Source organism: Xenia sp. Carnegie-2017, unplaced genomic scaffold (genome assembly GCF_021976095.1).
Source record: "Xenia sp. Carnegie-2017 unplaced genomic scaffold, XeniaSp_v1 HiC_scaffold_2, whole genome shotgun sequence".
Classification (NCBI taxonomy): Eukaryota; Metazoa; Cnidaria; class Anthozoa; order Malacalcyonacea; family Xeniidae; genus Xenia; species Xenia sp. Carnegie-2017.
Window position 1 is genome coordinate 4,305,115 of NW_025813482.1, and position 140,553 is coordinate 4,445,667.

Here is a 140,553-nt window from a genome sequence, read left to right on the forward strand (position 1 = left end):
CTCCAACATCTCAATGAAAACCTACAACAGAATATATAATAAAGCTTCTAGTTAATCATTTGCAAAACAAACAACCAAATTCTACAATTCGCTTAGCCATTTTATAAGGATTGAAGGTTACCAAAACATATTCTTAACTTAATTTTACCAATGCTAACAGCATATTAAAAATCAACAACTTCATATTGTAATATCAAGTGGCAATTGAAACGATTGCTATAGTAAAATGCGAAATTGCTCAGACTATAAAATTGATTTGCAATTATAAAAGTTATATTTACATCATGAACTGTTTTAACTCCATGATCAATTACTCTCTGTGGAGAGGAATTGGCATCTGACTTCTTTGTATGTTTTGTTTCTGATGTTTTGGATGACAAACTCTTGTTTGCTGGACTAATTACAATTTCAGGAATGTCTAAACATAAATTACAACAAACAGCATTGCAATCCTTGATATTTCAATAAGAATAAGGGGGTTGAACTGCAATTTCTGTAATGTACAAAGAAGAGCAAGTTATTAAAGCTACAAATGTATAATGAATACACTTGAGCATGGTCAAAGTTACATACTCAAATGTTTGAAAGTCTTAAAAAACTGTTATACTTTAGGTGGTGGTACAGTACACAACTCATACCCAAGGACCATAGTCACAACCTGTTAAAAAACAAGCCTACCACTCAATTTAACAGCTAATTAATTTAATACAATTGGCAACTCATCGGTAAACTTTCAGACAATGAGAATGAAATTTAATTTAAACGTTGCAAATTTGATGATAAAAAATAGCTTTCAAACCTTGAGGTTCTGTTTTCAACAAAGTGGTTTCATCACTCTCTTTTGACTTCAATTCCACCATGGCGACAGATGTGGATTTCGACTCAGGCATTGGTTCTACCGCTCTTTTCCACTGAGGCATCACTAAATAACTAAAAAGGAAAACCCAGGTTAAAAGCACACGTCCAATGTTTTTCTCTTTAGTTTGATTATTTAGAACCATGCACTGATAACCACCAAATCACGGATATTCTATGTTTCTAGCGTACAAATTTGCTGGCATAATGTTTTCACATACAATTGTTAAATAAAATACATTCAAGTACAACACGACGATTATTTAATATTCTGATAATAGAAGATTGATTGTATATGGGATGCATGCCCATACACGCACGATCATTGCTACACAAGTTTTACATAAGAAGTCTCAAATATCAAACAAAGTGGTAATAAAGCTCTAAAGCAAATGATTTTACCAGTGACTGTCCTGCCATGACAATCTTATCTACGGTTCCAAGCACGAAATAACAAACGTTTACTCATATTTTATACGGTGACTGGACACAAATGGTAATCATAAATTTTAAAATATACAAGCGAGTACTGATAGTATTGGCAACAGGTCAATACACTTCACTTATCCACAACGTTTCGTATCGAAGAAAGTGAATTATCAATGAATTCATGAACCTACCGTTTTTTTTTACAATGTACGTTCAATTGAACATAAATTTTTACTTGATCGGGTCAAGTGCTGCATTGATTTGGATATAGGAAGGAAGGCGGGTATCACAGCATACTTTAATTCGAGGACAAATATTCCCAAGAATTTTAATTAGTCGTCGTTGTAGACTCACACAATTAAATATATATATTACATCAATAATATATTATATATGAATTAAACTGGAGTATGCTTTAAACGGCCTGATAGAACAGTATGTTTTTAATACATTGGAGTATGAAAACACAATAAAACGTCCCATCCAACGGCAACTGGACCAGTGAAAATAGTTCTTAACTTAGATGAAAATAACACAGATGAAAATATGAACAAGTAAAACAGTCCAGAATAAAGATGTTTTGAACTAATATACATACATAAAATGGCATGCTCGTGCTAGCTTATTCACAAAAATTTTACAAAATGTAAACATAACGTCCTTTTCATATGATATATGCTTGTAATATCACAGAAGAGAATACCGCTATCCAAGTTGGGAATGACGGCGTCATGAGGAAAAACGGCTCAATGACGATTAGTGTACGTAGTATATCTGGCTTATGTAGATTATCAAGTGCAAAGCTGTAACTAAAGGAAGAGAAAGGTTTACTAGATATTATTTAGTAAGTAGTTCTTTTTTTGCTGCCTGTGTATTACTTTAGCCATCCACTTCTGAGGAACTGTCCGAAGATGCATCAGAAGAGCTTTGAGGAGTTTTTATTTCGATGTTTGACTTGATTTTTTCTAATCTCTTCATGATACCATCGAAATCAAATTTCCCTCGATTAGCCCTGAACGGATCCTAATTAAAACAATAAAAAATTAATAATTATAGCAAGGCTTCAAACAAATAAAAATTGAGCAAGTAGAGTGGTATCCTCACCAGCATTGATTTTCCATTTAGTGCAGATTTTTCGCTTACAACGCCGGCGTAATAGTCATAATACTCGGGAAAGGATCGAAGCATCACCTCTCTATAGTTAAAAAAATTTGCTAAAACTTTTAGTATTTAAATTAGCTAAAAACGTTTAGTGTCAGAGTTTATTGAAGACATTGAGCTCGTGAATATTTTGTTAAATATTTCGCTAAAAACTCTTTTTAATGGAATTATAACAACATCTGTTAATACACTGATCAAAAAAACATTGAATGAAACTATAGAAATAACAAAATGTTTAGACATGCCTCTAAACTCTTCCTGAGAAATAAGTTTAAATCCTCACTCAACTTATTTTTAAATCAAAAATTATGATATAAAATTTCCTAAGTACGACAATAAAACAATATGGTATTTCAGGGCAAAGATTTATATGCCACATTTTTGTTGTTCCCTAGACTTTATGATCAAATTTATTTTACAATAACATTATTTACCTCAGTGATGGATGGCACGATGACTCATTTTCGAGCATATCGCAAACAGCAACTCTCAATGTTTCATATCTTATACAATCATTGTACCTGTCGCTATCTCCGAATTGTTTTTCCTAACAAACAATCATACGCAATACAACACAAAAATTACAAACACAACAAAAGAAAAAGCAAATGTGTTCAAAGTTTTTCAATACAGCTACGTAATGCAAACCTATCTAGGTGTGGCCGTGTGGGTGCACCTTATAGGAAGGACACCCATAAATTTGGCTTCCTACTTGAACGTTAATGATAGGTGTACCAAATTTTCAAATTATTGAACAGGCACCACCGCACCAAGAACCAGAAAATTTGAAATGGTTTAAACATTTACGAAATGTGCAAGTCATTTGTATGTAATGAAATACCAGAAGAGGCTAATGGAGGATTTTTGTAATTTTTGCACGAAGAAGAAGAAAAACTGATTGAAAATAACTGATATGAAATAATTTCAAACTATTCTAAGTTTCTTGTGTTATGACATGGCGAATACTGAACACCTGCAACTCACGAGAGCTCCCAAAGCCTCTGCTAAATTTAAGGATGGTGCAAAGTTGCAAAACAACACTGCCTTTCGACACGCAATTTTAATCAACCACACGTTTCATACATTTATTTCATTTCTTCACTAACTCTCATTTAATTTCGATTCATGATTCATTTTAGTCCATGGTCAAATGTCTATGGTTGTGTGCTGACTTCTTTCATTACGCGCATAATGGGGCACAAAAATGTACGTATTTGTTGAAACAAGCTAAAGTGAGACAACATGCGAATAATTTGACTGAAAACCTGCGCAGTTCACTCGACAAACTAATGGAGTTAACACCAATGAACTGGATGATTTCAGCTATATGGCCATTTGAATTTCATTTTAGTTGCAAGAAAACCATCAAACGTGAAAGGACCGAAACCAGGAGCGGACTATCCAGTAGGCTGAGTAGGTTTAAGCCTACAGGCCCGGGATTTCGAAAGACCCGTTGTATCTGGACACAATTAGGATTTGAACGTTTTTGCTTTCTGGGCTAGCTAAATGTGCTTAACTTAGATAATTTACGCTGTAGAACACCTTACGAGCAATTGAATGCAGAGGGAAAATGGCTTTCGTACTGTCTACTTTTCAAATGTGCAATGCTCAGAACTGATGAAGTAGTGCTTTTCCCATTTCCTTAAACATGTCAATGATTTTTGAAATTTCGTTTTAAATTTAAAATGAGCTTTTCCCCATTTTTTACCCTATGAGCACAGAATAGATATCTTAACAGAAGGTCCACTCGTGTCGGAACCTTTGATGTTCGTGTCCCCCACTTTTCTGAAGCAAATTCTAAAGGAGACACGCCTTCCAGCAAGATACTTCAGCTAGATGGCAATAGAAAATATAGATGTTTTTACAATTATATCGTTTTGCACTACGAAAGCTTGGAACCTTATCGTCTTCGCAAGATGATAACATTTTGTGAAAATTTCGGCAAACTTTTGCTTTAAACGTGAATTATTAGTAAAATAGCATTCTCGTGCAATACTATTCCATATTGATTTTTGAAAGTATCTTGCTGGGAAGTCACGCATGCGTAGTGAAAAAATACGCCACAATTTTAGCCAAGTGGGCCTTCTGTTAGGTGTCTATTCTGTGCTATGGGGTTACAAACAAGAAATGCAAAAGCAAAGGAAAGCTGAGAACAGTAGGAGGAATAGATATCGCTTAAAGGCCATTAACTTTGTCTTAGCCTACAGACCACGTAATTAGTAATCCGCCACTGACCGCAACAAGCAATGGCATTATATTAATAAACATACTTTCTCACATCCTGGTTCATTATGATATGGCTTCTCATTGAGTAATGACTGGATGGAGATGAGAACACTCGATAAAGTTTGAGCAGGACTCCATGATGGTCCAAACCACGTTCTATATTGCATAAGGCAAAACAGCTTTATCAAAAAATCCATTTTTTTTATTTGGTGAAGTATGGAGTACATAATGGTTAATCTCAACATTTTTATTGTCAAAAGCCATGCCATACTTACCCCAGTATGCTAAGACAAACTTTTCCATTTTTGTATAAATTAGGATTAAACCTCACTTGTCCTTGCCCAGTGGTCATGAACTTGACACGTGGGGGTTTAATGGGATAGTCTGGAGGACAACGTATGATAAAATAGAAAAATCCACCCTCATATGGAGTATCAAAGGCCCAGTGATTAACGCATGAATCTGAAAAAGTCATAAAAATGCATCAAAAACCTTAAAATCTCATGACCAACAGCCTGCCTTAATTAACAGTACCATATAGCCTGCTTCAACTAACAGTACCATACAGACAGCCTTAACTAACAGTACCATACAGCCTGCCTTAACGTAAAATACCATATAGTCTACATAACTAAAAATACCATACAATCTGCCTTAACTAACAGTACCATACAATCTGTCTTGACAAACAGTCCCATACAATCTGCCATTACTACAGTACCATACAGCTTGTCTTAAATAACATTATCATACAGCCTACTAATAATAGTTTTTAAGCTTACAAACATGCAAAATATAGCCACACATAAAATGACAAACTTGCTCAAAAACAACTGGACTACTTTGTAGTCTAATATAACATTAAATTTATAACAAAATTGAATGATGTAATTCTCAACCACCATTATAACATTGTCGATGATGATCAGTGTTTAGTCTCCTTTTTCTTTCCAGAATTAAACAAGAAAGTGGAAACTTAGCTTAGAAACGAGGCCTTTGAAAATTGTGACGATTAAAATAGCACATACACAACCAATTGTCCCACACAAATTTTTGACCTTAAACATGCTGAAGTGAGGATTTCTTATCTACTTGCAATATTTAAAGGCATTTGATGCTAATTTCAATCCCTGTTAGCTTACTAGTTGAACAGGTATATTCAGGAAATCTCAATTTAAGTACAATTAAATCTGATCAAAGGCAAGCCCCATTTTTTCAATATCTATATCAGAATAATTGTTCTATCTTTAAAGAAATTATTGCTTTTTCAATGACACACAAATTCTTTTTTCTAACACAAACTGGACTGGCTTAAAAAATTGAGCATAGATTTATTGATGAAAATTCTACCTTTGTGACATTTTCCTCATCTGCAACAACACACACTCCTGGTGGAGGATCTTTATAAATGCTCATTAGGTCACTATTAATTGAATTGAACCATTTCATTAAAAGATAAATACATTTTTTAAAAGCACATTCCACTTTAAAATAGCAACACAGCCAGAGGGGAGCAGGGGCCAGCATCCCCCCCCCTTGACAAAATTCTTGTCTCTCCTAAAATATCATGTTTTACATACATCAAATTGTTTAAACACTGCTCTAAAAGTGACATAACATGAATGAAAGTTCAAGAAAATTATGAGTGTATTCCAGCAAAAATTACTATATTAGAGAAAAAAGCCACATAGAATGGAATAACTATTCTTTTCATCCATCCAATCATCTTATTCTTTCCAGGGATATTAAAATTAATAAGCTGGAAAATGGCAGAATTCAAAAAAAATAATGCTGAACAAACAATTATTCTGAGAAACTACCCTCAATAGCAATATTGCATAATTTTTTGTATTAACAAGAGCAATTTCCTTTTGCATCATTTGGAAATGTCTTAAATAATTAAACAAATTTCATTGAGGGATGCGCTCCTACTGCAATCCTCTCTATTCCATTCTTTCAAGGAGTAATCAGACAAAAAATTTTGCATTCTTTATGCAAAAAACATTAATTTACTTCTCACAAAAACAATGCATACATGTCATATGGGATGCAGAAAAATATTTTCTCTATTTATGCATTGTTCTTTCAAAAGTGTTTTCACGTTGTTCTTTTCATCGAGTCTGTTGTTTTGACATAATAACTAAATATTTAAATCAATAACTTGAAAAAGAGACTTTGATAAAATAGATTTTTAAAACTGAAGTGTAAATTCCTTCAATCTGGGACTAACTCTTTTAATCTGAGGACTCCTAAAATGTTAGGTTGTGACCCTCCTTTGGACCCAAAAATGAACAAGCTTACATACATCCATAAAATTTAAATGAAGTAAATGGTTTGAACCCGGGAGTATCGTTACATGTTTGTAAATGTAGATCGTCCAGGTTGGTAAAGTCCTGAGAAGGATTGTTTTTGTTGTTGTTGACTGACATTTCGACAACCTTAGCGGTAGTCATCTTCAGAGTCAAAAAAGCTGTGTATGATTAACCAAGGCCAAGCAGTCAAACACAACGTCTTCACAGAGAAATTTTGAACCAACTCTTTTTGTGAAAATCGAGTCGGTTTGTACTGAAAGACAGAAGTCCAATGATACTCTAATCTTTCTCAGTTTCTCGGTAAACTTAAGACTACGGAAGTGAGACGACGGATTAAGCATGGTTAACGGACTTAATGAAAAGTTTATTTTATGGCACGAAGCATTTATACTTTCGCAATTTGCTGCTCTAGAAAATTTTTTACTTATTTTAAAAGGACGGCCAGCCTCATACGAGAATGTAATGCTTAACATTAACTTTAAATCGAAAAGAAAACACTGTGCAATAAAAAAGTTGTTGTGTAGATTTGTCTTTTAACTAACTGCAATGCAACAGGCGATTTAATGACTAACCGTTTTATTCTTTTTACACAATCAGGACTGGCTTTCTCCTTGTCCCAGTCTTTTGAATTCAAGGGATCCCAATTTGAGGAAGACGCAATCAAAACATTTGACATTGATATTGTTGGTTGCTCTGCCATTTTTTCCTTTAAGTCTGTATAACATGAAGTTTCTCACAAGACGCCTCAACCACTTAACTTAATCTGAAGAAGTCATCACATGTCAAAAGCAGAGATTTTAGACGAAGCGCTCATTAGGGATAAATTATTATGTCATTCTGATACACTTCACTGCGCAATGTGGTGTAACCACTGATCTCGAAATAAGACTGAACAAGCAACTAGCACAAAAGTTGAAGATCGTGACAATTGATATGCAACACTGATGCAACGTTATTTCGATTATAACGCGTTATTTATAACGATATGCTACGTTATTTCGAATATAACGCGTATATAACGCGTTATTTTGACCCGTTATCATCTCCAAACTTAAACCAACGTTTATGATTCTCAGAAGCGCCCATTAGGGATAAATTATTATGTCATTCTGATATACTTCACTGCGCAATGTGGTTAACCACTGATCTATCAGCATCTAGCACAAAAGTTGTAGATTGTGACAATTGTATGCCAGGCGGAAAGCGAATTCTTAGCATAAATATAATTGCCTAACATAAAATTTTTAAAATGGCCATGGGTTTATAATTTAACGTTTCGTCTTCAGATTACAATACATACATGTAGGAAGTTAGAAAACATATATACTAATTGTACATTATTTACAGTGTGTTAAATTACAAGGTATAGTGATGACAGTGTTGTGTGATTTTTGTGTTAAGGGATAGAGTGGTGTTGAATGGAATTATATAAGATTTAGTGGGATGGAAATGCCTTGGATATTAAGAGATGGTTTAAGCTTGGAGGTGAGGAGGCTTTCGTGGATGGATAATTCGTATGCATAAGGAGAGGATGATAGAATGACGAACTCGTCAAAGTTGGCGGAGTGATTAGTGGTTTTGAGATGGCGCCGAGCACACTGGAAATGATTGGACTGGATGAAGTTTTTCTTGTCAAAAGAGAGATACCTAAATGTTCTGCACTTCTGATACTCTGGTGTGCAAATGGCGCGTGGTTTGACCCACGTACGATGCAGAGCAATGTCGACACTTAAATAGATAAACAACACCAGATTTCAGAAATTTGGGGACTCTATCTTTGAAAGGAAAGAAGGATGAAAGGCGTGCAGAAGAGCGAAAGACGAAGCGAATATTGAGGTGAGGATAAGCAGCATTGCAAAGTCGAGTGATTTGGGTGGGAATCTGAAAGGAGTGTGAGCCAGTGAAGGGAAGGACAAAATACATGATTTTCTTTGGTACAGTGTGCATAGGAGGTTTAGGTTCGTAAAGGTTATTGAGGAAACGTCAGACAAGTTTATCGAAGAGTTGGGAAGGAAAACTATTTGAGTGGATCAGTTTTCGAATGACTTCAAGTTGACGATGAAAGTTCTCGTAGGTGGAGCAAAGATGGAAAGTTCGGTGAATGAAGCAAGAAACTATGGAGCGTTTGTATGTTAGAGGTATGAAGCTGTGGAAGTTTGTAAAAAGACCAAGTAGGTTTTCGATAAACAGAAGTAGAGAATGTGCCATTCGAACGCGTTATTTCGACGTCATTTTCGTTATTCCGTCATTCCGTCATTTTCGTCTTTTCACGCGAATTCATGGTTAAAGAAATGTCTCTGTCATTTCAAGCCACTCCTGTACAGACGATACGTAGATGACTGTTTCCTTCTTTTAGTTGCTTAGAACATGTACCTCTCTTTCTTGATTTCCTTAACCAAAAACATACAAACATTCGTTTCACGTCCGAATTAGAAAATGACTGTAAACTTCCCTTCCTCGACGTGGAAATAACGCGTTCTAATGGCACATTCTCTACTTCTGTAGTTCCGTTTACCGAAAACCTACTTACACTGGTGTAACCTACTTACACTGAGCAAGTGTCGACACTGCTCTGCATCGTATGTGGGTCAAACCACACCAGAATATCAGAACATTTGGGTATCTCTCCATTGACAGGAAAAACTTTATCCACTCCAATCAATTCCAGTGTGCTCGCCCATCTCAAAACCATTAATCACTCCGCTAACTTTGACAATTTCGATATTCTATCATCCTCTCCTAATGCATACGAACTATCCATCCACGAAAGCCTCATCATCTCCAAACTTAAACAATCTCTTAATGTCCAAGGCGGTTCCATCCCACTAAATCTTATCTAATTCCATTCAACACCACTCTATCCCTTAACACAAAAATCACACAACACTGTCATCACTATACCTTGTAATGTAACACCCTGCAAATAATGTATAATTAGTATACATGTTTTCTAACTTCCTATATGTATGTATAGTAATCTGAAGATGTCTTAAGTTAAAGACGAAACGTTATTGTTACTAAAATTATACACCCAGGGCCATTTTAAAAGTTTTATGTTGGGCAATTATATTTATACTAAAAAAAGTTGAAAACAAAAAATAAGGAGCGCCGCCATTACTAAGGGACCAACTTTCGAAAATAAGGAGCAAATATATTGTGGATTTATAAGCGAATAGTCAATAATTTTCAAACATGTAACTACATGAACATAAAAAAAAACTATGGAAAATAGCCCACAACTGCATGGAAATACCTAGAATTGTTGGAATCGTTGTTGAGAAGTACAAAACTGATTAAATAATCTCATTTACGATGATAAACAGATCAATGCTTTAAAATTCAAGCCTTTTTTACGAGTGATTCGGAGTGAAACCTGTATGCGTTTTGTTTTATACGGCCGATTATTCTTTCTGACTCGCTTTTCTATCACCATAAAGGTTGTTTTTCATCTTCTGCGTTATCTTAAAGCATAATTTGGCCATGTGTTGCTATGTTTTTCATAATTTTGATAAAAAATCTTTCGATGTGTTGATCCCTAACTAACGGCGGCGGCTTCAAAATTTGTTTACAACAAATATACAATTGCTTGATCCAGTCTTTTTTCGAGATCAGTGGGTGTAACTGGTGTAACTATGTTATTATAGAACTCAATGGTAACTATGTGTAATTGCAAGAGTCCACCTATGGTTAACTGCGATCAATTGTGGTGTACAAACTACTAGAACTGACGGTGCCATTGTCCTACCTGGTTGGTAACTGCGATCAGATTGTGGTGTACACAACTACTGAGAGTACTATTGCCTAGTCAAAAAAAAAACCTGATCGGTTAACATTATAACTAAACCTGGATTATTTATATATTTCGCGAATATTCCATGCACCATGTATGTTATGTATCCAATCAATGGCATGGACAAAGGCGTTGGCCGAAGCAAAGTCCATAGAACTGGTGCCAAAGCTCATTTAACTTACAAATTTATCTACAATACATTGTAAAGTTCTATTTTATTTTTGAGCAGAATTTTAGCGTTTCCAAGAATAAGCTTTAGCGAAATTTCGTTTATGAGAGAACATAGCATTTAGTTCATGTATTGTAAAGGAGAAAACCTTTCGAAGTTATGTCTGTACTATATGAATTATGAAATTATTAATTAAATTGGTGTGTCAACTTTCGCCCTTTATTAAGGAGCAACAGAGCGTTGAACCAAGACAATGTTATGTATACTCTTGTCAAATAGAAACGTATCGAGTTAACTCTATATTGCGATAAAACCATTGAAAATAAAAGCAATGTGTTTCATGCGGATGATTAGTGTCAAGTATTAAATCGTTGTTCTTGGAACAAGAGGTATGTCTTAGTCTTGCCTTCCTACGGTTTTGAGTGTTTTGTTCGTAAGTCTATTTGCTGTTCATGAGACTAGAACGAAGTAATACTCTGAAAATCATGGCTTGCTTATAGTTAACCCTAACGCTTTATTCATTCCAAAATCTGCGAGTTTTTTATCTATATTTATAATAATTCAAATATGTACAACTGCGCGTTAACTTGTAACATTATAAATATCAATATATATATACATTATAGTCGTATAGTATTATAGTTCTAATGACTGACATTCATCATATACTATACTTTCAATATGAACATAATAGCCCAACAATAATATTAAATAGTCGTACATATAATATTTGCCAGTCCTGCCTGGAATGGCAAAAGTCGTCGGAAACAGCACGCGCACACGAGAGCAACTTGTTTACGCCACTTGGCACGAGTGACATTTTGCTAAGCACAGCTTTAGTGTGCACCGGGCTTTATAGTCGTATAGTATGATAGTTCTAAGTTCTAAAGACTGTCATTCATCATATGCTATATTTTATACTATACTAATAATATTATACAGTCGTACATATTTATAAGTCTTATATATAGTTCTCATACCAGTTAAATAGTCACGTATAAGTTACATAATTATATACATTTACATCTATTAAAAATATGTTTGCTCTGATGGAATTTGAAGACTTTAGAACTTAGAACTATCATACTATACCTTCAAAATTAAAGACTGTCATTCATCATATGCTATATTTTATACTATACTAATAATATTATATAGTCGTACATATTTATACGTCTTATATATAGTTCTCATACCAGTCAAATAGTCACGTATCAGTTACATAATTATATACATTTACATCTATTAAAAATATGTTTGATGTGATGGAATTTGAAGACTTTAATTTTGAAGGTATAGTATGATAGTTCTAAGTTCTAAAGACTGTCATTCATCATATGCTATATTTTATACTATACTAATAATATTATATAGTCGTACATATTTATACGTCTTATATATAGTTCTCATACCAGTCAAATAGTCACGTATCAGTTACATAATTATATACATTTACATCTATTAAAAATATGTTTGATGTGATGGAATTTGAAGACTTTAATTTTGAAAGTTTTCAAGCAATAAAGATTTTTGGGCCCAAAAAATTCTGTTGCCACAAAATTTTTTGCCCCTTGGCACGGACCCAGTTGTGCCCATTCTTTAGAGTGGCACTGCCACCGAGTGATGTTTTTGTGGCAAACCGATTTCCGTTGAAAGTAAAGTTTTTTGGGAGATGAACTGAACTCCCTTCAGTTACAAAGCTTCTCACTCGTATCAGAACTACGGAATGCAAATCATAGATTATGCATTCAGTTTTTTTTGAAAAACGTTTGTACACAAGCAAAGTGAATTCAACGCAGGTTTAAAAGTTAAAATATGGAAATGTAAAGTTAGAACAGTGTATCACCATTGCCAGAAATGGATCATATCGGATCACAAGACAGCATTTGTTGACAGTCATTTTGTCTCTAAATGTGTTAAAAATTTACAGCATTGTTCCTCGCTAGCTCAACTTATATGAAGACATACATGTTACTTGCAGTGAGAGGTCTGGATGGAAAAATATTTTTGAGACCGATAGAGAATTTTCCCATTTTTGACCGACATAAACAATAAATGAAGTAATGCCATAAAAAACTGTCTAATTAGAAATAAGAAACAAAGAAAACAATCAAAACTTTGCTTATTCTTACAAGCTTTGCGAAAGTGCCCCTTTCTGCAAAAATTTTTAATTGAGATATTAAATTTTGGTGTGATTTCCAATGTGACAGACAAAAAAGTTTTTAAGTTTGTCAAGTCGTTTCATTTTTATGTCTGTTTAAAGTTAGCAAAAATGCTCCTTTGAACGAACCTTGTCCGTCGTTCAAAAGTGTGAAAGTGCAACGACTCACTTTTGTGACGTTATGCAGGGAATCCTCAATAGAAGATATATATATCAACCCATACCAACTACATTAGACAAAGTACACCTTTGCCTGAAATCAACCGTCGGCTTTCAGAACGCGTGCCTTTGTTTGCATGTATTCCAAATAAGGTATGGAACGTTTGATTAAGGCCCGTTCACTCGATCCGATTTGTTGGATCCGATTTTGTTGGATCCTAAAAACGGATCGTGTGAGCACATATAAAGTTAGTGTCCGACAGTCGGATCCTTCAATCTAAAAAAGAGGATAGAAATAGAACTTGTTCTATTCTCATCTGACCGACAAGATCAGAGGAAGCCGACTAGCCTAATTATATATATTTGAAAAAGACTTGGAAACAAGAAGAAAAGTACGCAAATATATCGATAAATTACTGGACACAAAATGGCTGCTCTCAAGATTATAAATATCCAAACGTATCTAAATATCAACAAAACTACTGACCGTCTGAGCAGCAATCATAAGACGGAACCGAAACATCTGGATCTGACAAATCGGAACGTGTAAACCGGCCTTCAGATAGAAAGAAAACTCTAAACATGGCGAAATAAACCTTGCCAACGCAAAGCTAAAAGTTGAAGAGACACGCATGTAAAATTTCTTTGTCTATCATTCTAATCACTCAATCATAACTTATGTATGAAACCACCTAGAATGCTGTACACGAAGTTGGCTCCAATGGCTGTGACTACGGTCTGAACCGTGCAATGTTTTCTAAACAAGAGGTCGGAGCAGCACTCCCCCTCGCGATAGCAACTTCTAGTTTGTATATTTCCCAAATATTCCATGCACCATCTATGTTATGTTTCCAATCAATGGCATGGACAAAGGCGTTGGCCGAAGCAAAGTCCATATAATTGGTGCCAAAGCTCATTTAAATTACAAATTTATCTAAAATACACTGTAAAGTTCTATTTTCTTTTTGAGTAGAAATTTAGCATTTCCGAAAATAAGCTTCAGCAAAATTTCGTTTATGAGAGAACATAGCATTTAGTTCATGTATTGTAAAGGAGAAAACCTTTCGAAGTTATGTCTGTACTATATGAATTATGAAATTATTAATTAAATTGATGTGTCAACTTTCGCCCTTTATTAAGGAGCAACAGAGCGTTGAACCAAGACAATGTTATGTATACTCTTGTCAAATAGAAACGTGTCGAGTTAACTCTATATTGCGATAAAACCATTGAAAATAAAAGCAATGTGTTTCATGCGGATGATTAGTGTCAAGTATTAAATCGTTGTTCTTGGAACAAGAGGTATGTCTTAGTCTTGCCTTCCTACGGTTTTGAGTGTTTTGTTCGTAAGTCTATTTGCTGTTCATGAGACTAGAACGAAGTAATACTCTGAAAATCATGGCTTGCTTATAGTTAACCCTAACGCTTTATTCATTCCAAAATCCGCGAGTTTTTTATCTATATTTATAATAATGCAAATATATACAACTGCGCGTTAACTTGTAACATTATAAATATCAATATATATATACATTAAGTCAGGCGCACACGAGAGATATGTGCTCAGCAAAATGTCATTTGTGCCAAGTGGCGTAAGCAAGTTGCTCTCGTGTGCGCGTGCTGTTTCCGACGACTTTTGCCATTCCAGGCAGGACTGGCAAATATCTAACATGTTTCATATTTTTTGCGACGTGGGACGAAATGCTTTGTCGATTTGTCCGTGTGCGGCGTCTTGAAGCAAACTGCTTTTGAGTTTCCAAACAGCGCATGCTCAATATATTTCACATCAAACCAAAATAGCGGCCCCGACTGAACAACATGATTCAGTCGAAGGAGCAATTTTGGATGATAAACTTTAAACGATCAGTAGATTTAAACGGAGACAAAAAAGAGTCTGCTTTTGACGAAATAAAAAATCATCCATGTTTTACAACAAGAATCTCGTATGCAGTGTCTACGGAGAATAAGCAACAGGCATACAAGTGCTACTTCGTCTTCTTCAGAACCATAAAGTGACGCAGAATTTAACTCATTCAGTTGAGCAAGCCCCTATTTTTCCTTTGATATGAAATTTATCGAGCATGCGCTGTAATGGAAACACAAAAGCCGCCGCACACGGACAAATCGACAAAGCATTTCGCCACGCGTGGCAAAAAATAGATATTTGCCAGTCCTGCCTGGAATGGCAAAAGTCGTCGGAAACAGCACGCGCACACGAGAGCAGCTTGCTTACGCCACTTGGCACGACTGACATTTTGCTAAGCACATAGCTTTAGTGTAGTATGATAGTTCTAAGTTCTAAAGACTGACATTCATCATATGCTACATTTTATACTATACTAATAATATTATATAGTCGTACATATTTATACGTCTTATATAAAGTTCTCATACCAGTCAAATAATCACGTATCAGTTATATAATTATATACATTTACATCTATTACAAATTTACAGCATTATTCTTCGCTAGCTCAACTTATATGAAGACATACATGTTATTTGCAGTAGGAGGTCCGGATGGAAAAATATTTTTGAGACCGATAGAGAATTTTCCCATTTTTGACCGACATAAACAATAAATGAAGTAATGCCATAAAAAACTGTCTAATTAGAAATAAGAAACAAAGAAAACAATCAAAACTTTGCTTATTCTTACAAGCTTTGCGAAAGTGCCCCTTTCTACAAAAATTTCTAATTGAGATATTAAATTTTGGTGTGATCTCCAATGTGACAGACAAAAAAGTTTTTAAGTTTGTCAAGTCGTTTCATTTTTATGGCTGTTTAAAGTTAGCAAAAATGCTCCTTTTAATGAACCTTGTCCGTCGTTCAAAAAGTGTGGAAGTGGAACGACTTTGTGACGTTATGCAGGGATTCTCAATAGAAGATATATATATACCAACCAATACCAACTACTTTGGATGACGTCATAAATTGGCTAGACCCAGACTTCATGCTACGACGGACAAGTTTCATTAAAATGCAACTTTAAACCTCCATAACAAGACTACGATTTGACAAAATTGAACATTTTTTTTCACCGATACAATAGACAGCACACCTGTGCTGATAGCGGCACTTTACCTTTGAAAAAATTCACTTAAATATTTTTGCAACTAAAGCTGGCTTATAATTTTTTTCTAAAACAAACACAACAAAACAAAACAGAACAAAACAAAACAAAAACAAAGACAAAACAAAACACAACAAAAACAAAACAAAACACAACAAAAACAAAACACAACAAAAACAAAACACAACAAAACAAAACAACAAAACAAAACACAACAAAACAAAACAAAAACAAAGACAAAACAAAAACAAAACACAACAAAAACAAAACAAAACAAAGCACAACAAAAACACAACAAAAACAAAATACAACAAAAACAAAACACAACAAAAACAAGACACAACAAAACAAAACAAAACAAAACAAAACAAAACAAAATAAAACAATCCTTTGCACACGTTATGAGCTATAGGATTCCGGACCCACAATTAAGAGATATTGTAAAATTCTGCATGCCGCCACAGCCAATCAGATTGCAGGAAAAGCTGGGATTCTGCGCTATAAATTTTGGAAAAAAACAAAAAATCTTACTTGAACGGGAACATATTGTTCATTGCAAGTGACAGTATTATTATCACCTATTTTCACCAGATCGGTTAAAATTCAGTTGTCCTTTATTGTTTTTTGATTTCAGCTAACTCAAATATTGTTCTGTAATAACGAAAATGTACGTGGATGGTATTGTCGCACTATCTTTGGTTGGCTGTTGTTTGGTTTTCTTTCTTGTCGTTGCACTGTTTTCTGCATTATTTCATCGTTCTTTGGGAACTGCGCAAATTCCTAAATCTTCAGAAAAAAACGATTTTGAAACGCAGGATAATGCCACAATTCCATTGGTAATCGAGGATGCCCAATTGGAATACACAACTGAGATAGTGCAACCTGAGGACACATCATCGGCTCGTGGATATCCTCATTATGAGGTATGTGAATGTAACGGTCAATTTTTTTACAATCTTCCCTTTTATTGTGTAGTAATGTTTTCAAGCCACACAACTTTTTAAATATTTTAAAACGTAACTTATTTCATATTTACTATGTTTTGCGCTTGATCAGGATGAAGACTCTGATGATTCATCGGTAAGTTTTAATAGTTCATACATCCGAAAAATATCGCGGTAGTTAAACGAAATTAGATTTTTACAATTCATACTAGGATCATGTACAATTCTAAGTTGAAATTATATAAAGCTCTAATCGTTGAGTTAAATATGTATTCCAAAGTTTAGTACTATCGAAAAGTTTATATTTTCAGACTGAACCTGATCTAACAGCATCTTTGAGCATCCTTCTTCGCTATGATCGCCATAGGTTTGTCACATTATTTTTTTTGAAAAGGCATCGTTGATAGTTATTTGTTCCTAATTATATAACATAACAAGCATTGACCATTTTACAGGAAGTACCTCCTGGTGAGATTGTTGAATATGTTGGATCTTCCCACACGCAAGGATAATACAAAAATAAATTTATTCTTGGAAGTTCGTCTTCTTCCTAATTTCGGAAGCAATCCAATCAAGACTGATGTATATTTAAATACAAGCAGTCAAAAATTGCAAGAAACCTTTGAGTTTGAAGTTGAACCCAGTGAGCTATCTGAACAAAAGATAGATATTTTAGTCATGGATGCAAGAGAGCTTTCAAACAGGTGATGTTGTCATAAAGAACAGGGGCCGGTTGGGGGAGGCCTGGATAGCGTTATCCATTGGATAGCAAGTTTTTTTTAAACTTTTATAAAACTTTTTAAAAATCAAAAAGTATAAGACTCGAACTGAACAATCACTGAAATGATATAATGTTTCGAAGATTACGAAATTTCTTTGTCGTAAGATAAATACAAACACCTTTTTTACAAGTTTGAAGATTTTTTCTATCCAATGGATAACGCTATCCAGGCTTCGTGCAACAGGCCCCAGATCAATAAAGTGATCAATAAATTTTAAACTAAATGGGTTTGCTTAGGGGATGCTTAGCAGCTGAGCAAGGAAACAAAACTATGCTATCAGATAGCGTTGCAAAATAAATTCAAGAAGTCTAAATATGATACAGGAAACGTTTACACTAATTTAATTTCATCATCATTTGAGATGTCTTGTAAAAGCTTTATTTCAGTATTTCAGAGGAAATATATAACATACTATATTAAGCTCAGTTATGTATGTTTTTAACGTTCATTTATTTATTTTCACCATAGATCAATATACCACAATATTTTTTTTAGGTATATCGGTTCTACATTATGTGCAATTGAAGAATTGAATCAAAATGATCTGATGTCTGGAAAGGAAGTTCAAAAAGTATTAACCATTGGTAAAACAAGTCTGCAAAAGAGCTTATCTCTAAGTATGACAAGTTTAATGGACAGTGGTGATGAAATGGTTTCAACAGATGACGGTTCTACTGAAAGTGAGGTATGGAATGATGTTAATCAAAAAGGCATACATAAGCACACAATAAATGGCTATTGCTGAATTGAATCGATATAGAATGAACTCAGAAGAACAAGATCAACTGTTCGCTTGGTTAAAGATTGGGAATATGTACCTGGAATGAAACCAATGATTCTCTTGTCGTTGTATTACGAAACAACAAAGGAAAATCTCGTTTTGGGAATCATTAAACTGGCCAATCTTCAATTACTACGCAAAAATAAAAAGCCTGGTCAGTACAAATCACCCAAAATGCAAAAACATTAAAACTAACGTGAAGGCAATTTCATCAAATACAAAATAAAACATACTTCGAAAAAGGACATCGGTAAACCATCATCAGACAGAATGATGGTTTTGCAATAAAACCGAAATATTACAGATCTAATGGTTTTGTTTTAGCTATAACTATAATTTAAGTTTACAAAATGCCCTTTTTTGGATTATGTTTTATTTTGTATTAAAATTAACGCCGTATTTACTTACATTTTAGGTGGCAAAAAAATTGCATTAACGACTTAAATAAATGCATTCATGTTTACTTGTGCACACAAATAAAAATAAAAACTTCTTGAGTTAAAGGTTCCATTGCTTCTTCATATTAAAAAAGAACTAAAATTAAAAACTTTTGAGCTTTGGCAATATTAAGCTATATCATGACAAACACGCACAGATATACATAGATCTGGTTTTGAAAAATTGTACAGCAAGTCTTATACTATTTTCAAACTTAATGAATTCTTTCGTTGACTTTCACGGATGTTTTCACAACAAATTTGTTGTTTTAACAATAACATTCAGCAAAAGTAAGGACGCTCATGTACAAAGTAATTTGTAAACCATACTGATATGATAGCTTTGTTGCCTGTATTTTTCAGATCCATACGTAAAAGTTTCTATTCAGCTTGGAAATAAAACAATAATGAAGAAGAAAACGGCAGTGATGAAGCAAGAACTGAACCCACTTTACAATCAAAAGTTGGAATTTCACGTTCTACGAAAAGATCTCGATAAAGTGAAGTTAAGGCTTTCTATCAAGAACCAATTGCCAACACGCGGTAGCAGATTGCGTAATCGTCCAGCTATTCTTTATGACGTAATGCTAGGCGATAACGCTAGTGGTTCATTTTTAGAGCACTGGAAAGCTGCCATTAACGCCAGCAAGCCTGTAACAAACTGGCATGCTCTCACATCCTAATTTTAATTATAATTTATAACTACAGTTTTGCTAGCTCATGTTCGTAGTTTTCAAAAGGCCAGTATAGCTTTATATTTATATATTTACAACTGTCTTCTTTGAACTTAGTGAAATAGTGCGTCGTTTATATCGAGACATGATTTTTCCATTTACATTAATAAATCTATAAAACAGGTTGAAATTTATAGCGAAAAAAGTAAAACATGACGAATTTAATGGCTAGTAGCTAAATTAGTCTTAAACTCGTTTAAAATAAAAATAAATTCAAACTGAGTTTCAAAAAACGTGTGTATACAAGAGAAAAGAAAAGTCCAGAACAGCAGAATATCTAACAATGTACAGATGACTTTCCTTGTTTACGTTTTGCTGGCAGGCATATTTGGTCGACTGTCTTTAGACAACACTAGCAACAATGGTTTACCTATCTTGGGGTTATTCCTACAAGCAAAACGTAAACAAGGCAAGTAATGAAGGTGATGGCTGGTAAATGGTGGATGTGCTCAACGTAAAAATCACGCATATTTTCCCCTCAAATTTAGTAATTATAGGCATTTTTATTGAAACTGTTCAAACATATTTCGGAAATTTGATATTTTTCAGGTCGTAAATTACAGATGACTTGCCTTGTTTACGTTTTGCTGGCAGGCAGATTTGTTTGAGTGCATTTAGACAATATGAGCAACAATAGTTAACCTCTCTTGGGATCAATCTGCCTGCCAGCTAAATGAAGCAAGACAAGTCATCAATATCAAACAATCGGTTGACGAACGACGACGAACTTTAATGTTAATTTCAATCTTTGTTGGAGAGCCAGTCAACCAAGAAGTGGGTAATCATGGATGACTTGTTGTATTGTCCTCTTATGGTCATGAAAGCATATGTTATTTGTAATACTTACATGACACTATAAGCAGTACCCGAGGAGAACTTCTAATGACTTGGCGACAATCTGGCTAAACTATAATTTTGTTTAACGAGAGAGTTACTAGTTATTTGAAGAGAAGTTTATTTAAGTGAATAAAATTGCAATTATCGATGAATAATCATCATGTCCGTTAAAAGTACAATGGAGTTATGCTTTGAAATTGGTGCTAATTCAAAGTGAACTGTAAGTTTGTTGGTCTGAATTATGATTTCATTAATTTACCACTCGGAGTATATACATCGATAGAACAATAGTTTGCTACTGCGCTATACACTCGTCATATCATGTTCAACATACCGGATTTGATAATGCTTTTTGAAAACTTAACAATGCGTAAATTGCCAGTGTTGTAAAGTTTCCATAAATGTAAATCTATTGTGGTTGATACACTAGGAGGCCTTATAAACATATCAATGTCTATGTTTTAATATTTATACAATCCAGCTCATGTGCTTTTAATCGCATCACAGAGTTTACATCAAACATTTTTTATGCTCGTGTATATGGATATATAGCTGATTGATAAAGACCGTTGAAATTATAACAGCAATGGGTATTGGGCGGCATTTACTTGGAATAATCGATGTTTATTGTGTTGGCTATTATGCACTGAAATGAATCAATCAATAATAAATAAGATTGCAAATATTTCTGTTTACAGTAAAGACGATAAATTTTTCAAACAAATACAGAATGAACAAAGATTTCGTTTTGCCGTGAGTTTTGAAACTGTGCGTGAATATAGCCCCAAGGTGGACATCAATCTCAGGACTTTTTTTTGTTTTGGGTTTTTTGAACGCTGTTTCTCAATCATATATTGATTTATTGTGTTAGATATCTATAAACGAGGAATATTTTTGTTAAGTTCAAATTTTTCTCTAGAAAGACTGGAATGAATAGTTATTCAGCTTTCTACTTTCTGCGGTACATTAAGACGAACACACAAAATACCAAGCTCAAACACAACAAAGTTTCATAATGAGAACATAAAAACTGTTTGTATAAAATTTATATATTTGTGCAGTACAAGTGCATCAATTATAAATTATCAATTTTTCAGTAGGTACATACTTGAAAATGTTTAGTCTTATTTTCACATTTTTTTTGTCTTTTAGCCACAGTGTTCTTAGCAGTTGAATGAAATGGCTCACACATCGTTATGGTTCATAGTTTTCATTGTTATTTGCATGTTTATTGGGCTGCTTTTTGTAATATTTCAACGTCAACTAAACATAAATTGCATGAAAGATGAAGAACAGGATGAAATCGAATACAGATTTATTACGCCGGCAACAAATATCAATAAAACATGCCTGTGTTCAATATTCTTATGAAAGTGTACAACCCGAAATAAGAGAATCTATTAATGAAAATGAATTTGAAGAACCAAGGTAAGGTACTCTTATAACTATAATTAAAATACTTGCATAACTACGAGGTACTCAGTCATATGATACAAAAAGTCTACTCTTATATCTTTAGCAAGGGTATTTTCTATAAGTATAGTAACATACTCGTCATAACATGTCACTATGTTGTCTCATTTATCTTTGCCAAATCTTTTCTCTTGCGTTAAACGTGTGTCATCAGTTATTTTTTCCATACAATTCAAAAGACTATTGTGATGAAACTTCTTCATCTTTAGTTTCAACGACTCGTCAATGATGATAAAGAAAAGACAATTTGAAAAAACCTTATTCAGACAGGTGGACAGTGCCGATGAAATGTCTATTATAAACGACAATTATAAGGATACGCAGGTATAAGCATAAACTAAAGTTTTCAATAACACAAAATAAAAGATATGAAATATTGATGAGATTTTTAGAAGGTGGAGAAAAATGTGGATTTTATTAAAATGAAGTCAAATTCTGAAAAAAATTGTTTTGTGGGCGATCACTAAAGTGACTAAATGAAAAAATTTACGTGTATAAACAAGCTCGCTCCGAGTGGTTTGTCCCGAACATTTTAATTTGCATATGTTTTTGTATATTGCTTCAAGTTGCAAAAATTTGTTTTAGCTCCAGTATGACGTAAACTAAAAGAGAAAATTGTCCAAAAAATAGAAATCGAATATTTCCAACTCTTTTTGAAAAAGGAAATAGCTACCTCTTAGAAATATTATGAGCTTTACAAAAAAAACTTGCTTAAATAGCAATTGCCTATATAATGAGTTAGAATAAATTGCAGTTGTTCAAATTGTACGATATTTATCAATGGGGAATAAAACAGAAACTGTCACCAATTCCGAGCTCTTGGGTTAAAAAGACTGGCCATTTTAAGTAAGGAAAAATCTGCGAACCAATAATTTAGCATTATAGTGTGCATGTACATGTGTTTATGGTTAATTGATCAACATTTTTGTTGGTTAAAATTTATTAACGTGTCTTGCTGGGAAACGCTTAAATATCTAATATAATAAAAATAATAAATAAAAGTTGAAAGGGAATCAGTAAAGAATATTTTTTGTCGCCGCCATAATAACTATATACACTGAGCTATGTGGTACATAGCCAGCTTAAGTGTTTAAAAGTCTAAAAATATTGAGCCTGCAACATTCACTGAATGACCAGCAATTTCTCTCTTTAATTTTTTTTAAGAATCATAAACATCGACATACAACAAACATTAGCCCCAGATTGAAGAATTACTTAGAAAATGTACCTGGAAATAAGCCAGTGATGTTGCTGTCCTTACATTATATAAAGAATACAGAGAAAATGTTATTAGCAATCATAAAAGTTGCGAATATGCAACCGCTTCTTCATGATACATTGCCAGGTATAGTACTAGCTACTGTGTCGATGAAAACAATGCAGAGCTATTGAAAAACGTCATAATTTTGTAACATAATTTACCTTGAATTTAGTAAACTGATCAATTCTGCGAAACTAAGATGTATTGAAGAAATTTTGTTTGTATAAACTACCACAAAAACAACTGTTTTCTTTCTAGATCCTTATGTTAGAGTCGATGTACGTCTTAAAGACAAGTTAATCTTGAAGAAAAAGACGTTCGTTATTCGTCAAGAGCTAAATCCAATGTTCAATCAAAAAGTAGAATTTAGCCTTACTCGAGCAAATTTAGAAAAAGTAAAAATACTTTTTAAAATTTTCAGCTATTGCCAGGAGCAAGTGTTCGACAATCGAACTGTACTTTTACATTGGTTTGAGTTGGGTTCACACACGACTGGTTCATCTTTACAGCATTGGAAAAACGCTATAAGAACAAATAAGGCCACGGCTAGGTGGCATACGGTCAATTATTTATAACATTAATGTTACATCAATGTAGCACACGGTCAATTATCTAAAATAATGAAGAATGACATATCGTGATTATGGTCATTCCATGATTTATTCTACTTTTATTCAGTCGCGTAGCTAGCTCTTAAGTCTTGATTTTGCTATGTAAATTTCAAAGAATTACAATTATTAAGTTTTTTAGAAATTAATTTCTTTTGTTTTTTAAAGTGAGTGAATCGCAAAAGAAAAATTTATATATTAGCGCTTGTTTCTCAGGCTGGCTACACCAGTGCAAATGTGATATTTGTTCAGCAATTGTTCTGTAAATTGTTTTATTTATTTAATTAAAGGTAAGAGCAATTGATTCTTCTCATCAGTGAGATATACTATTAAAACGAGAAAGGAATTGAGCTCAAAATCAGACTCGGAATTGAGAAAGCACCAAATCAAGAGGTGGTCTCGGACAGTTCGCCTAATAAATTAAAGAGCTTACCAAAAATGTGCTTGCTCTAAAGCCTGGTATCCTGGGCATATTAAAGTGGTTATGCTTGTGCTTATTGCAGTTTATTGAAACTTGCAGATGAGAGCTCTTATGTTTATGCTTATGCTCGAGTCACATGTGAAAACTACGCTTTAACATAGACACACGAAAATCATTACCATGTTCCTCGATTCTTTACATCTTGAGATGTCACTTGCTCATTGACTTCCAGTGCCATATGACAATAAATATGCGAACTAATCTTAAAATTACTAATAAAAATAATTTAATCTTAAGCAAAAATAGACAGTATGAAAAAAACTACCTATCTGCTTTTCGTACCAGCTTCACTATAAACGTTTTTGTCTTGTGCAAATCAAAAATGAAAATTACGTTTTGATGTTGATAGGTGAAACCACTAAATGAAATTTTGTGGTTATATCTTCATAAAAAGCGACTAAAAATAGGAAAACGTTACTCGAAACAGTCTAAATATATACGAAATCTGGTGTAAAATCCTTGGTAAAATCCTTTAGTATTATTTTATTCTATTACAGATTATTGCTTATCCTTGTATTTTTTACTGAATCAGTTGATTTTCTAAGCACACATAAAATATCACAACATAAAAACTTTCTTTTAATGAAAATGATTAATGTTCGAAGTAGGATTTTTAAGATTGACGAGTCTGCACAACTTTGATTATCATATTTCAAAACACTCATCCGGTAATGATCTTGTACAAATGAAAATCCTAAGTCGGGAATTATTTTTTTGTTTTAATCACAATCCTTGCAATGAAAGGAACAAATTTATACTTTGGCCATCAATATCTTGGCCGTGAATTATTTATGGTAAAACAAAACCTTGTTTTTCTGAATATTTAATTTAATAAAGAGAATTTTTGCGCCTTTAAACATATACGTAGCAAGCGTCCCACGCAAATTTAATTATTCTTCTATTTGAATTTTCTTCACTACTCGTTCCCTTGTTGACGGGTAAAGAAGACAATCATGTTTTAATTGCAAGCAGTTGTCTTCATAGTTCACTCACGAACCGTAGCTAGTTCATTTAATTCGTAAACACATTGCTACGTGCATGTGTTTTGCAAACAGCCCAAATGCACTTTGGTCGCCTGTAAGTAACGTTGAAAGCGCAACAGATTGCGAAAAATATCCAACATGAAAAGGATTAAAGATGAGAAGGTCGGTAAAAATATACATTTTTATAAACATATACATTTTTATTTTTCGATTTTGACGATGATTCTGTGCGCAATAGTTAGGTTTATTTTAGCTTCAAAAATCTTTCTTTCCCTAAACGAATCAACTCAAATGTAAGCTAGTGAAACAGGTATAGACGATTTCTTATCGAGACACAACTATTTGATAAAAATTGTGTTGAAATTTTAGTTTTAAGGTTTATTTACTGATCGACCTAATGCCTTGGAATAGTCAAAGTAATTTTGTGAACCTTTATCGTTACTTTAATATAAGCATAAGCATCAAAGTTTCATATTTTTCAATTGCTCACCATCATGCAGCTGGCGATGTATTTATATGTTAATTTATTCCCCTCATCAAGTGAGATAAGATTTTTTGACAAGATCCATGACGTCATAATGTTGTCAAAATTCATACATTGTGTTCTCGGTTTACTTTGTCATCAAATTATTTATCAAATGTGTCAATAAGATTATCCAACTTCATTCCATCGGAATCTAAGTATGTGGTTTGCTACAAATATCCAAAATTCAAAGTTATAGTTTTCATTTTGCGTAAATGCTCAGCAAGCGTCAGGTGTGTATTGGAGGGGAAGCTCAAGAAGGAAATTCCGACCCCCTCTCTCGAGTTGAAGAGACTCAGCTCCTTTTTGTAATTCTTCAACATTTCATATATTGAAATTGTGAAGCATTTATTTAAATGTTTCACCTCCAATAGGTTAATGATTTGTGATTTTATACGCTTGATCATTCCTTTACATACCAGAGTATTGTAACAAAAAGTAGTTCGTGGTTGTTTATTTCAACTGGAAACAGTAACAAACAATATGTTTTCTGCTCGTTCTGCTCGTTTATGACAGAGAGCTCCCCGTGCAAAATTATAGCAACACACCCCTGTTCCTGGCAAGCGTGCTTTTGATAAATAACAGGTTTGCAACCCAGAACGTCAGACGTTTTTGATAAGAACTATTGCTTTTCCGAGAGGCGCTAGTGTCCCGTATGTGCCATGACGTATTCTAGAGGTTTTAAGGCGCAATTTTTTCGAAATATCTTTGATCTGACTCTTTCAAACTATTTTTCAGATCATTTGATGGGAGGCCTAACGCGATCTCTAGAGAATTTACTTGTTGTGACAATGTAAACAAAGAGATCCTTATGCGCCAAACTTATTCTTTGTACATAATAGTCTAAATCAAAAACAAAATAATCAGAAGTTACATATTTACCATGACAAACGACAACTTTGTCCTCAATAAAATTAAAAAAAGCGAAGCAGGCTTTGTTGTGAATAATTATGGGGATTGTTCTCGAAGTTCTTAGAATGAGAGCGAAGTGTTATCACAGATTAAATTTATAAAGCATTTGAAGAGCTTGGTCCATAGGTCAACAGCGTTACTGTGTTCAAAAATACATGAAAAGTGTCGTCATATAGTTAATCGAAAAGCAAGTTATGTATTATATCCATTTACTAATTAACGTCTGGTTTTGGTGCGTCTTAAATAACCATCAGATGTTTTAGCTGAGACTATTTCAAACACAACATTGGTGATTTGCATGATTAATTAACAATAACAAAGACTACAATCAGTATGTGATCAATGAACCGTTACAGCATGAAGCCCACCACATGCATAACAAGGGAGTCGGCAAAGTTTATTCGTTAAATGAATCGTTCATTGCTTATTGTTCAATAATCGGGGAATAACCATGAAATACACAAGACAAAAGTGGAATTATACGAGTTTTAAATAAACAGGAAGCAAAGAGCGAGTGAATGCAGAATGCAGGTTTGAGCAGTATTGTATAAATAATCAATTATAAAAATTCATCCTAATGGCAACTCAATGAAAAAAATGCTTATCAATCTTTTTATACATGGTTATAATTATCACATAAAAGTTCTAAATTATAATAAATTTAGTAATTTGTTGACATACAACAAAAAGTTTGTTAGACCAAAATCCGCTACATTTCACATAACTTAAGTAATTTGGAGCAATGTTTTTTAGAACATTTTGTTTATAACACCAGTTAGAAACATAATATCTGCATTAGTTTAAAAGTGTTGGTTACAATATCAATGAACACACCATTGCGTGAGTTGAAATATAACCACGACAGACGATGCGAATTCGCCAAGCGTGACAACTTTTTAATCAATAAAATACGTAAGACTTTTATTGGAATCTAAACTTATTTTATTTCTCTGATGACGGTGTTATCGCTTCATGGCAGATTATATTTGGCTCTATTGTTGGTTCGTGTTTCTCTAGTGACAATTCCTCAAGATTAACAGGATAGTATTCATTTATATTCCATAAAAGTTGACGGTCAAATTTATAACTCATATAGGTACTTAGTTATAAAACAAAATGATTACATGTTGTTTTACTTTTTACAAAGCTTCTGTTGTCTTTCTGAAAGTAACCATTGGGAAAGGAAACATTTCAATGTGAAACTAGGAAAATCCCCTTTGTACTGGTTGGCCTCTTGATTAGTCTTATCTTGTCGTTTGACATCATTTAATTTGAAGACAAATGATCGAGAATACGACAGAAATTGAAAATTTAGCGTTCTCTGCATTTAGATTTAAGGCAGCAATTTTATCTACGCTAAAACAAGTTATCGTTTGACAACTGACAGAATTCGTCAACTACAAACTGTAAAAACTTTTTGCCAAATGGTCTCCTACATCCCAATGAACCAATGGTGCCGACGGACATACTTCATGAAATATGAACAAAATTTTTTTGGCAGAAGTCTTCACTTGCACAATTTGTTATCACTCTTCCATTCTTCCAATCAATAAATCTTAGGCAAAAACAAAGTTTATTTGGAAAACATTGGCAAAATCATTTTCAAAGCAACGCGACCTTAAACATCGCCAAGCAACTTAAACATTGTTTACTAACAACATTAAATCGGCTCTATAAAGCCATATATTTATATATATATATGTATAAAGTTATCTAAAACAAAACACCTTTATAAAAATTTATGGATATAAAGTTACAGTTGAAGCCGATGAAAATATGGATATGGCTTCTATTGCGGACAAAATTGATGATTTTAGCGTGGCTGACGGCAATCCGTATTAATTTTACAGTTTAAACAAATGTCAATTTCTTAATTGTTTCGAAGTGCTAGATTTCACACATATTGATAATGTCGGTATAGTTTCAGAACTTGGTAAAATAATATGATATAAATGCGCTAGAATTATTGAATGGGCATAGTCTTTGCTTTCAGTTTCCTGGTAACGCAATATACATGCTAATTTATAAATATCATATCCTGAAATTTATAACTGCTTAAAGACTATACCTGTTAACGATGATAAACAATATTGAGCACTAGATACTGTTTGAAATACAAGAAGAAAAATTTACGAAATATACCTTTAGACGATCTTAGCCATTGGATGGTGTTTCCTGCTTGTTGTTTTCTTTACCATGACTTCTCTTCTTTGCCTGCGATTTATCAACGCCATTTTGGACTGGAGAGATGAAAGAACAGGATTTGGCAGTCGTATTCTGAATAAAAAATATCAAAGACTAAACACAGATGTAAGAAATGAAAAAATTAAACAACCACAAGGTACAATCACTATTGTTACTATTCAACCTTATGGAAAAATAATGAGAGAAGATGAGAGTGATGTACCTTACACTGAGGACAGTGATATGGATGAAACTGAGGTAGGATTGTTAAATTTAATCTTAGTTACGGTCTACACAAAGGATCTTTTACGAAAAAGCAATAAGAGCTATTTGAAAGTTATTTCACGTTAAGTTTTGAAAATATTGCTCAGGATTAAACAATTTCATTCCAAGTTTAAAGGTAAAGAAAACGGATTGTATAATTGAGATTAAACATAGTTTGGCTTATCGTTATTTAAACTTTGGATTATTTCACGAGATAAATGCGAAAATGTGTACATCATCAATTTTCATCATTTGTTATCAGAAATCAAGCGAAATCATTTACTGTTAGTTTCGTTCAATAAATAAAATGAGTATACTGTATAGGAATACATTATTTAATTAGAAGATTGCAAATGCACGATGCGACGGACAGTCTTACATTAATAACTTTGTATATTGACAGATTTTTTTGCGATTTCATAGTACATTTACCCAACACAAAGATTCCTTGGAAGTAAAGAGAATCTTGGAAAGCTTTATTTTTCTTTTACTCTCAAATCAGATCCTTCTTTGAAAAGGTTAGTATAATTGTTTTTCGTTATAAGAGTATTGAAGAACAAATCATTCTGCATGGATACTAAAGGCTTTTATAGGACAAAATGGATAATTTACTTTAATGACATGTCCTGATTAATGATAGCATTGTAATTGTCCATAATGACATAAATTTTAAATGGAAAGCAGTAAAATTATACTGATTCGTGAGTTTGCCCCTTTATATCGAGCAAAAACTACTCGAGAATTGAAGAAAGTAGTGCATGATAGAAATAAATGACGTTTTCAAAAATCTGACTTAATTGTCCGGTCCAAAACGCAAAGACGTTGAGAAAAGGCGAGCAAACCTAAATTGTTATTCTTTTGAAGCAAAATTTAACTTCTCGCCTACATAATCATTTATATTTACAGGGCTATCTGTAAAACAAGAAATGGGGATCGGGAATGGAATGGAGGAATGGGAAAACCCGGAATCTGTTAAATCCGGAATGAGAAAAGCCGGAATCTGTAAAATTTCTCATTCCTGGTTTTCCCATTCCTCCATTCCCCATTCCTTGTTTTACAGATAGCCATATTTACAGCGTGAAAATGCGTCTCAGAAATAGTGAAAACCGAAATTTTGTTTACTTAGTGAAATGTGCCAAAACCTCAAGTTAGCCTCTAACATGTTTCTGTTACCTGTAAAAGCGCTACCATGGAAAATGTGGCGTTCTTATAAAAAGAATATTTCAATTTGACAATTAGAGAAATTGACGATTTTACACTTTCCCAAAAGATTAATAAACGAATACCGTGTAATGCGGGAACAGTTCGTGCGAGACTATAATTCTATAAAACAACCCAATGATTTCAAAGCATACATTCTACTTTGTTTTAGTTCAAAATTGACAATAAAACTTCTTAGTGCAGATGAGCTACCTGAAGCGAGAAGTGAAAACCTCAAGGTTTACGTCACAATAAATCTCAGACAACACGACAGCAACAATACAGAAAATCAAGAAATAAGGTCCAAAGTTGCACAGGGAACATACAGTCCACGTTTTGACGAATATTTTGAAATGAGTGTGGCAACTGACAAGATGGAGAAAACGGTTTTGAGATTTATTGTTTGGTATGTTGACAACTTTTCACAAGGTGAATGTTTGGGCATGGTAGAACATGGTATTGGAAACATTAAAAACGATGGTAATAATGGCGAAGAAACAGTTTATTGTAAAGATATTCAAAGAATAACAAGAGTAAGTTTATTATAACGTCATTTTTAACCTAAGTAGTATTTTTTATCTGGATTGTGTGTGGGAACATGCATTATTAAAGTAAAGAGAGACGATGGTCATCTGCGATAGCCCTGAAAGATGAAAACCTTTGCTAAGAGTGATCTGAGACAGGTTCTTGAATTTTACTGGAAAATTTTGATTCAGATCCTTTCTAATGCAATTTGCAAGTGTGGTTGCATTGCACTGATTTAAGATTCAATTAAAGTTTGTAGAGGGTTCTCAAATTTTTGTCTTTTATATGTTAGCTCACTCTCCTTCCGTATTTCATACGGCTTTTGTATTAAATTTAGAGGAGAATTTTGAACAGATTTATTGAGTCATTGTACACAACATGACCTAACTTGCTATAAACCCAATAAGTATTATATTGACGGACGTTGGGCCAAGATAGAAACAAAATTGTGCAGATAACACCATCAGACTTTCATGCAGATGCTATATTTGAAAAGAATTTCGCTAATAAATGAACAGTTTCCAAAAAGTGGTATTTTATTTAATGTGGAAGGTTATGAATTTTTATTTTTCGTAGGATTTGCAAGATAACAGTATGTATCGCAATCAAGGTGCTGTATTATTTTCAGTTGCATATTGTTCTACTAAAAAACAGGTAACGGTGGTGGTATTCAAAGCTCAAAATCTCATTCTAATGTCAGATGATAATCAAGGTACGTATAACTTGGCATACATGCAAAAATTACGAACATTGGTAGGCGTCACTTCCGGAAAAATAGCGCGCTTTGATTGGCTCAGAAACATTTTTGCCGGTCCATTATTTTCTCGTAATCGATCACGGTCAAAAACGCGTAATTTTACAGTGAAATGTAAAGAAACTTTGTAAAGCAAACAGCATAACGCAAGAAAAAAACGAAAAAATAACCATTTACGAATGGGAGTCGAAGGAAAAACACTCATAAAACAAATTAACTATCCAGACGATAAAATTTGAAACGATTTCTTTTTTTACTGACAAAAACTAGAAAAGTGAAAACCAACCCGTAAAAAACAGCAAAGACGGGAAAGAAAGCAATTTCAGGTCAAATAATGCCATATAATAAACCTTTTAATAACCTCGCTTTCTCGGTCTTTACGGAAAAATATCGGACCTCTGTCTTTTTGTACAAACCTCGCTCTACGGGCTCAGTCTGTACAAAAAAACTTCTGTACAATATTTCTCCGTAAAGATCTCGAGCTCGGTTATTAAGGGCTTAATACACGATTCTTATTGTTTAACCTGCAATACGCTATGAACATGCTTGTTGATCCTAGCAGTATTTTTTAAATTTCTGTAAACCTTATTTTCATAGGAATTTATGCAGAGGTGACAATTTTACATTTAAGAAAAAACCAAAGAAAGCGAAAGGTGATCTATGCTTGCGACGAAAAATCCAGTTTACAACGAAGTCGTTTTATTTGATCTTACCGGGTTTAACTTATGTGATATAAAACTTCAAATTACATTAAAACAGCGAAGGACTGACAAAGCTGACGTTGCATTGGGGAAAGTTGTTATGACACGTGATTCATGTTCCAGCGATACAACAATACAGTGGAATAACATCATTTCTGGAAATAAGACAGTAGCCCAGTGGTACAATTTACAGAAATGCAAATCTTACAACAACAACAGAAGAAAATTAAGAGTTGAGTTGAGTTGTAGTGACAGTGACAATGACTGTGCTCACAGATGAAAGTTCGTCAGACAAATAAAACCCAATATGCATTCACTCAGGAAAAAATTGGAAATATTAATGAAGTGACGCTGTCCTTCTTCAACGAAACAAGAAAAAATATTTGAACATGTCACAGACCTGTGATATCTTCCTCTGCAACATGATGTCTTATCGCATTCAGTCATGTTTTCTTCCTTATACAATATTACAACGCTTAAACAAATAATTTGAAAATGATTAAGGAAAAGGAGAGCCTCTTTACTAAGCTCTTGTAAGTAAGCCAGCTGTACTTATTCTTAATGACAAGTTAATGTAGATGCCACTTAGCTGCAGTAAATTTACTAAGAGACATTGAACATCGTCCCCTGTAATTAAGAAAATTACTTTTTTTATCTGACGTTCAGATGATGAACTAATTGATCAATAACTTCAGATAGTTTTGGCTACTCAAAATCTGTTTTGCACAAATTTCTCCCTACAGCATGTTTTAAAAACATCAAGACCTTTACCATACATATATTCCTTATCAAAACGATGGAAATGCCTATGTGCAAACTGCCATCAAACATTTGAATATTTTTTCGTGATTATTCCTTGGACAAACGTTTTGTCCGTTACAATGAAGAGTGATGTGGAGTTTATACAATTGCTAAATAAACATTCATATCACGCATCACAACGGTCACAAAGGAAAAAAACCTGTTTACTGTAGTTCATAATCACGCATCACAACGGTCACAACGAAAAAAACCCTGTTTACTGTAGTTCATAATTAAAAACAACGTATCAGTTTATGCAGGATATTAGCAAAGCGAATGCATGTTATGGTTTTTTATGATGATTGACTGTGAATGAATTGTGAAAGACGATTGTGAAATTGATGGATGATTCTGAATTTTTAAAAATAGTGTAGTCCACTGTAAATAATACGTTTAATTTCAAAAATTGTTACTGATAGACATAGAAACTCAGACATTTCATGTATGAACTTTCAGTACAAACTATTGAAAATTTGCGAGATGTTATAGATTTTTCTAAATGACGTTCGTTTTTTTAAATGAACTTTCGGACGACAGCTGCTTATATAGCTTCAAGTTTTAAAGTTGTTATTTGTTGATTGTATTTCCATTCTTATGGCGAGAAAATAAAGACTCCCAAAACAGTTAAAGAGATAGTCTGGTTTAAGTCATTGCCTAGCTGCTGATCCAAAATTTCAAACATGCTATACCGACAATACTGAGATGTTGAATTAAATAATGTAAGTAAATACGCTTCAACGTATTTCAAAAGATAATTAACGTTACGTTTACCACACAGTCTTGAATCATAATATATAGTATGCAAAACACAAGATACGAGTTTTGAAGTTTTGTATAAACTATGAAACTCACATATATCTATATTCGACAACTCATAAAATCACCTTCATGCAGAAAAAAACCATTCACCCTCTTGTTTTAAAATCATTGACACTGCAGAACAACGTTCTGACTTAGCTAGCCCTAATCTTACAATAGACATGCAGCAGAGCAAGCTAAACTCGTGCACATTACTACTGTTTATTCAAACTAGAAATTGAAAGCTCAACCATGTACGTTCGTGCTGGACTCCCATACCGACTCTAATTTAACAGCAGCCCTGTGTGCGTTGGCAGCCACTAAAACAGCCCTACTTGCTATAGGTTTCAATGTAAATAAATAATCGACTATTACTATCTCACATGTTAACACCAATGCATGGCTGTGGGAAAGCCCAAAAAAATTTTAAAAGTCAAAACTTGAGACCTCGTTAAATATTCTAAATGATCGTAAGAATTCGTTTAAGTTTAACCTCCCAGACCATCAAAGACGATTCATAGAGCCCCCCGACTTTAATGCGTACCACTATACATTTATGTAGATTGTATAGTGGTTTATAGTAGTTGATTTAGGATTTTTACAACTATGCATGAGGTCAAGAAACAAATATTTCCGTTCTATACATGATGTTTAATTGTACACCTGCAAAAAATACACATATCAAGAGTAATTTAAATGACAAAATTACCTTAGGGTCCAAAGGAAACACTTTCAGCTTATAATATTTGTTTTAAAGCGCAGACCGCAACGGCTATGAAATATTAAAGCAGAACTTGTTCAGTATATGAATAATTGTAATAAAAAGTTAGAACAATAGGCAAGTCAATGCGGGGAAACATAAAACTTAGACAATCTCAGAGCACATGTTAATGCCACAGTGCAAAGAAAATTTGAACGTGCATAAGTCAATAAGTACAAAGTCAATTTTTGTGGCCCGTTTGCATTTTCTTCCTTGTGACAAAATGTCCAACATAATTTAAGGTGATGCATGTTTGCTGAGCAGTAATTAACCTACCATGATATGTATATCATCTCAAAATCTGCCCAGAGACCATCTTCCTTCAGAGTCCAGCGTACATTACAAAAATCGACTCTTACTGGCTTGGTTGAATGATGTTTGAGTTTTTAATAATGGTTGAATTGAGATTTGCATGTACCATTGAAGTAAATGATGATGTTCTATATATTAATGTCAATGAATTGAATAATTAACAATGGAATATTTATACTATATGGTCATTATTATAGCTTTCTATGGACTTAGAAAGTGCACTGACTACAGAAAATTCCCACTCCAAATATTTACATGGTGTATATTAAAAAAGATCTTTAGAAATCGACCAATTTCTGAAATTTTAATACCTGATCTAACGAGAGCGCTTTTGTGCATATTTTGCTCATTAAAGGTTATGTTGACAGAGCGAAAAGCTTTGGTGCTTGTGACAAAGATATGTAATAAATAACACAGAGATTATAAATAAGCCTATGATAATTAACACATCGCTGACAACATTTTGCACATCCATAGGATTAGTAAAATGATGAGGCATTGAGTTTAATAAAACAGGTACACTTCTAAAGGGTTTTGTGTCTTAGTAATAAACAATCAGTTCGATTAAAAAGGTCCAACAAACCACTGAACAACAAGTATTTTTTGTGTTAAATTACACCATTTACACATGAACAAAAAATCTCTTAAACATAAGAAACCTTTCACAGAAGCTATTTACGAATTGCGGTTGCTATTCATTGCAAATCCAAAGCACAGAACTCCTGTCAAATGCGTCATCCCCACCATGGGGATATCAATTATTGCTGAATCATGAAATAAATTTAAACGTAATTTCAAAGGCTTTTTTAATGCACCCCGTAGAAGCGTAGACACTTAATTAAGGTCCTTGTTAGGTGTTATGTAGTTGAACAGTGGACACTATTTGTACACCAGTGTATAGATGACCTCGTTAATTATCATTACAACCATAAAATGTTGGATATGCACACTTAGTGTTGAATTTAAATATGATCTTTAATTGCATCGTAACTCATTAAAAAGCATTATTTATCGTGTATGTTTTTGGCAGGTCTTTTTAGCAACAAGTGTTCAAAGTGTTATTTGCATTGTGAGTCACTATGTCATCTGCTTGACTATCGAACAAGTACTGTCTCTATAAGAACAATCTTAAATTAAAATTACATATTTTTCAACAAATATTACATTGTGTACTTAGCAAGTCAGTCGAAGAAATCTAACGGAGTTCCAAAACATTTCTGTGTAAGGCAATATGGATGTACCGCCTGATGAATGTGTTTTACTTAGCTACTTGCACAGCAAATTCGACGAAATTAGTAAGAAAGCTCGAACGCTTCTAACCATAATTACGCGTTGGACAATTTTGTATAGTCTGTCAAAACTGTAGTTTACAGCTGCCGTGAATTTCCTCAGGTGACATCAATTTATTGTAATAATCGTCGGAGCCAATTGCAGTACAGCTCGATTAGCAATTATCACAAAAGAAGCGTGGGCTTGTCAAGACAAATTTCCAAAACAATACATATTTGAATGCGAGTTGGATTTTAACACTACATGTTTTGTATTCGAATAAATTTTCATCAAATTATGGAACCCGTGTCACTTGTGCTCATTAATGCAATAGTATTAATCAGGCTTTAAATTTGCTTGAGTCGACGATGGAAAAGTGGTTTCAGTAAATTGCTTATTTTCAATGTTCAGAAAAGAAAAGTCGACGGAAGTGTAAGCTTATATTTTTTAGGTAGGTAAACTTTCCATAGAGCAAACAACCTGTTAGAAAGTTAAAACAGAAAAAATAAATACGTTAAAGACAGTTATATCTATATCAATAATCCGTTTCTAAGATATTCATAATTTGAATATGTGAAAGAAAGCAGATATTTCATTTTCTCGGATGTGTGTGCATCAAATAAACGATGGACATAATATAGAAACTGTTATATTGGATTGCTTGGGATCGGTGTCAGATACAGAAGATCAAAACCAAGTCGGTTCAATAATCTTTATCAACTGTAAACATCAGAGCATTTAGAGCATTCCTCATCTCTTTAAAAGATAAAGAATAGGAAAAAATAGGTTTGTAAACTAACGGTGTTTTATTATCAACGGCTGCAAGCCTAGTTACTAAGAAAAGCATAATCGCGTACATACTCATATATCGTTCTGATTAGCACAGCAGGGTTTTATTAGAAAAGAATAACGACGTTTTCTGTTGAAAGTTAATAAATGAGCAAGCACTGTGATTGTACATAAAACAATATATGCTTCATGAAATTTATTCAATCACTTTTTTGCTTTTCAATGGTAACTACTAATGACGCATGTTCATCAGTAAATAACACGTAAAGCAGACGGTTAAACTGTAACAATAAAACGGTACAACAAAAGTAATCAACAGTCTGAAAGAAACTATGAACTAATTGGTATTTAAAATCTTAACTGGGGATTCTCAACGAAGTGATTATTGAAAAAACCAAGCAACTCACATCGAAATCAAACCACTGAACAAGAGAACTCTGAATCAGTGATTAATTTTGGAATTAACCCAACAACTTGAAGTATTTTTGAAAAGTCTTGTAAGCCCTACATAAAATCCAAAAGGCAACTATCAACAGCATAAAATGATTTAACCCGGCTTACAAATAAGATAACATGACACCTATTAATTTGTAAATAGAGGCACAATGAAAATATTGACCTTTTTTTTAAATATTTAATAAATGCACAATGTTTCCCTCAGTCATCCATGAAAATTGAAACCGTGAACCTGTCAAGCGTTCATTCGAGTGTAATATTACAGTAGGGGGCAAACATCGCATGCTTATATTCACACAAAAATTGCAGTCGATGAATAGAATCAATAGTTAAGAGCTATGAAAAGATCTGGAGATCATTTTGCAGGTAATATTTCGTCCAAACTCAATAGCTTCTAACGGTTTTAATAACGAATGATGTATAACATATTGATCGGATCGTATCCGACAAAACACTACTTGAATAATAACTCATGTACAAAAAACATTTTGCTTTATTATGTCGAAGAAACTCTAGGTTTTGATCTTCTATTTATGAATTATCGATTTGATTTTCGTACCGCATACAGCGGAGAGCAGATGAGCAGTACTGGTGAAGCTTGTTCATTCATTGAAAAATTGCGACAGTATCATGTAGTTTAATTGATAAGTATGTTACACATGGTATCTTTAATAGCTACTTCGATATGCAAAATAGAACAATGTATTTGGTTTGTGAATCTCTATGATTGAGCTACAAGCAACTTTCCACTCAAAATAATTAAATTATTGCAATAACAAGACATGCTGTCGAGTGAGAATAAAATTACTAATTTAGTGAAATTAATTTGTAAATATTACTCATAGGCAGCAATATACGTACATTTCATGCACATATCAGTCCTTTTAAGGTGAGCTAAGTTAGACGTAAGCTGCCATGCTTAGCTTGGCTTAACTATATAGTCTTTTGAGCAGTTTGACATATTAGAGCCACGAAAAAAATTCAAATTATAAAAACTGTTAAGATTGTCGACTGATTTGTAACTTGATATTATAAGGAGCTAGCTTTGTCTACTTCTCTTTGATCTTACTTTTAAATGCACACATAACTGACATAAACTATAATAAGAGCAATATTGTAGTTGTTTTTATAGAAAAAAAATAAACAGCTACATTTCAATTAAATGATGTAATAATTTTAGTGTGGAATGGCAGTCAATACGACTATTCGTACATACATGCTGCTTTATCGGTAAAATATTGCTATGGTCAGACAGTTCAATCATCTCTAATAGATCTCTGTATTGTGGACTGTCATCAATTATTTTATTCAAAAACTAAAAGTAGATCATAATGCATTTTTTGCATTTAACGTTTGGTCATAATTTTTGCTTGCATGATGTTCGGATAATGTTTAAATCGTTGCTATGATGCTGATATTAGATGGGTGAAGATCATATGATTTCAACAGTGATATGCCAAGTCTCTATAAAATATTTTTCTTTCTGGAAGCAGACGTTCGTATACAAACAATTTCCTCCAAAAAAATTGCATGTTTACTAAAAGCATTGCACCAAAGTCAGCCGCAAGAATCTCTTGCTCTTGTTTAGTCAATTGCCATTTTAAACTTTTTTCAATTTACAGTTTTTTCATTCGATAAATGAAATAAATGAAATCATTTATTCCTTTGTGCATACGTATGCATTCGTGACGTTTTTCCCCTCAAAAAGCTTCTTGTGAGGTCAAAAAATTTCCTGACCCACGCTGCCATGCTGCCGGATTTTTTTCAGGCTTTGCGATATGCCATAAATTTTCTACGATTAAAGCCAATCAGTTACATTTCACACAACACCTAATATAAACTTGTTGTCATTAAACAAGTTGTTCTCAAAAAAACATTATTGTTATCACCTGTGGCAATTGTACCTACATGACAGCTAAACTCATTTCAGATGGCCAATGAATAACCTTGAACTCATAATTTCCGTGGAATGCGGTTTGTTGGTAATATTTGTTCTCGGGATGGTTATCGTCTTCATGATACGCAAATGGAGAAACATTACGCGTGTCCACACTAGTAATCGACCAAATTGTCAACAACAGGCCATGAATTATATTGTCTTACCTCAAAGTAACACACACATGCTAGAGCAGGAAGCAAACGTAAAGCAGGTAAAAAAAAACCCTGTCTTGAACCTCATTCATAATTCATATCCAATACAACAGTGAAACGTGACCTTTTTCAACTTAATTGACCCATGTATTAGACACAAATTCGAGTAAAATTCCTTGAATGTTGTTCTAGGGATCACTTGTCTTGGGGGGAACTACTATCGGGAAAACAACTTTTTCCCTTGTCATTTCTGACTTACAAAAAACGAGTTGAGGTTACATGTTATTGTCTTAAAAAAATATGGAAAAATTATTCGAGTTCACCATACTATCTACACAATAAATGGACAAAAAAAACCAACTTTTTTTCTTGCACGTTGTTATTTTGAGTCTTTGTGATAATGCAATTAAAAATATCTACATTTTTTAAAGGTCAACCATGATTATGATGAATGTAATGAGACAGTGGATTATACATTACTGGAGGATAGAACTGATTCAGGACGACTCTATTTTTCTCTAAAATATGACAACGAAAAGTAAGAAAATACCTTGTTAAATGCTGACATAAAAAATACACGGATTGTCATGCAGTTTTTTTCTTTTATGCTTTGCTGTTTATATGTTACTGACATACTTTGCAATCATCAAATATTAAACCATCTTGTAGCAGCAACGTTGAGCGAAATAAAATGTAGCTCTATACTGTCATAATACCTCATAATTTTTTTTTTTATGAAAGCTCCGTATGTTGTCAGTAATTTATGATAACATAAACAGAATTTATTTTAACTTACATTTTAGATCAACTCTGACGATAAAACTTATTAAAGGCGAAAATCTACCATTAATCACGGAAGAAGAAACGAAGGCTTTTGTCAGCGTTCGTCTAATTTCCCAACAAGTGAATGATTTTGATGGCGACAAGAACGGTGGAAATTATAAAAGGACTTATACGTTTACTATAGCTTCAGTGGATTTTTTTTCTTACTCAATTCATTTCGAGATAAGTCGATTTAATCGCTACTCCAGAAAATTTAATGTAGGTCACGTGATTGTATCGTTAGGTGAGCTCGGAGTTGATATTAGCAATCGGGAAGTGTTTTTCGTAAGAAGTATAACCGCGGCTAAAACCACACAGGTATTAACGCCAATATTTTCAACAGAAAACCACGGTTCTGAACAATCATTCAACAGTCTCCATGCACTATACAGTGGCCCATTTTAGTTTAAAATATAACGCATCGTAGCTAATGTTATGTTTTTCTTTTATCTATCCCAATGAAGGTGAATAAAAGAAAAAGGGTTCAATCATCTTATACTAATCACGATGAGGAAAGTCAAGCATTACATGGTGTGAAAAGAGAACGAAATGTGAGATGTTCCTTTTTTCTGTTCATAAAGTACTACGAATTTGTAGAAATGTATAGGCAACACAAGAGAAGCATCAGTTTTCAAATATGTTTTAAGAAGGGTTAAGGCCCCGTTAACCTTCATAAGGTATGCCTTAAGAGTATAGAAAAATGAAGCATTAAACCAATATTCCTTATTAGGTAAAAAAGAGATCTCGTCTTCTATGGCTTAAATTAAGTCATGCAGTTCATGCTGGGATTTACGAGGGATTAATAAGTACACGAAATGAATCATTACAATGGGATCCATATCTTGTTGTACAGAAACATGAATATATTGATAGCGATGTATTTTCATCTTCAGATCAAGAAGAATCACCAAGGTAGAAGTTGTTTAACCTCAATAGCCTCACTATGTTTTGCTCGTAGATCATGGTGGTAATTAATAAGCCCTTAATAACCGAGCTCGAGGTCTTTACGGAGAAATATCAGACCCAGGTCTTGGGCGAGGTTTGTACAAAAAGATACGATATTTCTCAGTAAAGACCAAGAAATCGAGGTTATTAAAAGGTTTGTTATATGCTTTCTCGTCCTTGCTGTTTTTTTACGGGTTGCCTTTCACTTTTATAGTTTTCGTCAGTAAAAATTAAATCGTTTCAAATTTTATCGTCTGGAAAGTTGAACTGTTTTCCGAGTGTTTTCCTTCGACTCACATCCGTAAATGTTTTTTTGTTTCGTTTTTCTTGCGTTTTGCTGTTTGCATTACGAAGTTTGTTTACATTTGACTTTAAAATTACGGGTTTTGGACCGTGGTCGATTACGGGAAAATAATGGACCGGCAAAAATGTTTGTAAGCCAATCAAAGCTCGCCATTTTGCGGAAGTGACGCTGCCATATAATAATATATAATAATATACGACTCCCTTCATTGGGTCTTAGTCATCCTGACAAATTATATTTCATCCTTAATAACCAACACTGAATGAATAAGTAAAACACATATCGTGCGCAACTCATACTCACAAATTCACGTAAATTTCTATGCACAATAGTTGTTTTCAGGAAATATCTACCTATCAATACTAGATACTGACGAGTTTGTTAAATTTTATCATAATTTTTCATCATAGAAAACATGCACGGGAGGAACTTTACCAATCTTCAGTGTTCGGCTCCGATCTCAAAAATTCTTCAACAAATCATTCAACATTGAAGCAAAATGAGCCAACCGCCAGGACAAAGGCACTGCCTACGCCAGTCAATAAAGACTTCTATCGGTTGGTTCATTCACCGATAGTAAGTCGATCGGAGTCAGTGACGTCATGGTCAATACCGGAAATATTCCGTTTCTCGCCGACTACACACCACTTTCAATCCAGTACGGCAGTATTTGAAAACACGCCTGTAAGAAGTGGGAGGTTTCACGACAGAGTGCAAAAGATGACTTCATTATCTTCCAATTATCGAAAGAGATTGTTTAAAAAATCCAGGAAGCATTCCACCTACAGGCGCAATAAGCTGTCAAGAATGGAACCTCTGCGTAGCTTTCTGTATTTAGGAAAAGATACAACGGGAGAGAGATCTCTCAAACGTTCACCATCTAGAACAAGAAGTCTTCCCAATCTCTGAATGTCGTGACTATTGACTGCTGCTTTTAGATTCCCATCTGCTCTATGACTCATTATTCTTTTGATAAACTTTATGCAAACGGATCGCTAACTGATAAACTACGAAATTATAAAACATAACGAAGTTATGAAAACATTGCATTCGATAAAAAATATATTATTCAATGTGTAAAGATAATAATGGTTGTATATTTTGCAAAATAGAAGTTATTTATGATAGTAATGTTAGAGACTTGTTGATGTCAATACAACGTTTTGAATATGGATGTATCGATAACCCCAGGCTCCAAACAAAGATATCAAAAAATTTTTCATTTAATTTAGGCTAAATTAACTTAATCAACACGTAAAACACGACATATTTCATCGGTAAAAGAGTGAATACCACAAACTTTATACACAATTACGGCAAGCCTTTTTAATACATAAAACACGCAATACAAACATGCTGTATTCCACATTATGTGGTCGTCCACTTCCTCACGAACACAATCTCATAGTTTTGATAAGTATATTACAGTAGTCCAGAAATACAGTTTTAAAGTGCCCCTTTCGGCAGAAATTTTTACATGCGATAGTAAATTAACTTATGATTTTTAACATATCAGTGAAAAAGTTTTTATGTTGGTCAAATCGTTGAATTTTCATGGTCTTTCGATGGATCTTGTCCGTCGTCCGAAAAGACTGGAGCGACTTACTTTTGTGACGTCATTCAAGAGACTCCTCAATACAAGATATATATAGCGACTACCTTGATAACATCAGCACTTTTCTAGATCCAGACTTCACGCCACAACTGGACAATGCAAGGTCCGTTGAAAGGCAACTTTAAACCGTTATATGACTAGAAAATCTTTTGACCAAATTAAAATTTTTGAAATTTTTTTCTACGATACGTTCCTAATTCTAGCTAGTTTTAATACTGCAAGGTTTAACGCCTAACTACTTCACGAACCAATTAAAAATAACTAATTTATTGCGATCGATTTACTAACGAGAATTGTAGTCTTTGGAGGAATATTATTGGATGTATATTTTTTAATGGGTGTTTTATTTATTTTTCGCCGGGCAAGTAATATTTATCTAAAGATAGCAAATTTAGTGGACGCAAAACTGCCAAAACATGGTCATTTTGTTAAAGAACTGGTGCCGGTTGCACAAAGCCTGGGTATCGTTATCCATTGTATAGCAACAATTTTCAAACTTGTAAAAAAGTGTTTTTATTTTTCTTATGACAAAGAAATTTTGTTATCTTCGAAATAATATTTTATTTCAATGATTGCACAGTTCAAATCGAATATTTTTCTCTTATAAGAGATTTTTTAAATGTTGAGAAAAAATTGCTATCCAGTGAACAGTGCTATTCGGCCTTCGTGCAACTGCCCCCTGGTGTTAATGCTGTGAAACGTCAGTCACACATGCGCACACGTGAGAAGTTAACGTCAGTCACACATGCGCACACGTGAGAAGTTGCCACCAGCTAACTACTTCAATTTCTTTATTTACAATGAGCAAGAAACGTGTAACAAGATGAAATAAATCACCGATGAACAACTGAAGAGTTAACGTTTAACATTGCACAACACAAAACAAATTTAAAGCGTTTGATGGAAAGACACAATTTGAGGTGAAGTATAGAGTTAAAAAGCCAAAGAAGGTAGCAGTTTGTCATGAGAAAGTGAATCTCAGTGAAATAAATTGCTGAACTGAACAATAGTTTCGTAACAAACTGATACATAAGCCGAGATTCGGTACCCTAAACGTCTACCTTCGATAATTATGCGAAAAATATTAATCTTCAGCTGTCAAAATACTTGTAATTACGTGTTGCCCATTTCAATTTTATTCACGTTTTCCATGGTAATTTACTTGGCAATGTTCAAGTCTTTAGATGAAATAGTTCTGCAGACTAAAACAACCCAAACCAATAGATATTTTAAAGGAAGAACGATTCATATCGTAACTCAGTTTCCAGTAATGCATCATGATCAATATGAGAGACAAAAGGAGTACATTAATACCTTAAAATTGAATCTAAATCATTCCCTTGTGGAAAGAATTCATCTTCTTTTAGAAAATGATCACGATGATGAATACATAAGCAATTTAACAACGACGAGCAACATAAACAAAATACGTTATCATCCTCTAAACCGTCGAATGCGCTATGGTGACGCATTTCGTTATATATCCCAATTTCTTCTAAATAAAACCGCGATTATAATGAATGCTGATTGCTACTTGGGACATGGTTTCCAAAAACTGAATGAAAAAAGTCTGAGGCGTGGTACTATTTACGCATTGACAAGGCACGAAAGAAATAAATATTGTAAAGAGAACGATTTATGCTCAGCCCAGGCCAGATACATCGGTTCCCACGATGCGTTCGTGATGAACCTTGTCAGACCTTTGTCGAAAAAAGTTTTGAACACATTAATGGTTCGTCAAAATATTGTCGGGGTGGAAAAATTCGTGATTTACACATTGAGAGAACATGGAAAATATAAAATAAAGAATCCATGTCATATATTGGTCATTTATCACAATCACTGTTCGGGATTCAGAAAATTACCGGCAAGGCTTATAAATGGAAAGAGATTTAATGTGGAGTATTTGAAAAATGTATCCCATTGGAAAACTATAGCTCCTTTTTCAGGATTATAATTGAAAACATAGACTTGCCAACTTTCTACCAAAAAGACTTCGCTTGACAAAACATGCCGATTGTCGCAAATCAATCCTTAATACAATATTAGCTTGCTTTGATGGTGAGTAAACACATTGACTTACCGGAAAGAAGAAAAACACGTCTTTTTAACTTTCACCTTTGGATAGTATTTGAGATTCCACTCTTGCCTTGAGATCAACGAAAGTTTGTATCAAGCGTTCAGGATTTGTAAAGAAATGTATAAATAGCCGTCGTTCCATGGGATTCAAAGAATCGGCGCTTAAAACCTAGGAATATAAGAAATCGAACATGCGTTTTTAAATATTAAAGAAAGGACAGATTATAAAATGATCAAATGAAGAGACATTATTGACTGAACTCACTCGTTTCTTAGATTCACGATCTTTTTTTACATCCATGACAGAATTTTCCAACGTTGTCAAAAAATCAAGTAGCTGATCTATTCCATTAGATAAAGCCTGCACAAATAGAGAAAATAAAATGCATCAATGTTGAAATATCACACGTGTAGGAACGAAAATCACGTAGTGCTTTTTTGAGATCAAAACAATTAAGGTATCGAACACGTGACATCGACATGGAGGGAACTGGTGTAGGGGTAGGGGGGTGGGGGGGTGGAGGACATATGTAGTCTACATTGAACCCCACTTTCAACCCTTGTTATGAAATTGTATTTATTTAGAATAGAAAACTGACCATAAATAATTTAATAAACCATTGGCTTATCGACTGCACAATTGCAATGTAATTCATGATAGATGAAAACGCACAACGATTATCATGATGAAAATTATCAGTTCTCTTCCTTTACAACTATCTTCAAACTGACATATGTAGGACATTGCCGACAAACCTAATTGTGAAAATTCATAATTTCATAAGTAAAATGCTTTTAAAAACAATGAAGGGAAACAAACGAGATTTAAGAAATGGCAAGTTATTGTACCTGTCTGAAGCAAACAAAACAATAATAAAGCTAGATTACATGTTTGTAAATGGTCATGTCATGTAAAAGGTCCCGGGTTCAAACCATTTACTTTAAAGCTAGATTAAATAAAATAGCCATTATTGAATGCTCCATAAGCCGAGAAGCAAAATATGAAAGCATATAGCTACTTATGCACGGAAAACAATTTTCAGATATATGAAAATGTCGTCGCTCTAAATTTCTATTAAACGTTAACTCACTTTTGTTCTTAGAAGAGGTAAACCATTTGCTGTTGTAGATCCTCCATAAAGCATCTTCAGATATTCGCATACGCTTTGCTCCCTGAAATGCAAACGTCTGTCTTACTCCATAGAATTAAAATGATATCTTTTGTAACATGAAAACTGCAACGTGTCATGGCAAAGATTTATTGCATGAGATCATGGCAAAGATTTATGTTGCATGAGGTCATGGCAAAGATTTATGTTGCATGAGGTCATGGCAAAAGATTTATGTTGCATGAGGTCATGGCAAAGATTTATGTTGCATGAGGTCATGGCAAAAGATTTATGTTGCATGAGGTCATGGCAAAAGATTTATGTTGCATGAGGTCATGGCAAAAGATTTATGTTGCATGAGGTCATGGCAAAAGATTTATGTTGCATGAGGTCATGGCAAAAGATTTATGTTGCATGAGGTCATGGCAAAGATGAGAGGTCATGGCAAAAGATATATGTTGCATGAGGTCATGGCAAAGATTTATGTTGCATGAGGTCATGGCAAAGATTTATGTTGCATGAGGTCATGGCAAAAGATATATGTTGCATGAGGTCATGGCAAAGATGCATGCATGAGGTCATGGCAAAGATATGTTCCATGAGGTCATGGCAAAAGATGTATGTTGCATGAGGTCATGGCATGAGGTAATGGTACAATATAATATATATTTCAAATACATCAAATTGACATATTGTTACATTTCAATGTCCCCAAATGTATGTTAAGCCTATGAATGAGCAAGAATATTGTCAGCTACGTATACATATATTCTCCATATATTTGTAACAAGCACAGTAGCTTTTCGTCTCCTGGAAATCTAACGTAACATCTAACATCAAAATCTGCAAAAATAATGCACCCGTGGGCTATGCATACTGATCACGCAGTGAAATTTTAACAATTCAATACCTAACGGTCTTTATTTTTGATAAACCCTGTAGTATTTTAAATTGATGAGCTGCAATAATGCACTAACCCTGGACCCGTCACTAACTAATGGGGAACAATACAACAGAATCATAATATGTACAACAGAGCATGGGAAATAAATAAATTTACTCACATAGTGGTCACATTTTCATTCTGTGAATTTTCCAGGTTAACCAACTGAGTTTGAACGTCCGCTTCCTCACACTTCAATTCTTCCGCTTTCTTTTGCAAGCCATCGTATGTAAGAAATAATGATGGCTTTTTGTCTGTGTCATCCATGCCATCTGCAATAAGAAAAATAAACATATATACAAGTAAATATTTATAACGACATATGTATCATGCACATTTTATCAAAGATTTCTTGTTTATCTTTAAAATAGTCGTAAAGGAAGATAAAAGAGAGAACATATGAGAATATTATCTAGAACATAATCGCGATAACACAAAAATGTACATGTGCAACACAAAAGTACATCATACAAATTTCATACAGGGTGTACAAAAAAACTGATTAGTTAGGAAAACGTCGCTTGAATGATAAGCGCACAAGATCTCCAAAATCGTGGGTAGAATAGGTCTTCAAAAGAACTTCAAATGTTCATCAAGTATCCTTCCAATTAATCTTCATCAATTATTCCTATTTGCATTAAGTTAAGCTCACATTTACGCACAATTAATGAGATTTGAAAAACAGGGCATTTAAAAACGAAAAATTCGAAAGAACCTGCGGCTTGTAGGCTAAGGCCTGTTTCGAAAAATGAGATAAACTTCCTCATTATCTTTTGCTTTAAATGCGTTCGGTTCATGTAAAGTTCGACGTTTGAACTAGACCTTAGCGTTCGCATTAGCCAAACTTTCTAAAACTTTGTTAGCTTGAACAACACATGCCATAATCAGTTAAGCTTATTTGTTACAATTGCTTTTCAGCAGTGTCATTTTCGTGCACAAGATATTTTAAAAGCGCCTCTGGGTAACACAATTTTTATTTGCGATAATTTTACCGTCAGATGAACCATTGAAAGTCCACTGCCCAACTAACTATTTCCGCCAAAAGTTTGTGCAAATCTTTGCAAATCTTGGAAAAATTTTACAAAAACTGTTCAGTTTTTTTATACATCCTGTAGAACTTAGTTGCAAGGAGATAGTGATCAGTAAATTTATTTTAAAATTGACTACATGTGAAGTTCCCCTTCAAAATACATATTTTGTCGCATATATTGGAAGTTTTAAATAATAGCAATATAAAATAATATTAATAAAAAGGGAATTAAAACAGATCGGGCAGTTTTATAACCAAATAAATAAATGCTATAATATACGTCATCATGTAGTTAGAGATAGTTATTATAAATCAACCTGATAGTTATGATCAATGTTAGTTATCATTCAGTATTGATAAATTTCCCGAATATTTATCATCAATCTATGTGATACTTATGATCAATATCTTTGATGCTTATGATCAATATCTTTGATACTTACGATCAATATTTTTGATGCTTATGATCAATATCTTTGATGGTCATGATCAAGCTATCAGATAACTTACTTAATAAAGAATGTAAACGAATCAATGTTGAATCGCGTGTGTCAATTGTCTCGCGGCTTTTGCCAGGATCTCGTAACAATGGATTTGACATGACATCCTGATAAAATTCTTTATTAAGAAATTGTTAACATTCATATCACCTTTGAATAATAAACTGCTTAACATCCAAATACATTCAGAAGACTTACATCAAGTATTTCCTATGTTTATAGTTTAAAAACAAATAACGCCAAAGGATACATTACGTCTATCAAACGATTTTGATTCATTTTCAAGAAGCGTTTGCACACTACTCAACAAATGATGTGAATCTCTATGTTTTTGAGCTTCTACTTCAAAGATCATCGACAGGAATTCATAACGCGATCTCTGTAGCATTAACTGGTTGATCACCTACATATTTATACATAATTTCAATCAACTCGCGTGTCTATGTACATAGCTACGTAATTGATGAAAATTAACAGGTGATTTCAATTATAGACAAGACAATTACAATCATGCACGTGCTGCTGCAGAGGTCAACTCGCGTGTCTATGTACATAGCTACGTAATGGATGAAAATTAACAGGTGATTTCAATTATAGACAAGACAATTACAATCATGCACGTGCTGCTGCAGAGGTCAACTCGCGTGTCTATGTACATAGCTACGTAATTGATGAAAATTAACAGGCGATTTCAATTATAGACAAGGCATTTACAATCATGCACATGCTACTGCAGGGGTCAACTCGCCTGTCTTTGTACATAGCTACGTAATGGATGAAAATTAACAGGTGATTCAATTATAGACAAGACAATTACAATCATGCACGTGCTGCTGCAGGGGTCAACTCGCGTGTCTATGTACATAGCTACGTAATTGATGAAAATTAACAGGCGATTTCAATTATAGACAAGACAATTACAATCATGCACATGCTGCTGCAGGGGTCAACTCGCGTGTCTATGTACGCAGCTACGTAATTGATGAAAATTAACAGGCGATTTCAATTATAGACAAGACATTTACAATCATGCACGTGCTGCTGCAGAGGCAAAAATTTTATCTCCACAATTGCTGTAAAGAGAACAAGTTAAAGGTTTACTACCTGATCTTGCTTTGAAATGAAATAATCTTGCCGAGCTATTTTTAGATCATAATCTCCACGGAGTATTTTATTTACTTGAAGTTTACCAAGTTCTTCCACTAATGGCGACAGTAAATTTGACGTCATTTCAGCAATTTGATTACGGGATTGAATAAGACCATGTTCGGTTTCTTTAAGTTGCTCTCTTTAAATAGAAAATTTGGGTCAAGTATACATGTTAGTTTAAGATATTTTTGTGGAAAATCAATAATGTTACACTAACATATTCATAACATACCGTAATGTTACACTAACATATTCATAACATACAGCAATGTTACATTAACATATTCATAACGTACCGCAATGTTACATTAACATATTCATAACATACCGTAATGTTACATTAACATATTCATAACGTACCGCAATGTTACACTAACATATTCATAACATACAGCAATGTTACATTAACATATTCATAACGTACCGCAATGTTACATTAACATATTCATAACGTACCGCAATGTTACATTAACATATTCGTAACATACCGTAATGTTACATTAACATATTCATAACGTACCGCAATGTTACACTAACATATTCATAACATACAGCAATGTTACATTAACATATTCATAACGTACCGCAATGTTACATTAACATATTCATAACGTACCGTAATGTTACACTAACATATTCATAACATACCGTAATGTTGCACTAACATATTCATAACATACCGTAATGTTGCACTGTCACACGTATACAAACGGTTTGTTAATCGATAAAGTTGCTCTCGAGCATCTGCAATGGCTGCATTGACACCGTGATTTTTAGCTTCAGCCTGAATGCTTTTCATTTTACTGATTGGATAGCTACAAACCATAACAGGAAAAAGGTTTAGAGTAGTGAAGGCCGTTTTACAATATACGTCTGTTCATCACTTACATTGCTTGAAGTCGGTTCAATTGCTTTATTTCGCCTGCCGTAACATCTTTTGGCTCTCCTGTACGTGATAAATTAATATAATTCAATTAAAAATTAAATATTCAAATTGCAACATTACACTAAGATGACCATTCTTTTTCATTACTTTTCACAACAACGCGGCTTTCAATCTAATATTGAAACACTAAACTCATCACATAACAAGATGTATGTACGTAAAAGCTGATTATGCCTGCTATAGAATCAATGTTTGCTATGGATGAAAGATTACTATAGAAAGAATGACGTTGAAATTTGTATCGATGAAGAAATTGATGAAGAAGATAAGAAAAAATTAAAAAAATGTCTGTTTATGAAGATTATAGGCTATTTAGCATATAAGCAAAAAAGAACCCTCGCCATGCCCTTAAGTACCTCAATGTTCCCATGATAATTTGTTCAACCACACACCTTTAATAAACAGCGTTGTAGGATCCCTGATTTCCAGAAAAGTGTATCTTGATTTTTCTGTTCCGCTGGCTAATTCTGCTATTCCCTTTTGTAAAAAAATATTCCCATAAGCATCGCTGGATGGAAATTTCCAACATATTCAATAAAGTATAATATACCACTACCAGTAAACAGCGAATGTTGTCATGACGCAATTTAAATGCGTCATAAAACTGAAAAACAGCCTTTAAGGACGGCGCCATATCGTTATCTAAACAGTGTATACACGTACATAAAGACCAAACTTACGTCAAAAAATTGCTTCTTTGTATATTTTGTAAGTTCGTTTGTAAACGCCTCTTCAGCTTTGTGGTAATCGTGAAGAGAAAGTTGCGAGAAAAAACTTGCTGCTTTCCTATCTAAAAACATTAATTTTTATAGACTTTAGTCAATGTAATAAAACACGTTGACACAAACACATTGCCTTCAATTTGTAGAAGAATAAAACGTTTGTAGTATTGCATTTTAAAGAATAAATGAAAAATTTAAGTCATAAAGTGCAAGCTCATAAGGTACGTAGGTGCATGGCTATTTTTTTCATTCTTCACTTCGTTTTTCTTTTGTGCCAACTACAATCGTTGGCTATAATTAAAAAGCACTTCCTAATTATCCATAATTTGAATAAAACTTCCTTTAAAATTCGCAAAAACCATTTTTACAAATACCTTACGATAGATTTTCTTTTCTTAACCGGTAATTCTTAGGAAATCATTAGAAAGGAAGTCACAAGTCAAGAAAGAATTAACAATTTTTAAAGACAGAAATTTTGCCAAGGCACGTAAGAAATTCCCCGTGGATGACAATAATTTTGTAATGTACGTATCAACAAAAAAAACAAACAAAGACTACAGCAGAAAATTACTAATAAATCGTTAAAAAGAAGTAGTGTACAACCAAAACAGGCAAAATTACATCGTTAACTTTAAAAAAAATCAATATCATCATGAAATGAAGTAGTTTATCCTAACATACCACTGTTTGATCCTGGTTGCTCATAAAGTTCCGAAAATTGAGCCACTGTTTTAGACAACTCATCCAAGCTATTGTTCAGCTGAATATCAACGAAACAAATATTATCAATATGAACTAGGGATTCAATGATAGTGCAAAGTTAAAAAAAATCACTGCCTTTTGATTCGTAATTTAAATCAACCATAAAATACTTCATACATTTATTTCATTTCTTCATTAACTCCATTTAATTTTGTTCATTTATCATGAGGTGAACATCCATTGACTTCATGACAAAAAACAAGTTTTAACGTAACGTATAGTGTACTCACCATGTCGTCGGCTGAATAAGCCTCCTCCAAACATTTTTTATAATTGTTTTTTGCCTCAGCCTCTAAGTCTTTCAACCGTGATTGTCTATGATTAGACTCAGCGCTCATAATACTACAAAACAAAAATTTAATAAATATGCTATGAGTAATTGCAAATAAAATGTGTATGAATTAAAATTTGATTGACAATTGTAAAAAATGCGGCATCATGCCTTTTGACATTTTTGCTATTTTCTCCTGCTGACTTACTCAGTTGCAATCAAATCTTAACACCATTTTTTGTTGTTAACTCAATGAAAAATGTCATAAAAATTAATGAGTAATTTTAATATTATCATGTATTACTTTAATCTTTGTTGAAGAGACTTTTTCATATAAGCAATAATATATTGATTCTGTAAGAAATGCTTTCAATACGATTATGGTTTGTTATTAAATGATAAAGTTGAAATAGTGATCGTAAAAACATTGGTGAAAGTTTCAAATGGCAATGATGTATATTTAGAAAATAGATTGTGTGTGTTTTCATTAATCACTGATTTGCACTGTGTTGATTATAGCTGTTGTGACCTTGAAAGCATGAGTATGTGGGTGTATCTTAAAGATACTCATTGATTTAGCTTCTTGCTTGAACATATTTATGATATAAGTGAGAGATTTTTACAGGTGTTAACAGACCTTTCTCGGTGACCTGATGTGGTTAGAAAAATAACTATTTTTTAAGCAGTTTTATGACAAGTTTAACTGTTCAGTTGTGCATGATCTTATGTATATTGAGCATGGAACATTCACAACTTTCATAATCTTCTAAAGCCCTCGTGAAATACTTATATCAACATGTAAACTTTTAGATTCTTTACTATCATCTTTTTGTAGATTTGTGAATGTATGTATTGCTTGCATTTGTTGTATCTACATTTGTAGCAGCATTTTTTGTCATAGTGAAATTGAAAAAGTCATAATCATGTTGAAGGTCTGATCATGTTTTGTTTGTACAACTGGTATTTATAAGAGCTCACAAGTCAAGGTGCATTTTATTTGAAAACTTAAATCATATATGTACACAATTTAAAATAACAACATACTTCATTTTATCCCTTTGCTTGACCATGACATCCAATCTTTCTTCCAGAAAATCTTTTTTCTCCATCAAAAATTCCATTTCCTCACTTGAAGAAAAACATGAGAAAGTACGAACCAATTTTAAAAATGTTTGAATAGCCATTAATTACTTTGTACATGAAAATTTCATACAATCAACAAGATATTGATCGAGCTTTTAATTTTTCTAACTTACTCTATTCACTTTTGCTTATTATAAGCAGAGATTCGATCTTACAAGCATGTCTCTAATATACCTTAATTCATCTTCACTATTGTCATCCGTTGCCAATGCTGACAGTCGTTTCAAAGCTTCAGTGAGATTGTCACCCTTGGAAGAAGCAGGAACTATTTATACATTAAGCATGTTTAGGATAACAAAAAAACACATTTACCATTTTTCAAATCAACCTCGTTGAAAAAGGAACTATTAAAGATTACTGATGAAATGGATAATTACAACAGAAATTACATGAATAGATGAATTACCTCAAGAATTTCTTTCCCAGAATTTTTTAATTCATCAAAACTACAAAATAATGACAGGAATTATGATAATGATATGTAGTCTGACAGTGTAGCTCAAGATACCAAAGAAAAACATTGTAAATTATTTTGTTCCATTTATTAAGTGACACATCAATTGTTTCAAAGGAAAAACATTAATAATAAAATTCACACATTTGCTCTTCTTAGCTAGTTGAATCTTGCAGCTAAAATTCAACAAACAATTTATAAAATAATATTCAATGATTACATGTATTAGTCCAAACATACGTTTGCTACATCTATTTTGAAGTCCCAATTTCAACGTCAATTTTAACATTGAAAACTATTATATCTGGTAAACCATTACATGATTACTAAATCATAAGAGAATTGTCTTCTTGTAGGTTTGAAGACAAGATTTGATGAAACATGTAAATGAGAAGTTCTATTTCAAGATTTGCTCTTTGCTTTTTGTAATGTCCACTCTCGTCCAAAACTCTCAAAAAATATTTTTTCGTTCACATTAGATGAAAGTCACGATACTGGGAGCACGTTCAAGGAAAGAGCATTGTGTTTGTCAATTTTCACTTGCTTCGCCTTTTTTTTAACGTTTGCCGTTTGCTTGCTGTTGGTTTGGTCAATGTTTCAATGTGATTCAAAAAAGAAAACATGAATTAGAAAATTTTTTTTGAGTTTGTAGTACAGGGTCTGTACGTTTGTCTTGTTTAGTCTACAGTGAACAGTACATTCAAAATTCATACCATTTAACCTCGTCGGCTGTAAGTACATTTAGTGAACTAAGGTTGTCGCAGAACCACTCCAAGAAAGGCAACATACATTCATTTTCAAATAACCAGTCAACGCTCTCAGCAGACAGATTTTCATCATGATATCCTATCCTGTTTAACGCATCTATCAATCGCTTCCCACTCATATTCAAATATTAGCTATGATTCCATTTGAACGTTCAAATACTAAAGGTAAAAGGCAGAAATATAAAATCATTTAACTCGTTATATCTAATCAATTCTCATATTTGATATTTCCCGCAATATTTTCGTCATCGTGCTTCCACTTGATACCACAATTTTACTCAAGCACGGTTTGTTTTGTTACAACATTGAGTACACTTGAGCACAAGTTGAGTACACCTTGCGGTGGCTTGCAAGCAAGTAGTGAGAGATAGATGTCAGTTTTGGCAAACACTGCAATGATTATCGATAACATTGAAAAATGGGACGATAAATAGGACAAAAACATTATGCAACATTTATATAAAGTAAAAGTAAAAGATATAAGGCATAAAACTGAATAATAAAGTTGATACAAAAATGTAGGAAGCCAGTACACTTTGTATTTTGTAATGAGCAAAATATTTTTTAAGTCAAAACTCAAGTTAGGTCGAATTCGGAGCTCGTCTCCATTTTGACTTTTTTCACTCATTGCAAAGTGTGCTGGCTACAAATATTTTCTTCTTGCCTTTTTTAATTTATTCCTTTTAAGTTATATCTCTTTATGAAATAAAAACAATGAAACACGTGCTCTGATTGGTCTAAAACTTTGTTTTCCTTTTGGCCTGTGCAAACGGTGCAAGCTGATCAGAGCTGCATTAATTAAATCATTAAATTGATCAAAGAATATTTGCAAATCAATCAAGAATACACGTTAGAGGAAAAATCAACACATTTATTTTAAATTTTTCTGTTACGCATTATTCAATACTTTTACTTTATATGTGTTAAATAAACGTCTTGTCACATATGGTGTCCAATATTGCAGAATGCGACATGCCATCTTGTTTTGCAACAGCTCTTGCAGTAATTTTGTCATGCTTAATTCCTATTGGATAATTTGTTGCACGTTCTACCAAACTATCGCATTCAATTGCTTTTTATGACTAAACATCCCACTGCATTTCGTGTGATAAAAGTATCGTTAGACAAGTTTCATGACAATTTACAATGTGTAACAGTCTCCTAAGAATATGTACGTACTAACAATACTCAATATATAAAAATACTCCCTCCTCATTAAATTCAAATTTTATGATAAAACACGTAAGATATAAGCAACGCGAAATACCCCTAGTGGCAGATGATAACTTGCAGACTAGATCGTACACAATGGACAATTTTGTGATCATAAATGCAGTCTTACTCTATATTTTTAATTCATCGTCCATGATTATTGGGTTGTTCTTGAATACCATTGTGGTCGCATCATTCAAGAAAAGCAATCAATTACGAAGCAAATTATGTTACTATATGATTCTTGTCCTCGCATGCATCGATTTAATTGTAGTCACTGTCACCCATCCTTTAATTATGTTATCAATTTTGGCTTGGTGCATCCAAAGTCACAAAATATTTCACGAAATCAACGCGAAAGTTTCAGCTGTACTTTATGGATCATCAATGATCACATTACTTACGATGAATTTTGAAAGGTACTTGGCTTTATCTTATCCGTTCTTGCATCAAACATCTGTCACTAAATCTAGATTGCTATTTTTGTTGTTTTTTCAAATCTTTTTTTGGCTGATAATATGGTTGTTGTCATATGAAAACGTAGTCTTTGCGACAGAAATAACGCCATTGGCCATCATGGGAACAGTTCTTATCCTACTAGCAGTAATTAACTTTAAAATCTTCAAGATTTCTAAGACAAAACGACAAAGCGATAATAAAATAGCAGAATCCATTCAAGGCAAAAGTTGCAGAAACAAATATAATCGACGGCGACGGTTATTTTATAAAGATATATCCAGTTGTGTGTTAGTTGTACTGTGTGGTTTCATCTGTTCTTTTCCAGCTATTTGCTACCAAATTCTGCATTTAAAGTTAGAAGTAATGCTCGGTTATGATATTTTAATGGCGACGGGGCTTTGGGCGAGTAGCATTATGAGTTTTTACTCATGCCTAAATTGTATCATATTTTTCTGGAAAAATGAAACTTTACGTCATGAAGGAATGAAAATCATAAAACATTTGTAGAAGAAAAAAGGACAGAGAAAAAACCTTTTATTGATAACACGAAGATTAAGCACATCTTATTTACAAAAGAGTAATAATTTTGACCTCGAACTGTACTCAACAGCTTCGAAATCAATTCCATAGTCAACTTCCAATAAACAAACAGCATCTTTATAATGATGATTTATAACTTAAAAAACGCTAATATAGCCACTGACTTACAAAATCACACAGTGGTACAAACAAAGAGTATTATATATGTACATACACAATTTACAGTGTTCATCGATGATTATTGCTTTATTTATTACATCTTCTTGTTCATATCGTACAAACATTCTTTTCCTGTCTGTTTTGCTGTGTTCTTTGCAATAGCTCTATATGGCGATGAAAGAAGTTTTATGGCATCAAACAAGTTAGCAATTTTTTTTCTTTGTTTGTTATCAAGTATCAACATATGGCTATCAGGGAAATACAAATACAATTTTTTTATACTTTTTTTCTCAAGCTAAACAACTTACAACGCGAGTGCAAAAATTACTAAAACGCGAGGTCCGCCCGTGATTTCAATTTGTTCGGTCAAGGAAGCCCGTTTTTATTTGGCCGTGGGCTAGCTGTTCTAGCATAACTAAGAACATCAACCAAAAAGTACAATATGTAACAGAGTTTTGGTTAATGCCAGGGGTTCAATAGTATGAAGGACGCGGGAACTTAAATAAATTGAAAGGTAGAACATAAAATGAGTCATGTGGGAATGTTGTACCAAATTTGATGCTCAACTACACGATAGAGAGTTCAACACTCAGTTCAAAAAAATCACTTCAAACCACGAGTCGTCGTAAAGACTTACTTGTATCCAAGATGGTTCACATTTTGATAAGCCTATAAAGTTGGTTAGATTGAATAAATAACAGACGAACAGAAATATACGGATAAAATTGAGCAGTGAATAAGAACTTTTGCAGTTAAAAGATTAAATCAATGGACTCGACGTTGGCGAGCAGTTGAAAAATAATACCTCGAAAGCATTAGCCACAGCACCCATGGCATCACCAGTGACTCTTCCAGCTTGCTCGCCGTACCTTCAAATATATGTAGAAATTCAAGTATTTCGATCAGAGTCCTTTTCCTGAGCTACGTTTTGGTTATAATTCTGTGTTTTATAATATGCGAAATTAATCCCTAATACAATCCTTGCCAAAGCTTAGTAATTCAAGATTAAGGGTTAAGGACACAAAATTATTGCCAAAAACACATTTCATACTATATTCAATAAGATATTCAGAGCCTATACTCTTGACCAATAAAATGACAGCAAACATTCGACACATGTATTTAGTTATATTTCAAATACACGAACTATCCGAGAAAACAAAATGTCTCTAAAACACAAGATAATTTGTAATAACAACTTTCGCTGCTACGGTAGCCATATTGTGATTATACGTTGATAATAGACAACCGTAGAACATACTTATGATCGACGGTCGTTACGGTAGCAGTGGAAATGTTGCTGTACAATATCTTCCAAGCATTAGTTAACCCTTCATAAACAACAGAAAAGCCTGAAAGAGAAGTTTACAAAATGAATTGTTAAATTAATGATAAATGAATGAGTACTGCTACATGACAACTTATATACGTATAGATGTGTTTATACTAACCACGCACACTACCCACAGCAACTTTTATTACTTCTTCTACATGTCCTTTCCCTTGACTATCGTTCTGTTTCGTTGAAGGCGGCAAAAGCTAATAAAACACGTATTTACATGTTGATGAAAAGACTCACAAAAACCACTGCAATAAACTGACTCGAAAGAAAAGATAAAGGTTTCAAAAACGTTGCATATCTTTGAATTATTTTATTAATTGTGTATGAATATAGTTGAGAAAAAAAATATATAATAAATACCTTACTACCCTGCTGGACAATTACTGGAGCAAGCTGTCTTCCAAGTTCAGTGGTTAATGCTGACACAGCAGATACAATTGCTGAAGATACTTGGCAAGCAACACCTAAAAAATAAACTCAAAATATCTGAACAAATCAACGCTATATAACCAATTTTTGAGAGCAATAAAAAAATTGTAAGCAAGTGAATAAGTGAAAAAGATTTCATACAACTCAACTTGGTTTTTAAGTCTCACATGCATAAATATTTTCTATTCATGAAAACTTTAACATATTAACCACTAACCAGTTGCTGTCCTTATCTGCCGAACATTTTTTTCGATCTTTGGATCAATTTTTGCACTTTCTTCATTCGGCGTTATTTTTCCTCGAAGTTTTTCCGACCCCTGGTTAATGAGTTGTCCACCAATTTCGGCACCTTTGCTTAAGCCCCAGGAAATAAGAACAGCTCCAGCTTCAATGCCCTAAAACCAAAAAAGTTGACAAGACTGCAAATTATCCAAAAACTTCCCCTATCAAACAAAACCCCTTCTCGAAGCGTGAGTTAGTTACGGATACTTGTCTCTAATAAACGACCAGGTCGTCTCTATAATAGAAGCTTCTTCAACATAACCATTATAATAGCGGGATGTCAAATGGGCTTAGAAAACATCTTTTAGTTTTGTTTAAATTGTTTATAGTTAGGAAATATCTACATTAAACTGCTAATTCTTTTGCTTTTCGAGAAGCAGTCAATATACCTAGATAGACAGTTGTGTTCAATGAACAGATGTAGTTTACAGACTTGTTATTACGTAAGTCCACGATTAAACATTCAGTGTTGAGATACTCTCACTTACCCTTGAAACTTTAGCGCCCCAGGTCTGTTTCACCAAACAGATGAAAAAAAAAACAAACACAATGAATATAAGTACATATGAGACTCCGCCTGGCTGTGTGATTAAGGTAACAAATATTCGCATGTTTAATCCTGTTAAATGTAATGTTCTTATGAAATCTACTGTTCCTAATACATTATAAAGGCCTCACCAGATAAACAGTGTTATCACAATTAATAATCGCTAATGAAGAATTAAATTCTACACCTGACTATCACCAGAAGTCAAACCACTTTTATCACTATTTGGTTCCAGTGATGTACGTGTTTCGGAGTCTTCAATTAGTGAAGGTGCAGAAGGTACAACAGTAGATGCTTCATTTGAATTTTGCTCTGAGGAATAATGTCTATAGTCTGAATAACATTTTAAAATTCTCTCAAATCGTTTAATTTGGCCATCGCTAACATCTGGAGAGAAAACGAGGCCAACCGTTGGGAACTTTCCTTCAGTCAATGATGACGTGCTAGAATTATTTGAATCTAAATTTATGTCTGGAATCATGAAAGTTCTCTCGTCTGTTTTGAGCACAGGAGAGCGTCCTGGGACTAGTGGGAACACCCACGATCCACAATGAAGGAAAGTGGAACTAGTATGATCTGAAAGAAATAACTCAACTTAGCTGAAAAATATTTGTAAAATTAAAAACATACAGCTTAATGAGAACTTATAAACTGATGTATCTGTCAGGAACCAAAACTGTCTACAAGTAAGATGTACGTAGGAGTAGCTTGAACAATAAATTACAACAGCGATTTTTCTATGTTTATTGTTGTCATGCAAATGACATGCAACTCAAACACTGATCTCTTGTTTACCTGAATTTTCAGAAGACAGCTGTAATGCTCGAAGGCTTTGAGGTTGGTACAAAGTAGTCACATTACCATCTTTAGAGACAAAGAACATTTTGACACCTACATAAATGAACATTTGTGGAACAACGTATGGTTGTACTGATGATTAATTTATTTGAACTCAGAAGAATCTCACTGAATTAACTAGAAATTGCAAACATACTTACTGCAGTATAATTATTACAGACCATTAAATTCAATTAATTCTGAAATGCTCAGTCATTGTGATAGATATTATTTTAACCATAAGCGTACTGGAGCTATCATTTCTAGGGGGCCAGTAAATACTTTCTCCAACATACAAAAAGGGTTCTGCCATATTTTTCACTGACTATCGTTAAAAATTTGCCCAACTTTTCAATCCTCCCCCGTCCCGTATGCCTATGATTTTAACAATGCTTGATTTGATTTCAAAATGAATATAGTTATATTTTACTAAGCTATGAGCACACTTACAGTTATTGACAGAAAAGAGCTCTCTTGCATCTTCCCAATTTTGTTGACAAACATCTCCATTGTCGATCTCAGCTGGAATGTAATGATGGGGGGCATTGTCTTGGGATCTAACATGACCAGGTGGAGGGGGTCGATTTGGGGCTTTAGGACGCTCTTTCAATTCAGAATTTAAATTTTTCAGTCTTTCTTCGGCCTGAACCTTAAGTCTAAACATAATGAAGGTGGATTTTAAATCAATTTATAAGTAGTTTTGTGCTCATTAGAGTAGTGAGCAATATTCATACAGAATACATAACTTATTATATAAATATCATGGGCTGTCGTGGAATATTTATAAAAACATGTAAAAATATCATTTGTTTGAATACATAATAACTTTACTAAGCCAAATGAAATCTATGAGTACATATGTATAAAAATGTACTTATGTGCTTTAAATTTTTACTTCTTGATTTTTTCAAGCAGGTGTTTGGAGTTTTTCCCATCTACAGAACTTTCAGAAATTTTTAATGCTAGAGCAACATCAATACTTCGCAAGGCTAAAAAAATAATAAAAAAAAATTAAATGTGTATATATTTATACCTCAAACAGGATGTATATACATATTTAATACACATTAAATCCCCTGAAGAGTGAGCAATCACGAAACAGGCTTGTCGGGATGAATCTGTAGTTTTGTGATTTTTCTCAACACCACTACACATATGTATGTATATATATATAGTGTTTGAAACAATGTACAGAAATGTGTCTTTTATTTAATCACCTGAGTACAATGGTAACTCCTGCACTTGGACATATATGTAGTTATTCATTATTGTATGAATTTGTTATAGAATGCTCAAACTCATAAGCTTTGCTTTATGTTAAAAGTATATGTCTTCATGTGAGACTCTACATTGTTCCGTGAATGCTAAGAGCTCAAACTCCATACTCTGTGTTAAATGTGTAAATTGTATTAAACAAATGTTACAATTACCTCTTGTATAATACTTTATAGCCTTTTCACTCTCCTTATTTTCATCACAAGTTATAGCTTTATTTATCTCCCTGGTTGATAAAATTTTTTCTTAACTTCAATGTAGCTTATTCAGCTGGGAGTTTGCGGGTAATTTTTAGTAAATGTCAATCACAGACCTGCCAACTCAAACAGTTTTACTCAAATTTAGCATCCATTTTACACAATTTTTGTTCATTTCATTTTTTTATAAATAAATATCAAATAGTTTAAAACAATAAAATATTGATTTTTAAGTCAAATGTGAAATGTCACACTGCTTAAGTGTTCACACATTTGATGCTTTCTACCAATTTTCAATCAAGTCATTTTTTATTACAACAAAGTTTAGGAAATTGGAATATCATTGCCAAAGCTTTGCTAATTAATATTTTCTAATATTACCTCAAAAGAAAGGGTCTATTACCTTTATATTCACTTTTAATATTTACAGTTGGAAAAAAGGCTCCCCGCTTTCCACAGTGTTATCTTAAGTTTTTCACTAAAATCTCCAGTTTTTTGGAGAGAAAAATTGAGAATTTAAGTTTTTGGGACTTTCAAGGTTGGCAGGTCTGCAATCAAGAAATTAGTAAGTTCATCTTTCACATGACATGCAGCAATTGCTTATACATCGCTTAAACTGCATGCTTTGAAATAAAAAAGGTGCTAAACTCCTTTGCCTTTTTTGGCAGTCTCACTTTATTTTTAGCATTTAGAAAGGTTATTTTTTTAAAGACAAATGTAAATGATGAATTATATATAATGAGCCACAACTAAACAATTATAAATCTTTCAAAAATTATCACATCAATGATATTGTGTCTGCTGAGAACCCATAAGATACATCAATGAGAAATTTAAAATAAATCCAATTTATGACAGTTACAGATGAACACATACAGAAAAAAGCAAATAGGTGATCCGAAATGAAAGTAGATGAAGAGAAAAATGAAATACGTTGTCAGTTATCACATACCTAGTTGCTTGGTCGTAATGCGATTTAATGAGAACCCCAGAAGCCTTTATCTCGGCTTCCGCAGTCGCCATTTTATCCAAACATTTAGCGCTAATGATTCAACATGGAAACAAGATTGATAAGTTTAGACCTATTATTTATCAAGCACTTTCCAATCTTCTTTGTTGATGTTCGCCTCCATACATGACTTGACATTTGCAATCTCAGATTGAAGCCGATTACGTCATCATATTTGGAAACAGGAAGTCTGTTCTTGATTCAAGAACAGAATTTCCATATTGAAAATAATTCAAAAATCTTGAATTATTTTCAACATAAAAATTCTGCATTTCCGAAGATTATAAAACCAAATTATTAAAATTCAGGGTAATATTACTTTTTTTGTAACGTAATAACGTTTCGAAATGCAAACGAAACCATCATAAAACATTCTAAATCGGTACTTAAAATCATTTATGGATTTGATTGTACTCAATTAAGTTTAGTATCCAGACCATCCAGACGAAGCGAAACAATCCAATTTTAGATCAATTTTAGTCTCAACATATTACGAATTAGTTTATAGTATTTTGAAGCTCTCAGCTATTCTAGACAAAGTTTTTCCCCAACTTCTCAACATATGTTGATTTCCTTCAATGTCTTCTTCATATAAAATTCAGACTTTCATGAAGCAAGTCATTGTTTATATTCTTGATTCATATAAAACGATTAAAAAAGTTGAAATCCAGAACGTTTTACGGTATATTAAAAAAGACTGAATTAAGTAACGATGCAGTCGAACAATTTCCACTTTCAATATGTAACACGGACTATTAGTTGCCTCAACAAAAATATCCGTTTGAGCGTTGATATATAATGTACATTATAAAAACAACATTTATATAAAATTTCTTGTCTTTCTATATAAGTATGTGGCAGGTAGTATATACATATAAGCATAAATGCATGAACGGGCCTATTGTTAAGGAGGTAATTCTTCATAGATTGGCTCGATGGTAGTGCTATTTTCGGAAACAATGGTCACATAACTTTCAGGCAATTTATTCTGTTCAAGACTAGGCTTATCCTGTTCATTTTCTCCAACAACCACATAATTTACAGCAATATTTGTGCTACCATCTGTGTTTCTTGGTAGGAGCGATTGGTAATTTTTGTCAATTGGAACCATCTTGGTTTCATCCAACTGATCATAAGCATTTTCCGTTTTAGGAACTTGCGGCAACTTTCGTCTTAAATTTTTATCACTTTCGTATGCAGCATTTTGAATTGTTCCAGTTTGAACTCCTGCCAATTCGACCGTTTTTTTCCGATATAAAAAGCAACCCACAATACATATAGCCGCCACTATGATATGCACTGCAACAACTACAGCAATAACTATAACGACCGTGTTGCTGTCAGAGGATGATTGACTTTTGGTGAAGGACTTGATGGTGAAGGACTTGATGATAATGGACTTGATGGTAACAAACTTGATGGTGGGGAACTTGATGATGAGGAATCAATGACTGTAATAAAAAAGCAAAATTAGAACTGTCAAATTCCTATCAAGAAGAGCTAATGCTGTTCAAAATCATTTGATGAGCAATCTGCTTTTAAAAAGCTGTCCTGCTTATCATGCACATTAACAATACATTGCTTCTATGCAGCAAAGTTCAATATCAAATGACTTCCCCTGATAAAGCGACCAATCGCTGATTCTTGAATACTTCAAGTAGTTACTTGATGTCAACAATTAGGACACAGAGTATATTTTGTCTTTGGAATTCTTTCCGAAGAAGGAGAATAAGTGAACAGCACGTGAAGAATTAATACTATTCTTCGAACTAGTTTGAAACACGTAATGAGTTTCAACTATCTTTCCTTTATATAGGACAAGACCAGAATATACTAAAAATGTCAGACAGCAATTATTTGATATTAAAAAGAGGAAAAAACCTGTGCATTGAAATCTACCATCACCAATATAGCCACTCTGACAGGTACAATTATAGGAACCAATGTTGTTTATACAGGTAGCTAGAGGATGACAAGCAGAGGGGTCGCTGCATTCGTTAGTATCTAAAATAAAATAGTTTGGCAGATATAGATATGGAATATGTCATCCAAAATATAGTGTTGCAATATTAACGTTCCTGTCATTCCATAGAGAAAATGACTGTTCTCATCGCCGGCATGGTTGATTTTATTACAATCATTAAAACACTTAATTGGCTATCATAAATATTTTCTTTAGATTCAATAGAAATGAAATATGTCACGCACACGAAATGACAAGTAATAATAAATCAACAACATTGGTTTCCAAATCACTAAAATACGAAATATCAACAAACCTGTACAGTTCCTACTTCCGTCTCCAGTAAAACCAGCTCTACATGTACAAATAAAAGATGCAATTGTGTTCGTACATGTTGCTTGTTCATGACAAACAGTGGAATTTTCACATTCATCTTTATCTAGAAAAATGACAAAAACTTTACAAGGGGTAACCCTTCAAAATTTAAAAAAACTTAGATACTTAATAAAAAAAAGGAAAAATCCAATTGCATTTTTACCTTATTACCATTTGCGTTCAACTGGTAACTGTCCGGAATTTTTCGCGTTTGTTTACGTTTCCAAAGTCACGTTTGACAGACGAAACGTCGGATTTCAACTGGTAAACGTAACGTTTGCTCAGGAATGTGTAACGTTTGAGGAACATTTTGAACAGGTTTTGGTCATGTGATTAACATGTTTATACGATTTTACAATAAAATGCTGTAGCAACTGAAAATTACATCTGTATACCTTAGGCGATTTGCAAAGTTTGATAATTGACCAGATAATATAAGAAAGAGCTGTTACAAACATAGAAATCCGCGATTTGAACAAACGTAACGTTTACCAGTTGAAACCCGACGTTTCGTCTGTCAAACGTGACGTTTGAAACGTAAACAAACGCGAAAAATTCGGGACGGTTGCTAGTTGAACGCAAATGGTAATACATACATTGACTCAAACTCATTTGACTTATTCCGCCCCTTCCCGAAACATTTTCTTAAAAAATAGTTCTGATTTTCCGTTCCAAAGAAAAAATAACTTCACTCTCCACAATAAGAAAAATTTAAACATTTTCATTTGTACTAGTTTGATGGGTCTCGTGTGTTCTGGTGCAATTATAATGGTTCACAAATACAGTAACCTTGAAATGTACAACCTCGGTCGATATCATACGTCAGTTAATAAGTTGCCATTTACTCTTTCAAATAAATCTAACTTAATTGCGAAAACGGTATCGAGGTATCTACATATGATGTCAATTATACCTGAACAAACCAATCCATTCCCTTCGTACCCATTTAAACAAGTGCATCTGTATGAGTCGGATGAGCTATCATCACACGTAGCTTGCCTATCACATATAGCACAAGCTTGAATTTCTGTCAAAGAAATGATTACCATATTTTATTGATTTAGCTATTTTCATTTTAAACCTGCAGAACACCAAATGACTTTCAAAATCTAAAAAACGTATATGGAGTGTTTCACACAGTTATAAATATAAAAGAAAAAACGTTTTAATATGAAGGAGAAACAAAGCTTTATATATTTTAAAGGTTCTGTTTATTATTAAAGTTAATCAGTATCCTTGTCAAACAATTTCAGGCACAAATTTTACAACGGTCTACTTTAGTATGTTGACCTAACCTAACGTATAAGAGGATTCAAAGGTGTAAACACTTAAAGAACTTACCACAATCAACATCTGGTGCATTTTGAACAGCTGTGATTAGTTGAAGGAATGTAAGGTTTGTAAAAGTATAACACAGCCTCGTTTCCATGACATTTTCCCAAGTTAAACTACTATTCAAAGTCGAGACAAATGATTCCCCGTATAGACATCGGATCTCTTCAAGTTGAAAACCTGTGGCCATTTCGACTGATTTTAGCAATGTGGTGTGTTCAATTTCGTCCAAAGTCTGACTAGTATCAGACAAAAAATTCTGCACAGTTACATTTTCAAATCTTATCTTCTTTGTCGTTGTAACTGTGAGGTTTTTAATATAGAATTCTTCATAAACCCTGATATTATTCTGTTCCACTGACCTCAGCGTCTTGTTGAACAGGCACATCGATAAATTATTTATATAAGCTACATTAAAAGGTCCAAATATGGAGGTTTTGATTGTCCTAAAGCCATCTTCCCGAGTAATAATACTTAGAGCGTCTGGATGATCATAAATATTGAGGGAAAACGCCTGAACGACCTGTTTATAAGATTGCTGCTTTAGAGCGTTTATAATCTTTGGCCATTCCAAAGACGGTAACGTTGTCAGATTTGAGTCGTGTGAAAAGTAATCAGAATATCCAACTAATGATACAATATTTCTCACATCATAGCGCAAAAATAAAGTCTTTAATACTGTATCATGAAGTTCGCTTATTGTCGTCGTGTTTATTATTCGCAAACCAGAAGACTGCAGCAATTCTTCTCTTGTAAACCCGTAGGTTGAAAGTAATTGCCGGAATTTCGGGGAAAATTTGTTGAAAGTGTAAAAGAAATCGTGAATTGGAATGTACGTAGAAATTATTCTAGGGATGGAAAGGTTTTCCAATTCTTCTTGAGAAAGACCGTCGTTATCTCTCACAATCTCTCGCAGAAGTGGAGTATCAAGGATTAGCCCACTGTTAAGCTTCGCTCCAAGTAAATTCGCGACTTCAATCCACGAGTCCATACTCGTTGCCTTGAAGAAAATCTCTAGCACGCTTAACCTGCGAACATTTTCTTCTGGCAAATGAAGTGTTTTGACAAGCTTCACAGATCTCGAGAGTGCCAAGCCTACAGGACAACTCAAATCTTCTAAAATAATTTTTGAGATGTTATACATTGTTTTTTCAATCGACGTCACATTACCACAGCTTCTATAGCTTGACAATACAACAGTTTGAAGTGCGTATAGCTGATTGGTGTTCCAACCATAAAGTATTTCTAAAGCCCTGACACTGAGATTCGTAGTAGAGAGAATAAGATTGTATAAAGGAAAAGAAAACCAATTCTGAGAGTCAAAACCACCGGATACTAACTTTTTGATTGCCTCATCTTCAAAAACATTTTTTCTTTTAATTATATCATCCGTGAAGGGTAAAATGAGTCTGTTTTTCAATTGTTCTAGATTGGAACTGACGATAGTCGATACACTTGTATTCAAAAGTTCAGCAATTTCTGACGGTTGTACACGCAACATATTGGAGTGGCAATGTAGAGAAGACTCGGCAATCTTCGGAAGAAATAGTTTCCATTCATTTAGAGTCACGTTGAAAGACGATAGACCAAGTTCCATTTCAATTAAAGACATATTGAAGCAAAAATAGCGTTGTAATGTTTCAATAACAGCTTCGTGTAGTTGCCCCAATGTAATAGGTGGACGCGTTAGTCCGTTTAATTCATCGCTGCTTTTTCCAGAGACATTCACAACATCAGATATGTTCAAGGAATAGCAAAAGGAATCACATTGATAAACCCGCAACTGAGCTGTACTCAGCAAAGATCTTTCATACAAGTTGCGTGCATCATTGACAATTCGTAAAACACTTCGATGATACAAATCTGATGCTGAATCGTTTGATGCTTGTTGAACATCCCAGGCGGTCACTTTGGAAAAAAAATCATCCGCTTGAGAAGAGTTGTATATCAAAGAGGTATTAACCCGAGGCTGCGGTAAATCTCTCAAAGGTGTTATGAACAGTGGTATGTTAAGACCAAACCCGTCATGAAGAATTAAAACGAGTAGAACCAAGTATCGAGCCAACAACATATTAATGCCGCTTATTCAGAAATGGTAAGGTTGTGGCAGCAATGATTTTATGAAGAGTTATAACGTAACCAGTTAATTCGCTAAAGTCATAAGGATCATACCAATGATACCACCCACATTTAAGGAATGTTGATCTCCAATGTATACAATACAACACAAAGAATTTAAATAGCATAAAAACCAATCAACCGTCGTTACCCTAGAAACGAAATGAACCCTTTCCTTCATTTGCATGTTTCATACGAGAGTATCGTTGCATGTTTGTGGATGTATATCATCCAGGTTAGTAGAGTCCAGTTGGTGTTGATTTTGACAGACATTTCGACAAACTTAGAGGTAGCCATCTTCAAAGTCAAGTGAGGAGTAAACGTCAGGTTAGCTGTATTTGTTATCTGGTTCTTACGACATTGTATTGTATGGGGAGGAAATATGTGGGAGTGTGGGTGTCAATTGTGTGTTGTCGTAGATTGTCTAAAGTAATGTGTTTGTAAGTACCTTGTTGGTTTCAGGTTGTGATCTGTTCAGTGGGTATAAATGGCATAAAAACCAATCAACCGTCGCTACCCTAGAAACGAAATCAACCCTTTCCTTCATTTGCATGTTTCATACGAGTATCGTTGCATGTGTGTGGATGTAGATCGTCCAGGTTAGTAGAGTCCAGTTGGTGTTGATTTTGACAGACGTTTCGACAAACTTAGAGGTAGTCATCTTCAAAGTCAAGTGAGGAGTAAACGTCAGGTTAGCTGTATTTGTTATCTGGTTCTTACGACATTGTATTGTATGGGGAGGAAATATGTGGGAGTGTGGGTGTCAATTGTGTGTTGTCGTAGTTTGTCTAAAGTAATGTGTTTGTAAGTACCTTGTTGGTTTCAGGTTGTGATCTGTTCAGTGGGTATAAATGGCATAAAAACCAATCAACCGTCGCTACCCTAGAAACGAAATCAACCCTTTCCTTCATTTGCATGTTTCATACGAGAGTATCGTTGCATGTTTGTGGATGTAGATCGTCCAGGTTAGTAGAGTCCAGTTGGTGTTGATTTTGACAGACGTTTCGACAAACTTAGAGGTAGTCATCTTCAAAGTCAAGTGAGGAGTAAACGTCAGGTTAGCTGTATTTGTTATCTGGTTCTTACGACATTGTATTGTATGGGGAGGAAATATGTGGGAGTGTGGGTGTCAATTGTGTGTTGTCGTAGTTTGTCTAAAGTAATGTGTTTGTAAGTACCTTGTTGGTTTCAGGTTGCGATCTGTTCAGTGGGTCTTGTTCTAAGTTGGTATACCAACTTTCTATAGTCATTACTGTAAGTAGTGCATTTTGCCAAGTCCCAGTCAGTGTTGAGTTTTGTCAGTCGGTGATGTTAGGCAATGTAATTGGTTTTGTCTTGTTTCTTTGTAGTGCATGTGTGTTTAGTAAATCTTATGTTTACGTTCCTGCTAGTCTCCCCCACTGGCCTCCACGATATAGGAAGCGTGACAGTAGGAGCAAATTATTTTGTAAACTGCAACAAGTCGTTGCAAATCGTCGATTGATGTAAGAGTATAATTGTTCAGGGACAATTGTTTTTTGGCACTAAAGTGTTTCCTAAGTGCCAACTTGCGGAAAATGAACATATCTATCGCTATGGTGATATAACAAATCTGAACATAAAAAGCGAAAAATAGCTTTACTATTGTTGTATTCGCAAGATATACAACGTCTAACCATGCAATGAAAAGGAGGTAAAAGCAAGATTAAAGATGATTAAGTGATTTCAACAGTGAGTTATGACTAAGTGATTTCAACAGATCACAATTGAACTACCGCGCATTACAACAAGTTAATGATCGGGGCTACAGAGTCAAGTGTCTGAAGTACGTGGGACTTCAACTATATTTAGACTCAATACCCACCAATACCATCAAAGAAACTATTGTAACAACAGTGTTCGTTGTGGGCTACTCGAGTGCATTATGAAAAGTCAACTTATATTTCTATTAGCTGCATCCGTAGGACTTGTTACGTAAGAGACTACATTATATTTGTCTAATTTTAATTAAAATATGCGGTTAAATCTAGAGTATACTTTTAAATAAAATTGCTGATGTATGAGCTATGAGCAAAAGTCGAAACACAATGAGAAAGATTGCGGAATCTTTTCGCATTCTAAAGCCAAAACTACGGTGGCTCACAAAGGACACAACACAAAATTATAAGAATTATGCAAAATAAAGATATCAATACATACACAAAATACATTACACACATACAAAATAAAGATACACACACAAAATACATTATAAAGACACACAAAATAACAATATACTCACAAAATAAAAATACACACACAAAATATGATCGCGGGCGCTTGAAGTGTCGGATAGCTGACTACTATCAGTTTATTATAAGGTTGTAATCAGATATGTGTAATTGTGATTTTAACATGTGGTCGACTAGTACTTGTCGTCATATTTAACAGTTTTAACTGCGAAATATTTTAAATGACATTTGGAAAGGAATCGAAAGCAAGCTCTTGCGATCAGAGGCGTAACAAGAACGGGGGAGGAGGAATTGGGGGAGGGGGGTGCACATTGAAAGTGATTTGAATTTCAAAAGAAATCAGTAAGGCACAACAGAATATATGAATATGCACCCCAATTAACGTTCTAGTTACGCCTCTGCTTGCGATACTGAAGCGAAAAATCAATATAAGAAATAATAAGCAATTATTGGATGAGGTTGAGCATGATATCAAGAATTATTCAGACCGAGGTCAATGTAACAATGTTATCTGCCGAAGCGAAGCTGAGGGCGAAAATGATAAAACATTTTTCAAACCTTCGCTAATTTGTTTTTGTCAGACGGTTTATTCAAGTTCGTCTCGTTTAAACATATTGTAAATGTGTTCAATGCCAGCTTTGCCGCTTTTCTAGAGTTTTCCGCATCCTTTTCCTTTAAAAGCTTTTACATCGTTTTTAGAAACAGTGGCAAACATCGCTGTTATTTGATTTGTTTTCAAAACCGGCTTTTAATGGCGGCCATATTAGTAGAAACTATTATCTGTAGGTTATGACGTCAACTATTACCTGCAGGTAGTTGAGCAATCACGGCCGAGAATGCTCACAGAGTGAATAATAACTAGCGTTAATCGCGCCGCACGCTCCTGGCATAATTATGTTTTGTGCCAACTGTGGTGCACAATCTCTTGACGAAGCTTCTTTTTGTCACAAATGCGGTGTCCATATCGACATCAGAATACCGGAGGTTTAAATAAGTCTGACGATTGCCCATACGGATAACCACGGTTGAAATAACCTGTTATCAAGCGTGTAATGATAAACACGCTGATAACAGGTTATTCTTTTGCTCTGATAAACAATCATCGCAGTACGTCTTTGATTCCGAGAATGAGCCGCAATCGTTGCAGCAACCAGGACAACACATTAGCCTTAATTTTACCCAGAATACAGGGAACAATATTGTAAGCAACTTTGAAATAATTGATCACAGTGAAATGAGTGAATTTTGTTATGTACTCTGGAAGTTGGAACCATTGGAACTTTGAAAACATACACGATCACGCCGACACTGCAAGGGCCCGCGATCATATTTTGTGTGTGTATTTTTACTTTGTGTGTGTATTTTTATGCTGTGTGTGTATAATGTATTTTGTGTGTATATAATGTATTTTGTGTGTGTATAATGTATTTTGTGAGTGTATTTTTATGTTGTGTGTGTTAATGTATTTTGTGTGTATATAATGTATTTTGTGTGTATAATGTATTTTGTGTGTGTATTTTTATGCTGTGTGTGTATAATGTATTTTGTGTGTATATAATGTATTTTGTGTGTGTATAATGTATTTTGTGTGTGTATTATGTATTTTGTGAGTGTATTTTTATTTTGTATGGGTGTGATGTATTTTGTGTATGTATTAATATCTTTATTTCGTATAATTCTTATTATTTTGTGTGGTGTCCCTTGTGAGCCACCGTACAAAACATGGACTCCACAATATTCATTAATTTTTCATGATGCTGATTCCGATTATAGAATTCATGAACTTAAAAACAATAGTTTTTGAAAAAAATAATAACAAACCTGAAAGATAACCTGAGAACTTCTTTGAAACCAAATGAAACACATCTCACATCTCACTCCAAGATTATTTCAGCCAACACACAATCGTCAGATCTACTTTTAAATAAAACAATAACAGATTAATTTGTGTATATAAAATATTAATGTCAGCTAAATATAATTTAAAAACTTAACAAAACCAAATCTTTGGATGGATGATTGTTCCGGTTAAAAATAGCAATGTTGGATAGACATCAGATGGAGTTGACTCGACGCTATTCTAACTCAAGAAATGCTTTGACTTTTGCATGCAAAGTTGTGGCTACACAACTGAAACTTTAAGATGTGTTTTGATGCTAGATTGGTCTCACGAGATAGGGAAGGATAACTTATGGCAATTTCCATTGAAAGAACTAGTCCAAAAGGGGATTGGGGACTAAAGCGAAAGTGTCATGTAAACTTCTAAAGTCGATATTTGATCGATATTTTAATACATTGTGAGCAATCCCCTCTTTTAACATGTGCCTCAGCATTTCTACTATAATCAGAATCCATGCAAACTCGTTATTCAATATGTTAAGCTCGTACTTCAATTGGCGAATTTGCTCGCGGGACGGGGAACAAAAACACGTGATACCCTTGGGCCAAAACGAACATCGATGCGAAATATAAAAATATTTTATTCACTTCATGTCCGTCAAACATATTCGCTTCAAGAAGAAGAGCCAGAATTACCTGAAAATGTTGCAGTACCTGCGAATACAAACTTCACAACCTTTCTAGAACTGTCTTGTATAAAATCTAAATGTTTCTCCTCTGAACTTCATTCCTGCAATCTCCCGCGAGTCTCAAAAACAAATCTGGTGTTCTTCAACGAAAACTGGCATTGATCGTCGAAAATAAACTTATGACTTCTGAGTTCAAGTTGATCGACTCTACCTCATTTAAGTTGCCGTTTCTATTTTCTGAGCTTCTCCCATCTGCTACGACATAACTTTTTCACATCAAAGTACTTAAATACAAATAGCGACGTTGTGTTGTACAGAACGTCTTATGAATGATGACGACGGAAAATCTTGCTTATTAAGTTTTTCACAATTCACATATAGCTACCTCTTAACAGAAAATCAGACTTTCCAGCATTTCAGTTGCTGGCTATTGGGTAATAACATTAAACTATTTATAAGTCGTCAGTTTAAAATTGAAAGACCATCGAAAGGCTTGTTTAAAGAAAATATATGAAAATTTAAAAAGAAACATGAAATTTGTCATTTCTGGGTGGAAGATTCATCGGAAAATATCATTGTTACTTGTTCTACAGGTTTACACAATTATCAATTAAAAATAATAAAATATATAAAGACACAATTTAAATTTCAGAAGATATTAGCGTACTTTAGCATTTTAGTAATACATACATTAAAAGATAATGTCACACAAGTTTGAGTACAAGATCAGCTGTGGTACAAAAGCTAAACTGAAGAAAACTGAGTACTGACTACAAAAGCCATTTACATAACTGTTTCAAGATAAATTTGAGTTGTCGTTATCTACCGTCCAATATGCTAATCATTCTACCTGTCAAATCGACTGCTAATGCTGTTTCCATCTAAATAGAATATGTTATAATCATTCATTAGAATATAATCATTTCGCTTTCTTTAATTCTTTGAATACCTCTCAATAGTAGAATATCAGGTTTCCAATTGAATCAATTAAGTAATACAAAACTACCTTAGTATGGTTTATACCCACGATTGCCAGATCCACTCCTTGATGGTCCATATGTGGATGACGATTGATCGTAAGAGCCAAGTTGAGCAGTACCATTGGCAGTACCAGTGCCACCAGAAGCATAAGCATTATATAATGCAGCTTGAACATTTCCTGGATTCATTCCGGCAGCACCAAGCACTGCATTCATTGCATTTGAATATCCAGACATATCTGCAACATTTGCGGCAGCTTGGTCACCGTAAATTGACACATCTGTAATATATTCGAATACTACTCAACAAGCATATTTATAGGATGTACTCTATTGTATGATTACGGAAAACTTAACAAATAAAGCTCCTATATCGAACATTATTAGCCGCCGTTTCATGTCAAATGCTCCACTCTCAATAAAAGGTTTAGGTTTAATGGCATTTTACTCGTCATTAAAACACACAGCAGTGCATTACTTATAAAATACGGAGAACATGAAAAATATGGTGATTTTTGTACCTGTTGCTCTGTATGTATCAGAACGGTCACGACCAATCATATCAGTGTTACTTCTTTGATTCATAGCAGCCATATTTCCAGCCATATTTCCTGCCAAATTTCCAGCCATATTGCCTGCCATATTTCCTGCCAAATTTCCAGCCATACCCCCCATATTAGCCATTTGACTGAAGAACATACTCATCATTCCTGCCAGAGCCATGGGGTTCATATTCACACCAGCCCCAAATCCACCACCGTTTCCACCTAAAACCATGAACAACGTTTCAGACTGAATTACAATAAACTATAAGTATCACATCTATAGTACAAAGAAATGTTTTACAAAGAACTTTACACCAAAAAGGAGCAAATGGTTTCCAAAAATACATGTTTGATGATTCAACATAAAATTGGAGCAATGCACCAGAGCTCCGTGAGTGTCGTGACGTCATTATGTGTATCGCGACGTCACCATGTGTTAAGTAACGTCACACGTCACGAGCACAAAGTAAATTATTGTACGGTGATGAGTGAGTATTTGATGCTGGTGAAAGAGTTTAAAGATATTCAAACTCTTTCAAACTCCAGGTCAGATGAAAAGAAAAGAAATGAGTGAATTAATGAAATGTTGGATAGATTGGTTGAGGCAGAAGTGAGATAATTCATGACAAACTATCAAGTATCATATTTTAGAAAATATACATCCCGTTGTTAATTGCAGTCATTTATTGCAGGAATAGAGAAACAAAATTACGTCTTAAAAAAAATCTGTTAAAGCGATGATAAACCTTTGTTGAAGGTGAAAAGAAACATCATCCTCTAGGGGTCAACATCAGAAATACGTTTGCCAAACAAAGCAAAAAAACGTGGAAAAAAGTAAAGGAAGTTCAAAGGAATGTGTGATAATGAACAAGGAGAAATCGCGACAGGCATATCAATGAGCGTTAACGACGGATGAATATAGTCTTTTGAACATGCAGGTCAATCATAAATGGTGTGGTTATGTAGAATTACGCATTCAATTATATGAGTTACAAGGAAACAGCAATGAACAACAGACCTTGGAAGCAAACAGAAAAAGAGAACACGTTATGCACTCCTACTTTACAATACATTTCTCGTTGTTTGTTAATCAAGCCATTTTTATCAGATCTTGTCTCTTCTGGGTGGAACAACATCAGTATGTGCAAACGCTACAGATTTTTGTCAGAGTGACTTTCTTCACAATGAAGAAAGTGCGATTAGGGTCCAAAATTGAACCCAGATGTATGTAGAAAGGTTCATGCAACGATTTTGTAAAACAAAACCAAGAGATACTTTCCAACAACTATTAAAGTGTGTTTGAGTTCTTTAAACCTAGCATCAGTTCGGGTAGTTAAATTACCATTCATTAATTGGATTATTGTGATAAAAAAGAGCACAATCAACTAACCGCCAGCATTTCCGCCACCAAAGAAAGGTAGCCTACCTCCACCTTGACCAATCATTGACAATTGATTTAATCCAGAAGTGAAATTGCCTCGACTTGGCTCTTAAAAAAACAAGTGATTTAAACATATTGTAAATAATAAAAGTACATAGCCATAATAATAGTCCTTAGATGCCCCAGATGTTACAAATTGGCTATACATATGATAATGAATACAAAAGCACAACTGCCATAGATGTACATTTGATTGGATTTTTTTTACAAGACAGGAAACATATACCATAGAATATCAGACTTCTTTTACCCCTTGACATTATTTTATAACGACTTTAAGTGATGGAATTCTTTTCTTAGTTGGTTTCCATTTAATTTGGTGATTGTTGCTCATCTGTTTCAATTCCACTGCAAGCACTACTCACTCCCAGCAGCTGTACATGTAGTTGATGGCATCCCTTGCCACAACTTTTGATAAACTTATTTTGCACTTACATGCATAACATTACATGTTTGTAAACAATACTCCCCAGTTCAAACCATTTACTTAATACATAACATTGCATGAAATGAAATCAAATATTGTGGCAGATCTGCTTCAATACAAGGTTTAAATATTTTAGTTTTATTTGTAAGGGAGGTGACATGAGTTAACATGGCTTATAATGAATTATGAAGGATAAAAGACATAAAAGGCATATATGTACCAACCATCATGTCGACTATCTCGTCTACGATCATCCATTTTACGCTTGGAATAACTGTGGTGATCTCTTTGCTCCTTTTTCATCATGGCTAATCGAGATTCAGCACGACGAACTTCAACAGTTTTAGTTCTGATTTCAAAATATTTTACTGAACAAACTTTATCGACGATTTCTTTACAATCAAAAGTGACAAAACCAAAACCACGTAGTCTTCCTGTATCTGGATCTTTCATGATTAAAACCTCCTCAATTTTACCTTGACCAGTTTCATTACAAAACGTAGTGAAGCAATTGCGAATATCTTCCTCTGTCGTCGCGCTTGCCAGCCCACCGACAAAAACTTTGTTCTCTTTCTCTTGTGTTCCTTCGGAAGAGCTCCGTGTTTCATCTTTCGCCACGGCGCGTTTTGGTTCAACTTGTTTACCATCAATGAAATGAGATTTAATACCTAAGACATCATCAACTGATTCCACATTTTCAAAAGTTACAAACCCAAATCCTCTGGATCGTCTCGTATCTGGGAAACGCATAACGACAACATCTACGATATTTCCCCAACGAGAAAAGTATTCACGAAGATCATCTTCCGTAGTCTCTAAGCTCAAGCCACCAATAAATAGTTTTCTCAACTGTTCCGTGTGATAAGGAGGCATGTTGTAGCAATTTACTCAGCAATTTAGGGATGAAAGAACTTGTTCGAGTTCGACAACGATTGTATTTACATGAAAATTCCATAGTGCGCATGCGTTAATCTCGTGTGCTTTGAACTTTCTCTTTCTATTCCATCTTCGCTCACGTGACTAGCATTTTTGTGGCTTTATAATTAAAAATAGGTACGTGGCAAAATGTCTTTTGAGTACGATCAGATTTCAGATACTCTCCAAACTTCTCAGTTCACGTAGTTCACGAAATTTTATAAAAACATGGCAGCTTACATTATACAGTCTGTTACTCCATAACGCAAGCAGATTTCTTTACTGTTTACAGACAAGTAAAGCAACAAGAAGCTCATTGTTTTTTGTATAGATGCAGAACTAAAGAGTTAATATAGAACGATAGATTATTTATGCATGAAAAGTTGGTATCCTTGTGAGTGAAAAATTTCATTTGAGTATATTTTTGACTATTTACTAAACAAAATCATATTAATGATAATGAAGTTGCAAGGAAGGATGCAGAGAAGTGTGTATTATTTGGAACGAGTTCAAATGCAATAAGCTTTTCATGAATAAGCTATCAAAAATTATCTAAGCTCAGAGAGGTATGATTGAGCACCTCCTGAACATTTCTCTAGATCTGTCTTTGCATTGAAATTAATTGAGTAAGTTTCAATCTTTTAACTGTGTTCAAGATGACAAAATTTAAATTTTATTTTTTCGTTAAAAATGTTTTTGAATGCTAGGTCAGTATGGCGCAAGCCTTCGAAAAATCTTCTCCGAAGCAGATGAAATAAAAATGATTTTAATACAATATTTTTAATATAATATTTTCAAACAACTTTTTTGACTTCTTCCTGCCATTTTTAGCTGCATGGTCAGAATCACTAGCTTGCCTTCTTTACAATTTTTAATATTTTTGCAAGCGAAATCTCCCGAGATATCATCAGACCATATTTTTTAAATTCTTCTAACTGAAGAGATGTCTTTGCGATTATTTCATGATGAGAGAAGCGATCAAATCTCCATAGGGCAAAATTCAATTGTTGAAACAACACATGGGTGAATGGAATGAAAAATTCAAATCTTTCGTTTAGACTTGGAGAGAATGTTTTGTAAACGCAAGATCGAAACGATTTCTGATTCAGTGGACATAAATTGACGATGAAATAGACGTTTATGTCATCATTAAAGATGTTTCGTAGATTTCGTAATTCGAGCATTTCCACAAAAAGGGTATTTCTAAAAATATGAATATAAAATGACCTGCTGTGTTAAGAAATGATTGTTTGTTGATGACAAATACATACTCCCTTCATATTAGGTAATCTGGAATCAAAATTTTGTTTTAAATCTTTCGTATAGAAACCTTAGAGTACAAGCTGCTGAGCTGAATAATTTCTTAAATAATTTGAAAGGAGTCAATAGTTTATTAACTTTATTGCTGATAGCAAGTGAGATATCATTCACAAAAACAAACTGAAAATGTATCCAGATCAGTGTAAATGATCTCCAAGATAACGCCTACAAACCTTTCAAATTTATTCAAACGGGAGATTATGACGTTTCTTATAAAACACGAAGTTTTGTTCTCAGTTTGCTCGGTATTGATGATTTCTTCAACTTACTTTATTAGATCATAGCGCAGTTTAAAGTACAAGGTTCCAGCGCAATCACTGTCTTCCTTTTTATATTCATCCACTTCAATGACCTACAGAGTGAAAAGCAAATTTACTCTCGGATACGAAAAAAATGTAGCTACTTTTAAGTTGACATCGTGGTCAACTTGTGAATAAATAAACCCTATTTTTGGTCATCACGTGGGACAAAATTCCTATCAATGGACTCGCCCTTTTCAAGGAAAACACAACGAAGAGACCATTAATATAGTAAAACTAGATAAGGCTTTTTATACATTTATTTAATAATAAGAAATGCTTCGTCCATCACGACCTTTTTGACACGTCGTAAATTGCTCAATCACGTGACTTTTCAATTATTCAATACAAATGGAATTTTTCTTTCTCCGTTTTTTTAAGCTGAAAACAAGCTCCCCTCTTCTGCCCAATTTTTGACCAAAGTTTGAAAAATCAATCATTTTTCTTCATCTTATCCTACGATTGATGAAGACTAAATTACCTCAGGTAGGGAAGAAAATGTCTCCGGTTGAACGAATGATTCAACCATTGTCCCAAATGGAAAATGAGGAATGACAACAATATTATATCTTTGATTCTGAAACTGAAGTGTTCTTTTACGGTGCTTTTTTCTTCTGTTTATACAGACTTGTTTTTCTGTGATCTTTACAAGAAATACAAATAACAAAGCCAAAGCAACTGCCAAAACTGATAGCGTAATAACATGAGCCTGACTCAACTTATTTCCCATTTTTTCTCATCTTCATAGTTTGATGAACACTACCTCTAGAAAAAAATCCAAAAATTTGAAAACGCTGCATTTGAAAATGATGCAAACGAAGGGTATAACTGGACTGTGTCAAATCCCTGCACCTTACGTCAATATCTCATTTGAGAAAGACGTACGTTGCTGTCAACCACATTTAAATGAGAACTAGCATTCGATACTAAACAAAGAATGTGTGAAAGACGAACGCTTGTATGTGATCATGTTATAATGACGAAGATATAAATTTTGAGCTTTTATTTCAACTAAATAGCTCAGTTAGGTAAAACATATATTGTGCGCATAAATTGACTGTATATATGACTGCTAAAGAAATGACGTCATGAAATTTAACTGACAAACTATAGTCACGAGATAACACTTTATGGATATGGTATTATAATACTACCGAGAAATTTCCCATAATTGGTCGAGAGTTATTAACTCTCATCCCACTACGGGAAACTTCTCACGTAGAATCTATTGTATTTTAGTTCAAGCATAGCTACGAACATATTTTTTACGTAGTGTAATGTATTAAATCCAGACAGGTTTGGTTTTTTTACGACAGAATGACTCTGCTATAAGAATTACTGTCGTTGAAGAAACATGATTCACTAGCATTTGTTTACTGATCATAAAGACAATTTCTAAAGAAGTAAGGATGAGAACGATGACTGTAAATTTGCAAAGTGAGACAAAATCTTTATCGTCAAGATACCTTATGTATACGTATTCAGTGAGTGAACCAACAACAATATCATTCATCCGTGATAACATCTGTAACTTTGTTGGCCATATGTTTCGTCATTTATCGTTGATAAGTTGTGAGGTATAATTTTGATCACAAATGAAGTACCATTACAGCAGTGTGTAAACAGATTAGAATTTTGTGTTATCAAGCACTTTAAATCCGTTGAAAAGTGCCGTTGGAATTTTAATATTTTACGTTTGGTTGCACGCCATTGATTACAGCTATTTCAAATGCAACAGACTTTTGTATACTAATAGCAGCCTTACACTATAATAGTACTATATACTGGATTTCTAGATTATTTGCTTTTTAAAGGGGTTAAAGAAGGATTCTTAAAGTGTTTCAAGATGTCCTCGTTTGTACGCTCAAAAGTATATTTTTTTGCAGTTGAGTTGACCGATTGACTGGCTAGTTTAATGTCAATCATTGCAAATATGTGTATTAGCAAAATTTAGACGACTTATCGTCTAAGACGTTGTGAAAAGGCGTAAAAATGGCGTGATATGATATTGTGATTTGCCCATATATGGTTACGTCCACGCCATATTTAACGCATTTTCACGACGACGATATGTCGCGTTACTCGTGACTGAATTTCGCCATTAACGCATGTGACATTACCCATGAAAAGTATTTAACAAAATAAGTGAAATAATGTAGAATAAGATTAAGTTCGAACATCATAACAAAATAAAGTATTAATTTTAACGTTAATATTAACAACTTCCCCAGAAGCCTATAAAAGAAATTAGAAATTAGAATTAAAAAGACAAAAACGGCATACAAGATACAGATACAACAGAATTTCTGTCATTGTTTTTATGTCCGGAAATATTCCATGTGTGTTTGTCTCGTAGACCGTTTTTGCAAACTGATATTTGATGCTTTTACTCCCAAGTGCCACCTACCATTTTGAACTTTCGAGAACTCACTATGCTCATTTCTCCACGGTGATATCATTGGTTAAGACCAGTGGTCTATCGCGCATAATTCTTTTGTACTTCATGTAAAAAAGCCTTTGCCGTGAAGCTATGGAGTTGGCTTAAATGTACACCAAAAAGTATCAAACTGTAAACATGTACACATTTTATTATTTTCAATGAAATCCATCGAAAATTTGAACTCTGTATGAGTATAGAAATCGATAAAAGTTTTATACAAACAAGTATCGATATTTTTCAGCTTACAACTGTTATCATCTGGGACTTTTCCGTCTTATGTTCTTATCTGCGAAACCCTCCAATGACAATACCACTCATGAGAACATCAATAAAAAAGTTTAAAAACATGTGTAAACATCTGTATAAATGTTTTTTACACATGCATGTTTAAAGAAATGTAATTTAAAGTAACACATCGTCTTCTTCTTCCATCAGGTTTTCTTCTTCTGATAAAATATCATAAAGATCTTCACAATGAGATCTTTTGCTCACATGTTTTCGTGGCATGTCGACAGCAGGTCGGAGAACATGCATCAAAGAAATGTTGCTTCCACTTGATAAAGCTGATTGCCAATGCGTTTGCTCGCTTCCTATTGATCGAGAACTAAAGCTAAGCTGACCAATCACGGCTTTTTTACCAGAATGCCAACTAGGTCGATGTTTCACGCTTACTATAAGACATAACGACTTCTTTTGTGTTTCCTTAAATGGAAAATGAAATTCTTCCTCAAAAACTGGAAACAAAGTTTTTTGTTTTGTTGACGTTTTTTTATGAAATATTCGCGCAGTTCCATCAAAAACGTCCAGCGTAACATAAGGATCTAGAAAAAATGAAATGACATATTGATAAAAGTGGCATAAGTGTTGAAAGAAATTCCAAAATAATATTGCCCTCCTCTTTCTATTATAAATGCGACAGTATGTCCATTGTAAATGCTACATCAGGTTCTAAGCAGTATTATGATATTTAAAGAACAAAAAATTTTTGCAGACATTGGCATTGAATGCACAAAACTTAAATTAATATAAATGACAAATGTTATTGGTTGTGTCTAGAGAAAAAAGGCACGTGGTCAAATATTGTTTATTTTTGTGGATTACTGTATCATTTTTACTTACTAGCTTGTCCTTTCTTGTCAACAGGACTAAGATGTGAACATTCCTTTATAGTGACGTAAAACACTTCGTCTCTTGGATTCCAGCGAAAATCCAATAAAATATCACCTCCTTTTGCCTATGGAGTAAAATACAAGAAACAAATTTTGAACATTGACTTATTAGAAAACAATTAAAAAACGCTTAAAGCCATTTTGACTTTAAACTGATGAATTGAGCTAAAACATCAAGGAACATGGATTCACATCAGAACTCTTACTTCTCTTCTCCACTGCAAATTTTCTACAAACTGCTCTGATTTTCCATTTATCCGGTCAAATAAACGACGCATGTCCAAGCTTGCAGCACCTATCAAATCTCGAGGCGATATCTTGTTTGCATCGAACACACACAGAATCAATGTTTGCTCTTTGAGCTCATCAGGTAGAATATTAATTGAGATGAGATCGTTAAAGATGGGGGAAATACTGTTTCGAACTCGTTTTGTTTCATGAGATCCTTCATCTGCACGTCGACAAATTGAAAATGGATCAAGTTCAACTTGTACAAAATTAAATGAAACGTAGCCAGATGACTTGATGGATAAATCTTCGGCTTTGATAATTTTCACATAAAGAGTCCCGCTAAAAGTATTGTAAAAATCTCAATTAAATTTTGTAAATAATTTTTCAAAACAAATATTTCCCATAATGCACTTTACTCACGTTCGTTTTTCATATGAAAGAGTAAATTTCAATCGTCCGATATTTTTCTATAAGAGTGAAGTATTTCAAATAAATTACTTAACAATTCACTAATATGTCCATAGGTTTACGGGACGGAGAAATTGAGGATGGGGATGTTAAACTGTGGGAGGACGCGGGAGGCAGACCCCCCCAAGGTTTATATCAAACATGTGTTTTTTCTACGTATTTTTTTACACAAACTAGTCACTGACGTTTAGAAACTTTGAGTTTCCTAACAAATTAGTCGATGTAAGCTGTAAAGAACAATGGATTAAACGTCTGAGTAACCACAGATAGTACTTTCTACGACACGTCCTTATTAAATTATGTAACAATAATTCAAGGTTGTACCAAAAAATTGTTAAAATAATCACATTCCCATGTTTTCGCTGGCCGAAACAAAATATCTTATTTTCTAATTTTAGCATATAATATTTACAAATAAAAAGCATTTGTGTATGCTGAACTCAAAGGTGCAACTTCGATTGGAAAAATATTCACAACTTACAATCTCTCTACCAAAACCATCATCTGGCTGAATTTTAAACAAAGAAAATTTCGGTAGTTTTAGTTTTGGAAGCTTGATCTTTCTCAGAAAGCCTCTTAAAACTCCATCTTTTTTCTTTTTGTTCCTTTTCACCTTTTCCACTGCAAATTTTGAAATGCAGGAGCATATAAGAAGTATAATTATGATCGTGATTGTTACTCCAACGATCAAACCAACTGCTGCTTGTTTCTTGTGAGTTTTCACCCAATCTAAACGTTAAAAAAATAAAGAATTAGATATAGATGACAGTTGGTTTGTTCAGATTTAATTTGAGGTTTACAACAGTTAATATTCAACTGATTATTATTACTACATAGTATTTTGAAATATTCTTAAAACAACTCATTCATTGAGCCGATTACCGAATTTATGCGTATTATAAACATTGATTTTATGCTATCTTGAATTTGCGACTCATAAAATACAGAAATGTTGAAACAAGTGTTAAAATTAATGTATGTTTAATAAGCTAGTTGCGTTGTTTATTTCACATTTCTTGCTTGGCGAGAGGTGTACTTCAACTGTTGTTCTAGATTCGTTTTGAAATCTAAATCCATTTCCTATGCTGTTTCTCTGCCACGTCTCAGAAAAACATCTTCGTTGATCAGTCTTAATTCTCTTATATACATATATAATCAATAACCCAGCACTACCATACATGAAAACTGCGTAGGTGCACTAAAGATGGCATTCATGGTGTCGACATCATAAGCCAACCAGTCTCTGGAAAAACATAAATAGTTGCCTAACAGTTTTAAGGGAAACTTTTTGAAATTGGTTTTAATATTAGGTTCTGACCAATGGACGAGTTCATTATGTGACATATAGTTATAGCATATACAGCCTTAATATGCTGATGAATTTGTTCGTAGAAAATGCGTGATGCATGAACATTGAAGATCTTACGCAAGGCTATAGTAAAAACAATATAACATACATACGTATGATTTCAGTTTGAATTACGCCATTAACGTGATTATTACATTAATAGTCAGACAATTCGTACAAACCACCACAGACATAGCTAGACCTGGACTAGCGTATCAACAAGGATGATATAAGTCACATCAAAAACTTGGCAACATTTGGTACAGGTTAGAACATAATCTAGCAGTAAGAAAAAATTGATTTTGTCTGTAAAAAAGTTGGGCTTACTAAAAATATTTGTCGCAAGATCAAGTTTCTGCTTTAAAAATCACGAGAAGAGACGCGATGATAGTATATTGGTGCTAGACAAGAACAACTATAGTTGACTATATTAAAAGATGTAGAACGGAGATTGCGCTCACCTGTAACTGCAGAGACGTTGACATGGGGAACTATTGATTCATGTTTCGTCCCATTGTTCACCAGTGAACGAATATGTAATTTTTCATCATCGACATTATTTGATGTTTTGATAGTAGGTGAACACAAATAAGCAAATATCACTAATGCAGCGACAAACGACAGAACAAGTCCATTCACTGACGTCTTGAACGAATTGTCAGTCATATCTATGACAATCAATCATCGTAAGCGATGAATTTGTGATGGTTTAGAAAGCATTTTCTTGACAAAACATATTTGGATGGCGCTTTGGAAATGTGGCGAATTATTGTTCACGCAAGATTAATCAAGCTTTCATAAGCAGATGAAGTATCATAAAATTCTTTCTATAATTGCTTGTTCTTAAAAGCTAAAAATGATAAAGTTACTAAAGTTTCATTATAAAATTGTATAGAAATTGACTGATTTAGGCATGCAGCTCACAATTTTAATCAACGTACAAAAAAAGCTTCGTATTGACGACTCAATATTTACATATTCGAAACAGAGACGCGACTGTATCTGTAGTTGTACTCATCACTGCTCTTGCGTTAAATTTCATGGTGTCTAATGATTGTGAGTGATTTGTGACTGTCAGCTGCGCATATATATGTAATAACTGTAGTTTGTTCATCAAATGAGTCTTAAAAATTGTTTGTTTATTTCCAGACTCGATCTTTGATTATAAAAAATAACGAAGTATAATTGCGATTGTTATGTGCAATCACGCTACTGAGTGCAATTCATGGTCCAGCGTAATTGGAAATTTAGAATTGCTCCATAGCATGGGCCTATTTAAGTTGTATCCAAACAAGAGCAATATTTTGGCATGTTATATAGCTAGCGATAGGCAACTACCCACTAAGTGATGCTGCTCTAAGCCAGACGCTTCGAGATAGTTCAGAAATTACCCATCTAGATGACCATTTACTATGGACATCTAAGACATGTCATTAGATGTCCATAGTAAATGGTGTAGTTTTGTAGAACAAGTTATCCGTTATGCTGACTAACATGGAAACAGCGATGACCAACAGATTGCGGTACAAAAAAGAAAAGCATAAGCTGTTTTTACTATTTTTGTTAACTATTATATGACATTTTTAATTCCAGTTTCGAGAACTTGCATTGCCAATTTCTCACACAGTTATAGTACATTTCATGTCAAAAATGACTTTTTGGCTCAATGGCTCAGTGCAAATATCCATCACGTATTAAAAATTACTATTGAGCGATCAAACATCTTCTTATTAAAGATGGTCGTGGTGTTGCTAATTGTTGGAAGATGCATATTTACATATAAACACCTCGATCTGTGTAAACAGATTAATGCTTACTGACAGTCTTTAAAAATATGTGTAATTATTCATATAAAACTTTGCTTTACGTATGCATGCTTAAAGCCATGCAATTTCTAGAATCAAAGAGGCAGATCCTCCTCCTGATCGATTAGATTTTCTTCTTCTGATAAATCGTCATAAAGATCCTCACATTGAGATCTTTTGGTCACATGTTTCCCCGGAATGTCGACAGACGATTGGAGAGCATGCTTCATGAAAATAATTTTACCACTTGTTAAAGCTGATTGCCAATGCCTTTGCTCACTTCCTATTGATCGAGAACTAAAGCTAAGCTGACCAATCACTTCTTTTATACCAGAACGCCAGCTAGGTCGATGTTTCACGCTTATAATAAGACATAACGACTTCTTTTGTGTTCCTTTAAATGGAAAATGAAATCTGGAACCTTCCCCGAAATCTGGAAATAAAGTTTTTTGTTTCGTTGGCGTTTTTTTATGAAGTATTCGCGTAGTTCCATCAAAAACGTCCAGCGTGACATAAGGATCTAGACAATGTTCAAAGACAGTTGAATAAAAGAAATTTCTACATATTTTTGTGTCTTCAGGTTGCAAACAGGTTGACTGTACTAATGGTATTACATCAGGTTCTAAGCAAAGTCACTATTTATGAGAATGATATTTTTTAAATTTTAGCAACAGACGCGCTTATTTTGTGTTATGGATGTTTGCGCTTGTGTTTAGAAATTACATATAAGGGCTAAGATATTTTCAGCGGATAAAAAATCAATTCTACTTACTAGCCTGTCCGTTTTTGTCAACTGGAGTAAGATGTGAACAATCCTTTACAGTTACACAAAACATCTCCTCTCTTGGATTCCAGTAGAAACCCAAATAAATATCACCTCCTTTTGCCTATGGAGTAATAAACATTGGTCGATGAATTTTACGATAGTTTTAACGCTTTTATTTTTAAAACTATATGTAATATAGCTAAGAGAGATACTTCTCGAACATCGACTGATTAAGAAAACGATAATAAACTTAAAACCATTTTGACATTAAACTGTTCAAATGAATTGAAACATCAAAGAATAAGATTCACATCAGAACTCTTACTTCTCTTCTCCACTGCAAACCTTGTTCAAACTGCACTGACTTTCTGTTTATGCGGTCAAATACATCGCGCATGTCCAATCTTATGGAACCAATCAAATCTCGAGGCGATGTCTTGTTTTCATCGAAGACACACAGAATCAATGTTTGTTCTTTGAGCTCATCAGGTTTAACATCAAAGACGGTGAGATCGTTAAAGACGGGGGAGATACAGTTGCGAACTCGTTTTGTTTCATGAGAAGTAGACATTGGATTAAGTACAATATGTACAAAATTAAACGAAACGTAGCCAGATGACTTTATGGATAAATCTTCGGCTTTGATGATTTTCACATAAAGAGTTTCGCTAAAAATGTTGTAAAATTCAATCAAGTAAATTCTGTAGCTAGCCACCTAGCCTTGTTTCAAAACAAACATCGCACAACTTACGTTTTCATTTGGTAAAAAAGAGAAAATGCCAGTTGTCCAATGTTTTTCTAAAGATATGCGTAGGAATGAAATAATAAATTGAAATAGCTACTTGACAACATATCATGAACTAAATAGATCAATAAACAACCTCAAAAACACTACCAGCCATGGAGGTTACCTTAGAAGGTATATTACCTTAACCCCCGGATTAGTTCGAAAATATTAATTTCAAAATATCAATGAAAAATCGGAATTTGAGTTACGAGGTTTATGCAGGATTTTGCAAGTTATTAAAAAACAAAGGGTTAAATGCTAAGTCAGGATTAATATCAATCATACTTTGTAAGTTTAGCCAGCTCGCACGTTTTCTCCAACTTTGTAAATGTCAAAACATTATTCTTATTATTCTTACAGAATTTCTTTAGAAAACTGTTATTTTCACAATAAGCTAACAGAAAAAAATTGCATGTTACAATGGTAGGACTACGTCATTGTACGGGGTGACAAAGCCAGGAATTTGAACACCCATACAGCCCTAATCAAAGAATGTATATATGCAGAAAAAGAAATAAAATTGGGTCCCATTTCACGTTTTCTTGGACCAAGATCGTCTTATTAGTTGATATGGTTTGCTTGCTTAAAGTAAGAATGCTTATTGCATAAGACGTTTGTTACGCTGTTAGTAAATCGCTCTACACTGAATGCGTAGATATGTAACTATAATTATGACATTGCAGTTTTTAAAATTACACTGGAAAAAGTATATTTCCGGACCCTCTGCCCCATGGCTCACGCTTCAAAGGCCAAGTTGGGATTGGTTGGGTTGGCATTTTACAGCTTAGTTTTTTCGGTAAGACGCATTAATTGCTACAACTTACAATCTCTCGACCAAAACCATCACTAGGTTGAATTTTGAAAGCAGGAAATTTCGGTAGTTTGAATTTCGGAAGCTTGACCTTCTTTGAATGACCTCTTACAACTGCATCTTTTTTCTTTTTCTTTCTTTTCGCCTTTTCCGACGCAACTTTTGAAACGCAGCAACAAATAAGAATGACAATTATAATCGTGATTGTTACTCCAACGATCAAACCAATTGCTGCTTGTTTCTTGTGAGTTTTCACCCAACCTAAACATTAAAAAATATTGATATCAGGACCAGTTACGACATAACGCATGTGAAATGAAAGTCGCCGACTCTCCATCAGTCGTGACATTTGAATACAATATTTATGCCGTTAAATTTAAAGCACAGAATGCCAGGGGCAGGAGCGTGCTGCAACCTCGAAAAGAACAACAAATGAGCAGAATTTAAGGGGCCTGATTGCCCGATTGAAACCAAAACAAACTCGATATAACTGGTATACAACTCGTGTAATGAAGTTGCTTTAATAAAATGTTGTGTATTCGATAACTTTTTAACTTACGAGTTCTCGTTGTAGGGTCTCTGGCAAGCACGCCCCTGCCGAATGTCGTTAAACCGAATGCCGATTAAATTCAAAAATATGAATAAAATTAGTTTGGTTCGAATGTTGTTTTCAATGATATCTCAATACTTGTAAAACAAACAAATAATATCGGTGTAGGTTCCGTACGGTTTTTGTACACCTGTAAAAATATTGAGCGAACTCTCTCGTGACAATTTCAAACGAGCTTGTTCGCTTGTAAAATCTACTTGTGAATAAAAATCGTACGCGCTCACCAACCATGAAATAATTATGTATCATACGAGAATGACTGAGTCAAAACATGCAAAACTTGTAATTATTTCATAGGGGCTAAGGGCTACTCTAAACAACATTATTATAGCTTTCGATTAAATAGATTATTGGTATATTTTATTGATAAAATAACATACGTACATAATTCAGTTTTAATGTCATCGTTGAACGTAGTTTGTACAGTAAATTTCTCGTATTGATTAACGGAAGTTTCATACTAAATTTTATTTCATAAAACACGTCAAACACAAAGCAACATCTTTAAATAAGGCACACGTTCTGCAACAAGTGTTTGCTAATACTTAGGAAAGAACAGATTTACCTGTCATAAATAGGCTAACAAAAACATCTGCCAAAATCAAATCTTTGCCGTGATCAATAATAAGTTGCCAACAAACAACCACAGTTTAATATGAAAGCTTTTTGAAATACAAGTCGGATATACTAACCTGTAACTGACGTGATGTTAAAATGGGGAAGTATTGATTCATGTTTCGTCTCATTGTTTGCCAAGGAACGAAAATATATTTTTTCATCATCGACATTATTTGACGCGTTGATAGTAGGTGAACATATATAAAGAAAAATCACTAAAGCAGCAAGAAGCGACACACTAACTCTTTTCACCGTCTCGAACGAATTGTCAGTCATATCTATGACAACCAATCATCGTAAACGATGAATTTTTCGTAAGGTAAAAGCATTTTAATGTAAACACATAGTTCGTTATGAACGTCGCTTTGGTAATGCGTCAAGACTTATTATATATGCAAGACTAAGCAACTTACAAATGACAAATAATAAAGTTCTTTTTCTGGAATGGCTTAATCTAAAAAATGATTGACACGAAACGGTTAAAAGAAGCTTTTAAAAGGCATTTTCAAAATTGCAAATGCTGAGCACGATTTTTATTCTTTAAAAAACTTCGTGATGACGAGGGCGATATAAACCTATAAGAGAAATTCTTTAGCAAAATTATCATCAGTTTCTTTAGAAAATCAAATCCTTTCATTGTTTTTCCAGTGCACGAGCACTAAAATATTTGCATTGTAAAAGTTAAAAACGTGCTGGCTTTATTCGCTCATGTTTCTGACGATGAAGCTGAACTAAAACTACTGTTCATGCATCAAATATTCTTGAGTTCAAATTATTGTGATATTATTTCGATTGGCGGCATATGTAAACCAAAATTAGGTAAATTTTAACAAAAATTTGTAAATGTTTGCAATAGTTTCCCGCTATCAGTGTATGATTAGCATTAGGAGTAATGAACCGAGCGATGAACAAGAAAATGCGAATTACAATTTAACTATTAAAGGCTAGCAGAGTGCTTTTACATTGAGCCATCCAATACAAAGTTATAGTAAAGTTTCGTCTTTATTGAAACCATCAGACGATATTAAATGCAAATAGTGTGGAGTATTTTGATGTTATTAATGAGTATTTACAACATACTGGTGGATAGGCAGTATGAAGTGGGATAAATGGAGGAATAAAGTAATATTATAAACGTAATGTTTATTGAAAACACTCTTGCAGTAGCTCATTACTACTGAATTACCAAGTCAATAATCTATTTTATACGTTATTTTATAAGTTTAAAGATTGGTAATCCAGGCATATTTAATGTATAAAAATGAGAGTTACTCCGGATTGTTGAAAAATTATTTTATTGAGCTTTCGACTCGGTGCTTCGAGCCTTCATTAGAAAGAATCTATAAATTATGAATCTATAAATTTACTCTCGAACTTTTGTGCAATAACTTGACTTAAATGAACATGATAATGACTCTGATCGATTTTTTTTAGGGAGGGGGGGTGGGGGGGTGGTGGCTCATATTTATATATTCATCTGTCATTGTAATCACAATTGAGTTCAATTGCAACTAATAAAGTGGAAAATACATCTATGAAAATTACACCCCCACCTCAATTTTATCGATCGTGAATAATCTTGCAAGACTTAATACATAATTATGTCGAAGTTATATACAGGTGTTAATAACTTGTCTTCAACTATCCATTATCTTCGTTCGTTATTATTTAGGATTTCGATAAAAGTTTAACAAAACTATGCAAAATTTTTTAAATTAGTTTTTAGTTGCCGAGTTTTTTAGAAAACTGAATATATACGTAGTGGTTTCATTAATATAAAACAATGAAAATCTTGAAATATAAAGAAAAAGAAAATATGCTAGATGGAGAAAAATCAATTTTATATATAAAAGCTTCGTTTAAACACATTCAAACATCATTCAGGGAAATATAATAAAAAGCAAACTCAAGTGAATTAAGAGAATACATTATTAATGCTAGAACGATGGAACTTTCACAACTTGAATTTCACTTCCAACAAACGGGAATTAAAACAATGTTCAATTTAAACATGTTGCAAAAACCTGAGAGCGCATTCTATGTTGACTTCTTTGTCTTCCTTGTTTTCAATTTTTTGGATCTCTTTTTAATTCTTTGACCCAAGATGAATTTATGTTTATTTTTTATGCTTCCTTTCTGTTTGGAGCTGGTCTGTTAATAAAAAATCGTGCATTACAATCGAATAACAGTAGAAATTCACAAATGCTCTAATCAACGGCGACAACTATAAACTATCAATAATATACTGGAAATGACATTCAATATTACCAACCTTTCTCGAGTAGAAACGATTCCTCGGTATATGATTAGTGACTCGTCTTTTCAATTGGCTATCGTACCGGTTGCTAAGATCTTTCACTCTATCAAATAAACAACCGCTGTACAGATACTCAACTCAACACAAAAGATTCTGTAATAACGGTAGAACTTAATCTTACTTATAAATTCGAACAAGCCAATGCTCTGACGTAAATACTTCATCTAAGTACTTTAACTTGACATTCTTGTTTCCAATCTCAACATTTCTTGTACGATCGAATCCTGACGGTGTTCTGAAGTCCAACTGGACGAGGTAAATTGAACATGATTTTAACAAATACCGAGCAAATCGAAAAAATCACCGGCAGTTTAAATGCGCTTCAAGACGATAATAATAGCGTAACTTTACGTAACTTTACCTGTAGCTCCCCGAACCTGTGATAACACAATTTGTACATTAAACAATTCAGTAAAACCGGTGAACCACCAGCATCGACACGAAATTCGCCATTTTGTGTAAAATAATCAGATTCCTAAAAATATAATGTTTTTATTTACAAAATAACATTCCTATGCGAAGCAGATCGCATTTACTCTCCTTTGTTACATCTTTCACAAAAGGAAATAAAGAAATGAGCCGAATAAGATATTGAAAGCAAACACAAGCAAAATTTGCAAAATCCGGGAAGTGCCCGGTCTAATTTTATGTTCAAACAAATACCGCAAATGCTCACTTTAGCGCTGCGGCGCTTACTTAATTTTTCCAATTCTGAAAGCGGCACTCATGCGGGAGCAATGTATTAGTGGGAGCGACGCTTATTGAATAATTTATAATTTAACGTTCACAAAAAATATTTTTGTGCCAGAAAAATAAAACTATGAAAACTTACGTGGTATAATATAATACATATTGACTTAAAGTGCCCTTGCACCAAAACATTTTTTTTAGAAATATCAAATCTGTTTATGATTTTAAGCCTCTTTGAGAAAAATTTTTTGAATTTGATCAAATCGTTTGATTTTTGTAAAGCGTTAAATTCTCTAAAATCGTATTATTCTTGTGGACCATGTCCGTGATAATGAGGAGGCTGAAACTAGCTAATTTTATGACGTCATCCAAGGTACTCGTGTCACACGAGTCGTGGTGTATTCAATAGCTATCAAGTCACTGCTGCAGAAGCACAGCTATAGTCTATTAGCGTCTAAAAGCATTGCCTTTGAACTAGTAAGAGTACAAAAATGGTAGTTAGTTGCGTTGCAGCCAATAGTTAGAATAAATCAAGCCTTAGCTCTCGTATGAGTCTTCACACGTCGCTTTAAAATGATAAAAGCTCGAGGCTAAGCGAAGCAATGCGCGAATTTGAGCCTTCCAGTGCTTCAACACTTTGTTCGGCTCACTTCAGACCAGAGGATTGGAGCGTCAATTTAGTAGTTTGCCGAATCAAAAGAATGCTAATTTTCCAAGGCTTAAAAAAGATGAGATTGAATTTGTGTCTTTCCGACCATCCATGCTTTGAACTCAAAATCCGAATAATTATCGCTCAAGTTATCATAGCCTTCCGAGTGTTCTATCACGTACCCCGGTATAAAGTTTTTGTCAGAATTATCTGACTGAACACTCAATTCTGATTTCGATTCATAACTTTCTTTGCAAGACAATTCCCACGAATATTATAATAAAAACAGCGTGAAAGAACATGTATGTTTAATAAAAGCTAAATATGTCCGAATGCCAACTACCTTGGATGACGTCAAAATATCTTCTAGTGCCAGTTTCTTTTGTATTATAGAAAACGACGTCAATGGACCAAAAATACACAACTTCAAGACGCCATAAAAGCATGTTGATTTGACCAAATTCGAAAATTTTTTCTCAGAGAGGCTTAAAATCATAGACAGATTTCATATTGCTGAAAAAAAATTTTGGTGAAAGGGGCACTTTAATAACTCTCTAATTCTTTCGATTAATCGCCGAAATAAAGTTACTCAGATGCGGCGCTTATCCGGGAGCAGCGCTAAGTAACTTTTCTGGATTCTGAGTGGGGCGCTTAATCGAGAGCATCTAGGACGACGCTAAAACGAGCATTTAAGGTATGAGGACATACATACGGGTTTGTTTGAAAGTATTCAGACGTCAGTATTTCATAAATCATACAGAATAAAGATAAAGTTGCTAATTAACAAAAAATAAGTCTAATTGCTAAATGCATACTTCATGTAAAACAAGCAACACATTCTTAAGCCTAAAGCTTAGTGTTGAGACCAAGATGAAATAATGTAATTAAAGCAGATGCAGATCTAGTGTTTTCATTGGACTACCTACGTACTTACTTTAATATCTTTGGGATGTTCGCCTTCAGCTATCCTGACCATCCATAAAAATTTGTTTATGTCGTCTCCTGAATAACCAATGACTCCACCAAATATAACCAAGACGTAATCGACATCCAATGAACGCATAATTTTATAAGCTGCTGTTTCATTTGATGACATTGCTTTTCCAACCTTAGATAAATGAACGAAGCACATTTAGTTAAAGTATGTGGTTCGTATACTGTCGTACATATACGTATGACTGATGGGAAATTTCTCCACTCATCACAATGATGCAAAGTTTCGAAGAAACGATTTCAAAACAAAAACAATGATCAGCCATTTTGAGGTTCGGCTTAAACCAAGTGGCATATAAAAACAAAAGTGCTGTCATTAATATTGTATGTAGTTAAAAATAAAACCAATTCACAAACCATGGCAATGTGGCTGTTATTCCATGTGTTATTGTCGACAAGAGTTGTTCTATTGCCCATACCAGCAATCTGATAGCCATAATCCCACCACGACATCACTCTTGAAATGACAATTGTTAAAAAATTATGTCCTCGACAAATGAAAAACTGAACAAAGAATTTCACACAATGGAGTAAATTATAACCAAAATTCGATTAAATAAGAGTTATTTGGTAGTTTCTCAACAGTTTCCCTTCTACTAGAAATCCTTATTAAAACGTGAAAAGACAAGCGCTAGCTGGCAGTACAGCATTTAGTCAATTTATTTTTAAAAAATCTTTCTATGAAAAGTATGAATAAACTAACCTGGAGTCATCAGGTGTATTTTGTCTTAACCAAAAATAAGCTTCCCGAAAATCATCTAGAATATTTCGACTCCTATAAAATGATCAAAATATTTTTATATCAACATTAAAGTAAACACAAAAGGTCTTTATATCAAAATACGTAGATTCCGATGTAAACGAGATACTTCAAAACTAGATTTCACATCGGTTTTCTTTCCAAATTAATATTCCAAATAGTTTATCACTCGCAAATTTCACCTACCCGTCATAATTGGTGGATGCAAGAACAACAGATGGACTTGAGTAGGCGTTGCTAGTCACCCAAGTACAATGAACAGCGTAAAGCATCAGCGTCAACAACATGCACATCACCACAAATCCTCCAAGATTAGATGAAGAATCTGTAGATTTCGTCTCTTCACTCTCTTTTTCGTCAAACATTTTAGACGTCACCGATGACTGAGATGAATGACGTTCTTTTCTCTTGTTAGTTTTGATGCCACCTTTACTTCTGGATGGCTAAAATTTGCAAGAAAAAAAATGACGAAATTTTCTTTAGCAAAACATAATAACTACTACAGAGTAATTCCGGAGAGAACACGTGTAAAATAGACGGCACAGGAACCCCACACATTACATAGAATTCCTTCTAATTCAAATAAATAATCTAAGTACAGTTTTACACCTCTGAGATATACGTATCATGTATAAGTATAGATTCTTCATAGTGAAACAAGCGTTTACAGTATTTGACACCAAATTTTACCATCGTGTTTTTTGATTGCATTGTAAAGGGAATTTAAAATAACTTAATAAATGACTCTTTTTTAATAGAATTATGATATTTCAGAAATATATAACTTCTCTTTAATATGCAAATGAATCGTTATAACATCACATTGGATAATTAGTTTTAGGAAAAACTAGTTATGGTCTGCAGTTGCATTAAAATATCAAACGTTGGCATTTTTATAAACATTCACTACACATGTACTCACTACACAGTTGTATTTGTTTATACAACATTCTAACGATGTTAAAAATTGATGATTTTTAAAATATCATTGTGCTCTGCGATGTCAAAACGATGCATTTGCATAAAGAAAAAATTCAAATACCTTAAGAAAAAAGTGCAAAAAGCCAATTCTACTGAAGATGGTACAAAGTCCTTTTATACGTTCTTTCCAATACAGTCAAACAAATTCGTAATAAAATATCGAGTAATAAACATTCTTAAACACAAACCTTTTTCTTTTCAATGTCTTTCTGCTCTTCCACTTGCTCCTCTTGACGATCCTCGTCATCTTCGTTGATTGGAATCGAGTCAGAATGGATATAGTTATCTAAGGTGACCGAGAAAGCAACAGCTGCCAGCACACACACAACTGGAGTTAAAGTTAACATAAGACGCACCATGACACCGGCAAAATACGATGCAGTAACAGCATACAAAACAACTGCAAAGATAGTATATAAATAGTTTTTCCCATACATAGCATATATTACATATATCAATCTAATACATGACTGAACGACTATATCTATAAGTGAATACATGAATACTAAGAAAACGAGATAAAAATGTTTTGTATAAATTCCATACAAAATTCCAAAAACAACACTTGGGATCCATGACGAGAATAATTGAAGAATTGCACCCACAATGTTTATAGAAAACACAATAACGCGTTCTGATGATTTTTACATAATTTATCATTTGTCAAAGAGGAAAACACTAACGTAGAGCTCTTTACAATGCTTTTAAATATCAATAATTATTTCTTGTGAAGATTTGCAACAGGTGAAATAGAACTAAAAAACATTTAGTAAAAATGCAAACGAAGCTCGATTAATGAAGTAATATACACGCTTAACTATTAAAAAATAATAGTAACACCACTAAAGTGAATGGTTTGAACCCGGGAGTATCGTTACATGTTGGTAAATGTAGATCGTTCAGGTTGGTATAGTCCTGAGAAGGACTGTTTTTGTTGTTGTTGACTGAAGTTTCGACACCCTTAGCGGTAGCCATCATTCAGTCAAGAACTACTGCTAAGGTTGTTGAAACGTCAGTCAACATCAACACCAACAGTCCTTCTCAGGACTCTACTAACCTGGACGATGTACATCTACAAACAAGTAATACCACTATCACACATCGTCCCCCATAAAGTTCACAAGATGAATGACTGGAAGGAAGATTCTACGTTTAATCTTTTTCAGTGTACAGGCTACCCATAAAAATATTCAATAACCATGACCACAAATGACGCTTTCCACACAACAACAAAGAGGAAGAAGAACATCAACTTACTAAATACTCTTTCATCGTTAATTTTCTTTATGACAAACCAAAGACCAGCAGGAAAGGTACAAGCAAGGATATGAAGATCAAAAAAGAATGAAACCCAAGTCGTAGGTTGATGTTCAGAAACTGAAGCTATGATAGGAATATGAATTTTTGCATATCTAAACAAGAAATCGTAAAAGACATTATAGAATGATTTACGCAAAATAAAGAGTAGGGTTTCCAATGAAAACAGTTACATAATAATAATGTATGATCATATAAAATTTGGGAGAAATTCCACGTTGAACAGCGTCACGTTACACCAACACACATCATAAACGAAAATAAAATCACATTACCCAGTGTCATAAAGAGAGTAAAATCGCCCACTCCAAGGTGCGATATAACCTAAAATTATACATGACAATAATATCAACATTATTAAAATAACCAGCATAAAAACATAACAAAATAAATGAGATATTGATCTGTTGCATCCATTACATACTTACCTAAGTAGGTAAGAAAAACAACGACAGCAAAAACAAGACCAGCAGCCCCTGCCACTATGAGATGAAAGAACTCTTGTATTTCAGCCCAGGTTGAATGATTTTGAAGGAATTTGAGAAATGCATAGGCTTGCAGAAGAGCAAAAACACCTAAAAAATTTGAAATGGACAATGGTTACACTAACGTAGGTGTCTGTCACGTCTGTTCAAAATACAATACCGATTAAAAAATACATACTGTACATACGCACTAATGCAAATGAATAAAAGGTCAAAAAACGAAAGATTGATGAAAACAGTTCAAGAATTTTATTCGAGTGCAACGTCACCAACAGCAACTTAAATAAATATCGACAAAAAAATTTTCAGAAACATTCGCGCTAAAGAAAAACTCTATTCTTTCAGAGAAAAAAACGAACGTCATAGCCATTAACATGACGTCGCTATATTCACATTTCACACGACCAAAACAATGTTTGTTTTTTAGTTTCACTGTTGTCAAACAGAAAACAGAGCACAAAAGCCAACTAAACGATTTCTGACATGTCTACCATTTTCAGTATGACATAGTAGTTAACCTGCGTACAGGCTACTCACAAAAAATTCGCTCCGATCTTTTGCCTCTCAAAAGCTTTCTAAAGACTATACTGCAAGGTATATAGTTCGATAGTCTCATATAGCGCATAAGTGATGTATAAACTTTCCATTACTACTGTACATACAAAATTCTAACCGTACACGATTAGTAAAAATATTTATTCCAAAGGTAGTATAATATAAAGTAGCATAGCAACTGGGTTGTTTTCAATATATTTGTTGAACACTGTTAAGCCATTGCAACTTTGCACTGAAAAGACATTTCATTGGTTTTAATGACAAATTTTCTCACCTGCAGAAGCCATGTGTTCACTGGTTCTGATAGGTTGAAAGCCAACGAACGGGATTTGCATGGACAAAATAAGTCCCATTATAAAAAAGGTTGAGTAGGCTATACGGGTTTAAAGAAAGATAAAAATATTTATAAAATGAACGAAGTTTTCATCAACATACTTTAACAAAACTCAAACATTAAGGAAAGATTGCAGTTTTCTTTTGATATAACGGAGACAAATGCATATGTCCTCAACAGGTTAGCTGGCTTTGACAGCATTACGCATGTCATCCCAGTGCCTGGAATAAATTATCGCATACGTATTTACGCTCGCTACATTCCAAATAGATCGAGGGCAAAGTGAAGAAATGAAATTCGCCATATTTTAGTATAGTGGATGCAATGATTCATACAACGCCTAGGAATCAGCTACATTATTTTTTTCCACTGTTTTAGATGTTTATTACTGAACGTGACGAAAATTTGAACGTTTTACGCGTGCAATTGACGTTTTAAGCAGTGCCCTCACTTTTAAGGAATTATCCTTAAAAATAGGATTTTCGAAAGGTTTTAAGGATATTTTTTAAGGATGTTTTTATACTTTAAATTAAGATACACTTAATAATATTTAATGTTTCTTTACAAATATAGCGTTGAAAAACTTGAAAACAGTAAAAAAGGAGGAAAAACCATGAAAAAATAAAAAAACACTTTTTCAGCCCATGTGATCACGCCTTGTAGTAATTTATACAAATTTAAAGAATTTAATGGAAATTTGAGGAATTTTTTTAAGCATTTTCAAAGGAACTAGGAAATTTGATTGTGAGAGCACTGGTTTTAAGTGAACAAGTGTAGTACATAAAACTCATCAGTCTAAAATAGCCTTCTCATTTAAACGCCCATACTTTTTATCATCTCACTAGTTTTAATATTTGCAGTAACAAACCATTATTCTATCTCAAATGCTGTTGAAATAAACACATTAGGTTGTAAAATTCAGCTAGGTGAAATTTGGTGTATAACTCAAAAAATCCTTCACATACGTACCAACATAAATACGAAATGTAAAACGTCCCATGAGCAAAAGAAAAAAGATGTGTAATGGTATAAGATTTATGATAAAAACATAACCACCCCAAGCAGATACCTAAAGAAAAAAAAAGCAAATAAAATGAGATGAAAACAGTTGTAGATGAAGTTTTGCTTCAATAATTCATTCCTGCACAAGGAAGGGCATGATATAAAAAATACAAGATCAAAACCTCCATTTTTTGAGCTGATATAAAACAAAGCAGGAAATCCCAAGAAAAAACAAACAAACTTTTGAAACAAAAATCTTTTGTCACTGCAATCATATTTTTGTGTACATATATCACAAACAAAACATGTCTATCATTGGAATTTGTTCTATTTTGCATAAAGTCAAGAAGAATAGAAATAACAGAGTTTTCTGTTTGTTGGTTAACATAACGCACATACTTAGCACATTACCATGTAAAAATATGCTATAGCTGCTGATGAAGCCCAAAAGATTGAGCCAGTTTTCACAGATTTTATCTGCAAAGACAATTTTCATATAAATATGTTTACAATTCATACTAAAGATAAGAATTACATGGTTAATTCTGGCAACTTACCCACAGAAAATATGTAAACTGCAAGGCAAAAATTGCTATTCCTTCATTATCATATGATCCTGCCACTGAGCGAGATATATAGCCTGGAGCTATAACAAGAAACATACTGTTTAGTATCATATACACTAGTTGCATCCAATTTTGAGTATCAATATAATAAAGAATGGAACAAAAGATGAAAACCAGAAGTAGATTCAAGGATATTTCAGAGTTTACTTATGCAGAGTTGACTTAAGAGGAGTTTACTTATGCAGTTTACTTAAGAATACTTATGCAAGAAAACACAAAATTTTTGATGTATCAGAATTGTGGGACACACAAACCCAAAAATGTCAATGTAGTCTGAGGTGTATTCTTTTCATAATAATCACTTCACACATTAAATAACTTTGCACAAACAAAGCAGGGAAAAAAACAAATATTTTACACAAGTACCAATAGCAATAAAACAAGCAGCAAATAGCCCAGCTCTTGAATTCCACAGTTCTTTGGTAAGAAAATAGGTTGCTATTGCAGTCATTCCACTGGAATTGAAGAGAAGTTAATTTTTAGAAAATACCTTGTTTTGCTTTGCCGTTTCTTACTTCTTACATAACTATGGTACATAATACCTCAGAGAAAATCTTACCTAAAAAGGGGAGCCAAGAACACACAAACATCTCGAATGTGAACTGTTATGTTTAGCATACCAAGAAATGAATGCAAGGCTGCAGAAGTCACCATCAATCCTGGAAATACCTTTAAAAAATACAACAGACATCAAAAGCAACAGAAACCATACTAAATAATCCAAATTACAATATCAAAGAGAGACACATAAGATAAGATACGCAGCTTGATTGTTTTGACTCGGGATAAGTGGTTTTACTAGCAACAGTTGAAAGTTCTGTGCATTTCTGAACTTACAGTTCCCCCAACAATCCTTCCCAAAGGATACCAAGCTCTCTCATCAAACCAATTGAGAAAATTATAAAATCCATGAGAAACAAGATGATGGGTTGCTCTATAATTGAACCTAAAACCAAAAATTGCTTCAGAGAAAAAGTTTGGTAATAAGACAAAATAAATGTAAACAATATTTCTTGATAGGAGTAAATGCGGGCGGGGTGTATTGGTGGTATGACACCCTCTTTCCAGCTTTTGTGCAAAATGAAGGCTTTTGTATAAAATACAGACACAATAAAAGTCTTTCCAAAAATGCAGAACACCTTAACTCTAGCCCATCCCCCCAACATTACTCATGGCTCATCAATTTCTTTTTGAGATGTGCAATACTGTATTCAGTTAAACCATTAAATGACACTTGCAAATAAAAAATGGGAAAGCCACATGGTGTGAAAGGGAAGGTGACGACTATTATTAGATTATTGTTTATGTTACTTCAAGGTCTCAAAAGTGATTTTTGAAAACATTTAACATTGGACAAATAACTTATTTACTACTCCCAAAATTATTTTATAGCCAATTTTGAGGGATCTTTGACTAAATTCAGCTAATACTAATGCCCATGTTAAGATTTCGTTTATTTTATTGCAGTTGGATTAAAACATGCAGACTACTAAAAATACACATCCAACATTTATCATCCTATTAGTAACAGACACTAAATTGGCACTTACCATGGATCAAACTCGTGAATAATGCTTTCGAATCGAATTATTGCAAACAATCTACTAGCAAATCCAACTAGCCATGCTAAAGACAATACGACAAAACACAACAACGACTGTACTCCAAAAGCTGCCTGTTTTTTGTTACTCAGTGCTCTAGCGACTTCCATCTTGGATTATATCCGTGACATGTGTTGTAGAAGTAAGATGCATTGTAGTTAGACACGTGTAGGAAACGCACCAATGGGAACCCTGAATTAGATCATGTGAGCATTCAAAACGCACTCGAAACACCTGTTGTCTTGCCTTTCCTGAAAAATGCCTCGCCACATTTAATGACATTCATTAGCAAGAACCAACAAGAAACAACAAGAAACGCTCACCAATGTCCAAACTACACAAAGAGTATACAAACCTCAAATGCCAAGGACGGGTTAATTTTACTACAACAGATGGGCCTATAAGTGATATCTATTCCTTTCACTAAGTTCAGTCTCTTGCTTTTGCATTTCCTAGCTTTTTTTTGCAACCCAGAGTGTAAACAACTAGGAAAAATCATTTTAAAATTCAAACCAAAATCAAGAAAATCATTGACATGGCCAGGGAAAGTGAGAAAACCCACTACTTCATAGTATGAGGCATTTAAGCCTACAGGCCAGGGCTTTCGAGAGAAGCTCGTGGTATCAAGACTTATTATCATTCCTTCATACAAATTCACATTCGTTATAATTTGTAACTTGATTCAACGTGATTTAAAGAAACTAATATTCACTCTCCGACGTAATTCTTTTCCTTTTCATTTCATCAACAACACTATACAACACTATTTGGACAACAAGAAAAGCACTGACTCATCTAACTCCACAACTAACACTAACGATATACAACAACCTGACAATAAACGTTATTTCAAACTACCTTACATAGGTGATTACTCACGACACACACAACGCAAACTCACACAAATCATTAAACGCTACTGCACTGACATTGACGTTAAACTTATTTTCACACCTTTTAAAATAAAATCTTTATTTTCGTTTAAAGACCCACTTCCCGAACTTTCCAAATCTATGGTAGTTTATCAATTTTCATGTGCGGGATGTAATTCCCGCTATATTGGTGAAACTTCTCGCCAATTATCTACCAGGATAAAGGAACATACTCACACAGACAAAAACTCCACTATCTACAAACGTCTTCAAGCCTCTCCTTCATGTAAAAACAAATTCTCACTTTCCTGTTTTAAAATCATCGACACTGATCAATCCACTTTCTCACTCAAAATCAAGGAAGCTCTACACATTAATAAAACTAATCCCGACTTAAATATCCAAGTTCACCACTACAACACTATATTTGCTTCATAATAATATTTTTTGTTATAATTTCTTAATACTTATTTTTCTTTTCCTTTTTTGTAAATATTTTATAATTTTGTAACTAAATCACAATCCTATTCATTGTAATTAATTTATTCATATCATATTACTTATCATATTACTTAACACTAACCATTCTGCACTGAAGATGGCATTCTGATAATGTCGAAACATGTTTGCTTTCAAAAAAATCGTCGTTTTTCTCAAGTGTTTTTTAAAAACTACAATGTGGGACTATCGGATACGCGAAGCAGTAAAGACGTGCGATAAATGCGAACCTTATCCAACAACACCTAATTTAGAGATTTTACGACGTCAATGAAGGAATGACTTTTCTTATTGTTTTGTCTAATGCATACTAATTGACATATCCAGCTGTAATATCCACATCACACTCATCACCGAAGCATTTCTTTTCATTGTATTTACTCAAAAATTTTATTTCTCTTTGTAACTGTTGTTCTGGCCCGGTTTTTGTTACATACTACATACCTACTGGGGGGTGTCAAATAAAGATTTCTCATTTTCCTTCGTAAAGATGGCGGCTTTTTACGATGGCTGCATAAATTGCAGACAACATAGACAACTGAGAGAAGTCACACGCATAGAAACCCAACAGCATTGAGGTTGTTATCCATGTAGTTCTAGGTGTTTAAAACCATAACAAAACTGGAAAGTTTTCCAGTGAAAGTTTAAAATGTCCGTTAACGATTCATCTTTTATTGCGGTTGTCATCCTCATCCAGTAATGAGTTTCGAAGGCACGCAATTAAAGATTTTAAATTTGGCAGCTGCAATTGCTGAAACCGAAGATTACAATGTGGCATTTACACTTCAAAAATTACAAGGTACTCAATTAAAAGCTACAGGTTTACGTCACAATTTACTCGTACACCTACCGCGAAGCAGAGTTGAACATTCAGTTACTACATTTTTAATAGAGATTGTTAAGGATTGTCCTCCAGGATCAAAAATTGGCATTAAAGTACGACAACACATTTGGAATTACGACATTCTGCATGTTTGCTCCACAGGTATATAAAATGTAATTGATTGTATTGCATCCTTTTAGATCACTCAGGATGCTTAACAAAAGACTTTTATGCACTGTGTATTTTGCCTAAATGTTTATGTTTGATTGTTGTAGCCCTTCTTCAGGACTATTCATGTATTGATAAAGGATGGGATATAGCAGCTAAACTCTGCTCAATATTATGCCAGTGTTGTGATGGATCTGAGCTGACAACATCAATACAATTTAATGAAACATTCTTACCAAATCTGTTGGAAAACATGTTGGATTTGTGTTTCAAGATTCAGGAGGTCTATTTAGCTGCAGAGGTAATAAGAATGAATTGATACCTAGTTTAAGTGTTTTAGAGAGGGTCAATGCTTTCATGGATTCAGTCAATTTATATTTCATCCAAGCATAGCTGTATAATTTGAATAAAAATGTTTGAAAAGAGATTGAAAATTTGAAATTATCAAATTTACACACTTACTCACAAATATTCAAAATTAATTTACAAAAGCAACTTGAATTTAGACTTCCAAATTGAAGATGTTATAATTTATCAGCTAACATGATTTATATGTACAATGACCTATGACAACTGGAATCTTGTGGACAGTTAAGTATTCACAGATGATTGTGCATTGCCATATTTTAGGCAGCATTAAGGCATGAACTGTACATAAACTTGAAAAAAGTTACAGATTCCTTGTCGTGGTTGGTGAACTTTTCTCCTTCCTTGAATATGAAAGGTACTCTCTTTTGATTCCTTATTTCATTACTCTACTCTTAGTTGTCAAAGATGTTGAATGATACCTCAAGATTAACCATCATGCCTGGGCATCCATGAATATTGAAAATTTCATTATACCTCAAGATTTCCCATCATACATAGCAGCCATGAATATTGAAAATTACATAATACCTCAAGATTACCCATCATACATAGCAGCCATAAATATTGAAAATTGCATAATACCTCAAGATTACCCATCATACATAGCAGCCATGAATATTAAAAATTGCATAATACCTCAAGATTACCTATCATACCATGCAGCCATGAATATTGAAAATTGCTTTTAATCTCAATTTTCTTAGCGATGGAATCCAAAAAAATGATGCAAATGTTGATGGTTGAAGATGCTGAAACATCTTTACTCATTCTCAGTCTTATTCACAACATACTTAAACGTGATAGGTGGAGTAGATGAATACGTAACGCTAGTTAACATTGTTATTTATGTAATATGTTATATGTGTCATATTATTTAGTGTTTTAAGTCATGGATCCATTAATTACATGCTAAAATTATAAATGTTACATGCGAAATACAAGTTACAGTCTTCACAATAACAACCTAATCTGGACTATAAGTAAACACTTTTAAATTCACACAATTTTAGAGGGAGAAATGCCATGGAATTATCTATTATAAGCTACGATATTTTATAGGTTAAATTCCTGTGGAGCATGGGGAAATTGATTATTTATACTCTGGTTATTTACAGATAAAGTGAAAGCGCAAGTATTTTTAATGATATAAATTATTTTAGGAATATTCTTGATAAGTCAAGTGATGGTACACGCTCAAGTTTATTAGATGAACTCATTTATAAAATTGCAGCATCCGAAGATATTTCTATTGGAAGGTGACGATGGCATTTTTAAAAAGAGGAAATGTTGTTTAGCTATCGTTTCATTCGTTTGGACTCAAAGTTTAATTTTTCTGGCATCATGAAACTTGATCAAACTTTATAACCATTTTCACAAACACTTACAAATTATTTTACAAAAACCCCCAATAATTTCAGCTAGACATGAAGTATACATTCTATTGCTTCTTCCCTTGATAACACTATTTTCAACAATAGCTTTCATTTTTCGTACAGGTTAGCATGCCAATTGCTACTTTTATTTATTGATCGTCAGCCCTCAGTTGTCGACTTACTTTCATCTCAAAAATACAGGTAGGTACGTACATGTAATCCTGATACATACAGGAAACATTTTGTCCGCTGCTATTTTATTTCAAACACATTTTCTTCATCGTCTGATTTTCTTTCTTAAATTTATTTTGCAGAGGCTTAAAAACGTATTTGAGCAAGTGGAAAGAAAAAGGTTTTGATAATGATTTGAAGAAATTGACAGCTATTCTGGAAGCTGGGGATGTTGCTCATGCAGAGTTAATGGTAACCTATTACGTTGGTTATCATTAAGTCTTTATCGTTGTTCAGACGTAGCTATGCAAGGGCGTTTTCACTTTTTACACGAAAACAGAATGTATGAATATACAACCACTCCTTTATTGAAGCTGGTTTCAACAGTTATTTGAGCTAAATTATTTTATAGGGATGATTAAACTTTTTTTACTTCGCTAATGATTACATTTGTTTAACATTTAACTAATTTACTTAATCTTAATGTGGTTTTTAAGGCGTAGGATTTGAGTGTATTCTTTTTTAAGAAAAAAGAGTCGGCTGCCTCGATTATCAAGGCCTATTACAAAGGTTACAAAGAAAGAAAAATGCTTCAGAGAATGAATGTTGGTGTTGTGAAGTTTCAAAGACTCTACAGACAGTATTTATCAGAAAACAAGAAGAACGTTTGAAAATAAAATTGCAACGCGATAAGCATCATCATGAGAACATATCGAGACAAAGAGATTTTCGTGAAAGTTTGAACAAAAATCTTATAACGTTGGAACATGTACCAGCAAATAAAGTACAAGAGTATTTCCTTGAAACACAAAACGTTTCTGCTATTAAGATACAGTCTGCATTTCGTGGAATGCAAGCAAGACGACAAATAAAGATTTGAGACGTGAAAAGGTGCTCCATGATGCAGCATGTGTTATACAAAGACAGGTAAATATGACCAGGTGTCTTACACAGCATACAAGTGTTCTTTTTGACAGGATGTATGCAGCATCTATGTATTCATTTACTCTAAATGTATTTTTCTAATAGTTGTGCTTTCATGCAACCATGCAATACATGTGATAATTATGCATAGTAACAAACTGGACATCATCTTTGATATTCTTAAAAAAATTGAATATTTGCCTGATCATGTAATAAGCAACGAAATGCTTTGAAAGTTTCGACCTCTTTGTTATAATTTGAATGCGAATCAACGAATGAAAAGTGCATGCTAATTCACTGTCTGAACATCAGTTTATATGCTTGAACCTATGCACATGCAATGCAGTAAACTTATCCAACAACGTCCTGTACATTTTAACTCCTGTATATTAATTCCTGCACATTAGCTCCTCTGTTAATTTGCTCAATTCAATAGCATTGCGTATTGCAGTGTTTGGCAAAACATAAAGTGTACGTAGGTAATGAAAGGCTGTTGCTGATATTCGACACCGGCCGAGGATAAATATCCATAGATTCAACTGCAAAATATATTTAGTTAAAATGTATTTTATACTTATAATTAAAAGTACCAGTATTAAAAAGAAATCAAATTTGTTTTTGTAACATTCACCAGTTAGATATAATTAACGTGTTTACCATATTAATTTCGACCCATTTTCCTTGAGAATAAAATTCCTTTTTAATGACATTATAGTATCGGAGCCATTTGAAAAGAAAGAATAGATATAGAAAGATTACATTTGATTTGGAACCAAATGAACTTGACGATACTCGTCGAACGGAAATTCAGGAAAAAATACTACGGTTTCGTGAGAAAATGGCCGTAAGTTAATTTCAAATTGCTTTTATCTTTGCTAAAAATGGTAGGAATGTCATGTCTGATCTTGCTTTAGACTAAAGTTTGGAACGAGGAAAATGTGAAGCAGCGCCATTATGAGGTACGCCGTTATCATTACTTACATTCCTTTGGTGAATTGCATGAAGATATTGTTATTGAAAAAATGTTTGATTGTGGTTAGGTATTTTCTGTAGCATTAATCAATGCTTTCATACTTTCATTGAAATGAAAACCTGAAACCAGAGCACAGCCACGACACGCAAATATAATGATTGTCATCTGTCGTTATTCTTTATATTTATGACTGGACTTTAGACCCAACGTCTACTGGAAAGTCATTTGATGATTTATGGAAAGTCAAGAAAAACTGAGCAAAGAAGAGAAGCTCTTTTGGCTAAATTGAATGTGGATGCTGAATTGTTACTGGGTAGAAAATTACGATTCTGTTATATAGGATGTACTCAACGTTAGCACTGAATGGTTTGTTGTTACTGTGCTCAAAATCTGTACGGACCTTTTAAGATGCTTGAAGTTCCGGCTCACCTAAATAATTTAGTTCTTTGCTTCTTAAATTTTTCAAAGATCTCACGCAATGCATGAACACTTTAAAAACCATCTGCGACCAATCAAAATTTCAGTGTATTTTGATCTGTTTAATGAATGTGTTGGTTTTATGTCTTTAAAATTCTTCTGTGAATAATGAATTGTAACAATTACCAACGTCTTTTTTCTCAGCTTCTCCCCAGTTGAAAGATGCAAATATGGATATAATCAATACGTACACGTCGCAATCAACACCTGTAGTCAGAAAAGCCCAGTTAGATCATGCGAAAGAGCTATCAATGTTACGGGCTCCTTGGTGGAAAAAATTATCGAGAGATAATAACGTGTATCTAGTTGAAGACAAATCGGTTGATGAAAAAAACGAAGATTTAAATTTCTAGTTTTTACTGATGTAAATGTCAATTTATTTTAAATTGTTATTAAGGGATTAAACGTACATAAGACTGTTAAGATTTACAAATTATGTTACACACAGTATCCCAATCCATGACCTACAGTTTTGTGTATAGATAACACATCTATCATTTTAACAAAAAAGGAACTTTGGTGAAAAAAAGATGAAATCCCGCTTTGTTGTTCACTGCTTTTTTCATTTGTTGTCTCATTGTTTACCATGAGGTATATTTTCTTTTGTAAAGATTATTTGCCATCCTAAAATCTTTCGATCAAATCCTGCAGTAAAAAGATTATATCCTTTACTCGACATTTCTCCGCCCCAGGCCACACTGCTCACCATTCTCTGATGACTCTAAAATGAAGTTATGAAAAACATTGCATTGATTCAAACATTTTCATATTTATTTTACAATGATACCCTACACTAAGGAAGTAAATTTTCAATGAATAAGCAGGCCATACTTTGTACGAGCCAGGACATATTTTTCCTTCCGCGATAAAATATTGTGTGTTAAAGACTAGTGATCCAAGGATAATGCAAAGTTTGAAAAAAACACTGCTTTTTGACTCGTTATTTCAATCAAATTATATTTAATTCGTTTCTTTCATTTATTCAATTCAACTTTCATTTAATTTCGATTCAAAGTAAGGCAAAATTGGCAATACCGCCACCTCAACTCGACAGTCCCTGGATACAGGTATCCCATTTGACAATGTAAAAGGATTAGTTTCACAACATTTTCATTTACAACTTTAGGGTAAATGCAGTAGTTTGTTGGCTAATTGGGAAAACTTTAATCGCTAACGTGGACGTGTTGCATTTGTTTAAAATACAGTCAACTGTTTCTGACTGGATTATGAAAGTGGATACAGCCTTAAATTACTTACAACGAGGCAAACCGATTTACAATTTCACATACATTCAAGATTTTTGAATTTCATTTCTACTCTCTGGACAGTACTGCATGTAAATTAAAAAAAATATTTCCGAAAGAATGCAAGCAAATGAAAGACAAAGCATATTTCTTGAACTAAAAATTGATCGATAACTATACTCGTGTAGCATATTGGAACATCAACAATAAACGCTACAGTACATCGCCTGTAGGAACACCCGTAACGTGGAAACACCCGTAACGTGGAAACACCCGTAACGTGGAAACACCCGTAACGTGGGAACACCCGTAACGTGGAAACACCCGTAACGTGGAAACACCCGTAACGTGGAAACACCCGTAACGTGGAAACACCCGTAACGTGGAAACACCCGTAACGTGGAAACACCCGTAACGTGGAAACACCCGTAACGTGGAAACACCCGTAACGTGGAAACACCCGTAACGTGGAAACACCCGTAACGTGGAAACACCCGTAACGTGGAAACACCCGTAACGTGGAACCCTAAGTATAATTTAAACTTACATATCGCCTTCTTCGAGGAAGATGCATTAATCGAAATCCAGAGAGATCAAGAAGATTGACGTGACGGTTGTCGTGAGGAATTGCAACAATATTTTGATCGGACGATACAGACAACCTGGACAAATATTAACATTAAAAGAGTTAGCGTCAACTATAAAATATATAAGTTTGATTTACTACAGGCAGACTTGGTCAATGTTTAGTACGATAAATGTTCTTTATAGCCAGTGAAGTTAAACAGAATTGACAGTCAGGCAAGGACTTTAAGGAATCCTAATTTACTGTGCAGTTACAAAAATATATACTGCCTTTCGTGATTTCAATCAACCATAAAATGTTTCATACATTATTTTATTTTTCTATAACCTCCCATTTTATTTTCATTCATGTATAATATGAACATCCATTGACTTCATCGCTAATAAAAACATGCAAACAATTTTCTTTTTGTCCACGATAGAATGTCTGTGATTGTGTATTGCCTGCTTTGCTTTTACGCATGGTGGGTCACGTGAGGCAGCAAATGTTTATCAAGGAAAAGAGTTTGAAAAATGCATTTGTTGAAACTTGGTCAAAAAAACAGACAACATGTCAATAATATATGCCTGAATACTTGCACTGTCCACTCAAACAACTGATGGAGTTAATACAAATCAACTGGATATCCTTTCATTGCTCTGAGAGTAACTAGCTAACTCAGTCACAATTTATGAAAAAATTCATCTATGCACGCTTGGTTATTAAATGGACATTCGAAATGTAATTCATCGTAGAGAAAAGCGTAGCAATTATCATGAAATAAATAATAAGTTCTCTTACTTTACAATTTATTGTAAATCTAGAAAAAACGATTGTCCGGATGTGATTGTTACGTAAGTTAAGGATAACATCTCGGTTGGTAATAAAATGATTAGAAAAATAAAGTTTGCTATAGTCACAAGGCTTTAGTCAAAAGTATTATTATGACGTAACCAGGTATGCCCAAATTTATTTTAAAGTTTTTTTTTCTATAAATTTAGCACCTGTTTACAGCAGAGTCTAAACGTATCGTTGTAAGAGGAGCTCGCATGTTTTTCAAATCCCAAACCTTTACAAAAAAAATACATAAAAATTTATTAAAGTAAATATATCAAACAGAACGTTTTCCGTTAACAGACAACATAGACAAAAGTGATCAGCATAAACAAATTACATGTTTGTAAAAGTAGATCGTCCAGGTTGGTATAGTCCTGAGAAGGACTGTTTTTGTTGTTGTTGACTGACGTTTGAACAACCTTAGCGGTAGTCATCTTCAGAGTCAAATATCGAAACGTCAGTCAACAACAACAAAAACAGTCCTTCTCAGGACTATACCAACCTGGACGATCTACATTTACAAACATGTAACGATACTCCCGGGCTCAAACCATTTACTTTATAAACAAATTACTATAGCATTACAAACTGCGTTTTTAGCTGATCATACAATTCAAAATATCACATGTGGAGGTAAACTAACGAACGATTCACTCGATAAACACGTTGGGGGAGAATCATATATTCATTGTAAGAATCTTTTATAAATGAATGAATGAATGATGAATGATAAGAACAAACCTTTACAGTACGATCATCACTACCACTTATGACAACATCTTGATCAGTGAACACGGCTGATGTAACGGTGCTGCAAGAAGAAAAGTCAAGGATTTCAAAAGTATGCGATGTGCGTAAACAAAAAAGCGACTGTCGTCAAACTTGTTGGAGTCACGTCCAGAGACATTGTTGCTTCAGTACTTATTTATCAACTATATGTATGTATTTCTAGCCTGTTTTCTTAGAATGCTAGGTTAACAATAATTGGTTACATCTTCAGAATTCTACGAAATAATAAAATAAAGCAACAAACCTGGCATGTCCTTGAAACACGCTCACAGAATGCAAAGAAGGTGTTCGAAAGTCCCATAAACGAAAAGTTGAGTCATGAGAAGCCGTGACTATGAGATCTTGACTTCGATGGGAGCATGTGTGAGTTAATTCATCGTCATGACCTAAACAATGCATTTTCACATGTAAACTCTTTTTTCTATTCATCAAAAACAGTAAATTGAGGAGTTGAAATTCACATAAATCTCATAAAATATCTTGGAATACCAATAACTTACCTAAATCGTAGCTCGAAAGTGAACAATAATGTTCGATGTTACCAGTTGTGTAAATAATCCATAGGAAAATTTTGTACACACCTGTTAATGTTTGTATAACTGTACTTCGTTCAGCATCCCATAATTTAGCAGTATTATCCCAAGAAGCCGTGACCACTCTTTTTCCATCAGGAAGCCAATCAACAGCCATTACCGCACCTTCAAGGAGCAATTTCATTGTGTTTGAGCTGCACGTTAAACCAAAACTCAAGTCGGTTCGATAAAAAGCAGGAGCTACCGAGCGTGGGATCTGAGATGTACGAGGATTAACACCCCCCACCATTTTTTGAGAAAATGATCGGTTAATTTTTACAATACAGATGGTTTTTGAACAAAAGCAGTCAGTATCATCTAAATTTTCCCTATCAAAAAGGTATTTCATCCATTCACTTGTGGTCAGTGATATGGATCTGTCACCTTCATTCTTACAAACAACGCATCATGATTTCTAACAGCCGTATATAAACAGGCAGTGAATCATTAACTTCGTCGGTAAAATAATTGAAAACCAGCCGCAATATGAATGCCCTCGCAGTAGGCCTCTGACAGAGAGGTGACAGATCAAAGCTCAAAAAACCAACAAAGTCAAATTCGTAGTCTCCGTTTGAACAACCGTAGAAATGTAAGATGATATTAGTCTACGTTGGACGATATTAGATATTATGAAGTACATTGAATATTCCACACCATCCTTCATTGATTAAGTTCAAAGTTCTTCCAACATGGAGTTCAATTGAGTAAAGAAAGATTTTCGTAAGATTTAGCTAAGAAACGTCGAAGTCTAAGAAATATTAAGGAATTTCTTCTCGTCATCCGAATCCTAAAATTTTTGTTTCACAAAACCAAAACCAACACGAAGCTAAGGTTTCTTTATAAAAAGATACCTTCCAACTAGCAGGTAGAATTTAATAACTCGAATTAGTATTTGAACTCACTGCGCAGGACAAATGCATGACGTAACGTATACGTCATTTATATACGTCACCTGTATGGGCTTTTAATGAAGTAGCAGGAGATTTAAGAATAAATGGACGATGACCATCTGCTGAATCATATACACCTAAATAAAAAGAATAAAAAATACATAAATACGTAATATAAATTTTTGGTTAAGTATTACAAATACATTGAAGGATAATCCCAATATTTTAGTCACGTATCATTTACCCTCATCGTCATCAGATACATCGTTCTCATCATGGGACCACTAAACGAAATTGAAAGAAAGTTATATTGGATTTAATAGTTTTTGAAACTTTTAATTGCATACATGCTAGACTTGAATCATGAATTTCAAAAATATTATCGCCTGCTTGAGATGTCTATTTAGTATCGTGTTGATAAGGTCATACGGTAATAATGAATTTACATACGCTGGTTCCCTAGAAAGTCGCATTTCAAGTCTCGAAGGACGAAAACAAAAACTCGCAAGCTCTAATAGAGTAGTTATCAGTGTTTTATAAATAATTATTATGCGTCCATTAGTATAATCAATACATGTTGCTGATTTCATAAAACTCTGACTAAACAGAAAAATGAACACAGTGACGTCGGTTGAGAATTTGGGAATTATAAACACAACTTGTAAATGTCACGATGAAGACGAATAAAAATCAGAAATATTCCTGTGTCACAGATTAACTAACAAACATAGCAAAGATTTGCGTGTGTTACGAGCATAAAAATGGAATGGGATCGAATGGATCATTTCATCGCCCCAAAAAAGACAATAGTCCACGGACTCTTACGTTTGTAGCTAATAAAATAATTACTGTTAAATAAATAAATAAATAACAATAATTAAATAAATAATGTACGTTGTTAATTTATAATATGAACGTACATCTGGTGAACTTTCGCTTGGCGATCCTTTGTTCTTTGTTATGACGTCAATGATTGCTGATGGTAATCTCCAAATATGAGCTGTTCCATCACCTGAACCTTTAGAAACAACAGACGTTGACTGAATAAATATTTAAGAATATTTTAAAGACATTGTTCAATAAGGGCGAGTATACATTCCCACAAGGAAAAGAACATTTTATAAATAAATCAGTGTATCAATCTACTGTGCAATGCATAAAATATGTATGCTTATGGCTAATTTAGCAAAATTCAATGAAACATGACCAATGTGAATGCAAAGCCTACCGATCTTTTGCTCTTACAATGCAAATTTTTCAGCAAAATTACTATGAATGCCTTTAGAAAATTAATGAAATTGACTTTTTTCCAGTAAATGAACACAAAAATATGCACCATGGAGGAGTAAAAAATGGAAGTCGCTTCATAACTGTGTGTAACATGCATTTTATAAACTGATAAGTGGATACAAATTAAACATAAAACAACCTAAGCTCAAGGTCATTTATTATCACGTAAGTAAACCTTACCAGTACTGACTATTGGATCACTTGGGTGAAACTGAATTGAGTTAACTATCAAGAAAATTATATTGATGAAAATAAGAATATTCCAGTTATGCAATTTTAAAGTTTAAAGATTTAACTGACCTGAGCCATGATGACCAGTATATTTCAAATGACAGTGACCTGAATCAATACACCATAGCCTAGCATTGTGATCTATTATAAATCACAAATTATAGCAAATAAAATAGTTGAAATAAAAACACCAGGTTTATGGTCTGTTATAAAAATACATTGACAATCATTGAATGTCTCATAGATTATATAATGAAACCAGAAATGATAGAACAAAAAATTTGAAATCACAAAAATATAAACACATTACCAGCAGAAGCTGTTCCTAATAAAGTCGGAATATGTTTTGAAGTGCTTAAATCCCATATTCCATCTTTATGTCCATCATATGTTTGAAAATAATGACATTCAATACTGTGGGTCTGGCCTGCAGGCTTGAAACTTGACACGAACTAAGAACATTGAATTATATCATTCTCATAAATCAAATAGAAAAAAGTAAGGTGTTTGTGCTTTGATGATTACTAATGATGTATGACATGTATAAATCTTGGCTTTAAGCACATTATGACAAAAAATACTAAACAATAAATATGCTAGCAAACAGACAAATCATATAATTAACCAGCATTAAGGTCCATACTTCAAGTTTTATTATTCATTAGCATTTTTGTTTGGCATAGCCACATAAAATATCATGAAAAAATACCATAAAACTTATATTTCATTAATGTCATGGCATATTATCTTGTTTTTACCTTGTTTGTAGAAGCTTTATATGTTGTCTTCAACTTCCTTGACATCAACTTGCCAGCAGCTACGTATGTGGAAAATGCATATGTTATAAATATTTAAATCCCGAATTCATTCAAAATTAATACTCTTGGTAAAAAACAAAATCGATATTTCATAATGGCAACATCTCTACAACTGTCTAATAATTAATTTTCTTCAAGTTATTCTGACAGTTTCATAATTATAGCTCCACTACCTCATTTTATCTTATAGATTTCCACCTCATTACAGAATACATCATTTATAGCTTACATGTTTTTTTAGGAAAACTTGTTTTAGTAGCCCCAACACCGTCATTGACCATCCCTTCACCCAACTTTTCAGAATTCTCAACATTCCCTGAACTTTCTATTTTTTCAGTTAATAAATGCACTTTCTCTTGAACTATGAATGAGATAGCAAAAATGAATATTAGTACAATTTAAGACTTTAGATGCAGGTTAAGTTATACATCACTGCATCCCCTGAATGTTGTCGGCCAATGATATCAAACAAAAATAATAGAAGACGAAACAATTTGTTTGAATGCTACAACATTAAATTACGTAAACATACAACAAAGCCCAGAATTATCATTTTTATAAACAGCACTGACATATCGAACATTACAACAAAACTTTCCGTTTATAAGCGTACAACATGCTTACGTGCATGTTTTTCCAAATAGACTTTCTCAAATTCCTTTTCAATTTGAACAAACAGTTCAGCTAGTTTTTGCCTGCAAGCACTCGGTATATTTTCGTTCGTATAAATGTTAGGAAAAGGAGAAACCGCCTCGTCATATTCTGTCACAGTTTTGGGAGATCTATTTCTTTTGATAAATGGTTTCTTTGACTTCCCTTTATTTTCTCCAGTAGAGTATTTACTCATCTTTACAAAATGCTTCCAGAGTGCTTGCGCCCAGTCTTTTAGCTTTTTACAGGAGGGGAAAGCATTGCGAGAAAGGTTTACAGTGAAGTTTCTCAGAGTCTAGAATGATCACTGCTCCGGACGAAATACTTTATCTAAAGCGTTACCAGAAGTTGTATTGATTGCCATACTATTTTTGCAATGCTCTGGTACAACAAAATATGCTAATACATTATTGAAAAGACACAACCTTGCTGCCTCATATTATAATACCAATCCCAAATACCCAATTGTTGAATCTTACTTCAAACTATTGATTTAACTGTTTACCTTGATATTCTAAGATCCCTATTGGAGAAATTGTAAATATGAAAAAACTTTATTTTTTGCCTATATACTTCCTAGATACTACAAAAGACAACACCAAAAATTAATTATCAACCACATATATATGATATTATGTACAATTTCAGTCAAGTTGATTCAGATATCTCAAAGTTTGATGGCATTGCAGTGATATGATTTCTTTCATTAGTTGGTTGAAGCAAACTTCTTACAGCACATCAAGCCCACAGTAAACTATAAAAAAAAGTAAAGATAATTGCAAGAAATGCTATTTTAATTCATTTTGACATCCATATATGTCCATACAAGCTGACTACTAAACAAACTTCTATTTACTGAAGAATGAGTACTGTTTTCATAAAATAAAAATTAGTTGTCACTGGTTAGCAAATTATGTCCTGAATCACAAACTTGCTCACTAAAAGTGAAAACACTCTCTGTTGACAACAATGATATTCAATCTAGTCTTTTCAGTAAGTAGATTTCAGTAAGTTAATTCTTCTATAAATATTCTGCAATTTCTTCTTCCATTTATTAAAAAAAAAATGAGCAAAACAAATCTCACATGGCTCATTTTATGATGAACATGACTTATAATTCATATTGCTATGATTTACCTCAAAATTGTAGGTTCAGGCATTCCTGGATCACCACCACGTTTTAAGCCTAAAAATAATAAACTGCTAAATGCACTTTTGTACTATTATTGTTTTAATTGTAGACAACAGACAGAAAGTCTACAAACAAGATGCTACAAGTGGAATTTTAAAATTATGTGCTATAGGTGGACCAAATTTGAAGGGGAAAGTTGAAAAATGTTGTTGCCAAACCTGCTCAGAGCCACAGGATAGTTAAACTTATGTCATACACCTAACCCAGACTGTAAAGTTTGTAAACTGTGCACCTGAGATTTTGAAATGTGTATGCATAAAAGCATAGTTCTCTCAAAATTGCACACCGACAGTTAAAACTAGGCTTTTTGACTACACACTTTCCAGATCTATTCCTTTTTATTTCACTCATGACTCATTTTTGGACATTTCATTTCATTCAATGTCCTTCAATATTGCATTCACACGGCATTTTAAAGAACATCAACATTTCATTGTTTATTTGACAGAACATTCTGAGCAAAATGTCAGTGTTTCACAAAATTGTGAGGATAAATAATTAAACTTCGGCTGAAAGCAATAGTAAGAGAATAAAGTAAATGGTTTGAACCCGGGAGTATCGTTACATGTTTGTGAATGTAGATCGTCCAGGTTTACAAACATGTAGTGAGAGAATAGTTGATCATAAATGTTTGATAAGGAAATATTTTTACCAAGATAGATGATAGTAGGAATTAATCCGTAGTAGAATGCTGTTTTGGCAGTCCCCATAACTTTCTGAATCCTCTTTTTCATCTCTATGTTGAGCATATTCTTCAATTTTCTAAAAATCCTGGTCAGCACTGACTGTGGCTCTATTTCCTGACACGAGGTACTAAATATATTATCTGTTTCTTACATGAAGTCCATCATCTACTTCCTCATATCTTGCACATTGTTATGCAAAAAGCTTGGCAACCGCATCATCGGCACAGTTGGCACTGTCGGTCGGACCATAACAAAGTTCGGGTGCCGTTTAGAGCTTCAACAACCTCACACGCTCCATTTTTTACTAGTAATCATAAGTGTAGTAAGCGGGGGAAGAAGCTGCTATGCTTTGATCCTCCCAGGCCCTAAAGTTTGTAATAGGATGCTTTCCCCTCCTTCCTCACAAAACATCAAGGTAAACATTGCTAGAGTTGTTGTCCTAATTCAAAGAGAAGCAATGGCTCTGCTGGTTGCATATCTATAGTTCACTCAGTAAAACTTTGTCGAGAAAATGGACGTATAGACGAGAGATATTTTCCTTATTTCCTTTCATATATTCTCCCTTTTGTTGCAATTGCATTTTCAAGTACATACACGTCAAAGTATAGGAATGATCCATTTTAAGGAATATTTTCCCAATGATTGGTGATGTGCAATAACAAGCTGTTACATAAAAAAATTTAGTTTTGAATGAGTATATATCAAAGCAGATGTACCCACAGCATTCTAACGATTTGAAAAAATAAAGTAAATGGTTTGAACCCATGTTTGTAAATGTAGATCGTCCAGGTTGGTATAGTCCTGAGAAGGACTGTTTCTGTTGTTGTTGACTGACGTTTCGACAACCTTAGCGGTAGCCATCTTTAGAAGTCAAATGAGGAGTAAACGTCAGGTGTTAGCCGTATTTGTTATCTGGTTCTTACGTCATTGTATTGTGTGTACAGGAAATGTGTATTGTCATTGTGAATTAGTGTGAAGTGAAATGTTTTTAGTTGTAATGTGTGGGTGTCAATTGTGTATTCTCATTGTGAATTAGTGTGAAGTGTAATGTTTTTAGTTGATCGTTTGTTTGTATTGTGAATAAGTCGTTTGTAAGGTGCCGGTAATTGCTGTGATCTGTTCAAGGGGGTTTGTTCCAACTTGGTATACGAACTTTCTAATGTAAGCCGTTGTCTATAGTCAGTGCTGTAAGTAATGCATTTTGCCGAGTCCCAGTCAATGTTGTGCTTTGTGATTCGGTGATGTTCGGCAATGTGATTAGTTTTGTCTTGTTTCTTAGTAGCTCGTTTGTGTTCAGTAAGTCTTATGTTTAAGTTCCTGCCAGTTTCCCCGATATAGGAGGCGTGGCAGTCAGAGCCGTTTATTTTGTAAACTGCACCTTGTCGTTCGTTGGGTCGTTCTTTGTCCTTTATGTTCGTTAGTACTTGTTGTAACGTTGTGATTGGTTTATGTGCGACACGTATGTTGTATGGTCGTAAGATACGCGAGATAGTCTCAGATGTACCTTTGATGTAAGGTATCGTGGCTGTTGTCGAAAAAGCTACGATAAAAAACAACATTTGAACCAGCATTGACAACCAGCATTTTATTTAAGTGTAATTCACAAAGTTACAATTTGTATTTTATCTTTGAAATGTAAATACTATATCGTGATGTAATGTATAGAAAAACGTTTCTTCGTTATCAGTCTTCTTTACCTGAGATCAAATAAAATTCAATGGTTAAATCATCGCAACATCAATGAAACAAAAGGAGCTTTTGAATGTGAAACGAGTATTTCAAGGATCAGTATTTTAAAGATTAACAGAAATGCAATGATATATGAAATATTTCATTTTTCACAGCTCAAGAAAGACATTTTTTTCTTGGAAAAAAACTTTGTTTCGAAAATACTGCGCCAATAGTATACATTGAAATCTTCAATTTTGAATTCTATGAAACATTACAAGTAATGGTGTTTCTTGTTATCTTGTAATCCTTAATACGCCTCATATGACAATGACACTTATCAAGATTTAGTAATCACAAAAACGTTCATTATAAATTGATGGGACAAACCTTCAAATTTGTATAATATAGCCACACAATTTTTGTCCCAAAAGATGTGCAAATGGCTTATTATAAAAATAATTACATTGTACGTGGTAAGCGTCGCCAAAGTGCGTCACATATCAATTTTTATCTACCGTGATTATCTCAAAAGGGACAGTGCATTTAACGCCAGACAACATAACGACACCCAGACCATAAATAAGACAGAAGCAAAGATAAAAAATAGAAAAAAGTTCAGCGATAAGTGTTTTTATAATTAAATATTTACATTTACTCTACGTATTAACTCGTTTGAACACCGCAGCGCTCTTCAAATTTTAAGAACTTTAGATGCAGCGCTCATCAGGGGATGGGGTGGCACTCTTTAAAAAAATCTTTTAATTCTGCGTTGTAACAAGCATATTTAACAACAAATACACACTTTTTGCTCTCAACAGAAGAAAATTTCTGTCGTCGATTTAAGATTAGTGATAATTTTGTACTTATGTCATAAACAATTTTTATGGTGGATTATTCGCACATTTGAAAATAATCGGGGGCAGTGCTCATTCGAGGTCGGCTTTCGTTCGGGACGGCGCTGAAACGAGTAAATACGGTATATCGTAAATTACTTTCATCTTTCTTAAACAATTTTTCATTGAAATTAACCGAATGAAAACTTTGTAAAAATTCAGACCATCTGGTAAACTTTTGAATTTTAAATATGGATTCGTAATGCTAAATGTATGATTACAAAACAAATAAATAAAATCACAAAGTTTGCATGATTAAAATGTTTCCCCGCAGGACCAAGTTTTTGTTAGCCACTTAGATGCCTAGACCTGACATTTTCAAATGGCAAAATGTGTTTTGAATAAGTACATATGTCGTCTTGATTTACATTGTTTCTTTGAGAAAAAAAATCGCGGATTTTGTGAGCTAAAATACTTGAAATGTACACTTTTTATTTACTTACATAAGACTAACGACTTTCACTAGCTTCTCTTTTTGTATTCTCATAGAAAGTACGGGATTGAACAGGTAAATTTTTGCCAAGATGACTACGATCGGATTTAGCAAGTGCTTTCATCATTCTTCTCCTGCCATATGTCAACGGTTGTCGAATGTGCAAGTAAGAATCAAAATGGTCACGGAAATCATCACTAGTATAGTCGTCATCAACATCCCAAGGTTGCTCAATTGCACGCGATTGTATTTCCAACAACAATACGCTTGAGATGACTACGACAATCAACAGCAACTTTATAGCAATCGCGTTCATTTTGATTTCTTTTCTACAAATAAATAAAAACAAAACACAAAGATGTAAGTCAACCAACAATAAACAACATTCATTGTCTTGATAGTTCTATAAGTTTTTATTTTCGGCTCTTCCCGCGCGCTGCACTTGAAGAAAATTGTACAAATTCTCCGATGATGTATTAAACATATGTCTGGCAAGAAAGCGAAAAACAGCGTTCACTAAATGATAAAATTTAGAATGTTATTTTCACTGAGAAACTTCTTCCGGTTAAAGAAGAAGACTGCTTCATCTTAGCTAAAGACAGTCAATCTAGTGAAGTCAACTGAATACCCGAATTTTACGTTTAAAGTCAACTCAGCCTATAGCTAAAAATACACAATTAAAAAAGCCATCGTCAATGAAGCCTTGCCATGTTCAAATTATGAAAAAAGTTTTCATTTTGCTAATTGTGAATGAAAAATATGATGACAAATTTCACATAACGAATTTAATGAAAAAAATGAATGATCTGTTAAAAAGTCTTTTCATGTACTTATAGTACAGCACATACCTTGCCAATTGAGATGAATAAGCAGATTCTTTGATCTTGTTGACTCAGTGAGTATTGAGAGAAAAGCTAAAATGGCTCTTCTTTTATATTGTTGGATAGCATCACTCTCACTAATTTGCATCTTTGCAAGCCTTTATTAAGTGAAAGCAATAATGAAATTATCTTTATCATAAAAGTCAAGAAAAGGACAGCTGACGTAAAGTAAACTTGAGATGAGGTCAGCTGAAGCTGAACCCACTAAATATCCGCCCTTATTGCATCATTATCTATGCAATCATAATGACTGTTAATCACATTAGCTCATATCAAACCGACTCATGAAGTAAAATTGGGTTGACACAAGGGCACCGCGTTGGGAAAAGAGTTGCAATTACAATAAAAAAATAAATTTTACAAGTTCAAGATAATGCTTCATAAATAAATAAACTGTTTCATCATAAAGTCTTCTTTGATACATGATATCGAAGTACATATAGGTACATATTCCCTGCAAATACTAAATGTTTGTTGCTCATAAATTGCATTTGTTTTCTGGAATATAATTTCATAAATTGAACACAATAAAAAACTATCAAAAATTTCATAAGTTAGGAAAGTTCGGTAAATCAAGAATGTATGTACAAAAAATAAATTTTCTAAATGTCATAAAATTGTTTCTTCGTGATTTGATCAATAACACGACGACGCTAAGAATTTCAAAATGAGTCTCATAACAATGTTTACGTGAAATTTCAACTTGACTATAAATAATGCAACCGTTCAACTTTTATTAAACCTTCCGAAAATATCAAATAAAACTCCAAGTTACGTGTTTTACTCTTTTTCTATCAAAAAGTTATAAAAGTGCATGCCACAATCTAATAATACCATTATAGACACTTTTTCTCTAGTCTAATTATTGCTCCAATCATAAAGGCGCCCTATTGATAGGTGAATCAGACGAAGTAAAAGAGATTATTTTTAAGGGTATATACACACTTCAGACAATTGTGATGATAACTTAATTTCATAAACTCATAAAAGGATTCAACTACTTTGAAGAATAACCATTTGTATCAAGCAGCAATATTATAATACGAAAGTCAGTGGTTTCTCCCACGCCTAATTAGAAAACGCTACATTTGCTTTGTGTAATATTCCTTCATTATGAAATGTCATAAGTTTATAAATGAATTATTCAGTATCTATAATAAAGTGATATTATTGTTGTGCGAACAATTATGTCGAAGCAATTGCTCGACGGACAAATCGAGAGTCATAAGTGGCATGCTTGCTGGCAAAGAGATGCATTATACTCACGACTAAGAATAAGTTAAACGTTATATAATGCAGTCAAAGCTATGAGATAAAGGAAGTTTTACTAGCTACATTTTTCTCAATACGTAAGAGACACTTTTTCTCGTTTCATATACTTGCCATCTAAAGTGCTTTGAGTAGCTACAACTATATGTCTTTCTTCAATTATAATCAGAGATTCATAGTTGATAAACACAAATCAGATCGTTGATAAATAAAAAGGACAACTAGTGATAGAAGGAAACATTTTACATACACTACTTCTTAGGAGTGACAGCTAGCGCAGTAGCTGCAAAATGAAAAGAGAATGTTTTCTCCCAGTGATCAAGTCAACAATGACATGGCATCTTTCATCAATCCAGTAATTTCATCACTTTAATAGTTTATTCGTTATATTTAATATGGGACAACGTATTCATAAAGATGACATGAAACATTGACGATATCTTGGGAAATGTGCCTTTCAAAATACTTAAAGTAACTTTTCCAATCAACGAATAGAGCGTTTTACTCATCCCCAGGGATGAAACTGCCTTGTTGATGCTCGAAACAAACGAAATTATTTGCTCTGAACTTCTTATATATCATTTTGATTGGGGAGCTATTAACTATGCTTATCAGGCAGCTATAGGATGTGAAATGTAAACGCTGTTTATAACAATAACAGAACTATTTGCTATAAATGTGAACGTATGTATGTCACGATGTGAAATGTAAACGCTGTTTATAACAATCACGAAGTTTGTGTCACAGTGAAGGTTGAGAACATATTGAAATATTTGCATTTTCAATGTTAGATATAAATAATGTATGCGTTAAAACGTCATTTAAGGAGCAATCTCGTGCAAACACTCTCAAGCTCAAAGTCAGTGCCGCATGCGTTTAGTCTCAAAATCAACAAAATGTTTCTTCCGGTTAAGAAGAGAACCTGGATCTAATGAAACGATAGAAATTTGATAGCGTTAAAGTCAAAATATAGCACTTCCATGAAAGGTTGACGAAATAATTAACGGGTCTTTATGACTAAATACACTGCAAAGTAGTTTTGCCGTTTCGATCTATAAATACTAAATGATTTCTAACATTAATATAAATAATTATGGTCCCAGTTGTCAAAATTCCACTGTGCAATTGATTCAATCTAGAGTATTCACCGGCAAATCTATGCAAAATCTTGTTTTCCAAATTTCTTTAATGCCATCGAGAAAATTCGCCAGCGAATTTTCAGAATGCATTGAAATAGTCCAGCGGTCATCTTCGATAACATGTACTGTTTCCTAAAATTTAAAAATTTTTCTAACTCTAATCTGTGCGAAAAAATAGTGCTGAACAACGGGTGCAAAAAACTTAAAATAGTTATAAAAAAATGTAACAAAGTTTGATAATGCTATACAGTACGAGCTAGCAACTGTAATGTCGCCTTCCATCAAAACATTTTTCATGTAGTCAACGGCTGTTCCCTATCGTACATGAGCATTGATTTCCTCGATTTTTGAAACACTAAGTATTCAGGTAAGTAGCCACCAATTTTTCATAGTTTTCGTAGGTACATGACAGTTTGGTGTAAGTTATGGAAAATTACCTCATCCAGAAATTCAATTTCGATTTTACGAGGTGAACCAGAAAACAAGGTCTATAAACAAATATACATAATCGATAATTTCATGAAATCAGAAGCAATTCATTCATTTATTACCACTTCCGTTATGTTAATGATTTTCTGTTTTTTCTTCAAAGTAAATTGAGGACCTTCCAGCCCTTTTGGAGGTTCGTGCAACCGTGGTAGCGGCCATTGATGATTTTCGTCAGCCAATACAATTTGATCATCGCTCATGACAATTGAGATAGGACGCCATCGTTCTTCATCTGAAATAAAAAGATTGATATTTGCTTAAAAAATACTCCAAATCTACAAAAATAATGATTCTAAATAATAGTGCTACACGTAACAGAAAAGCTACCACTATATTCTTTTTTTGCAGTCCAATAATATGCTCGTATTTATTACCTTTCCATTGTGCTATTATGTAGAGCATTGTGCTCGACTTATCGTCTTCTGTCTCTGATTTACTCTCTTCTGATGTTTCACTATTTTCCTCCTCATAAGGTAGAATATAGAAGATGTTAAACACACAAGACTGTAGTGTAAATTATAAGTATGTTGATCACTAGGAAATAAACAAGAGAACAATTGTTTATTAATACGAGAGCAAATTCAAGGCAGAAAATTGAAGAAGCTTCAAACACAATGATTACCAGGAAATGAATGAGAGAACATGAAAAACGGCTTTAATCTTTTAAGAAATCTTGCATACCACAAAGATGACGGCACACACGGGTCAAACATGATACAAAATACGAGGTAAAATCTTGCGGTATTACCAATCCTAACAATAATAACTTATCCTATACTTCATTTAGATATAGGACATACCTCACTGAATTCGTGTGAGAAGTTAAAAGAGTAATATTGGTCTTTGTCCAAAAATCCACAGTCTTTGTTGAGGCATCGAATTATGCCGGCATTGAGAAGCATCTGACCGATATGAACAGCGTCATGGAAATTAGATGCTTCTTTACACCGTATCAACCAGTCGATAAAATCCGCTCCCAACATGCTCTGAGGATAAGTACGAAACCAACTCTAAAAAATCAGAGCAGAACATGACCTCACAAAAATCTGAAGACTGCCTTAAGCCTCGTTCTCATTAAGTCGCTTGAGTCATCCGAGTCGTTCCGAGTTGTTTCCGTTGTTTTTCAAAAAGACTGGGACGACTCAAGCTATGTAATTCTCATATATTCGTACTAACGCTGCCGAGAGACTGCTTAATTAATTTTTGCGCGAAATATTTAAAAATGGCGGCAGCTGTTTATCAAAGACAAAGTTTTTGGCTAGTTATTTGCTTCTTAAAATCATTTTGCGCTATAAAAAGGTCGCTTGCATTTCTCAACGATCGTTTCGGTTGTGTGAGTCATGTGAGATCATCCCGGTCGCCTCTGAAATGTTCTCATATAGTCGCACGGGTCGTCTGTGAAACTTTGGCACAACTGAAACGACTAAATGAAAACCAGGCTTTACTAAACCGCTCCCCTGCTGCTTGAAAAAATCTGGGTTCACTGTAGTATCAACTTATGTCATAAGGGTTTCTCGAAGGTTCGTAAATACGATAAAAGCACGCTATAGATATAGTAAATTTGAAGAACTATTGTCTGATCGGGAAAGACTACTGAAATACGTATCTCCTCGAGGTAAAAACTACACACGTGACAGAAGCGATTTTTGCAACCAACTGGCTTTTACTAAATGGTACGAATTGTACGCAATGGTCAAAAACAAGGGAGATTTATTGCAAAATATTAATATACAAAGAAATCAAGCATAAAAGCTATTGTGATTCGTGCTTGATATACCAGGCTCTCCCCAATATACGCCAATCATGGTATAAGAAGCTATAGAATATAACAAAGTAAAACTCGTCGGAATGTCGACACTCAAAACGTAGCCAGTCAAAATCTCATCTAAACTAGAGCAACACCCCTCCTTCCTACAAAATGTTATTGATGTTGTTTTCTGCATTTTGCAACACAGATGCAGTGCAGAACTGATTTTTTAATATCGCTTTTGGCATAAGGTTCCTTTTGAATCGGTTTCCATCAAAAATTATATGCGGGTAAGTGTGTTTTCAGTCGTTTTCATCACAAAGAAAGATCTCGAGTCTACGTATCTTGCGTTTCAACAAAATCTACGATCCTCACGATAGAAGCGATTACAGAGAAACAGGTCTGTAGACTTCATTTCAAACAACCATTCTGAAATTTGATACCTTGTGATCTTTGATTAAAGGTGGAACGGTAAAATTTACAGCCTGGTCGTAAAAACGCCTTCCCTGTAAAAAGACATAATGATTTAATTTTCGTTTTAAAATATGTTCATTAATTTTCTCTGTTTTGTACGTAAGTACTGTTATATAATATTATTGTAAAAGAAAAAAAATATATTACATATGACAGTTACATGTTAAATCAAAATACCTTCAACATAAGATCTTCATCTTTTAAACCCAGAACTTGAATCCTTCAAAAAAAACCCCCAAAAATCACGTTATTTAAAAGGAATATAAAAGTATTTAGCAGAGCAACAACACGGTAATCTAAGGGTGAAAACGCGACCACCTAACAAACGTTGATTTTACGATTGCATACAAAAAATCATTAGACAACCAATTCAAATTTGCTTCAGTATCAAGACACAGTTTTCCTATTTCATACAGCATTGACCAGTATCCTGTGGCCACTTCTCACGCAGTCACATGCATTAACTGAAAGTTTTCAATCAACTTCTACTTTACAATATAAAGTCGCAAAATAACAGAAACTTTTTGCATGATAAATATACCTTATGTTTGCGAGAGTTTGTGGGTTTTTTCTACCAATGGCTAGACGTTTTCCATCGCGGGCTTTTTTACACACACCTATAGCAAAAGTGAAGGTGAAGCAACACAAAAATGACAAAATACTCCGAAATATATCCAACAATTATTGGATGAGGTTCAGCATGATATCATCAAATATTCAAACAGAGGTCAATGTCATCGTCCGAAGCAAAGCTGAGGCGGATGACGTTGAACGTGGTCAGCATAATTTTGATATCGTGAGAAAACAGATTCAATAATTGTGCTATTAAACAATTATGAAGGCAGAAACTTTTAAACTATTTTCTACGGAAGCCATAAATTTTCAGTACTTCGACAAAAAAAAATTTTTTGCCGTTCACTTCATTCGTTCCCGAATTGACAATTGCGTTCGTTCCCGAATGGCAATTTTACCCTTTCTGTGTTTTTTTACGTTGTAGGCTCTTAGCCAATACAATTGATATTGCATCAACATTGCATAAAAATTCTACATGGTTACGTACATCGGCATTCGCAACATTTAAGGGCAATTAATTTTATTCGTTTAAGAAAGTTCGTTATCTACTCTTATTGAAACAAAAAAGGTATTCTGCACTGCACTAGTTCCAAAAAAGATGTATCTTACGTCGAAATGTCTTCAAAAAATCTTCGGTACGTTTTCTATCGCCAACTAAGAAAACATAACAACCTAATACTTTCGCAAACTCCAGTCGAAAACTCTAAAACAAAAATGAAGAGTGGCAAATTTATATTTTGGGTTTTGCGGTGTAGTAAGTACATGGACAAACCAGCATAAAATCTGTCATTTGAAATAGGGAAAAAGAAGCAAAATAACACACTAAATATATTACAAAATTAAAAACTACAAAGCTTGCCTATCTCTTTTTATAACTCGAGAAATCTAATGTATAACCCAGTTGAAGTGATTACATCATGGTGTTGCTATGAACTGGTGTTACTATAGCAGTTCAAGAGCAATGAAATCACGTGTTTTATCATTCACATCATGACAACACATAATTGAAAACCTTGGAATGATAAACATGCATCGTTTTTACCTGATAATTAAAACCACATTCAATGTAACGCAACTCTGTGATGAGATAATGTGTCTTCAACGAGAGCCATTCTTTTGGTCTAACACTATATGGAATCAACAATATCCTTGATAGTACATTTCAATCCAGGCATGAAAGACGTCATTGTTGTGAGGTAATTTGGTGAAATGAAAAAACCATTAGATAAACTTTCGTGAATTATGCTATATATCTATCACTACAACTATCTGTAAAATTTGCAAACACGCATGCGTATATCGAAGATCATCAATATTTAGCAAAATAGAGCTGCGACGAAAGAAAGGTTTTAAAGAGAGAGTTAATTTTCATAGTAAAAGAAGACGAAGGAACTGTGACGCTATGCCTAAAAAAGAGAAGTTTACTGGACATTATCAGGCAGGAGAACTTTTAAGTGTTTTTATACCCTAATTTCTATAACTTGACTGTGGTTTGACCTAAACACAGCGCAGAGCAGCATTAAAACACTCGAAAACTTCGTCATTTAGGTAGGAATTACGAATGAAGAAAAAGGTCTTACCGAGCTGCAAACGAAGCAAACGTTGAAATATAATAATCATGACGCGGATTATGAGTATTTCGGAAGCATTGAAGGTAAATCATGCATGCAATTCGTGTAGATCAGAACATTGAGGAAGACTTCAAAGCACAAAATAATTTTTTAAAATGATTTCACATCGAGTGCATAAATACCTTTCAACACCATTTATCCTACAAATATATACATTCTTGTTGGATACAATGAGAATTCCTCGTCTTCCCTTTCTGTGCCCATACGATGCAACTGCACACTAAACATAAGAATTACAAATAAATGTCGGCAAACATATCACATTTTAAAAATGAAAATGTATCTATGAAATACACCTATACAAAGAATGTGCGCAGGCGCAACTGTATGCAGGGTGTAATCTAACAAAATGTTTATACTAATGTGATTTGAGCAAAATGCTAATAAATGTAGATGTGACCAAGTTTTACATCATTCAAATATATATTTTTCACCAAACGGCATTTACTTGAAACTTTGAGAAAAGAGAAAATTGCATGTCTTAGTTGAAATTTACAGCCATCTCAACAACATGCTGATTTCCAAGTTTGTATTTATCTGGTAAGTGTTGTGTTGATCAACGATCTAGTAAACTTCAGTAGATCAGTGCAAAGCATTTGACACCTTTGTGGACAGTGCATTAAGGTAAGTGTTGTGTTGGTCAACGATCAAGTAAACTTCAGTAGATCAGTGCAAAGCATTTGACACCTTTGTGGACAGTGCATTAAGGTAAGTGTTGTGTTGGTCAACGATCAAGTAAACTTCAGTAGATCAGTGCAAACATTTGACACCTTTGTGGACAGTGCATTAAGGTAAGTGTTGTGTTGGTCAACGATCAAGTAAACTTCAGTAGATCAGTGCAAAACATTTGACACCTTTGTGGACAGTGCATTAAGGTAAGTGCTGTGTTGGTCAACGATCAAGTAAACTTCAGTAGATCAGTGCAAAACATTTGACACCTTTGTGGACAGTGCATTAAGGTAAGTGCTGTGTTGGTCAACGATCAAGTAAACTTCAGTAGATCAGTGCAAAACATTTGACACCTTTGTGGACAGTGCATTAAGGTAAGTGCTGTGTTGGTTAACGATCAAGTAAACTTCAGTAGATCAGTGCAAAACATTTGACACCTTTGTGGACAGTGCATTAAGGTAAGTGCTGTGTTGGTCAACGATCAAGTAAACTTCAGTAGATCAGTGCAAAACATTTGACACCTTTGTGGACAGTGCATTAAGGTAAGTGCTGTGTTGGTCAACGATCAAGTAAACTTCAGTAGATCAGTGCAAAACATTTGACACCTTTGTGGACAGTGCATTAAGGTAAGTGCTGTGTTGGTCAACGATCAAGTAAACTTCAGTAGATCAGTGCAAAACATTTGGCACCTTTGTGGACAGTGCATTAAGGTAAGTGCTGTGTTGGTCAACGATCAAGTAAACTTCAGTAGATCAGTGCAAAACATTTGACACCTTTGCGGACAGTGCATTAAAAGAAAAGAATGACTTTAAGAAGGTACATAGCACGATAAACACTACAAACAGTAAAATAACTATGCACTTCTAAATTTGCAAATTGAAAATTGTTGGAAATAATAGCGAGTGAATTGACAGACGGGAAACGAATTCGTGTTAAAAAATCAATAGTTTAAAGTAATTTTTCCCTTTACACAAGACATCATCAAACTAATAACTAAAATCGCAAGGTGTGAGTTTATATATATATATATATAATCATGGCGAAATTTTCAAGTCATAAAAACAGTCATCATGCCATAGCACATCCAGTATCTTATCTCATATTAACACATCAGGTCACACAGATTCCTTTGACGACTTCACTATCATCTCTTCTTCACCCTACATCCCTGACGTATTCCTCTCTGATATTAAACTCCCCACACTGAATGTCCAAGGCACTTCCACTTGGCCTTTTTTAAGTATCCCACTACATGTTGTGTTCATTTGCACCACATTGTATACCTGAATCTTCACTCACAGCTTATAATTTATTCTTTCTTGCGATATATTTTTTGTCCAGTTCATCAAACTAATCTCAATATTAGTCTGATGATTTCTTTTGTAAAGATAAAACGTTACTTTCAATAAACTATAATTTCTTATCAAATGGTTATTTTTAGAATTTTATGTAGGGCAGTTGTTTTTTCAACACGAAAGTTGCTGAATAAAATTGCAATCCATAGTCTGTCCATTTGCAATGAGTAGAATTTGCTTCTCAACAATGTAATTAATTAGATATGGTAAGTAGCGTAGCATTGCAACCCGCACACTTTACCAGACGTAAATTCCAAAACTTTATTCATTTCTTTAGAATCAATTGCATGTTTTAATAGCAAAGACACAAAAGTATTCAGACAACTTGATTAAATAGATAGGCTGGCTACACCAGTGACTTTCATCAGTAAGAGTTTAATGGCTGCTTCTCGTTGTTCACCGTGATTAATTACTGGGCATTAAAGAAAACATGAAATCTGTTTTCGACTTATTGTAATGGAAATAGATCTTTACCTTGATCATACAACGGAATTCCTCGGGTTCTTCTCCTCGAAAAAATTTCATTTCCAAGAATAACTTCAAGCGATGATCACAATGTGTGGATGAATCGCGATCAAAATCGATCATTGAAGATGTTCCCCCAGCTGAGCTTGAATAAACCGCCTCAGAGCCGGATTGAGAACTATAGGATGATGCCAAATAGCTATCTGATGACTTGTAAGAGTATGAACATCGAGAGAGTGTATCGGAATAACTATCCTGTGAAATATTAATTTTGGCAGACATGCTGCGCTCTTTTGGAAGTGATGGTTCTTTATCTGAAGTGTACAATTGTTCATTATTGTCACTGTTTAAGTTTTGACCATCAACTGAACAGTTGTATTCACCATCCAACGCTTTCTCTGTGTCAACAAAGGTCTCGCCATCAGTAGCTGGACAGCTTGTATCCTTACAAACGTCAGGTGGAGCGGTGGATTCACGCATGACACAAGGAACAACATCGGGATGCTGAATGGTTTGGCCAGACCTAAAATAATCCAAAATAATTATGATGTCATAAATCCTTACAGTTCAATGTAAGCTTTCAAACTTTTCGGTAGCTGTTATTTCGCTGGCAAACAACATTGGATGATAGCAGAAGGAGCAGGGAAGAAAAGCTAAGCATTTCAAAATATTCGTAAATTTTCAAATAAGCAAAAGAAATCTCCAACTTTTTGAATGTTGCAAAATAAGCATTTCGTACAATACACACCATAAAGTATCTTTAAAGCTTGACTGTGGTGTCGATTTATCTTGGTTTTTTACGATTTCAATAACAAACAAACTGTCACAATTTGAACAAGTTGAAATCTCCTCATTGGTCGCAACATATTCGGTTAAACACTTAATGCACTAAAAAAGGTATGATAAAATTTGGAAATTACATTGTCTTACGGAACACAGATCCAGCGACGAATTTATAGTAATACTTTTTGAGAAAGAAAATGAAAAAACAAACCTTAAAGTATTTCTCTGGCTCATTTTCTAAATTTTCACTGCTACGTTGCGGACCAAACGCTTTTAAAAGAGAAATAAATTCCTAATAAAAGAAAAAAACCCATCAGATATACGTATGCTGTATGTATGTATGTATGTATGTAAAGTCATTCAGGCTGTCGTAAAGTCCAAGCACATGTATGTGATGCCATTCAGGCTGTCGTACAGTCCATGCACATGTATGTAAAGCCATTCAGGCTGTCGTACAGTCCATGCACATGTATGTGAAGCCATTCAGGCTGTCGTACAGTCCATGCACATGTATGTAAAGCCATTCAGGCTGTCGTACAGTCCAAGCACATGTATGTGAAGCCATTTAGGTTGTCGTACAGTCCATGCACATGTATGTAAATCCATTCAGGCTGTCGTACAGTCCATGCACATGTATGTGAAGCCATTCAGGCTGTCGTACAGTCCATGCACATGTATGTGAAGCCATTCAGGCTATCGTACAGTCCATGCACATGTATGTGAAGCCATTCAGGCTGTCGTACAGTAAATGCACACGATGAACTTTGTTCGTGGTCCTTTCTTTGTAAAATAAGAAAAAACTCTTCAGTTAACTACTGGAATATAAAAAAAACTCACGCGTGCTATATATAAGTTATACTTATTATTACACATGCACGACAACTTCGATCATTAAAATGAGATCACATAAAGAAAGGGTTTTTGATGCAGTGCAGCAAAGTAAACAGTAAAATGGTAGACAAAATCGCTTTGTAGAGTCATGCATTAATGGCTATTTAAAAAGAACATACGGCATGGTAAAATTAACACAATCGAACAAAAAATAAAATAAATAAATGACCAAAGTAATTTTTAAAATGAAATATATTTATTACGCATGACGTAACATTGAAGTTGAAATCTTGCAACGCTTCAACTTTTTAATTGCATACCATATTTTACAAGTACGACAATATCATGAAAATGCGGAATTTATTGGATTGAAAACTCTGGAATACACGTGCAAGAACCAAAAAGTGTTTTAAAACAGTCAACATATGAAAAGACGAGAGTTTTAGACTGTAGAATTTACCAACACATTAGTCGCTACGAATATAAGTTTACGAAAAAATGGTTATAATTTCACTTTACATCAAACATACTACACACATACTTAATAGGAACAAGTTAAATAAAAATCCTGTACCTCACTTCTCGAAATATCATCAAACTGGTATTTACATCAAAAATACTACACACATACTTAATAGGAACAAGTTAAATAAAAATCCTGTACCTCACATCTCGAAATATCATCAAACTGGTATTTACATCAAACATACTACACACATACTTAATAGGAACAAGTTAAATAAAAATCCTGTACCTCACATCTCGAAATATCATCAAACTGGTATTCGCATCAAACATACTACACACATACTTAATAGGAACAAGTTAAATAAAAATCCTGTACCTCACATCTCGAAATATCATCAAACTGGTATTCGCGATATTTTCGATTTTTGTTGACGTAGTCAAACTTCAAAATGACGACAGCTGCCTCTTCATTTAAAGAAGTCGTCATGACATCAAGCAATCCATTTAAATCCAATCGATGAACAATCTGATTAAAAAACGAAATATGTTTTTCTTACATTTGCAGATAGAAACTCGGTAATTCACAAGAGTAGGATTAATCTATAGAACTTCTCGGGATTGCGTTATTGGAAAATGAGATGATTAGCTGTTGAAAACTGACAATAAATTATCCAAGCTAAAATCTTGTTTTCAAAGTCAATTTAGACGTAGGTATGAAGATTTGCAGAAAATTTGACGCGAGAACACATTCCTCCTTAATTATAGCTTAAACATCGGAGGTTTATCATAGAGGTACGAGTTTCACTACCCGCAGGTCGTATATACACACGCATTTTATTATTTTGTTCAAAAATTGATATAAAAGAGATCGAGAGCGTACCTTTAATTGTATATTTCTTTCCACAAGCTCATGATTTTTAACAGAAACAAACATATCTTCGTAGGATTCAGACTGTTCGCTCATATTTACAGAAATCATGAACATTTCATGCGAATCAACCTCTGTAAAACAACAGAAGATTACACTGTAAGTGACAAAAAAGTAAGACTTTTGTCATAAATATTTACAAGATAATAACGACTTCACAATGTGGAGTTTTTGAAATCCCAATTTGACGATAAAAATAGATACGCAGATAATACGTATAAATATAAATTCAAATAATCGAAACATAAATTGAATAAAAATACAATACGTGTACGCTAGCCTGAAAAAGAAATAGATGGCCACTAAAGTGCGTTTGTAAAAAAATAAATTATCCTTACCCTCTAACAACTCTTTCCTATCGAATTCTGGGCTCTCGATAATGACGTCAGCTGCTTCAGTTGTTTCAGGAATAGAAACATGTGACGATGGTATTTCTGTGTAAAGAAATATTTTTATTTTAGATGTACTTCGTTAGTAATTATTCATTATCATGGATAATTAATATTTTATCTTCTACATTATACTTGGAACAAGTTAATACCAGCACATCATATAAATAAATACATGAAACAGCCTGATCGAAATTGGTTGATTGGCCTTTTGTTAGCAAACATTTGTCGCAGTGACCAGGGGAGTACAGATGGTATGACAATTTTAGCAAACACGATGCCATGAATAAAAATATTTTCTCATCTTTTATCGAAATGAAAGCTCATTTTATTTCAAAAAGAAAACAATATTTCAAAAAGATAAAAATTCTTAACACCAGTTTTCGTCAGCCTCAATAGCTTCTCGACAACTATATAACCATATACAACTAAGTAACTACGTACGTATGGTAAAATTGTTATAATGACAAATGTATTCTTATTTTCTTCAATATACTTTAAAGGATGCGTAGTAAAATCAACCAACTCTCCAAGTTCATGGTCATAGCAACGACCAGCTGTATGTACTAGTACCGACTATGGAGTAATTAGCTCGCTCAGTCACAAATTTTCAGATAAATCATCTGCACATGCGCAGTATTCTTGAGCATGCGCATTCGAATTGACAGTTGCCCATGTTCATTGTCATGGCATCGACCAACTGCATTTATTAGCACCAATTTTGAAATAAATAGCATGCTTAGTAACAATTTAATAGAGAAATCATCTGCGCATGCGCAGTCCACTCGACTAACTGTTCATAGTCATGGCAACGACTAACTAAATGCACTTGCACTACTTTCGTTAGCAGTGGAAGCTGGGTGCGATATAGTATGCAGTGGCTTAGGGGCCAAGACTTCGGTTGCGACCGCACTCTCCCTGCGTACCCCGAGCAAAGCCTATCGCAGGCGATCACGGGGTCTGATGGGCGGAAGCTTGCTATTGCATCTCCCAAGTAGGATAGCGTGGAGGGGCCGAAATCTCCAACCGAAACGTTAACATGCGGCGTTGTAGTGCCTTACGCTTAAGGTATCGGGAAGCATGGACCGTAAACGGGGTTTTTTGCTTTCGAATTTTATCTTTTTGTTCACAAGAGTTCTCATAAAATAAGCAACGTTTCAATTAACGTTTTCTGACCTGCGCCTTTTCTGACAAATTTAAGACAACCTTAAACATGTTGTATACCATTTTTATTGGTTTACATCTTTCCGATTTAACTCTCTCATTTACTGTTTCTCATGTATCGCGAACAAACTATCCATGGGAGGCATGAACTAAAAACGGGATTTTTATTTTCAGAATTTGTCTTTCTTCTTTACAAGAATTCTTCTCATAGAACATCCAAGGATACTGCAAAGGTTCAAGTAACTTCTGCTTTTTTGACTTATAATTTATACCAACTATAAGCATGTTTATACGTTTTTTACTTCTTACCTTTTACAATGTAACTTTCTAACCCAAAATGGTTAATATTTACTGTTATGCCTTCTGCCTTCATAAATAATCGTTCTGAATAACTAGAATCAGATTCACAAATGCCCCAAAATTCAAACGCTAATCACAACAAGGAAATTATCACGATATTCGATAACAGCGCGATAAATATACTAAAACGCACCTCATTAATTTTAAATTTTGATTAACAAAATGAACTAAACATAAACAACAAAGTAAAGTTTTATGATAGTCACTCCATATTCAACAACTGCTACGAGCTGATACAAATGATACAAAAGTCTTGGGCACACAGCGCATACAAAGCTTGCAATTTCATTGTTTAGTGGATCAATACATAAATATCAGTGATTAAATCTAGTATTATTTTGGAAAATTGGTGTTTGAGCTACACTTTCTCAGAATAAAAATAATCATCCCGGGTTTTATAAAAGCTAAATGTACATAAAATAAAAGCAATATCATAATAGTCATCAAGCATGACGATAACTTCGATAAATCGTCACTCAAGTTTCTATCTTCGATACGATAACCACGTGATGAAAATATAACGATAAATCGATTTATCGAAATATCGCCCAACCCTTCTCTTGGGGCATTTGTAAATCTTGTTTTAGAAATACAGAACGATTAATTATAAAGGCAGAAGATGTAAGAGGGAATAAAAACCATTTTCCGTCAAATCAAAGGAAAGCTTGGATATGACATGCAATATGCAGGTACAACGTTATAGACAAAAATAACATTTCTAACGTTGTCGCTGATATTACGAGTGCCGTAACAAAGTGATGATGAGTTTGATATGCAATTGTCAAAACAAGCTTAAGAAGACAAAAAGCATGCCAAAAATATACGATTGAAATTTTCTAAGCGAATATCCAAGCTCAAATTCAGAGCTCGCTCTGTCACAAATTGAGAATTAATCTGAGCATGGCATAAGCACAAATAATACAACGTGCAACACTGAAACTTTAACATGACTTTCCTGAAACATACAATGTACAATACTGAAACTTTAACATGACTTTCCTGAAACAATATACAGCTATATGACCGTATACCTGTTGATAAAGATGATGAATGTTCCGGATCGTTTATTATTAAATGTTGTTGGTTTCTTACAACAAGATAACCTGCGAACGAAGGACATAATTATTCAAGAGTTCAACAAAGGTACATATTTGCACAAACCATCAAATTTTTGTAACTTACCCTCACCAGCATCTTTTTTGAATTTCTCCAACTTCTCCACTTCTGAATTGATTTTTACATTCACTTTAGGTTGGCTAGATCCTATTGATTACATGTTAATTTGCCTTTAAATCATGTTTAACTCATGTTTGGGAAACATTAAATCGTCACTGTATATTATAGCTATACAAAAACACGTGATTTAGCATGAGGTAGATGCCACATACCTGTCGAACTTTCTTCTTCGTCGTCAATATTCCGAATGGACACTTGTCTTACAAAGTTGTGTCTGTTTTTTCGCTTGGTTGCAAATAAAAAGCTTTCACATTTTTGCAAAAATATATTTAACAAAAATGCCAAGTTTAAAGATGGGAAGGAATATACGAAACCAGACAAACCTTTTTATCACGAGTGCGAGATGTTCTTTCTTCACCAGAAGGAACAGTAGCTTCTAAACCACTTTGAATCGTATCAACCGATGGGCCATGAGTTGGACTTGGATTGTGAGTATTGCACGGCATTTCCAAGAATTTACCAACATACTAACAAGTATACAAGTAAGTTAATGTTTGATCTTATCAAAATTTCATTTGTTTCGTACTATACGTATTTTACAAACTTACACACATCTCTTTCACACTTAGTGCTTTGTCATCAAGAGCGATCTACACCATGGCAAAGAAAATATAAAGAAAACTGCATATGCA

General features: G+C 33.8%; 18 protein-coding genes and 1 long non-coding RNA gene across 31 annotated transcripts in view; 6 read left to right on the top strand and 13 right to left on the bottom strand.

Moving 5' to 3' along the window:
* Nucleotides 1–1,527, bottom strand: part of LOC124440104 (band 3 anion transport protein-like) — a 12,107-nt gene extending 10,580 nt beyond the window's left edge. The window contains exons 1-4 of one of the 4 annotated variants that reach the window (XM_046990425.1): nt 1,476–1,527; nt 800–930; nt 282–418; nt 1–21 (exon numbers count right to left, since the gene is read on the bottom strand). The exon at nt 1–21 is cut by the window's left edge and continues 148 nt beyond it. In XM_046990425.1, coding sequence (XP_046846381.1) covers nt 1–21; nt 282–418; nt 800–920 — 279 coding nt within the window. In that variant the 5' untranslated portion in view covers nt 921–930; nt 1,476–1,527. Of the gene's footprint in view, nt 22–281; nt 419–799; nt 1,222–1,257; nt 1,347–1,475 lie in introns of those variants that run through there. The other 3 variants (XM_046990424.1, XM_046990423.1, XM_046990426.1) reach the window with 3 other exon arrangements.
* A 54-nt stretch (nt 1,528–1,581) lies between these two features.
* Nucleotides 1,582–7,848, bottom strand: LOC124440106 (ubiquitin-conjugating enzyme E2 Z-like). The gene is given in 9 exon segments (XM_046990427.1): nt 1,582–2,093; nt 2,163–2,307; nt 2,389–2,479; nt 2,880–2,992; nt 4,716–4,827; nt 4,947–5,109; nt 5,112–5,133; nt 6,022–6,094; nt 7,556–7,848. Coding segments are annotated over 8 exon segments (846 nt in total). The 5' UTR covers nt 7,684–7,848; the 3' UTR covers nt 1,582–2,093; nt 2,163.
* A 3,344-nt stretch (nt 7,849–11,192) lies between these two features.
* On the top strand, nt 11,193–20,246 carry LOC124440584 (synaptotagmin-6-like). 2 transcript variants are annotated; one of them, XM_046990984.1, is made up of 8 exons: nt 11,193–11,331; nt 16,970–17,258; nt 17,392–17,415; nt 17,591–17,646; nt 17,735–17,983; nt 18,557–18,746; nt 18,822–18,996; nt 19,643–20,246. In XM_046990984.1, exons 2-8 carry the CDS (start codon nt 17,001–17,003, stop codon nt 19,960–19,962), a joined length of 1,272 nt encoding a protein of 423 aa, XP_046846940.1. In that variant the 5' UTR covers nt 11,193–11,331; nt 16,970–17,000; the 3' UTR covers nt 19,963–20,246. The 2 variants fall into 2 exon arrangements, with proteins under 2 accessions (XP_046846940.1, XP_046846939.1); XM_046990983.1 differs by lacking the exon at nt 11,193–11,331 and adding an exon at nt 14,415–14,564.
* A 403-nt stretch (nt 20,247–20,649) lies between these two features.
* LOC124440737 (synaptotagmin-2-like) lies at nt 20,650–24,505 on the top strand. Its single transcript, XM_046991168.1, has 5 exons — nt 20,650–21,070; nt 22,003–22,278; nt 22,533–22,647; nt 23,488–23,668; nt 23,843–24,505. The coding sequence occupies exons 2-5, from the start codon at nt 22,136–22,138 to the stop codon at nt 24,157–24,159; spliced, it is 756 nt and encodes a 251-aa protein (XP_046847124.1). The 5' UTR covers nt 20,650–21,070; nt 22,003–22,135; the 3' UTR covers nt 24,160–24,505.
* A 1,082-nt stretch (nt 24,506–25,587) lies between these two features.
* On the top strand, nt 25,588–34,006 carry LOC124440571 (synaptotagmin-15-like). The gene is given in 7 exon segments (XM_046990966.1): nt 25,588–25,818; nt 29,240–29,533; nt 29,963–30,057; nt 30,912–31,272; nt 31,841–31,976; nt 32,616–32,674; nt 32,676–34,006. Coding segments are annotated over 7 exon segments (1,293 nt in total). The 5' UTR covers nt 25,588–25,794; the 3' UTR covers nt 33,000–34,006.
* Nucleotides 34,007–36,955: 2,949 nt separating this feature from the next.
* On the top strand, nt 36,956–43,251 carry LOC124440135. 3 transcript variants are annotated; one of them, XM_046990467.1, is made up of 7 exons: nt 36,956–37,110; nt 39,835–40,054; nt 40,427–40,533; nt 40,799–41,135; nt 41,282–41,368; nt 41,548–41,729; nt 42,477–43,251. In XM_046990467.1, exons 2-7 carry the CDS (start codon nt 39,842–39,844, stop codon nt 42,973–42,975), a joined length of 1,425 nt encoding a protein of 474 aa, XP_046846423.1. In that variant the 5' UTR covers nt 36,956–37,110; nt 39,835–39,841; the 3' UTR covers nt 42,976–43,251. The 3 variants fall into 3 exon arrangements, with proteins under 3 accessions (XP_046846423.1, XP_046846422.1, XP_046846421.1); XM_046990466.1 differs by lacking the exon at nt 36,956–37,110 and adding an exon at nt 37,154–37,445; XM_046990465.1 differs by lacking the exon at nt 36,956–37,110 and adding an exon at nt 38,152–38,270.
* On the bottom strand, nt 40,365–57,080 carry LOC124440134 (HAUS augmin-like complex subunit 3). Of its 2 annotated transcripts, XM_046990463.1 has the most exons (19): nt 56,899–57,080; nt 55,503–55,715; nt 54,742–54,781; nt 54,510–54,583; nt 54,237–54,320; nt 53,152–53,263; nt 52,841–52,919; nt 52,118–52,227; nt 51,830–51,914; nt 51,380–51,437; nt 51,172–51,306; nt 50,447–50,630; nt 49,593–49,745; nt 49,353–49,449; nt 47,934–48,084; nt 46,852–46,933; nt 46,026–46,121; nt 45,765–45,929; nt 40,365–40,513 (listed from the first exon to the last, which is right to left on the bottom strand). In XM_046990463.1, the coding sequence occupies exons 2-18, from the start codon at nt 55,673–55,675 to the stop codon at nt 45,789–45,791; spliced, it is 1,854 nt and encodes a 617-aa protein (XP_046846419.1). In that variant the 5' UTR covers nt 55,676–55,715; nt 56,899–57,080; the 3' UTR covers nt 40,365–40,513; nt 45,765–45,788. The 2 variants fall into 2 exon arrangements, with proteins under 2 accessions (XP_046846419.1, XP_046846418.1); XM_046990462.1 differs by lacking the exons at nt 40,365–40,513; nt 56,899–57,080 and adding an exon at nt 43,367–43,827 and having other exon boundaries at nt 55,503–55,776.
* LOC124440136 lies at nt 44,496–46,400 on the top strand. Its single transcript, XM_046990468.1, has one exon. The coding sequence runs from the start codon at nt 44,754–44,756 to the stop codon at nt 45,636–45,638; it is 885 nt and encodes a 294-aa protein (XP_046846424.1). The 5' UTR covers nt 44,496–44,753; the 3' UTR covers nt 45,639–46,400.
* A 651-nt stretch (nt 57,081–57,731) lies between the features above and the next one.
* Nucleotides 57,732–63,990, bottom strand: LOC124440159 (spartin-like). 2 transcript variants are annotated; one of them, XM_046990493.1, is made up of 14 exons: nt 63,788–63,990; nt 62,794–62,864; nt 62,259–62,352; nt 61,814–62,019; nt 61,322–61,417; nt 60,714–61,102; nt 60,468–60,491; nt 59,915–60,092; nt 59,629–59,732; nt 59,378–59,465; nt 59,188–59,278; nt 58,732–58,795; nt 58,564–58,595; nt 57,732–58,090 (listed from the first exon to the last, which is right to left on the bottom strand). In XM_046990493.1, exons 1-14 carry the CDS (start codon nt 63,856–63,858, stop codon nt 58,021–58,023), a joined length of 1,578 nt encoding a protein of 525 aa, XP_046846449.1. In that variant the 5' UTR covers nt 63,859–63,990; the 3' UTR covers nt 57,732–58,020. The 2 variants fall into 2 exon arrangements, with proteins under 2 accessions (XP_046846449.1, XP_046846450.1); XM_046990494.1 differs by lacking the exons at nt 62,259–62,352; nt 62,794–62,864.
* A 328-nt stretch (nt 63,991–64,318) lies between these two features.
* Nucleotides 64,319–74,861, bottom strand: LOC124439807. Of its 2 annotated transcripts, XM_046990058.1 has the most exons (7): nt 74,396–74,861; nt 73,664–73,756; nt 67,524–69,784; nt 67,096–67,209; nt 66,124–66,246; nt 65,726–65,848; nt 64,319–65,295 (listed from the first exon to the last, which is right to left on the bottom strand). In XM_046990058.1, the coding sequence occupies exons 3-7, from the start codon at nt 69,583–69,585 to the stop codon at nt 65,165–65,167; spliced, it is 2,553 nt and encodes an 850-aa protein (XP_046846014.1). In that variant the 5' UTR covers nt 69,586–69,784; nt 73,664–73,756; nt 74,396–74,861; the 3' UTR covers nt 64,319–65,164. The 2 variants fall into 2 exon arrangements, with proteins under 2 accessions (XP_046846014.1, XP_046846015.1); XM_046990059.1 differs by having other exon boundaries at nt 67,524–69,422; nt 73,664–74,757.
* A 52-nt stretch (nt 74,862–74,913) lies between these two features.
* Nucleotides 74,914–78,717, bottom strand: LOC124439810 (heterogeneous nuclear ribonucleoprotein A1-like 2). 2 transcript variants are annotated; one of them, XM_046990063.1, is made up of 5 exons: nt 77,988–78,717; nt 77,322–77,384; nt 75,872–76,117; nt 75,377–75,631; nt 74,914–75,251 (listed from the first exon to the last, which is right to left on the bottom strand). In XM_046990063.1, the coding sequence occupies exons 1-4, from the start codon at nt 78,634–78,636 to the stop codon at nt 75,378–75,380; spliced, it is 1,212 nt and encodes a 403-aa protein (XP_046846019.1). In that variant the 5' UTR covers nt 78,637–78,717; the 3' UTR covers nt 74,914–75,251; nt 75,377. The 2 variants fall into 2 exon arrangements, with proteins under 2 accessions (XP_046846019.1, XP_046846018.1); XM_046990062.1 differs by having other exon boundaries at nt 77,286–77,384.
* A 611-nt stretch (nt 78,718–79,328) lies between these two features.
* Nucleotides 79,329–81,988, bottom strand: LOC124439811 (synaptotagmin-1-like). The gene is made up of 4 exons (XM_046990064.1): nt 81,764–81,988; nt 80,779–81,062; nt 80,268–80,350; nt 79,329–79,881 (listed from the first exon to the last, which is right to left on the bottom strand). Exons 2-4 carry the CDS (start codon nt 81,025–81,027, stop codon nt 79,527–79,529), a joined length of 687 nt encoding a protein of 228 aa, XP_046846020.1. The 5' UTR covers nt 81,028–81,062; nt 81,764–81,988; the 3' UTR covers nt 79,329–79,526.
* An 869-nt stretch (nt 81,989–82,857) lies between these two features.
* LOC124439808 (synaptotagmin-2-like) lies at nt 82,858–87,344 on the bottom strand. Its single transcript, XM_046990060.1, has 6 exons — nt 86,415–87,344; nt 85,087–85,334; nt 84,558–84,604; nt 84,113–84,476; nt 83,857–83,971; nt 82,858–83,558 (listed from the first exon to the last, which is right to left on the bottom strand). The coding sequence occupies exons 1-6, from the start codon at nt 86,617–86,619 to the stop codon at nt 83,140–83,142; spliced, it is 1,398 nt and encodes a 465-aa protein (XP_046846016.1). The 5' UTR covers nt 86,620–87,344; the 3' UTR covers nt 82,858–83,139.
* A 127-nt stretch (nt 87,345–87,471) lies between these two features.
* LOC124439809 (synaptotagmin-2-like) lies at nt 87,472–91,748 on the bottom strand. Its single transcript, XM_046990061.1, has 6 exons — nt 91,425–91,748; nt 90,136–90,383; nt 89,276–89,322; nt 88,850–89,192; nt 88,531–88,645; nt 87,472–88,278 (listed from the first exon to the last, which is right to left on the bottom strand). The coding sequence occupies exons 1-6, from the start codon at nt 91,624–91,626 to the stop codon at nt 87,854–87,856; spliced, it is 1,380 nt and encodes a 459-aa protein (XP_046846017.1). The 5' UTR covers nt 91,627–91,748; the 3' UTR covers nt 87,472–87,853.
* Nucleotides 91,749–93,170: 1,422 nt separating this feature from the next.
* LOC124439855 (dolichyl-diphosphooligosaccharide--protein glycosyltransferase subunit STT3B-like) lies at nt 93,171–103,807 on the bottom strand. Its single transcript, XM_046990123.1, has 20 exons — nt 103,610–103,807; nt 102,897–103,005; nt 102,619–102,728; nt 102,426–102,514; nt 101,991–102,079; nt 101,845–101,910; nt 101,401–101,500; nt 100,372–100,470; nt 99,486–99,632; nt 99,333–99,381; nt 98,998–99,152; nt 97,929–98,140; nt 96,946–97,202; nt 96,703–96,774; nt 96,357–96,456; nt 95,941–96,114; nt 94,029–94,142; nt 93,789–93,913; nt 93,623–93,710; nt 93,171–93,501 (listed from the first exon to the last, which is right to left on the bottom strand). Exons 1-20 carry the CDS (start codon nt 103,768–103,770, stop codon nt 93,388–93,390), a joined length of 2,430 nt encoding a protein of 809 aa, XP_046846079.1. The 5' UTR covers nt 103,771–103,807; the 3' UTR covers nt 93,171–93,387.
* A 1,654-nt stretch (nt 103,808–105,461) lies between these two features.
* On the top strand, nt 105,462–110,861 carry LOC124440500 (IQ calmodulin-binding motif-containing protein 1-like). The gene is given in 15 exon segments (XM_046990893.1): nt 105,462–105,829; nt 105,923–106,015; nt 106,129–106,322; nt 106,652–106,745; nt 107,095–107,194; nt 107,551–107,646; nt 107,887–107,964; nt 108,078–108,186; nt 108,462–108,578; nt 108,581–108,808; nt 108,811–108,861; nt 109,574–109,702; nt 109,773–109,817; nt 110,033–110,144; nt 110,453–110,861. Coding segments are annotated over 15 exon segments (1,755 nt in total). The 5' UTR covers nt 105,462–105,729; the 3' UTR covers nt 110,662–110,861.
* Nucleotides 110,662–120,880, bottom strand: LOC124439856 (WD repeat-containing protein 37-like). Of its 2 annotated transcripts, XM_046990124.1 has the most exons (17): nt 120,040–120,879; nt 119,333–119,381; nt 118,169–118,949; nt 117,774–117,905; nt 117,485–117,543; nt 117,037–117,178; nt 116,796–116,867; nt 116,676–116,720; nt 116,126–116,223; nt 115,450–115,489; nt 115,268–115,342; nt 114,325–114,441; nt 113,988–114,129; nt 113,696–113,765; nt 113,122–113,186; nt 112,100–112,214; nt 110,662–111,029 (listed from the first exon to the last, which is right to left on the bottom strand). In XM_046990124.1, exons 3-17 carry the CDS (start codon nt 118,389–118,391, stop codon nt 110,883–110,885), a joined length of 1,542 nt encoding a protein of 513 aa, XP_046846080.1. In that variant the 5' UTR covers nt 118,392–118,949; nt 119,333–119,381; nt 120,040–120,879; the 3' UTR covers nt 110,662–110,882. The 2 variants fall into 2 exon arrangements, with proteins under 2 accessions (XP_046846080.1, XP_046846081.1); XM_046990125.1 differs by lacking the exon at nt 113,122–113,186 and having other exon boundaries at nt 120,040–120,880.
* A 763-nt stretch (nt 120,881–121,643) lies between these two features.
* Nucleotides 121,644–124,030, bottom strand: LOC124440710. The gene is made up of 3 exons (XR_006946724.1): nt 123,919–124,030; nt 123,081–123,399; nt 121,644–121,770 (listed from the first exon to the last, which is right to left on the bottom strand). It is a non-coding gene; the product is annotated as an uncharacterized LOC124440710 (long non-coding RNA).
* Nucleotides 124,031–126,129: 2,099 nt separating this feature from the next.
* The window catches only part of LOC124440287 (serine/threonine-protein kinase 11-interacting protein-like), a 15,521-nt gene continuing 1,097 nt past the window's right edge, over nt 126,130–140,553 (bottom strand). Inside the window, exons 5-26 of one of the 2 annotated variants that reach the window (XM_046990643.1) lie at nt 140,470–140,511; nt 140,245–140,388; nt 140,074–140,146; nt 139,868–139,948; nt 139,717–139,788; nt 137,111–137,206; nt 136,725–136,846; nt 136,221–136,370; nt 134,757–134,837; nt 134,511–134,650; nt 133,772–134,285; nt 131,396–131,493; nt 130,685–130,769; nt 130,252–130,345; nt 129,611–129,686; nt 129,247–129,289; nt 129,039–129,101; nt 127,649–127,858; nt 127,223–127,310; nt 126,911–127,080; nt 126,797–126,847; nt 126,130–126,491 (exon numbers count right to left, since the gene is read on the bottom strand). In XM_046990643.1, the coding sequence (XP_046846599.1) occupies nt 126,351–126,491; nt 126,797–126,847; nt 126,911–127,080; nt 127,223–127,310; nt 127,649–127,858; nt 129,039–129,101; nt 129,247–129,289; nt 129,611–129,686; nt 130,252–130,345; nt 130,685–130,769; nt 131,396–131,493; nt 133,772–134,285; nt 134,511–134,650; nt 134,757–134,837; nt 136,221–136,370; nt 136,725–136,846; nt 137,111–137,206; nt 139,717–139,788; nt 139,868–139,948; nt 140,074–140,146; nt 140,245–140,388; nt 140,470–140,511 (2,634 nt within the window). In that variant the 3' untranslated portion in view covers nt 126,130–126,350. Of the gene's footprint in view, nt 126,492–126,796; nt 126,848–126,910; nt 127,081–127,222; nt 127,314–127,648; nt 127,859–129,038; nt 129,102–129,246; nt 129,290–129,610; nt 129,687–130,251; nt 130,346–130,684; nt 130,770–131,395; nt 131,494–133,771; nt 134,286–134,510; nt 134,651–134,756; nt 134,838–136,220; nt 136,371–136,724; nt 136,847–137,110; nt 137,207–139,716; nt 139,789–139,867; nt 139,949–140,073; nt 140,147–140,244; nt 140,389–140,469; nt 140,512–140,553 lie in introns of both variants that reach the window. The other variant, XM_046990642.1, reaches the window with a different exon arrangement.

Coding starts and splice junctions, on each gene's coding strand:
- LOC124439808 (XM_046990060.1), bottom strand. CDS start 86,619: ATGACTGACAATTCGTTCAAGACGTCAGTGAATGGACTTGTTCTGTCG. Junction 85,335..86,414: donor CAACGTCTCTGCAGTTACAG/GTGAGCGCAATC, acceptor TTTAACGTTTAG/ATTGGGTGAAAACTCACAAG. Junction 84,605..85,086: donor ATGGTTTTGGTAGAGAGATT/GTAAGTTGTGAA, acceptor TCACTCTTATAG/AAAAATATCGGACGATTGAA.
- LOC124440584 (XM_046990984.1), top strand. CDS start 17,001: ATGTACGTGGATGGTATTGTCGCACTATCTTTGGTTGGCTGTTGTTTG. Junction 17,416..17,590: donor AAGACTCTGATGATTCATCG/GTAAGTTTTAAT, acceptor TTATATTTTCAG/ACTGAACCTGATCTAACAGC. Junction 17,647..17,734: donor CTTCGCTATGATCGCCATAG/GTTTGTCACATT, acceptor ACCATTTTACAG/GAAGTACCTCCTGGTGAGAT.
- LOC124440737 (XM_046991168.1), top strand. CDS start 22,136: ATGAAGAACAGGATGAAATCGAATACAGATTTATTACGCCGGCAACAA. Junction 22,279..22,532: donor AATGAATTTGAAGAACCAAG/GTAAGGTACTCT, acceptor CTTCATCTTTAG/TTTCAACGACTCGTCAATGA. Junction 22,648..23,487: donor ACAATTATAAGGATACGCAG/GTATAAGCATAA, acceptor ATTTTTTTTAAG/AATCATAAACATCGACATAC.
- LOC124439810 (XM_046990062.1), bottom strand. CDS start 78,636: ATGCCTCCTTATCACACGGAACAGTTGAGAAAACTATTTATTGGTGGC. Junction 77,385..77,987: donor ACGAGATAGTCGACATGATG/GTTGGTACATAT, acceptor TGTTTTTTTAAG/AGCCAAGTCGAGGCAATTTC. Junction 75,632..75,871: donor TGATACATACAGAGCAACAG/GTACAAAAATCA, acceptor AATATATTACAG/ATGTGTCAATTTACGGTGAC.
- LOC124440135 (XM_046990467.1), top strand. CDS start 39,842: ATGAATAACCTTGAACTCATAATTTCCGTGGAATGCGGTTTGTTGGTA. Junction 41,136..41,281: donor CCGCGGCTAAAACCACACAG/GTATTAACGCCA, acceptor ATCCCAATGAAG/GTGAATAAAAGAAAAAGGGT. Junction 41,369..41,547: donor GTGTGAAAAGAGAACGAAAT/GTGAGATGTTCC, acceptor ATTCCTTATTAG/GTAAAAAAGAGATCTCGTCT.
- LOC124439855 (XM_046990123.1), bottom strand. CDS start 103,770: ATGGAAGTCGCTAGAGCACTGAGTAACAAAAAACAGGCAGCTTTTGGA. Junction 101,501..101,844: donor CTATAGCATATTTTTACATG/GTAATGTGCTAA, acceptor TTTTTTCTTTAG/GTATCTGCTTGGGGTGGTTA. Junction 94,143..95,940: donor AACATCCCAAAGATATTAAA/GTAAGTACGTAG, acceptor TTATATTTTTAG/GAATCTGATTATTTTACACA.
- LOC124439809 (XM_046990061.1), bottom strand. CDS start 91,626: ATGACTGACAATTCGTTCGAGACGGTGAAAAGAGTTAGTGTGTCGCTT. Junction 89,193..89,275: donor CTTTTTTACCAAATGAAAAC/GTAAGTTGTGCG, acceptor CAACATTTTTAG/CGAAACTCTTTATGTGAAAA. Junction 88,279..88,530: donor TGACAAAAACGGACAGGCTA/GTAAGTAGAATT, acceptor AACATTGTCTAG/ATCCTTATGTCACGCTGGAC.
- LOC124439856 (XM_046990124.1), bottom strand. CDS start 118,391: ATGAGTAAATACTCTACTGGAGAAAATAAAGGGAAGTCAAAGAAACCA. Junction 116,721..116,795: donor TACTGGTCATCATGGCTCAG/GTCAGTTAAATC, acceptor TTTTCTTGATAG/TTAACTCAATTCAGTTTCAC. Junction 111,030..112,099: donor TTCCTCGAAGAAGGCGATAT/GTAAGTTTAAAT, acceptor ACTTCATTTTAG/AGTCATCAGAGAATGGTGAG.
- LOC124439807 (XM_046990058.1), bottom strand. CDS start 69,585: ATGTTGTTGGCTCGATACTTGGTTCTACTCGTTTTAATTCTTCATGAC. Junction 67,210..67,523: donor TGCACCAGATGTTGATTGTG/GTAAGTTCTTTA, acceptor TTTCTTTGACAG/AAATTCAAGCTTGTGCTATA. Junction 65,849..66,123: donor CGGAAGTAGGAACTGTACAG/GTTTGTTGATAT, acceptor ATTTTATTTTAG/ATACTAACGAATGCAGCGAC.
- LOC124440136 (XM_046990468.1), top strand. CDS start 44,754: ATGCGAAAAATATTAATCTTCAGCTGTCAAAATACTTGTAATTACGTG.
- LOC124440159 (XM_046990493.1), bottom strand. CDS start 63,858: ATGGCGACTGCGGAAGCCGAGATAAAGGCTTCTGGGGTTCTCATTAAA. Junction 62,865..63,787: donor CATTACGACCAAGCAACTAG/GTATGTGATAAC, acceptor TTTATCAACCAG/GGAGATAAATAAAGCTATAA. Junction 59,279..59,377: donor TGCTGTGGGTAGTGTGCGTG/GTTAGTATAAAC, acceptor CTTCTCTTTCAG/GCTTTTCTGTTGTTTATGAA.
- LOC124440134 (XM_046990463.1), bottom strand. CDS start 55,675: ATGAGTGGGAAGCGATTGATAGATGCGTTAAACAGGATAGGATATCAT. Junction 52,920..53,151: donor CTTATTCAGCCGACGACATG/GTGAGTACACTA, acceptor GTTGATATTCAG/CTGAACAATAGCTTGGATGA. Junction 50,631..51,171: donor TGTGACAGTGCAACATTACG/GTATGTTATGAA, acceptor TTCTATTTAAAG/AGAGCAACTTAAAGAAACCG.
- LOC124439811 (XM_046990064.1), bottom strand. CDS start 81,027: ATGGGAAATAAGTTGAGTCAGGCTCATGTTATTACGCTATCAGTTTTG. Junction 80,351..80,778: donor CATTTTCTTCCCTACCTGAG/GTAATTTAGTCT, acceptor TTCACTCTGTAG/GTCATTGAAGTGGATGAATA. Junction 79,882..80,267: donor CTGCGCTATGATCTAATAAA/GTAAGTTGAAGA, acceptor TCATATTTTTAG/AAATACCCTTTTTGTGGAAA.